This window comes from Anastrepha obliqua, chromosome 3 (genome assembly GCF_027943255.1).
Source record: "Anastrepha obliqua isolate idAnaObli1 chromosome 3, idAnaObli1_1.0, whole genome shotgun sequence".
NCBI classification, from domain to species: domain Eukaryota; kingdom Metazoa; phylum Arthropoda; class Insecta; order Diptera; family Tephritidae; genus Anastrepha; species Anastrepha obliqua.
Window position 1 is genome coordinate 126831301 of NC_072894.1, and position 108288 is coordinate 126939588.

General features: G+C 36.7%; 3 protein-coding genes and 1 non-coding gene across 9 annotated transcripts; all 4 read right to left on the reverse strand.

Moving 5' to 3' along the window:
• Nucleotides 1-3143: 3143 nt before the first annotated feature.
• On the reverse strand, nt 3144-4701 carry LOC129242210 (uncharacterized). Its single transcript, XM_054878764.1, has 4 exons — nt 4683-4701; nt 4048-4626; nt 3728-3982; nt 3144-3328 (listed from the first exon to the last, which is right to left on the reverse strand). The coding sequence occupies exons 1-4, from the start codon at nt 4699-4701 to the stop codon at nt 3144-3146; spliced, it is 1038 nt and encodes a 345-aa protein (XP_054734739.1).
• Nucleotides 4702-7512: 2811 nt separating this feature from the next.
• Nucleotides 7513-7585, reverse strand: Trnar-ucg (transfer RNA arginine (anticodon UCG)). Its single transcript has one exon. It is a non-coding gene; the product is annotated as a tRNA-Arg (tRNA).
• A 4554-nt stretch (nt 7586-12139) lies between these two features.
• On the reverse strand, nt 12140-29028 carry LOC129241310 (heat shock 70 kDa protein 4). Of its 5 annotated transcripts, none has more exons than XM_054877562.1 (8): nt 28908-29028; nt 28007-28272; nt 21956-22256; nt 21235-21888; nt 20597-21163; nt 15340-15435; nt 14330-14530; nt 12140-13184 (listed from the first exon to the last, which is right to left on the reverse strand). In XM_054877562.1, the coding sequence occupies exons 2-8, from the start codon at nt 28111-28113 to the stop codon at nt 12579-12581; spliced, it is 2532 nt and encodes an 843-aa protein (XP_054733537.1). In that variant the 5' UTR covers nt 28114-28272; nt 28908-29028; the 3' UTR covers nt 12140-12578. The 5 variants fall into 5 exon arrangements, with proteins under 5 accessions (XP_054733537.1, XP_054733540.1, XP_054733538.1 ...); XM_054877565.1 differs by lacking the exon at nt 28908-29028 and adding an exon at nt 28757-28778; XM_054877563.1 differs by lacking the exon at nt 28908-29028 and adding an exon at nt 28407-28514.
• An 18691-nt stretch (nt 29029-47719) lies between these two features.
• LOC129241313 (1-acylglycerol-3-phosphate O-acyltransferase Pnpla3) lies at nt 47720-103459 on the reverse strand. 2 transcript variants are annotated; one of them, XR_008582131.1, is made up of 9 exons: nt 102733-103459; nt 62508-63190; nt 62279-62445; nt 59537-59645; nt 59375-59463; nt 55793-55904; nt 55591-55735; nt 50215-50354; nt 48941-49055 (listed from the first exon to the last, which is right to left on the reverse strand). XR_008582131.1 is itself a non-coding variant. In XM_054877567.1 (8 exons), exons 1-8 carry the CDS (start codon nt 102887-102889, stop codon nt 48769-48771), a joined length of 1749 nt encoding a protein of 582 aa, XP_054733542.1. In that variant the 5' UTR covers nt 102890-103459; the 3' UTR covers nt 47720-48768. The 2 variants fall into 2 exon arrangements, 1 of the variants encoding a protein (XP_054733542.1); XM_054877567.1 differs by lacking the exon at nt 50215-50354 and having other exon boundaries at nt 47720-49055.
• Nucleotides 103460-108288: the final 4829 nt, after the last annotated feature.

The following is a 108288-nucleotide window of genomic DNA, read 5'->3' on the forward strand; positions in this document are numbered from 1 at the left end:
AGTGAATAATTTCTTACGAAATTTGAGAATTTAATGTGAAAATCGAATGAAATTATGTGTTCGTGGAAAAAACAATTTTTTTCGTTTTTTTTTTGAAAAATATAAATGGATAATGGTTAAAAAAGTCCAATGCTTAATAAAACATATAAATTGAAACGAAAAATTCATGGATGGTTAGGAAAAAAGACGATTGTTTATTCATATGCGTTGATTTGAAATTTAAAAACAATCTTCTTTTTTCCTGATTTTCAATTTATATTTTATATTTACTCAAAAACAAATAGAAAAACAAAAAATATTGTTTATGCCAAAGCGCTTGAATAAAGAATAAAGAAATAAATAATATGAAAACCATATATTTTCTGTTATAAACCATATCTATTCTATTTTAGTGTGCCCAGCGAAGGGGGCCGGGTTTGCTAGTGTATATATAAATTTAAAAAAATTACAATTTAATTAGAACAGGCTAGAAAAATGTCATGAAGAAAGAACTAAAACTCCGAGACTAAATAACAAAACAAATGCTAAATCAAGTTACGGAAATTGTACTATGGTCATACTGGTCACCAATTGTGCTAACATGACGTCAGTCATTGTCAAATTCGGTGAGAGCAAAGTAACGGTACCACGATAGGCGCCATCTCATTATTCTTTCCATCATGCCACTGTGCCATATCAGATTAGCTAGAGTATTGGTGTAAAAAATATTTAGAATGTCCTAGATTTCATAAGGTAAAGCAATAATTTGTATTATGAGAGCAATAATTTGTATTATTATTAAGTTATTTGCACTTTTTTAACTAAAACCATCGCTTCTTATTGAATTTGTAGAAACTTTAAAAACTATTTTATCTCCTTACATAGTTACCAGTACTTCGTAGCGGTAAACTTTTTAAATCTACGAAAGCAAGCAATAACAAAAACGAAACAAATGCTTCTCTCAGCTGTCAAGAAGTGCTTTTTACATATCTATCTATTTTTCGGCATCTAATGATTACACACTCGTTAGTCATAAACAATCATAGCGATCGTAAGAGTGATTTGTTAAAATGTGAAATCCAACGTAAATTTAAAGAACGTAAAAATGTCTAGAAACGGGACATCATTTGAGGTGATTTAATAAAGTAGGTCTGTTATAATTATACATTATTATAGGAAAAAGTGTGTAACAGTTATCAGAAATGTTTTATTTAACCTGGCAAACTATTTATAACATAATAAATCGTGCAAAAAATTAAAATAGGCTGGAGCCAAACTCTGCAAGTGGAAGAGCATGGACAATTTCTGACCACGCCGAATGCATTTTGTTGGGAAAAGTAGCCTCAAACCGCAGAAATCTTATTAGTGAGCTTAGAGGTGTGTGTGGAGTCGAATTTTCTCATGAAACAGTCTGGTAAGTTTTGCAAAAGCGCAATTATACTTCAGGAGTTGCTCGAAAGAAGCCTATGCTGTCTGCACAGCATATTGAAAAGCAGTTGTGTTTCATTAGAACTTACCTAGCTCAACCAAACAGCTACTGGGATTAAGTAATTTCTGCGATGAAACTAAAATCATGCTGTATTACAATGATGGGCCTAATAAATAGAGTGTGGAGGCAGCCATTAAAGCACTGGAAAAGCTTTATTCCAGCAAAGTTTAGCAAACTTTCAGTCAAGGTGTGGGGATGTACATCCAGCAAGGGAATGGGTGATTTGGGGTTTGTGGAACATAAGATGCATGCACGATAATATTTAAATATTCCGCAAAGCCATTTGGAAAATATTTTTTTGACAAATAGTGCAACAAAATTAGACTTTATTGTTACACACAAACCTCAGTTTAAATTTTACCAGGATAGGGCAGAATGTGGTTTTTTTTTAAATGCAGTAAAATATTGGAAACATCAGCCCAAAGCTCGGATATTAATCCAATGGAAAATTTTTGAGGATGTTTAAAGACAAAAGTTGCAAAAAATGAAATAAATAATTATAAAAAATAAAATAAATTTTGTATCAGATGATGATGATTTGACTTAATCTCGAGGAGTTGTCTTTGGCTTTTTGGTATTATCGAAAGATTACCTAATTGGTAACTCTTCAATGTTGAGGGCTGGGCTGCCCATGAACCTATTAAAATATTGTGCCTCGCTGAGGGAAAATACCCATCCCCTACCCCGTCTGTTTTAAAAAAAGGGGTATAAGGGGGGGTAGAGGGGGTATTCTACTTTCTAAAAGTGAAAACCTCACTTGTCGGCGGCTTGTAGTTTTTAAGTTATTTGATTTTAAAAATTGTAAAATTGACCAAGAATCCTCCTATTTTGGTTACTACACCCAGCCGAAGTGCTGCCAGGCATCGTATAGATAAACAATTTTAGAAGATAATAAATGAATAAAAATACAAAATTTTACAAATTATTTCTATATTATATACGTCTATTCATATATATATATATATATATATATATATAGATATATTTATGGATATATGTATATATTTATATACATATTATATATTATATATATTAATGCTTGATTTTCAGTAAAGTATGTTTGATTGTATGCATTTTAAATATATGTTATATATATATATATATATATATATATATAAGTATATATTTAAATTCAAATTTTCATTCCAAATTTCCGATTTTTAATTCCAAATTTTCACTATATTATAAATATATTAAATATCTATATATAAAAAAGAATAGTTAAAAAATTTTACAAAGAATAAATGAATAAAAAGATAGAATGTTATGGTTTGTAACTGTATTTGATGACATCAATCAGCTTTTCAAAGGGATCATAGCGATTTTTAATTATTGACTTGCGCCAAATATACTCTACAATGATGTCCGCGAAGTTGCTTGGATTGTTATAATTATCCTTTTGAAAGAACCGTTTTACCACCCTCCATTGAGATTCTATCCTCTGCGTATGTATACCATCGCTCGTCATATATATATATATATATATTTAAAAAAAAAGAAAAAAATAGCGCCGCATGCGAAAATTTGGAATAAAAAATCGCGCGATTTTTAATTCCAAATTTTCACTATATTATGAATATATTATATATATTCTTTTTTATATATTAAATATCTATATATAAAAAAGAATAGTTAAAAAATTTTAAAAAGAATAAATGAATAAAAAGACAGAATGTTATGGTTTGTAACTGTATTTGATGACATCAATCAGCTTTTCAAAGGGATCATAGCGATTTTTAATTATTGACTTGCGCCAAATATACTCTACAATGATATCCGCGAAGTTGCTTGGATTGTTATAATTATCCTTTTGAAAGAACCGTTTTACCACCCTCCATTGAGATTCTATCCTCTGCGTATGTATACCATCGCTCGTCATATATATATATATATTTAAAAAAAAAAGAAAAAAATAGCGGCGCAGGCGAAAATTTGGAATAAAAAATCGCGCGATTTTTAATTCCAAATTTTCACTATATTATGAATATATTATATATATTCTTTTTTATATATTAAATATCTATATATAAAAAAGAATAGTTAAAAAATTTTAAAAAGAATAAATGAATAAAAAGACAGAATGTTATGGTTTGTAACTGTATTTGATGACATCAATCAGCTTTTCAAAGGGATCATAGCGATTTTTAATTATTGACTTGCGCCAAAGATACTCTACAATGATGTCCGCGAAGTTGTTATAATTATCCTTTTGAAAGAACCGTTTTACCACCCTCCATTGAGATTCTATCCTCTGCGTATGTATACCATCGCTCGTCACAAACGGATTGTCCGGGTCGCTGTGGTTTACTTTTAGGTGCTCATACCCATGATCGCGAAGGCAGTCGTATGCTTTCCAGTAATCCGTGTGGATTGTTGTGCCTTCCGTCACAGGCTTTTTAATCAAAGGTATGAGCACCTCCGCCAAACGCACGTTGTCCGGACATACCTCCAGCCTTAAGACTTCGCTGCCGTTCTCTATCATACCGAGAACCCAATGGCCTTCCACTCTTCTCCCTAAATTAACAACAGAAATATTTTAATTAATAAAATGTTTTATATTGCAGGCATACTAAATTTACCTTTATTATATTTTCTTTTGCCGAATTTGCTCTCATCTATTTGCACGATTTTGCCCGGTCCTCCTATTTTTCCTTTGGACTCCTGCTTGTCAACCTGATATGTTACCACAGCCTCACGGCAATAACTGTACCAGTCAGTTATTGTTTCGTTAGACAAGCAGGAGCCCTCGACGAAATTTTCTTCTCTAGTCATGGCATTCGACCAGTGATGTGCATACCCATACATGATGTGAAAAATATGGGGGAGCGAAATCTTGGCCTTTTCAAACCAAGTCCCGCTCGCTCTAGACACCCCAGAATTAGCTCGGCATGACGATTTTCTGCACCGAAAAATGCCCAGTGAGCAGTTGCCCCTCATATGCAGTGACATCTGTGTCTTATGCTTTGTACATAATTTCGACCGCAGAATGAGGCCGTTATCCTCGGCAAATTGGACGCACTGCTCTGTTGTCCCCAATCTCCTTATCACTTTTGCAAAATTCCAGCGCTGCTTTATTTCAGCAGCAGTGAGAGCATTGCTTTTAGAAGTTGCTGGTTCTTGCAAAGTCCTTCCACTGCTTGTGGAAGGTATATTATCATCTAAAAAGTATATTAATATAATTCAATATATATATGTTTTATAAGAAATAAATTACCTGCTTCCATTTGACTCATTTTGTATTATTAAATATAATCTAAATCACTGAATCGAAAACTTTCAACGCGTTTTAAATGGCAACGGTAAATGGAAAACACGAAAATGCAAAACAAAATGAAAGTAAAAATTACCGTTTTTCGAAGATGCAGAGATGCATTCCCAGTAGGTACGATAGGAGAAATTCGAGTAGGATGGGAGAAATTTTAGTGTTTTTGTGTAAAACTCCTTTCTGCGTAGGCGGCCTTCGACGGCGCTTAAAAAAATAAATAAATAAAATAGGCGGATACTAGACCGTCTATGCTGTCCACAGTATTTTTGCGTAAAACTTTCTTGTGCGTAGCCATGCTTTTCAGTTATTGTAAATTTAGCTGGCATATTTGGAGTTAGCAACTTAAAAATGCAATATAAATTGTTAATTTGTGGTATAAATAAATAAAATGAGTTAAAAACGTGTGTGTATGTTAATATAGTTTCAATATTTATTAAAATAAATGTGATAAGTGCACTTATTCTATCAAAATTTGGTGAAGGTAAAAGACAAATTTTATCAACAAATAACTTAAAAACTATTATTAACTGAATAGTGTTGGTGCTAGTTTTAGCAAAATAAGCACGAAATGAACATCTCCTGTGAATTTCATTGGAAAATTCGTAATATTTCTCTCAAAACAAGTGAGGGGGTAGTGCATGGAGTCGGAGCCGTTAAGCAATTTGAAGAAAAAAGAGAAGTATTTTTGAATTTAAACTTCTTAGGAGTCGATGGACAAGCGAGAATAGAGAGTAAAATTTCAAGGCCATACAACGTTTTGGGCATTTTCGTTCTGCGAGAGAGAGATAACACTGCCTACTTTTTGGCGCTTGTTTGTTGGTGCAAACTTATAGGAAATATATATTTGGTGCTTACTTTTTGGCGTTATATTTCCTTGGTGCCTATGTTTGGGGCGTTTTTTGGTCCCAATTTTTTTTGGCGTTTTTTCCGTTTCCTGGCTAGTGCTTGTGCGTACTATAAAGTGCTATCCATTCCGGCGTCGAATTTATTGGCATTGCTTTGCGGTAATTTGTGCCATTGCTGCGGTCCTGGAATTGCTGCGTTTGTGCGGGTGATAAACGCTTGGGGTAGTGCGCGTTGTTGCCACGGTTTGTGTCCGGCGTTTACCTACACCGGTCGACCCTTCTCCGTTTCTTGTAAATTTTGTCTATTTGTATTCTCTGCAAATGTTGTGAATTTATTTAGATATATATTCTTTCTTCCTCTCTCTCTTCCTCTTTCTTTGTCTGCCTTGAAAGTTTCACTTCTGTTATGTGCATTACGCTACAGGCACCTTTTTTTATTATTACATAAAATGTATAGTCCATATGCATTATTTACAAATTAAATATATACATTGTATCCGCACAATTTCGTACGTATTACCCTACCTTTTACCTTTAAGGACATTCATTATATTTTTTTTAATTAGTTCAGTGTGAAATATTTGATTTGTTCAAATTAACATCAAATTAATTTCACTTTTTACTGAGGATTGGTATTCATCGTTTCGTAGAATTTTTCAAATTTACTCAATTTATAGAGATTTTTCAAAAGCGTTCGACAAGATTTCTCATAGGGCTTTAATTGCAAAATGTGTTTCTTTCAAGCCTGCTTGAGTAGTCAATTCGTATTTGCATAAGAGAAAGAAGAAGATTGCTACTCGTGTGGATGTTATTTACTCAAAATCATTTATTTCTAGTTCTGGAGTACCTCAAGACAACATCTTGAGACCTTTAATATTCATTTCACTTATTAATGACATTTCTTCTTGCTTTTCCACAGCTAAATTTTTCTGGATGCCGATGGTCTTAAAATCATCGATACTTCAATTAGAACTTTACAAGTTTTATAAAAAAATGATTAGGTACCGTCTGTCTTTTAATATCAAAAAGTGTCAGAAACTAACTTCTTCTTAGATATTGAAAACTGTAGTGATTTCTTAAATATGTCATAACGAACTCATGTCTTACTGAGGTTAAAGGTCAACAGAATTCCATTATATGTATTTCAGCTCTTGATTGTTGGAACAGCAAATCCAATTTTCGAAACAGCCTAATACCGGTAAGACAGCAGTCGCCACTAGTAGCTTTTAAAAGTAGTGACTAAAAGATACTATCGAGACTGCTGCTTAAATCTCTGTGTAAATATTTTTAACCCCAAATCTTTATGAAATAAACTAAGAAATTTATTTTAGTTAAAAAATATATGAAATCTGAAGAGTAAACTGGTAAACGTATGCAAAATTCTGGTCTTTGAAGTAGGAATGTTGCGAATGTGGAATTTTAGACATTCGCGGATGGCAAACCATTACAAAATCCAAATTAAATCAAAGTCGCCCGTACGAAATGAAAGATCCAGGTGTTATTTTTGGCGTTAAGTTATCATTCTCCAATCATATTGATTTCATTGTCTCTAAAGGATTCGCAATGATCGGTTTCATTAGAAAAAACACTAATAACTTCAAAGGAACTGTCACAGCAACGACAACATACAATTTCGCCCAAAAAGGTATACACATACATATGTATGTATATATATTATATTACAGTTCGCCCTTCTCTTAATCACTTACGAAAGTTATGACGAAAAGCAAAAGTGTCAAAATTTTAAATTTGTACTCGTTCGGCCGATTTCGCTCGCCCACGCTTATTGCAAACTCTCGCGTACCCAAGCGTGCATATACATGTACATACATTATCCTATTTTTTATTATTTTATTACATATTCATATCAGTTTAAAATTAAAATGTAATACCATATATTAATAAAACGTAATAAAAATATTTAAGTTGTATTTCGGCCGTGACAGGACTCGAACCTGCAATCTTCGGATCCGAAGTCCGACGCCTTATCCATTAGGCCACACGGTCATACAAATTTTAATACTCGTATTACTCACAACGTTACATTTCAACTTTAACTCAAACTTCTCTATTTCTCTTATTTCTTCTATGTATATTTTTTATTATATTATTGTTTAAAAAAATTTTAAGCTAGATGTATATTATACACAAAATTATGCACAATATTTAAATTAGATTTAGATAGTATAGCCAATATTCAGCAAAAAAGTAAATACACTCTGTGTCACTGCTGCCAGAGAACGTAAATTCACAGTATGACACAAAGTCAACAAAGTGATGACAGGGTGTACCTCAACAACGGCACAATCCATCAACATTTTTTTATGTGAATGGTTATTTAATTTATTCTACCTTAGACTTACGACCACTATTTAACATATGTAGGCGAATTATTGCTAAAAACTCAAACAATACAATAATAACCCCAAAATTTCTTCTTTTATTTTAATGTAAATATAAGCTGCAAAATTTTACCGATATACATAAATAACTACGTTTATTACGTAATAAATATTATTAGCCCTAAGAAACAAAAATAATAATCTTTTGAATTTCAAAATAGAGTGCAGTGACCTATTGAGTTTAATTAACCTTCAAACTAAGCGCCATGATTTAACGCAGGTTCATTTATTTGTAGATCAACGGCGTAGGGCTAACTGTGCCTTCAATGCACCAATGGATGCTCTCGAATCTTCAACAATTATCCTAATCCAGACTTTAGTAATTTTAAGCAATACATTAAAAAATAATAAATTCGTGGAAATTATACAATTAGCGCCAATGCGCAGTGAAAAAATCAAAGTCTTTTATAATATAATATACGATTATATGTTTCAACTAGCATATATGCATTTTGTAAAGGGAAGTGATAAAGTATTTATTGTTATTGTTCAGTATTCCACTTTAATAAAACCTAATCAAAATAGTTACATATATATGTACGTCTACAGTTGGCTTAATCAATTGGTTTGAAAACAAAGTGACGCATTTAAATTTTTTTTAAGACGCAAAAACAAAGAATTCGACCAGCCAAAATAAGACGATTAAGCTGCATAGATATGCAAATATCTACATCTGACTCCCTCGATAGAGTGTGAAGTGGCGGCATCCCTTGATCCGGAATATACCCAGTCATTCCGATACTTAGAACCGGCTGCCACGGGAAAAAGCCAATCGCGCTTCTTCATTGCAGGTAAATACGAAAGTTAATGACACACCAATACCGACCGTAAACAACCCCAAAATTTTAGATGTCACCGCCGTCAGTTTGCTCTCTTTCTCAGCGCATACAACCGCAATTGCTACTAATGTCCTTAAATTGCTAGCCGGCAACACCTGTGCTAGGGACCGGACGGTACTAAATTACGGTGCGCCTAGTGATTCGCAGTAGAAAAAAGTCTAAACCTGCCAAAATACTGTTATCAGGACAACTACAGTATACCTACCTCCTGGTGTGTCCCCTGCAACACCTTCACAACGAGGCTTCCATGATCCCAGTCAAAGAGCAAAGCAAAATGCTCAGCAAACTAGAGTGATACCCTGCAGATATTTTCAAGAGCTTGAGCCACCTCTCAGGAGAGTCAGGAGACATCACTTCGACTACATCGCCGAGATCAAAGACAAAACCCAAGGTAAAAGTCGATGACACACCAATCCCGACAGTAAATAATGCCAAAATTTTAGGTGTGACCTTTGACAGTTTGCTCTCCTTCTCTGCGCATACTACCGCTATTACCACTTAAGTCCAAAATCGCGACAAGGTCCTCAAATCGCTTGCCGGCAGCACTCGGGGCAAAGACAAAGAACTGTTGCTATTGGCATTTAAGGCAATAGGCCGGTTCTAAACTATGCTGCGCCTGTCTGGTCGCCTGGAACCAGTGACACGCAATGGATAAAGCTACAGGCATGCCAAAATACTGCCATTCGGACAGCGACCTGTTGCCTCCTGATGTCCCCCATTCAACAACTTCACAACGAGGCACAGATGCTCCCTTTAATGGAGCACAACAAACTGCTCAGCAAGCAATGCTGCTGCAAGTTTCACCCTTGCAGACACCTGCTTGACAGAAATCTAGTGGACCAGACAGTGTTTAGACAGTCATTAAATGGCATTCACCGGGAGACCGTTACCACCTTCTTAAGCTCCCGTCCACTGAATGCCGTAATCGGAGTCCAACCACCACCTATAGCAGATGAAGAGCTCCAGCTTCCCCGTGAGACACGCGTAACACTGGCACAATTACGTTCTGAATACTGTAGCAGGTAAAACTCAAACTTATCCAGAATTGACCCCGACACACTAAACATATGTCCGGCATGTGAAGGTACCCCGCACGACACTGACCACCTCTTCACATGCCCCCTCAAACCGACTCATCTAACCCCCCTCTCCCTCTGGACCCAACCTGTCGAAACAGCATGTTTCCTGGGCCTACCTCTAAATGAGCTAGACGAAGATGACCGGTGATATGCCTACACTGACAGGGCGACCTATGCTGTTAAAACAACAACAACACTAACCACCTTTTCACATGCCCTTTAAAACCTACTCACCTTACACCCCTCTCCTTCTGGACCCAACCCGTCGAAACAGCATGTTTCCTGGGCCTATCTTTAGATGAGCCAGACGAAGATGACCGGAGATACACCCTACACTGACGGGGCTTCTATTACTGTTAAAACAACAACAACAATAAAACACAATTGTAAGTACTGATCATGTCAGTTCGGACCAGAATAGAACCGAGTGAGTCTTTATATTGTTTATGAATGGCTGTAAACGTTTTTGCAAACACTGCTTCTTATAAATTTTCTGATTTATAATGTTTCGTTTCGCTTTTCATACCACAATGGCAGATTGCTTGTCAAACCGAAACCATTTTTAGGGCACTTGTCAATATTTTGAGCTTAAAGGCACCTGAGGCTCCTACTCTCAACGCTGCAGTATAAAACTCGGCTCCTGGATATATTTGAAGTCTGCTTAGACGCATGTTTTATCGTCCATAACCATATTTATGAATATCTTAGTTGTATAACTTTTGCGGACGTGTTTTATCACTCTTATTTTGTTTATCATTTCGATTGTATCCAACAATCTTACACGATCGTAAACGTCACTTTAGCATAGTCCTGGAGGTATCTTTTCGACATGAGGGCCTGTTCTGCAGAATCTCAAAATGAAAGGTCAGTTTTTTTCGAAATAATGGCACCATTCTTTGGCTTATGATTCCGACGCAAATCATTTTTTTCTTCCACTGTTAGGCCTTCGATTTACCGACAAGGTTTCATTAAACTTTTTTAACACATAAGTTGCCGTACTTTTCGGCCAATTTAAAGTTTTTGCTTTGGCATTATGCGACAAGTAACTATTTTCAAATTAATTCAAATTATCATTGTCAAATATTCCAAATGTTTACATACATAAGTATGATTTAATAAAAACTCCAAAATAGAAACATCAAAAGAAATATACTATATATTATATATCGAGAAAATGTCAACGCTTGGTTCCACAAAACAAAGCTTCAAAAAAGGGCGACAGTTATTAGGGTCCACGCAGTACATGAATCTAATTTTAGTAGCCCAAGCTCAACGTCTGTTAATGCTCCATGTCAAATTGAAGAAATGGCCAATCAAAATGGTTTATAGATCATAGAACATATTTTTTCTAAAACAAAACTAAAACGCAAGTTAATCCATATAATAGATAATTAGAGCGCTAAGTAGGTAAAATAATTTGTATCCAAGTAGAAGAATGTAACTTACAATTCACGCAAATTAAAACAATCATCCAATAAAAACAGTTAATTGTGTGTGTTGCTTATTTATTTTAGTTTATTAGATTAATGTTTATCCCTTTACAAATTCAATTTAGTCCAACTTTTAAAGTTTTCTATTATTTGAAAAAAAAAATGAGCTAAGTTCTAGAAATTAATACCGAAGTAATTAATTCAAATAACTTTAATTATTAAATGAATAGGCTATACAATGTGATAATACGTATGTATTTGGGCCACCACTTCATAATACCAAGCCATTCATTAGCCTAAAAATAAAGCATGGTAATAATAAAAGGCAATAATCAAAGTCATCGTATAGTAATGCATTGCATCCTCAACGGTCATCTAAATGGTAACTCTAATGAAATCAGAGGAAACAGATGGAATTAAGGTTTACTATAGAAAATATAAATTATTACATTCTAAAAATGCAGGTAAAAGCCAAATCCTTCTTACATACATACATATTTTTTTAGTGATAAATTTTAAATTATTTCAAAAGTTGTCAACTATGTATGTATGTAAATGGTTTTCTTCATTACTTACTGATCCACAATAAAACTACGAATACAAAATTTGCTCTTTCGAGCTGAGTGATAATATTTTAGCATATTGTACGCAAAAACAAAACCAACATAACTTCAGTTATAATGATGATGTTTAATTTTCAATAGAATTAGTAAAATTAGCATTACTACGTTATTTAAACACCCCTTTAGACAAAATAATAAATTAGAAAGCATTTTTGTGAACCAATGTTTAAAGATGTCATCGATTATAATCTGTTTGGTATTTTATCCTTTAGTGGATTGATTTATTTGCAAATATTTTTTTGTTGTTATTTTAGCATAGTTTGCATAGCAATTAGTAAAAATTAAAAATAATTAATTTCTTTTGTTATAAATATTGAAATAGTTTTCAATTGAATTTGCGTGTAAATAACAACAGAATCCGCATGGTGTTTTGTTGGTTATTTTATTTCCTGATTTACTTCAGAGATTATGTTGATTTCTTTCATCGCCCTCCGTTGCAGACAACTTCCCAATTCTTATTTTTCACTTCCACTTTGATCTCCATGTCCACCCAAACTCCCATAATCGTATGTGTGTGTATGTGTACGGAAAAACCCCCTTGTTGTTGTTTTGTTTTCCAATTTATGGGTCAGGCCGAACTTGCGTACGTCCTATAAACCCCCCACCATAGTAGCACATATTTTTTCTTTACTCTACGTCCATAGTAGCATCATCCATTGGATTATGTCCCGCTTTATCATTTTCTTTTTCAGCATTTTCACCGTTCTGCTCCCCCGAACCCGTCGAATTGGCATCTTTCGCAGGTGCTGGTTTCGAAGCTGGTTTTGGTTTTGGACGATTAATCACCGAATTAACGCAGGAATTCAAAGTCTGTACTTCATGGCGTATATCGGCTACTTTTACGGGGCTGTCATGCATTCGCGGTGTCTGTGTAAATTTGCCCATATGACTGTCGAGCCATTTCTGTGCTTTGTCGACTGCCTCAGAGATATTCAAGAATTCGGCCTCTGTTAGATGATCATACTTAGGGGCGCCTTTTTTAAATTCATTAATAGCACCACGTGCTACTTGAATGGTATGATTCAATTCGTCGAAAGCAGCTGGTGCATTTTCGTAATCGTTGGCGCGTTCTTTAATCGGATCAGTTTGGGTATGGAGTCCCTTCAATTTGTTAACATAAGTTTCGCGATCGCAATCTTCTCCTTCCTCGTACAACCAATTTTCGAGATCATTAAGTTGGGAGCATATTGCTTCACGATCTGCTTCCAAGACATAACGTTCAAGTGGACCACCCTGAAAAAAATTCCAATACAAAAATTACTTATTTACTTGATTTCTTTCAAATTTTTTAAATTATATGTGCAGGAATTGATATTAGAGTATCAGGTCAGTCCATAAGTTCGTGCGTATTTTACTCCTAATTTCACTTTTGAACGATTTTTGCATACAAAAAATTATTCGCGGAACATAACGGAACTATTTATATTTTCTTTGATATATTGTGCATTCAACAAGTGATTTTAATCGCGGATAGAAGCACGTGTTATTAAAAAATAAAATGGAATCTTCGAACGCGTATAAGAGGCATATTTTGTAATTTTTTTTATAAAAGTGGTAAAAATGCAACAACTGCTGCTGCATAAATAAACACTGTTCCTCTCCGTGAGTGTAGGGGCTGCGCAAAAGTGGTTTTCAAAATTCCGAAGTGGAGGATACCCCGCGCGCTAGTCTTTAACTCCGACGCCTTGCTTGAACTCGTGGAAGCTGAGCCAAATTTGACACTCGATATGATAGCTCAGAGGTTAAATTCATCGCATGGAACAGTTCACAGGCACCTTGTTCAGTTGGAAAAGGTTTCAAAGCTGGGAAAATGGGTTCCGCATAGACTTTCCGTCGCCAACCTTCAGCAGAGAGTGAATGTGTGTTCTCAGGTGCTGCAACGGCTTTAAAATAAAAGTTTTTCGAACCGTATCGTTACTGGTGATGAAAAATGGGTCCTTTACAATAATCCTGTTCGCAAACGCCGATGGTTAGATAAAGATGAAACACCAGAACCGACCCCTAGAAATGACCTTCACCTCAAGAAGACTCTCCTGCCTATTTGGTGGGATATGGCCGGTATTGTTTATTATGAACTTCTGGGCGATAACTGATGATTATTATTCCCATCAGTTATTAAACCTGATAACAAAAATCGACCGTCTTTAGTGAATATACGCAAAGTTTTGTTTCACCACGACAACGCAAGACCTCATACCGCAAGGCAAGCATATACCACCATATATGTATGGGAAATGTTTATACTGCTACAACAACAACAATATCGAAAGTAAACTACTTGATATTCATAAATTTTTTGTCGTGCTTAATATGATGAAAAGTGGTTTGAACCTAAAAGACCTAACTAGTCGATTTAGATACAGTCAATTTGTGCTTACCTGAAGCTTGTTACGCATATCGTACACGTATTCTTCGAGGGCATTTCTAGCGTCAACGCGTTGGGTCTCACGTGCATCGTTTGCAATCATTTTAGCCTCTTGTTGAACCAAGTTTTGCAAGTCAAGCGTTGAGAAACCATGAGTCTTCACTTCCATTGGAAGCTCAATTAATTTAGTGGCCTTCTTTTTCTTCTCAGTACCCTGCAAAAATCAAATTAATATATTTTATTTACTTTTACAGTATTTTAAATAAAGTCGCCCTCTATCAAGGCAATAATGTGCAGATGAAAGCAAAGGAAGGAAACAGCTCAAACAGCAACAGCCTATATAAACATCGTTATTTCCAAATGATTACGATTTTATGCAAAGTCATAAATAGAGCCCTGCAGCTACTTTGATTGAAGTATGTGTACTAGTAGTGTTATAAACTTATAGAAATTATTCCATGACATTCGTACAGACGAAATCATTTCACAAATGAGCTAACTGTTGCTAATACATAAATGTTTTGAAAATATAAAGAACAGAAATTTGTTCATATAAGTACAGAGAAGTATTTTATTTTATTTAAAATTAGAATTAACATTTATATATCTATGATAGTTTCTAAAAGAAAATTGTAAGCATTCTTTAAAGATTATTATTAATAAATATCGTACTACGTGGGTGCTTTGGTTGAAAATCATTGACTCCAAATTTAAATCTTAAAATCGTAAAGTCTTCATTCATTTTACTAAAAAATATTAATAACGTCAAATGTAAATTTAATAAAGGTGGAGCACACAGGGCGTAGGCATGGCTTGTGAGCGGTCTTCTTTCTCATTTTGACAAATGTACAAAAAATTCTTATTATTGTAATCATTGAATAAAACAATGAGGATTTTTCTGAATTTAGATACAATTTTAATTAAATCAATTCAATCAATAATATCTTATTTTTTTAGGAGACTCATGAGTTTTTATTTCCTTATTTCAGTATTTAATTTTTGTTATTACTAGAAAAAACGTACCGAACTAAACCAGCCCTTGACCCGCTGAGCCCACCCTTGTCCTCCAGGTGATGAGGCTGTTGATGTATTATTATCATCTTCATTATCATAACATGCCTACGCAATTATATAAAACAACATATGAGTCAATTGTAATACTGTTGTAATAACATTACCAACTCAATAGACTTTAGCATAATTATTTCGGGGACCAGACAAAAATTTCTTAAGCGTAAAGGAAGTTAATAGTAAGGAATATGAGAACAGTAATAGTATGAGTTTAGTCAGTAAGAAAAAGAGGCGTGTCAAGAAGACAGCTGCCACAGTTTTAAATACATATATGAAGATAAATGCATGATGGGGAAATGCATATGATCGAAACGCATATGTGCAGATATAATCAATACAAACATGCAAGCACTAATAGATATAAATGAACATTAAAAACCTGCAATAGTTTAATTATAAAGAATAGCTGGAAAACAAAAACGCATATGTGCAGATATAATCAATACAAACATGCAAGCACTAATAGATATAAATGAACATTAAAAACCTGCAATAGTTTAATTATAAAGAATAGCTGGAAAACAAAAGGGGGGAATACCAATTTTTGAATGGTTATGTAGTCTATCTACTTAAACAATCTTATACTTTGCATAAATTTATAAGTAGGCCCTATAAAACCAGATATGTTAGCTAGTCAAAGGTTAATTATACAAATGGCTCTTTCTTCGCGACCATATTTCAGAACAGAATAACGAAATATTTAATATATTGCCAAAAAATAATTATATTATATGAGCTAAATACATACATATATAACATATTAGGTGAGCAACTAAGTTCTTGCTGTTTGTCAGTAGATGCCGCCAGCAGTGTGTGCTAGTCGATTCTAACATAACCTAAACGTCATAAACCAAGCTTGGACATATGGTAAACAAACAGCTTCGATACATTAGTGATTTTGTTTTGGTATCATATACTGTTGGTTTTGTGAAAATGTCTGATTTTGTGCCGAATAATCGTCATTTGCGGGAAGTGTTGATTCTCCTCTTTCATTCGAAAAAAACGGCGGCTGAAGCGCATCGAGAGCTGCAAGAAGTTTATGGAGATACTGCTTTAAGTGAAACGACGTGCCGAGATTGGTTCCGTCGCTTCAAAGACGGTGATTTTAATGTTGACGACCGTCCGCGTGAAGGAAGGCCAAAAACCTTCGAACACGCTGAATTGGAGGCATTGCTCAATGAGGATCCGTGTCAAACGCAAGAAGAGCTTGCCCATCAATTTCCAAGCGGTTGCATGCTTTGGGAATGATTCCGAAACAGGGGGCTTGGGTTCCTTATGAGTTAAAACCAAGGGATGTTGAATGTCGTTTTTCGCCTGTGAACAACTGCTCCAGCGGCAAAAAAGGAAGGGGTTTCTTAATCGCATAGTGACGGGTGATGAAAAATGGATTCATTACAGCAATCCAAAGAAAAGAAAGTCATGGAGGCTGTCCGGTCATGCTTCCACGTCGTCGCCTCGGCCGAATATTCACGCTACGAAGGTTATGCTATGTATCATCACTGGGGATCGGTATCGACTTTAATTGATGCAATTAATTGAGCCGAGCACTGCGCGAGAAGCGGCCGTAATACGCGGAGAGGCATGAAAAAGTGATTGTACAGCATGACAACGCTCGACCTCACGTTGCCAAACCCGTTAAAACCTACCTGGAAACACTGAAATAGGAATTCCTACCCCACCCGCCATATTCTCCAGATATTGCGCACCAGCAGTTCCATTCATATGAAGACATCAAAAAATGGCTTGATTCGTGGATATCCTCAAAAGAGGAACAGTTTTACCGCGACGGTATACGAGATCTACCAGAAAGATGGGAAAAAGTAGTAGCCAGCTATGGGCAATACTTTCAAGAATTCATTTGTAACCATTCAGAATAAAATTGTATTTTCATAAAAAAAAAACAGCGTAAACTTAGTTGCGCACCTAATATATATATGGCATCACTATTAGATACAACTCAATTAAAGTATGTTAAAGAATGTATTATTTTTTTAAACTACAGCGAGTATTTAAGAAAGTTCATAAAATTTCCCTTTTTTCAAGCTAATTAATTAATAAATCGACAAATCTCTTATAAGAATTTATTTGACGAACTTTGCAAGGTACATCGTATATTGTCAGTAAGTCTATGCAGCAAGATTGCTCCCTGGAACCGAAGTCTATTTCAACTTCGGTTAGATGCAGTGAGTGGTACCATCTTAAGACCTTAAGGCTTTGTGGCAACATGCTACACTCGCCATCAGACGCCCTCAGCCTTTATACCTCCTTCTTCACGCAATGCGCCACTTTCTTCAAGGATCTCGATTTGGAGATTCGACTACTGGTAAATCAACATTACCGGACCAAATGAGTTGACCATCTGAAGACCTGTAACTTCACCTCTGATGTGAGTAAGCTCTGGTCCATCCTAAGGTCCCTGTATAATCCGATGAAGCACAATACGAAGACGAAACACAAAACAGTGGCAATCACATTCGTAGATTGTTTCGTGGAACCCGAAGCGATGCGCGAACCTCTTCAGCTGACAATTTATATTGCATTCATCGGTTGCGTTTGAGGTGACCATCAGTAAGGCAAAAGCTTCCAGAGCTATTGGTTCCGACGGTATCAACACTATTATTACCACAATAGTCGGTTCTACGTTACCGGAACGACCCCGACTTATCCATCTATGTGGAATGTTCATGCTGTTATAGGACTATGGTTAAGTTCGTGCGGTTTTTTTTCGAAATTTGAAACTTTATTGACGTAAAATGGTTACAAATTTAATATTCAAAGTATTGTCCATCGCTTGCTACTACTTTTTCCCATCTTTCTGGCAATTCACGGATTCCCTTTGTGAAAAATTCGGTCGGTTTTGCCGCAATCCACGAATCGATCCATTTTTTGACTTCATCGTAATTACGGAAGTGCTGGTCAGCCAGGCCATGTTGCATCGATCGGAAGAGATAGTAATCGGATGGCGCAAGGTCTGGACTATACGGCGGGTGGGGTAGGACATCCCATTTGAGCGTTTCTAAGTATGTTTTGACCACTTGTGCAACATGTGGCCGAGCATTGTCATGTTGCAAAATAACTTTGTCGTGTCTATCGGCGTATTGCGGCCGTTTTTCTCGCAGTGCTCGGCTCAAACGCATCAATTGTCGTCGGTAGACATCCCCCGTAATCGTTTCATTCGGTTTCAGTAGCTCATAATACACAACACCCAGCTGGTCCCACCAGATACACAGCATAACCTTCAGGCCATGAATATTCTGCGCCGACGTCGATGTTGAAGCATGGCCAGGGTATCCATACGTTGCCCGACGTTTTGGATTGTCGTAATGGACCCACTTTTCATCGCCAGTCACAATTCGATGCAAAAAACCCTTTCTTTTGTGCCGTTGAAGCAGTTGTTCGCATGCCATAAAACGGCGTTCAACGTCTCTTGGCTTCAATTCATACGGCACCCAATGGCCTACCTTTCGGATCATTCCCATGGCTTTTAAACGTTTGGAAATGGTTGATTGATCAACTCCCAAAGTTTTTGCAACCTCTTCTTGCGTATGAGCCGGATCTTGATCGAGCAATTCCTCCAATTCGGTATCCATGAACTTTGGCGGCGCACCCTCGCGTTCTTCGTCCTCCCAGCCAAAATCACCACTTTTAAAGCGTGCAAACCACTTCTGGCACGTTCGCTCAGCTAGAGCATGCTCACCATAAACTTCCACCAAGATACGATGACTTTCGGCTGCTTTTTTCTTCATATTAAAAAATTCCCCGCAAAAACACATTATTTGGCACGAAATTCGACATTTTCAAGTGTGGTAAAAATATTGTTGTTTACGCTTCAAATAAAAAACTTATACTGACGTTTGTGCCTTACGACAGTAGCTCTCCAATGAATGTTTGGAAATGTGGATCGATGGAATAATAATCAAGTTACGCCATCTGTTGTAAAACCGCAAGGAACTTATTCATAGTCCTATTACACTAACAACAGTATAAACATATTAGTATTAGAAAGCATGCGCCCAACGGCGATAGATACAGAATGATTTTTCTAACATAGTGGTTTTCCACTTAAATACAGGTTCTTTATTTTTGAGTTAATATTTTTTCCTTTTTTTTACAGATATTAACAGTGCAATCCGAGTCCATTTAAATCGGAAACTAGATTGCAACTAGTACTACTTGCGAACCACTTTGGTACTCAAACCGCATCAAAATCTGTCTCTAAAGCTAACAAAAATAAGTCCGTATGAACCGTCATAAAGTGACTTGTTTGAGTCGCGATGGAGTGACGATAGGGTTTTTCAAATTCAACAAATATAAGTTATTGTGAGTTTTAAATTTTAATAAAATTTTAATTAAAAAATTTGCGATGTTAAAAAAATAATGAGAAACAAAAATTGCCTGTCCGAAGAATCATACGTTGTGCCAATAAAACAATTGAATTTGGCGAATAAACACTAAATAGTTCCCAACTATCGAAAAATAGGTGCAGAAACTTGTGAAATGTACTTCCTGGTTATATGGAACAGAGAACAAATTCCACCAAGCAGTGGCCGTAATTGCTGTCCTATTTCATTGATTTACAAATTATGTTCACTCTTGACGGACGCACACTTTATCAATATTTGGAACAGTCCTCCAAGTGCACTTTTGCCATTCGAAAGAAAACTTGCAAAAACTATTTGCCGTTCAGTTTAAATATGCATTTGTTCATATCTAAGAACAATTTTGATACACCACTTGTAGAACTACTATTTTTTATTAGTTGAACAATCTTGAACTGACTATGAATCTGCCCATGTCGTCAGTCTTTTTTCTGCAATTTATTTCTCTTTTCTTATATCTAAACTTAATATGAATAAAATTTTTCACTTTGCCTCAGCAATAAAACTAAGTAAAGATGTGAAGGCATTATATAATAAAATATTTCCCTGTTGAACAATTCACTTTGAATATTAGAAGAAATTGTATATACAAATGTAGCTAAATAAATAAATAAATAAATAAACACTATTAAAGTATGCTTTTTAGAACGGGATCTTCTGCAAGCTTTGAAAAATAGATACATTGCGAAAAAAAACCCCGGAAAATGAGAAATATGTTTTAAATAATGAAAACTAATAAATTTACTTTACATAAGCGAACACAATGCAAAAGTGTAAAAACAAATTGGGTAAAAAGGGATGAAGTTTATAAAAGCAAAATATGGACCTACCTCTTGCTGTACATCCATCGGCTCACCGCTATTGCCAGCTTGCTGATGCTGTTGATCACCAGTATTAGCCTTTTCTTCACTACCGGGTGCAGCGCTTTGCTCGCCGGCATTGCTCGTGGTATTAGAGGCATCTTCTTCTTTCTTGTCAACAAGAGATGCACTAGAAATCAATACAATACCGTGGTGATTGATGCGAACTTTCACTTTAACTTCTTGATGTTCGCCGCGTTCATTTGGTTTAACATCATTTATAAACCATTTGCCTATAACTGGGTCCGGGAACGGTATCGGTTGTGCATATTGCACAGTCATTGCGAATGGTTCTTTTCGATTCAGAGTAAGCAAGCGGCTAAAGGGAGCAGAATGAAAAGCGGGGAATACTTCGATTTCACCGCCAGGTTGGCAACCCTCACCATCCCAACTCACTTTCACGGCATAATTTTGAATATCGGATACACCGAATTCACGTACGCGAACAGCTGGCGACATTATTGCACATTGCAGTGCTGCACCGCGCGAAACCGACTCATCCTGATTCAAAGTGGTACTAGCCGGCTTGCCAAAGACCTATTAATCAAAGCATATTCAAGCATTAAGTATTTTCTCAAAATTATTGTATTTTTTTTTAACTATTTTACCTGCTCAATTAGCTGTTTTATCGCCGGAATACGAGTAGAACCACCGACAACTTCCACGGAGTGTATATCATCCAACGATAATTTGGAATCTTGTAATAACTTAATAAATGTCACCTCTACGCGTTTAAATAGATGCGCACAGAGTTCCTCCATCTGAGTACGTTGCATTGATGAAGAAACATCAACATCATCCATAAAACATTCTATGTTGATGGGCAGCTTAGTACTGTTCGCTGACATTTGCTTTTTTAATTTCTCAATTTCAGTAAGCAAACGTAAATAAGCACGAGGGTTAGTCTTGGCATTCAGTTTATAACGGTCATTAAATTCTTTAGCGAAGTGATCCGCCAAAACACTATCAAAGTCGCGTCCACCAATCTGATCCCAAGCACTTGCAATCATCTTCAATTTACCTTTCGTAAAAGAGCATACACTAACTTGCAAACACGAATTTCCACAATCAACAAACACGACATTACGTGGTTTGCTATCGTCTGGCAAGTCTTGCTTATAAAAACCATATGATAGCGCAGTTGCTGTAGTTTCGTTCATGAGACGCAATACGTTCAGACCTGCAATTTGAGCAGCGTCCAATAATGCTTTGCGCTCTGAATTGGTGAAGTATGCTGGACAAGCGATTACACAATCATTAACCTAGAATTCATTTATAAAGACACTAGTTATTCATAATATTTTGGATTGCTAAGGAATTAGAGCAAACCTGTGCTTGCAAAGCAGTTGTCGACGTTTCCTTCAGTTTCGTGAAGAGCATTGCTGTCAGTTGTTCGGGAGAAAAGTACTGCTCCTGATCCAAATAGTTAACTTTATAGCCAATGCTGCCATCTGGTCGTTGATCAACTTTCGTTGGAATGCTGCTAAGTTCACGTTGCACGTGTGGATCGTTGAATTTACGTCCCAATAAACGCTTGAAACCACTCACTGTATTTTTCATATTAGTGACCTGTTGATTTTTGGCAGCTACGCCTATGATACGCTTCCTCCCATCAAAAGCCACAAAAGAACTAAAAAACAAAGTAATTTTAAGTAGCAGTTCAATCTTAAGATATGAAAGCAATCAACGCTTTAGCTCAATCTCATCGATTTAATAGATAAACTATCGTCCCTTTCTTGCCATATTAAATTCTCCTCGCCAATGTAGCCGTTGGTTTTATATAATAAATATCCATACATATAAATGGTGGACCCTCTAACGTTTGAAACCTGAGAAACCGATTGTTTTTAATGTGTCGATTAAAATACATTGGTATTAAAATAAAAAGTTAGGTTAACATCTGCCGATTACGAAATGGTCAGTTTACACTTGAGTAACGTGGGAAGATATTAAAATTTTACGCGCAAAAAAGTTATGTCCTAAATTCGGTAGAGAAGCTCCTTCCGACCAATTTGTGATTAGAATTCAGATTATTATTTGTGGAGTGCCACGAAAGATAAATGTTACGCATATCATTCTGCAACGATTGCTCCTCCCAAGAGGTAAATTGGTGCAGTGATCGATCAAATACAGCTTCATAATTTGGCTTTAGTTAGAGATTTCAGCGAAACCCTAGAATCTATGACACCAACTCGTTCTCTACTGTTCTTGTCAAATTTGTATGGTTATACGAATAAGGTCAAAAGCTAAAACAAAATGAATCATTGAATGCATTGCAATAAACGTTGCCTTAAACGTACCAAGTCATCTTGGCCATTGTATTCGTCAGTCAACTAGAAATATTTTTTATGTATGAAAGTCAGTTAAAGCATAAGCAAAAAGTTATGGATATTTGCGTGTATGTATAAGCGATACGTGTACGAATAACCGTATCTCACACCAAAAAGTGTGGAACACAACATAGCGCATATCAAACATATACATGTATTTCTTTTGGTCTACGACGGTCCGATCACTGAATCGACTTGGTTAAAAATATACCCTTGCTGGAGCCAATTTAACCGTTAATCGAGCTTTGTGTATAGAAATGATACCATTAGTTTTAATAAAAAAACATAACTTTAATTTAATATTTCAGAAAAATGCAACTTCTTCTAACATTACAATCCTAATTATTCTAAAGGGGTTTTCAATTGGCGCGGGTCTATTTTGGCGCCCTGTGGCAGCTATTTTGTTTTGGTGACATCTGTCAAATCTTTTGTTTATTATTCAGTTGTTTATGCCAAATCATCATGGCAAGTTACACGATTAAACAGCACGTTCAAATGATAAAACTTTATTATCAAAATGAGTTTTCATTAACGCAAACGTTGCGCGCATTGCGCCCATTTTTCGGTAGACGTGGTGGCCCTTCCAATTTCTTATGACCCATATTAAGCCATATGGACCTAGACGACATGTGGTTCCAGCAGGACGGCGCTACGTGCCACACAGTAAACGCCATGTTATTCCATTTCAACATCTACCCGCCCTTATTGAAAAACCCTATATTACAGTACTATAGATGGACAGTTACTAGCATTTCATAGTTGTGGGGCATTTCGCCAGTAAATTCTATTGAAGTCTAGAACTCTAGAGAACCTATGAACTCTAGAATGTATGCAGTATTTTTAAACCTCGATTTAGGACTAATAGATGTTTGTAACTTAAAAAAATTATGATTTAGTTTTTGAAATTCCGTTGGTGCAACAATGTTAAGCCTTGACGCCATTTGTTTTGTATACAGAGAGGAGCAAGTCGAGCGCGGAAACCAATGCGAAAGCTAATACGAATAGCTTTCATTCCATGGCTCATACGAATATCTCATTCCCATGGCAGCCGGTTCTACGTTACCGAAATGACTCGGGTTTTTCCCGACCAAGGGCTGCCGCCCCAGTAAACTAGCCCTGTCTAGTGTACCGTATCCCACACCCAATCTCTCGTCACAGAAGCAATCCCTTGCAGCACGTTTGCACCGAATACTTCTCTTCAGGGCTGGCGCACGGCTCCACCCGAACTCCACCTCGGTTAGGTGCAATAAGTGCAACAAGTGGTGCCATCTTAAGACCTGTTCAGGCCTTAAGACTCATAGGGAGTGGTCCACAAGATATGTGGTCACGTGTTGTTCCCGCCGTCAGGCGGCCCCTGCCTCAAACGGCGCTACCGTCCTCAGTGCCGGCACTTCAAATGGCCGCCACCAACAATACCTCAACGGTAAGGAGCTCTCAGGCGCAACACAACTCCCCCAATGACTCACAACCCTCATGCTCCTATCCCAGTGCGGGGACAAACCAGCAGCTCTTGATTCCCCGTACAGTCTGCTCCGTGTGTCAATTCTTGCAATTCTTGCAATGGCTGGTGCCACTTTCGGAGGTGCTCTGGCCTGCACACCACCCGTGAGTGGACACGTGACTTCGTTGCCCTCTGCTGCAGAGCTCTGCACCCGCAACCGCCCCCCGTGGCGCGGCCACCAACCATCATCAGGCCGCCATCACGCGTCCCCTACCCGCCGAGTTCCTACGACCTTACCAAGAAGCTTCAGGCTTCTTCAATTCAACTGCAACGGACTCACGAGCAAGGTCGACGAGATAGTTGAGTTCATGAGCCGACACAGTATCACAATAGCTGAAGTCCAGGAAACCAAGCTGCACGCTGGGTCCTCTCTGATCACCAGGGATGGCTATAACGTGCACAGACACGATCGCGAGCGAGACAATGGTGGTGGCCTAACGTTTATAGTCCATCACACAGTGTAGTATAGTCTCATTGATGGAGGCATCGACCGCAGGGGCAGCACCTTAGAGTGTCAAGGGATAGCTGTCCGGTCAGGCAATTCCGAGCTCGAAATATATAATGTTTACATACCCCCTGTCACCTGCTGCCCGGCAGGATATCACCCTGATATAGGTGCCCTCATCAGAGGTGAAAACCGATTGTTTGTAGGTGACTTCAATGCGCATCACGATATTTGGCATTCAAGCCTGCCAAAAGAACGTAGGGGACAGCAATTGGCAGAGCAAAACCGAGAGTCCCGCGTAACCTTGGTACAATTACGTTCTGGATATTGTAGCAGGTTTAACTCCTACTTATCCAGAATCGACCCCGACATACTAAACATATGTCCAGCATGTGAAGGCACCCTGCTCGACACTAACCACCTTTTCACATGCCCCATTAAATCCACTCATCTAACACCCCTCTCCCTCTGGACCCATCCCGTCGAAACAGCTAGTTTCCTGGGCCTACCGTTAGATGAGCGAGACGAAGACGAACTGTGATTACGCTACACTGGCAGAGCAAAGGTACTGCTACAACAACAACAACAACGACGTATAGGAATATTAGTACAAAAACCAATAAGAATCTAATATAAATACCAATACGACAAAGATTGCTGGCGCACACGAAAATGTGTATTAGTTTATAGTTTGCTACAAACAATTTGGCGTCATGTCATTCCGGACATACCATTAAACATGAAAATCTCCTATATTGGAGAAATTGTAAAAATTATAACATATTTCAAATCGAAGCCGTAAGCACACTTACACCACTATTCAAGTAGCAATAAGTTATCAAATATGGTATTAGGATGCACGATTAATTGAATCGTTGCTGCTAGGTTGCGATGTGATTTGACTGGGTCTAAATGTCAATTTATGCCGACAATCGAGCGACCTCTAGTCAACCATTTTTACAAAAAGCTCTAGTTTGATCAGAGATTCACTTTCGCAGCTCAGCTCATGCAGGTAATTTAAAAGTCATTGACAACGTAACTTAAGAACCATGCGTTGGCAACCATATATGTCTTCACGGTACCTTTTGCACTTGATGATGCGTTCGTTTATCTATTTCTCTTGAAGAGCTGGCAATGATTTTTTGCGTTATATAGGAGCATTGATATTTTTGTAAGAAATATACTTAAGAACGATTCGTCCAAAATCTGTGAATTGTTTCCTGTTTTATATTGCAACTGGTGAATAAGTAAAAAAATAAAAAATTTGGAGTATTCCTGCAACGCTTTACTTTAGTTAACACGATTCAATAATATCGAAAGGAAAAAATTGCACTCTAGATCTAGAAAACGTTACCAGGAGAAATCAAGTGCGAAATACTACTAGCCAGATTGATGGGATGATCATTATATTGTCATCCCAGGGAGAGTGCTGCTAACATCCAGCGATAAATTAGTGTTCACCTGAAAAAGCTCATAACGATTGGCGAAAACATGGCTTCACGGCCATTGTTAGCAACATCGCAAAGACAACGCCGATTTCAGTTTGAGTTTATGTTGTTGTTTTAACAGTTTGAGTTTATAATAATATACGGTTAAGGGAAATTAATTCAATTTCGTTTGCATTGCTTTTCATCTAATATAAAAAATTCATTTAACGCCCCTAGTTTATAAACACTTATAGCATACTATGTTAACAGATACATACATATGTACAAATTTATATTTAATGCGTAATCCATATGCATAGGTATACGAGCAGGGAAGTAGAGAGCATATCCGGGCCCCGGGGGAAAATTGCGAATGCGGGCCCTTTCCAATTATGTCTAATTCATATAAATACGTATAATCTCGAGTCCGGGCCCCTCTGAGAACTCCGGGCCCGGGGTAAAAAGTCCCCGATTCCCCCCCTTCACATCGGGCCTGTATACGAGGTATGCTTAAGTATTTATTTCGTAAAAACACTCGGAGGTTTGCCGTTGCCTGCCGAGGGGCGACCGCTATTAGAAAAAATTGTTCTCATCATTTTGCTGTTACATGGAATGATAGAACATATACAACCACAAATTATATATTAAATATAATGAAAAATACCGATTTAGTTCCCTTTTTTATAACAAAATTTTTGTACAACTATTTTGACGAACTTGTATATTCAAACAAACAAAAAACAATTGACCAACGCCCGCCAACCCCTTGTTTGTAAAGGGTAGAAAATGCCACACATTCGCCTGGTTCCAGTACAAATGTCTGAAGAAAAAAGGCGATACCCTGTGAATGCACTGAGAAAAGAAAACGAAAATTTTATAGCAGAGGCAATAGGCCAAATAATGTCTGGCCGCACTAACTTTTCTCCACATTACAAAATTTTAACATCAAATTAATTAAAAACTAAACGGAGAGTGCGTTTTTCAATTTTAGGATGGAGATAAACTCCTCTACCTCTCCTTAACATCCTCCTTTTTTCAGAGCGTGCGGCATTATAATAACTATTCCCCCCTTTCAACCGACGACCAAAAAACAGGTTACCTTTGGTCGAACCTCAAGTATCATAATGCGGCCCTTTTGCGTAAAGTGGATTGCTGTAACGGAACAAGATATTTGGCGTAAGACGCCACCGCTGTGTTGTATTATAAGTTTATATAATAACGTTATTAACTTATGAAGAACTTTATAAAGTAAAAATAAATATTCGGCATCAATCCCCGACACGCACATTCGACCGTCGACATTGAAAACGCTATGAAATAACGGTGGTAAACTTCTGAGTGCGTTTTTACTTCTTTATAATAAGAATCTTCTTCAAAATTATCGTTTCTTGATTATGTGCATGTGTATAAAATATATTTAAATATACATTCATAGTAAAAACGATTACTACGAAATAATCACATATATCGAAGTTTTTATAGATGTAACATTTGGGATATTTGCACACGACCATTAATTCGTTCTTATATTCTACGCTATTCGCAAAGACAAAAAAACAGCGATAAGAAAACCAACCTAACCTCAAATTGAATCAATGGCAATGGCAACATGCACTATTTTTTCCCTCGATAATAACTATGACAAATTTTAAAAAAAGTTAATGAAGTAATACTTACGGTGTTGCACGCAAACTATAGTCATTTGCGAGCGTTTCAATACCACCGGCCTTGGCGGCAGCAACGTAGCAAGACTCATTACCAAAATCAATTCCAATCACAGACATTTTTCCAGTGCCTTAATTTTCACAAATGCCGCAGTTAAATACTTGTTAGTGACTTCTATTCTAGCGTCAGTACCGACGATCAGAGTTTCAACCGCTGTTCCAGGTTTTCTTAAAGATTACTGCTAGTAGTTTTCCTTTCCGCAAAATGAGTCACAAATACTACAATTTTTTGACAATAAAAAAAACAAATTTCAACACTAGGAAATTTTTGTTGAATTTTTTTACGTTTTCAACATAAATCAAATGTCAGTAGTCATCCAGGAAAATTAGGAAAAGTGATTGAAAATATTTACGATTTTATTTCTTTCCAGAAGTTTCAAGTCAACTTTTGACAAACCTATTTATCATCTACCACCACGCGATTCAATTCACACTAACTAAAATCTCGCCCCAAACCGAACATGTGGATAGAAAAATGTGAAGCTTGCGCCGGACCGATATTCTTCCCCACTCCCCAAATCATTTCTTACCATATGAGACAACTCAAGCCAACTAATAAAAAAGTATTAAATTTTATTTTGCAATCACTTTTCTGAAATTTTCCTAAATGTTTTTCTATAAACACATTTCACACTGCGATAAACAATTAATTTTCACAGTTTCTTTAATTAAAAATATATAGAAACAAGTTGTATTATTTTACTAGTTTCTTCAACCATGTAATTGGTATGTATCTTCTTTTCACATTTGCTTATTTTAACTTTATATTCTCCAGCTGGCAATTTTTTTTACATTTTCACAATTCTTCCAGCCTAACTAATTTGCCGATGTTCTAATATCGTTATTTGAAATACCTTTTTCATAAAAAAGATTTTCACTTCTTAAAAGTGGATGTGATCAATCGCAAAAAATAAATCTACCCAATTATTTCTTCTCTTTAGCGTGTTTTCTTGAGTACTAAATATTACTTTTCACCTTTCATTTATATTGCTGAATGATTGTGGAAATTTCCCATAGGACATTTTTGTTCTAGAAAGATATAGAAGCACTGCAGATGGAGCTAAGTCAGGGTTGTATTTAAATCGTTATACACCATGGTTAATAACATACAGCGGCTGGGTTGAGTATATTACGGTAACACAATGATAGATTTACAAGGTTTGGCCAATAAATATAATGAAAAACAAAATTTTAATGGGAACTTCGGCTACCATGTCACTGGAGATTCGCAGCCGAATCCTGCACGATCATTTCACATGTATTCACACACTCGTCCAAACAGTCGTTGTTCAAATAACTAAGCAATCTTTGTGATGACTTTGTTGATTTCTTTTTCGTGTAGCTAACACGAACTTATTGCCAGTTGAATTCTTCACAATCATTTCATATGTATTCACACGCTCGTCCAATTAGTTGTAACATCCTCTGTTACGTCAGCCCATCAGTTGATTCTGTCAAATTCGCTGAGAGCCGAAGCCCGTTTCTTTTATTTTATCTTACTTGATTTTAGCCTTACCTAAATATTCAATTTTGTTTTCAAACCGTCGCTATTTTAACGTGTTCTTAGATCTCTCATACCTCATATACAGTATCATTAATGTATAGTTAAATTAATTTTTGAACTTGTATTGTAACAAAGCACATATAAAGAAAGTAGTTGCAGGTATCAGACAGTTTCGACATCAATTGGTTCGTGGGTGGTGAATCTCCGCCGGGAGTCTACTTTAATGGACTTCAAAAAGTTATGGTGAATTTAAAGAATGATAGAATACACGAATTCGAAAGGAAGGGGAATTACTTGTCTGTGAAGAAGAAGCAGAGAACGTTAATGTATAGAGAAGTGTCACGAGCTACGAATAGTGTGAATTGTCAAAAATGAGGTGAAACTGCGAAGAGTTTTTCACCTCGCTCAACTCGACAGCGAGGAACTTCTTAACAGAGCTAATTACAGTGAATTATGTACAAGTACATTAGCTCTGCTCAGTTTTGGGTTTCTGTATGAAATCAAATTGACGAATGCCGACGGCATTTTGCAAGGGATTTACTTGTGTATTTCTATGTTCCCTTAGGTTAGGTTAGGTTGGGCTTGGCAGCCGCATCGTTCATAGATGCCGCTTAGACTGAGCTACATTTCCCTCTCCATATTGAACCATCCTGAGCGTTTGACAAAACGTAAAAGGTCGTAGATACCTCAAGTGTATAGATTATCTATATTCATTAAGAAGTAGGATTTTAAAAATCGGTTCCTGCTTGTGGCTAGCGCTGGGCATGTGCAAAAAAGGTGTTGAATTGTTTCCACCTCCTCCTCATTTCTGCAGCTACGACAGAAATCATGCGTGTAAGCGCCTAATCTCCTTGCATGATTTCCTATGAGACAATGTCCTGTGAGGGCCCCTACTAAGGTCCTGATTTGAAGTCTACTCAGTTTTATAATACTCTTGGACAGACGTAAGTTTAGCCTTGGCCATGTTTGCCTAGCAATTTCACAGGTGTTAGCTCTAATCCATCTTTGATTTGCAGAACTGATTAGAGCGTCCTTAATGAGAACCTTACAAGTTGCGAGAGGTATCTCCATAAAATTACTTATGTCTGGGATACAGGTACCTTCTCTTGTAAGTTGGTCTGCCCTACAGTTCCTTGGTATACATCTGTGGCCTGGAGCCCAGCATAAGATTATACGATATTGTTTGGCCATCTCATTTAGAGATTGGCGACAACGTAAGACACTCCTTGATGTTGTTGGGAATGCATCCAGAGCTCGTAGGGCAGCTTGGCTGTCCGATAGAATGCAGATATCCGTTGATGATATTCTGTTATCTTTAACCATTTTAAGGCTTCATGAATAGCGTTTATTTCCGATTGAAAAACACTACAGTGATTCAGTAGTTCAAAGGATTCACTAATAGAAAGCTCTTCGCAAAATAAACCTGATCCTACACCGGTGTCCATTTTAGATCCGTCCGTGTAGATCTTAACGGGTGTGTTGGGTGTTGAGTCTTCTTCAAGCCATTCCAGTCTAGAAGGGATTTTCATTAGGAAATTCCTTTCGAAGCAAAGAATGGGGGAGTGATAATCACAGTCAATGGGTATATCCATGTAGGAGTCTAAGATGGTTGAATGTCCATGTGTGACAGTCCTCCATTGTGAGCTCGCTTTGAGCCTTAAAGCGGAGCAGGCCGCTGAGTAGATGTAGCATGATGTTCCAAGCCATGGATGGCGTGGTTTTCATGACGCCACATATTGCTAATTCCGCTAATCTCTGCACCTTGTTCAATAAATTAGAATAGGTTTTTTTCTGCATAGCACACCACCAGACAACATTTCCATATAGAAGAATGGGTCTGACGACAGCAGGGTAAAGCCAATAAGCAACCTTAGGTTTGTTTCCCCAGGTCTTACCTAAAGCTCTCTTACAGGCATAAAAAGCTAGGTTCGCTTTCCTAACTCTTTCTAAGATGTTTGACTTCCAAGTCAGTTTCCCATCTATGTTTAGTCCCAAGTACTTGGTTTCTTCCGAGATCACAAGAGCTTCCCCTTTGAGCGTAATTGGACTTAGCTGAGGTATTCTGTGCTTCCTCGTGAACAATATGAGTTGGGTTTTGTCTGGGTTGACTCCTAGACCATACTTTTCTGCCCACCTAAAAAGTATATCTAGAGCATTTTGTATTACGTCTCTTAATGTAGATACAATTTTACCAGAGACAGCAATAATAACATCATCGGCGTAAGCTATCACGTTACAGCCCACCGATTCCAGTATTCTTCTTCTTCTTAATTGGCGCTATAGCCGCTTACGCGATTTTGGCCGAGTTTAACAAAACACGCCAGTAGCGCTTCCGTACTCACCTTTGGGATCGTCCAGCTTTGTGACATTCCAAGACGATGTGGGAAGCTCCGGGTTACATGCCCGAAGCATTTCAAGGGTCCTCTGAGGGAAACTGCTCCTTACTTGGTTTTGTATGTTCTCTGCCGGAACTACCCAGATTTATATTCGCCCAAAGACTGTTACTTCAGCAGCAGTACTCAAAAATGTTGCAATACTTTACATTATTTTCAAATATAATCCGTAAAATAAATTTCTACAAGAACAGCATCATAAGTCTTCACGAAAATATCCCTCCGGATTTGATATTTTTTATACAAATTATTTATTTCTAATAAGAAAGGTTTGAAATATGTACACGTGTATAAATAGTAACGCCAAATCTTCGACAGTACGGAAAGGAGTTACTTGTATGCCGCGATGTCTGAATTTGGTATCCCCGCAAAACTAATACGGCTTTGCAAGATGACGTTGCTCAACAGCAGCAGCGCCGTCACAATTGGGAAGAACCTCTCCGAACCGTTTGATACCCAACGAGGTTTCAAACAGGGTGACTCGCTGACGTGTGACTTCTTTAACCTGATGTTGGAGAGCATCGTACGAGCCGCAGAACTTAATCGCTCAGGCACAATTTTTTATAAGAGCATACAATTGTTGGCGTATGCCGATACCATTAACATCATCGGCCTTAACAACCGCGCTGTTTATTTATTTATTTATTTAAGAGTCAAAACGAAGTACCTCCTGTCATCAAACAAACAGTCAGTGTACTCCCGTATCGGCACCCACGTCACTGTAGACAGTTATTGTATAATTTCGAGGTAGTAAAAGACTTCGTGTATATAGGAACCAGCATTAATACCGATAACAATGTCAGCCTTGAAATCCAACGTAGAATCTCTCTTGCAAACAAGTGCTACTTTGGACTAAGTAGGCTACTGACAAGTAAAGTCCTCTCTCGACGAACAAAACTAACACTCTACAAGACTCTCATCATGCCCGTCCTAACGTATGGCGCAGAAACTTGGACGATGACAACATCCGATGAAGCGACGCTGTGTTTGAGAGAAAGATTCTGCACAAGATTTTTGGACCTTTGCACGTTGGCAACGGCGAATATCGCAGGCGATGGAACGATGAGCTGTATGAGCTTTACGACAGCATAGACATAGCGCAGCGAATAAAGATCCAGCGGCTACGCTGGCTAGGTCATGTTGTCCGAATGGATACAAACGCTCCGGCTCTGAAAGTATTCGATGCGGTACCAGCTGGTGGTAGCAGAGGAAGAGGAAGCCCTCCTCTGCGTTGGAAAGATCAGGTGGAGAAGGACTTCGCTTCACTTGCTGTGTTCAATTGGCGCCGGTTAGCACGAGAAAGAAACGACTGGCGCGCTTTTTTTAAACTCGGCCAAAATCGCGTAAGCGCTTATCGCGCCAATTAAGAAGAAGAAGAAGATTCTGTTAACAGACAGGATAGATTCCAGGGAAACATCGAGTAGCCTTACCTGTCGTTAAAATATTGTGTCGCAATTACCAATTAATCCAACGAAGAATCTCTCTTGCCAACAATTCCTACTTTGGACTAAGTACTCAATTGAGTATTTAAGTCCTCTCTCGACGAACCAAACTAACACTCTACAAGGCTCTCATTATGCCCGTCCTAACGTATGGCGATCAAAGAGATGTGCGGTAGTCGTAAAGAGTAATGGGTTTAGTACAGAATATTAGACAATTAATTTATTTGATACTACGAACGTTAAATTATTATACGACCATTAAAAGTTTGGATACTACGAATATTTTTATACTCACTAGAGGCGTCGATCCCGATGAAAGATCAAAATTAAGAAAACGTTGTTTTTTCTAATAGCGGTCGCCCCTCGGAAAATTCAGCCTGCACAACGAAACATCCGGTAACGGACTGAGGCTGATCGACTTCGCCGGGGCCCGAAACATGGTAGTCTGCAGCACCAGATTCCAGCATAAGAAGATTCACCAAGCCACCTGGCTGTCTCCTGATCGAAAAACACGAAACCAGATCGATCATGTTGTGATAGATGGAAGACACGCTTCTAGTGTATTAGATGTACGTACGATCCGAGGACCCAACATTGACTCGGATCACTACCTTGTTGCAGCCAAACTGCGCACACGCCTCTGTGCAGCAAAAAACGTGCATCTACCTACGCAAAGAATGTTCGACATCGAAAAGCTGCAATCACAACAGACAGCCAGAAGATTCGCCACTCGACTCTCACTCCTGCTCTCAGAGAGTACTGCCCAACAAACCGGCATGCGCGAACAATGAAGCAACATTTCTCGTTCTCTACGTACCGCCGCCGAAGAAGAAATCGGATACCGGCGAGCCCGAAAAAAAGTTGGTGCGACGAGGAATGTCATGCTGCCGCAGAAAGAAAGGATGCCGCCTACAGAGCCACGCTGTGATCGGGCGCAACGCGAGCCATGTGGGATCGTTACACAGAGCTAAGAAAGGAAGAGAGACGTATTATCCGACAGAAGAAACGAGAGGCCGAAAAACGCTTCCTAAAAGGTCTGATTTTTACGAGAGGGACGACTGTCCGAACTTTCTGACGTTGAATGTCCGCAATGCGGAGTATTTAGTATATATGTATGAATAGGATGTTTAACCTGTTACGAGTTTCATGAAGACAGCTGAAGATCTGCGCTTGAATTGGTTGGTGGTTGAACTCCGATGACGGCATTCTGGGTGGGAGACCATGCAGCTGGTAAGGACTCCCGATGAATACCGTTTATAGCCTGTCCAAATACGCCACGTAAGGGGGCTTGGTTTTTGCAAGACGACCATAGGTAGGTAGGTAGGTTCAAATGGATGCGCAAAGAATGGGCCCACTTGAAGGAAGAAATCAAATTCATCATTTGTGATACCATTGCTAAATGGATTACGAACGGTGATTGAGTTATGGTTGTGTTAACCGCTTTATGGTGCTAATGATTGCGGCATGTGCAGCGGCAATTTTGCCCGTATTCTACTTACAACATTGCGTTAAGCGCTAGAGTAGGAGTAGTTCGAAACGCCCACTGATTCCTATGAGTGCAGACCTTTGAACTCTCCAGCTTCTTCACCGATGTTATCTTGTCTAGGGAGGTCCACCAGACAATGACTCCATACAACAAAACTGGCGCTATAATGGTATTATAGGCTAGGTGATGTAGGTAATCTAGCCCATCTTTTGCCAATAGTGCCCTCGCATCCGTATACGGGGATTGATACCTTCCTCATCCTCTCCTCAATGTTGGGCTTCAAGGATTAGACCTAGGTATTTTTCTTGTCAGAAAGCACTAACGGAGCGCCCCTAATTGTGGTGAGTTGAGCTCTGGGTATTTTATATTTCCTCGTGAATAGGGCGAGGCATCTTGAGAGGATTCTCCGATAGGCCGCAACATGCTGTCGCAGATATCTCTGCATCAAATCGCACGGGGTACCTACAAACTTTCCTTTAACAAACAGTGCAACGTCATCCACGTAAAGAATTACCCTGCAGATACCTCTCACTAGCACCTCCAGCATGTCATTGACAAAGCACAACCCACCCACAAAAATGGTGAGAGAATACCGCCTTTGCGGAATGCCCAACGCACCTGCCGGCGGAGCAGCAGCATTCTGTTAATCAATCTGATAAGGTCGGCTCCACTCTCCTATTTACCCCTAAACTTAGTGCTTGCCTCCGGAGAGACGTTATTAAAAGCCCTTTCAATGTCGAGCAAGGCGCCCACTGGAAACTCTTTCTGATATAGAGACTCCTCAGTATCTTTAACAATTGTATGCAGGGCAGATTCAATCAATCTGCCTTTATAAAAAGCACAATGGCTACGCGACAAACGCCCCTGAGGAATTTCGTTTCTTATGTGCAGGTCAATCAGTCTCTCAACAGTTTTCAGTAAGAAAGATGAAAGGTGGATTGGTCTGCAATCCTTAGGACACACATGTAAGCGTCTGCCTGTCTTGGGTATGAAGAAAACCCTCACGACCTTCCACGATTTTGGTATATAGCCCCTGGATATGCAGCTTGCATAGATGGGTCCCAACCAACGGCATGATACCTCCAAAGATTTGTGCAGTTTGGCGGGTGCGGCATCGGGACCAGGGGACTTGAAGTGCCTGACGGAGCCAATGGGCCAAGCTAGGCGGAACTTATCCAGCAAACAGCCACGGTTGCGAACATATATTGGTGTGCTTTCTAGGTTGGTGATACTATTGGCATCGTCGAAAAATGAGCGTCGATAATTAACTTAGTGATTTCCCGCCGCTCATCGCCCCCAAGTACCCCAAGGGTGCTTCTAAAACTCGTCTAAATCTCGAAGACTTATGGCAGCCCTCCTTACATTCACAGAAGCTTCTCCAAGAGTCGCTCTTATCCTTCTTAAGTTCGGACATATAGATTCCTAGCCCTACCTTGTACAGTTCCCATCGTGAGGGAGACTTAATTATTTTATCCATATTCAATAGGCGTCGGCACGAAGCTCTAAGCTCAGATAGCTCCTTTGTCCAACAAAGTGGTTTTTCCTTCCAAAGTAGTGTTCTAAATGGCCAAGAGCTTTAACACTACTTCATCGCAGCATGTTTGCTCCAAATACTTCTCTTCAGGGCTGGTATCGAACCCAACCCTGGACCAGAAAAATTCTACTGCTGGACTCCACAAGATTCTTTCCAAGTAAATATTCAGTGCGGTCCGATCATCAATAACCAAACGATTCATCTTGGTCAGATAAGCGCACTAATCTCAATGTGATATCCAGCCAGGCAGCAGATCACAGGGGGACTATAACTATTGAATACTTCGAGCTCGGCATCGTCTGACCGTACAACTTTTACTTGACAATGTGACTTGCTGTCCTGCGGTCGATGTCTGTATCGATAAAATGATTTCGCTCAGTATACGAGACTATAAACGCTAAGGATTGAGGTGCACAAAGAGAGGAGTAATGTTGCTCGGGTAAACTCCGAGGAGCCGCAGAGGTGCTCCGTTGGTGGCACCAACGCATTACGCGAAGTAGAGTCTGTGGACCATCCCTATTTTTCTCTTAAGACTTGATTAGGTCTTAAGATGCCACCACCTATCGTTCCCACGACAGTCGGTTTTACGTGACCGGAACGACCTGGATTTATATCCGGCCAAGGATTGTCACTTCAGCAGCATTCCACATACATATATGGATGGGGAATGATTATGCTGCTACAACAACAACATGCCACCACCTATTGCACTACTAACCTCTGAGCTAGACTAGTTACTGGGGCGGCAGTCCTTGATTGGTAAAAACCTGAGTCACTGCGGTACGTAAAGCTAAGCTGCCATGGTAATGACTGTTAGTTGTTAGTCCGCCCATTTTACACATGGATGAATAGTATGTATCATAGATGTAACTTTTTATTGCATGGTGATCTTGTGACATATAAATGATTTTTTTAACTATTTAATATTAACAACTCGCGTGTCTAACAAAAAGGTACATACCAATTAATACACGGGAAATAGGTTACTTAATCTCTCCCCCATTTCTTAAAGTTAATTAGGAAAGTTAATAAGAACCTATTGAAGGTTAAAAAATATAATACAACTTTCCACACAAATTATAATTTTGGTTCTTAAACGTTCCTCTTCATAATCTCATTGCTTTTAGCGGCGAAACACAAAACCTTTGCCGGCTCCATAATGCGTTGAAGTGGGGCCAAATGTTAAGCTTTTATTTTGCCCAAAACAAATGGAGCTGCAGACAAAAAGAATAAAAAAAATATATTCATATCAATTAATAGAATTTATTTACTAACCAAATCGGATAGCAGCACACATTACTGCAAAGAAAGCCATATTGTTTCTAACATCCGCTTGGACGCGTTTCTTTTCCTCAGCTGGATCGATTTGTGGAGGCATACGAAACATATTGCTCTGCTATTTTGAAAATTGCTTTTGGTAAATTTTTAATAAACGATACTCTTGTGTAAGAAGTCACAGAATTTCACGTGTTTATTCTACAAAAATTTCAACATGATTAGGTATGTCATTTATTAACCAATTTCAAAACATCTGTTATCGGACGAATTAACAATCAATTTAAGAGGTATCGATGTTAATCTTACACCCTGTCTCGACATGCGGACGCTGATCGCATGAAATCAACCTACACGATGGATATTGTTCATCACAGCCCCTGCAGGACTATTGCAATGAACTATCACTTAGGCGTCAGTTATATTTTCATTTAAAAGAAATCTTTGTAGTGACACATTATAAAATCGAAAAAGATATTTAAAAAGTAAGTGATTCTTCTATTTGCATTAGCCTGTTTAACATTTTTAATTTGAATTGTTCCACATGCCTTGAAGTGGACAGTTCGCATATGATGACGAATGAAAAAAGGTAATTTTTTGAGCATGTTCTCCGCGATAAAGAAAACAAAGTTAGAAACACCAACCATTTTGATTATCAGATACGTGATCTTTAAAATATCTACAAAACTCTTGCATTTTAAGAAATATAAGTATTGAAAAACTTTTTTCCTGGTTAGATTGGCTCTTGTTGCGATAATTGTCAGTGAAAAATAGTTGGGTCATAATCAAAATTAAGGACAATTAAAAGTATTCTTACGAAATTTTTTACGATAAAACTCAAATAAATTTCTTACAATAACTGTCTGAGTTATATATATATATATATAGGGTTATTCAATAGGTGCGCTTCAACTTTTTTCCGATAGGGAGGGCGAACGACGGGATATTTTTTTTTTATTTTTGCTTGTCATTTGTAAACTTCATTAGTATACATTTCATCATGGAACGCTACACACTTGAGCAACGATTGCAAATCGTGCAAATTTTTTATGAAAATAATCGTTCTGTTGCTGCTACTTTAAGAGCATTACGGTCATTTTACGGTCCATTTAACAAGCCGTCCCGTTTTGGGGTTATGTGAAGTCATTGGCCTACAGTCGATTGTCAAGCCGGCGACGATTTGTGAGCTCAGAGCCAATATTGAACGCGAAATTGCTGGAATTTCGGCCGATTTATGCAAAATTGGATTTATCGAAAATTGGGTTCAACGATTGGACTTCGTAAAACGTGCACGCGGTGGTCATGCAAACGAAATCGAATTTCATACTTAAATGTATATGTTCAAACTCGATAATAAAAAAAAATTAGTTAAAAAAGTCAAACCGTTTGTGTTTTATTCAAAAGTTCAAAAGTTGAAGCGCTCTTACTGAAAAACCCTATATATATATATATATATGTATATATATTTTCAACATGTGATCGAACTCAGAGAGTTATTGTAAAGCTAAATACACACCAGGCAACCGTTGCAGCAACTCGGCCATGTTGAAGCAACCGTTGCCTCGTGTGTAGCTGTGTTGCCAAATGATTTTCGTGTTGCTGCAACCGTTGCCTGAAATATCAAATAAATTTGATTTTTGTGGTAGGTTGCTGCAACCGTTGCCTCGTATGTATCATTGTTTACTGCTTTTACTCGTTCAGTTCGTTGAACACAAGCAAAGAAGAAAGTTCGTGCGGAGTAAAATAAAGTGAAAAAGGAAAAAATGGCAATTGAAAATAATGAAAATTATGTTAATTTTATTAACGAATATAAAAATTTGAGAGAGCTGTGGTATATAAGTAGTGAAAAATATAAAAATAAAAATTTTAGAAAAAAAGCATACGAACAATTAAAAAATGAATACAATAAAATCGATAAAAATTTCAATCCGCAAAAGCGTTTCCTGTTGCAAGATACCGCAAAGTTATTGCCAGTCTAATTTCTGCTGATATTGCCTCTCTCATTATAGTATCTTGTTTCGTTATTTTGGCCTTTACGAAGCCCAACAATTTTCTAAACAGGACTTCGTCCATCTTCATGTAATTTTTATAGTCCGCTGGCCCATTTTCCTTCAGTTCTTTCAGCAGCCTCTCGTTCGAAAATTCGATTTTTTTAAAAGCCAATTTTTGGACCAGATTTTTTTTCTCTTCTTTTGTTGCATCTCTTCTTCCTCATTTTCGTACAAAAGTTCGTCAATTATAATAAGAGAAGTAATTTTACGTAATTCGTCGATCATTTAAAAAATTTAATTTTACGTATCTTCCGCTTGTACCTTTCCTGCACCACAGTTATACACAATACTGAGATTGAAGCAACGGTCGCAACGTGTTTCTTAAACAAAGGCAACACGTTGCTGCAACCGTTGCTTCAACTATTGCCTGGTGTGTATTTAGCTTAAGAGATTTATTTGAATTTTATCGTAAAAAATTTCGTAACAATACTTTTAATTGTCCTTAATTTTGATTATGACCCAACTATTTTTCACTGACAATTATCGCATATATATATATATATATATATATGTATTTATATAAAATTGGCGCATTTTGGGTGTTTGGCCGGCCGAGCTCCTCCTCCTATTTGTGGTGTGCGTCTTGATGTTGTTCCACAAATGGAGAGACCTACAGTTTCAAGCCGACTCCGAACGACAGATATTTTTATGAGAAGCTTTTTCATGGCAGAAATACACTCGGAGGTTTGCCATTGCCTGCCGAGGGGCGACCGCTATTAGAAAAATGTTTTTCTTAATTTTGGTGTTTCACCGAGATTCGAACCTACTGTGAATTCCTCTCTGTGAATTCCGAATGGTAATCACCACCAACCCATTCGGCTGCGGCGGCCGCCCAACACATGTTGAATAAAGCACAAAAATTAATGGCAACACACTTTAATTTATTTCTAACACTTTACTTCTAAATGTACACCTTCACCTTCAGACTGAATCACTCTACTACTTTTCGTTTACTCGCTCACAAGTTTAATTTCTAACTGAGACCCTCACCTGTTGTCTTTTGACTTTTCCCTGTCCAGTTTTGCATTGCTGTATACCCCACACCATTCAATCTTTGAATCACCTTGTATGGACCTTCTCAGGACGCTTGCAGTTTTGTAGATATTCCTTTCTTTCTTTGCGGATTTTCAAGAAGTACCAAACTACCTTCGCTGAATCCTTCGGAGTTCATAGCACAGCCAAATTTGAACTTCATCTTGTTACTCATTGACTGGGTATGCAGCCTCACATGATGGTGTAATTTATCCATTTCATCCTGCAGTGTTTCCCAATGACTATTTTCGTCCATTGTATGACCGGCAACTCTTCCAAATGCTAAACCATTCGGAAGCCTAAAATTGCCGCCAAAGATGGTTCTTTCAGGCCAACCCACGTTGTATTTTTGGAATCATCCACAACTTCTATCCATTGGATGAGTGGATACCCAAATATTAAAGCTTTAGTAATAAAATATTGTGTGTAGCCGTTACAAATTCTTTAGAGAAATCGGTGTAAATAGTATCCGCCTGAGATGCAGTTTTCGAAGTACAGTAAGCACGAATAATAAGAGCGAATAATTGCATTCCTCAGGAAAGACAAAAAATAAAACCCATCAGAGCCACTTTTAAGTGATGACCAATGTCACTAACATCACCTCGAAGTCTATAGACTGTGGTACGGAAGCAAAAAATGGCATATCAAAGTTTACAGAATCAGTAATGAAGTTGGAGTTAAAATAATCCGCAAAAAGATTTACTTGGTCTGGTATGGTTGAAAAGGTGCTCAAACTTTGCAAAACGAGAGATATAGCTGTTATACAAAAATTTATTAAGTTCATTAAACTCATTCCACAACTTGAGTTTGTAGGGCTTCGAAGGCTGAAGTCTCTTGGATCCGCTCTGGATGCTTTCCAAAGACTTTTATCTTACAGGACGATTCCTTCGGCGGCGAAGAACGAAGAGGATGAGAAATGTGTTTTTCGTCACTTTTCTTACTTTGTGCTGGTCGTTCGTGACGAGAACTTTTTTGGTCCGCTATAGGGAGGCCCTTTCATCAGGCACATTCCAAGAACGCGCTCAGCCTCTCCTTTTTCTTTTTGAATAGCGCATCGTTCCCGCTATGCTTTTGGGAACAACAGGTGGAGTTGGAACAGTGTGGCTTACCAACTTCAAGAAACAAAGCAGAATCGCAAGGACGGCTACGCGAGGCTACACTGACATCGTAGCCAATTATGTGTTCTAGGAATCATGGAAGCTGAGGAATCATCGACTTAAGTGGAAGAGCCTCCAGAACAATCACCAGGAGCAGACATGAATCCGATAATGGCTGAAATATCATAAATGTCGTCGAAAATATCATAGCAGTCGTAGCAAATATCGTCATAAATATCTTCGGAAATATCATCACAGATGTCACAAATGGTAGCGGAGTGTTCGTAGCAGATAAATGTACCATTTTTAACCTTTAAGCCCTAGTTTGAAACAACAGCAACAACAAATCACTGGAGTACTGTAGATAAAGTCGCAGCACTGATTGTTTCGCTTAAGTGTTCCGCCGTTGAATTACTGCAAGCAGTTCTAAAAGCCGATCGGTATAACTATCACACTCCTAGAGAGACGTTACGGCAGTGACCGCAGGCAATAAATATTCCACATGGAACTACGGAATCGCAGCCTGGGGCAAATGAAGCTTTGCAGGAATATACTACAGAGATCGAGCGGTTAGCGCATTTGGCGTATGCAAAGGAAGCTGCAGACTTCGTTGAAAAGATGAAGTGCCAGGTATATATAATAATTCGGACACGAGACGAGCAGCATACTCAACTTCGAAAACACGTTTACTCGGACAGTGTTTTTTACAATGACACAAATGTTGCGCGCGAATACAAATAAATCTGCCGAACATCAGAAAAGTATCATTTGAGCAATTAATTGAATGGATTCCCTTTAGTGGCATCTGAACAGAAACTATGTGGAAAAAATCCATGGTATTTTACTGGGAGAATATTAACCTCATAGATGTGTAGCTTACAGCAGCTCGACCGAGAACTTTATATATAGCGGGAAGAGTCCTTTTCCCAAGAAGTTTCGGTGAGCGATTTGAGAACGTTAATCCTTTTTTTTATTTTGGAGTATAATTATCTATCACTCTAACATGATTAGAAGGAAAGGCTTTTGAACGTGGCGCATAGAATCTCTGGGCAGTTTACGGAACGAATACTTGTTTCGAAGGTCCCCCGTTCAAATCGAGTCTTGTTTCTTTCTTCCAGGTTGTGAATAATGTGACTTGGAGGGGGGTTGACGTTGTGAGAATTGGTTTTGAAAGAATCGAACCCGAAGTAACTGTTAAGTACTATGTTGTTAGTCCTGGCTCTTTTGGAGATTTCCTTTTCGTCATTAGCCCATTGAAACTCCTTAGGGGCTGGACCGAGTTTTTAAAGGGTCTTATACACATATGTTGAAAATGGTGGGTGTATGCGTTGACAAGTTTGCTTTGCACTCTCTATGTGATCTACTTCAGTTTGAGCGACTTTCCTCTCAATTCGGCCAAAGTAAGAAATATCCATCGAACCGGAAAGTGGAGATCCACCATTTCCTGGTGCCAGGCAAAGATTACAAAGTGATATCCTAAATTAATGCGACGATTTGACAGTTTCCAGCACTTCAAAAGATTGATAACGCCTAGGATCTGATCGATAGTGCGACTAGAGGAGCCCGTCAGTAGAATCTTCGAACTCGGCGACTCGAATGGCGCGCATGTTTCGTCGGTTACGCTCGACTGCGAATTCTGGGGCCTCAACTGAGAATTAAGGTCGAGTTTCTGGAATTCAAACAAGCGGTAACAAGCGAATGGCTGCTGTGTTTATGGCCTCGCAGAAGATACGTTTCTTTTAAACTCCTCCCTTTACGTCTAGCATATGAGGGAAGAATATAAAGTTTTTTTCAGTGAACTTGGTTTTACTTTTACGAATCTAAAATATTCACGAGGGGATAAAGTCGTATAAGCACGTCATTCGAGAATAAGGAGACTACCACATCGTATAGCTAATGAGGTTTGTACTCCTCATAGATATTTCTGGTGTACTGTTGTTCCTTTCTCCTTCGATGCAGTTGGACATTCATATGCGAACATATAATATGTTGAGTACATCGGGGTAAGTTCTTGATGGATAGGAGCATATGATGCTATAATACCCAGACCGCAATTGTGGCAATGTAACATACGGGTATCACGAGGTGGCTGAAGTTCTTCGTTTAAGATAGGCGAGTTGTAAAGGTGGTGGTGATAGATTCTCGGTGGATGCCATTCAAGTTGTGTCTTTATTCCGGCGAGTCAGCGACTGATGATTTCTGACTTGCCTGATATATGGTTTCGTTTCCAGCAGGGAGCCGCTGTTGTGGTTTCTGCGGTAGCATCTTAGCAGAAACTACTTTCTGAGCATGGTGTTATGCTACTTAACAGGGAGCAGACACACCTCATAACGTAGGTGGTGTTCGGGAAAGATCAAAAGACATCTCGTGTAGTCTTGACGGATCTGCAGTTTCATCCACTACATTACGCAGATGAGCGTGACATCGTTTATCGCTGATTAAAAAAACAATTATAGCTACGTTCAGCCTCCTAGTTACACGGTTTTTGACTTTACCTGTCGAAGGATTTACATAGAATAAGCTGCAAACTAAAATAGCTCCCGCATCTCTTTGTGTCCATATGTTATTGGCCCCTTTTTTGTACTCACCGGGGTAGAAAAGTATCTTATGATTGAGCAGAGCTTACTCACACCATTTCATCCACTTACGCAAATCAAACAGTTGCCGAATTTCCAAACTGAGATCCTGTACATGAGTATCCACGGGACCGGCCTGGCGTAGTTAGATCACGTTCGTTTGCTAAAACAGCTCCTTACGGTGGGAAATTAGGGGATATTTCGGCCCAACCACTTTGCGGAAGTTAAACCAATTAGCATTGTCGAAGTTATTTTAATCACGATGATTCACGGAAACAAAGCCAACTTTTAAATCTAGATGCTACTTACGGGGTATAGTGTCCAAATAAAAAAGTGTGTTTTGGTAAGTATACAGAAATGGCCCCCAGTAATATCTACTAAAACAAACTGATAAGGTGAAAATATGTATTTAGCATATAAATATGTATTTATTTTCATCTAGGGAAGCATTGGAAATTGAAAATTTCGAAGTCGTTTTTTTCAACTTTTGATTTTTTGGATTATAAGATTTGCAGAAAATGAGCGATAGTTAAGTCTTGAATGCCAAAGACCGTGGTCGTATTACTGCCGGATAGTAATACTAGTTTGTGGGGGAAAAATCCATTATTTTTGCGTCAATTTTTTTCTGTTTTATGGCCGATATTTATCTCTGGGCGATTCTACGACTACTAACATGCCGGTCACTTTCGGTTATTTCTGTTATTTTATCGACATTACCGACATTTTCTTTAACATCAAAAATGCCCGAACGGAATAGACGAAACCAAAATTGCACGTAATTGGATGTTACAGTATCGGCACCATTCACAATTTCAGCGTTCTGGCTTGCATTTTCGCCTTTATCAAAGAAAAACTCTAAAATGTATCGAATTTTGTGTTTGTTGACTTCCATTGTTAACACCCTGTAACTCACAACTGAATGAAACAAACCAAAAACAGCACCTTGACAACGAGCACAAACTTGAAATTGTATGATCGATACTTTACGAGATATCGATCACTACAGCCATATACTGAGCAAATAACAGATTCAACACCCTGAAGTCCTCGAAGAGTTACTCGATATCGTAACAATATCCTCATCGCACTCTTCCTACATGCCGCTTACGTTATTGGGGTGGTCTGATATGTTGATATGACGATTCTCGGCGCGGCTTTTATACGCCAAGCTCATAAGGGGGTAGTATGGTTAATTCGGTGTAAAACAAGCATATTTTTCGAAATTTTTTTTGTCGACACAGTTGATTTATTCAAAATTTTAAAATTACTTCATTATAAAGTCATATTTAAAGAATATTGTGTGAAATTTTCATTGATTTTTATGAAGAAATGAGTTGGTGGCAGCGAATCTTCGCGGACGTCTCATAAAAAAGTTTTATTGCGGTGTCCCTCAGAACTTATTACTGGATCAACTAAAATCAAAAAACCAAATTGATTTCATCAGCTAATAAAGTTTCGCAGGTAACAACGTCGAATTTTTTTTTTTTTTTTTTTTTTAATTTTTTAAAGCGCTTTGAAGTCAAAACACCGATTTTTCATAAAAAAAACTTGAAAACTTTGTTGTTTTAAAATATGACAAAATTTAAAAAAAAAAACTCGACGTCATTACCTCGTGAATAAAGTAAAGAAACAAAAAAACCAGTAGATATGAATCTACAGTGGACACCGACCGTAAGAAAGGCAAGTGTGAGAAAAACGCGTCTAAAGATTTCGGCAGCGTGAAATCCGGTTGGAGAGGTAGATACTTAATCCTTTGTCAATTTTACTCCAATGCACTTCAAACTTTCACACAATAATCTTAAGATGTTATAGAATAATTAAAAAAAAAAAAAAAATACCAGTCTAACGGTTAGACGCGATAGAAGTGAAACCTTCCGTAAAACAAACTGAGAGAGAATGAGACGAAAACAGCATTAGGGGCGGGATAATTATAGGTTCATTATAATATTGATATAAAGTTCATATTTTATTTTCTTCATTTTATTATTATTCATCCTCAATGTTTTCAATTTCAACAAATGATACGAGTGGCTTATGATAGCTAAAATATGATACAAATGCTTTGGTTTCGATGTTGTCAACATATCTTTGAAATACCGCGTCAATTGTTGTTTTTGATCGTGTTGTCGATTCAGTGCGATTGTTACACATTTTTAAATTGAATGTTGTATTGAGAAAGTCAATTGAAGGAACCGCTGTGTCCAATGCAAAATTTACGTTGAAATCACCTCTTAAAATCATTGGAACTTTATCGTATCCGCGATACTTCTGGTGTATACTTTATTAAATTTTCGTGAATGAATTCCGTGATGCTATTTATTGATTTTGGTTCTCCGTCACCTTTGGAAAATGTGTAAACAGTAAGCAAACTTTATTCAAATATTTTCCCTCATTTTTGCATCAGTAAAATTAAACAAACGCCGTAGCCGAATGGGTTGGTGCGTGACTACTATTCAGAATTCACAGAGAGAACGTCAGTTCGAATCTCGGTGAAAACACCAAAATTAAGAAAAACATTTTTCTAATAGCGCTCACCCCTCAGCAGGCAATGGCAAAACACCGAGTGTATTTCTGCCATGAAAAAAAGCTCCTCATAAACATATCATAAAAAAAAAAAAATAACTGTATAAAAAAATTTTTTTTCTTGTGATTCGAACCAAGGATTTTGGATCGGAAGCTCACATTGCTAGTCGCTCGGCTACCGCGCCATGCTGTCGGCGCTGGCCTAAAAGTTATTTAGCTACGAAGCGTTATATTATATGTTGATATAAACGTAGCGACGAACTAAATAACTTTTAGGCCAGCGCCGACAGCATGGCGCGGTAGCCGAGCGTTATTTAGCTACGAAGCGTTATATTATATGTTGATATAAACGTAGCGACGAACTAAATAACTTTTAGGCCAGCGCCGACAGCATGGCGCGGTAGCCGAGCGGCTAGCAATGTGAGCTTCCGATCCAAAATCCTTGGTTCGAATCACAAGAAAAAATAAAAGTTATTTAGTTCGTCGCTACGTTTATATCAACATATAATATAACGCTTCGTAGCCAAGAGGGTCGCTATTTCCGTTTCAATTTTCTCAAATCACTCCCAACGATTCTAAAGAAGTTTTCACTTCAAAAAAAAAAAAAAAAAAAATGAAAAAAAAAATACCATACTACCCCCATAAGGTAGACTCGACCATCTTTAGATAGTCCTGATATTTCAAAAGTTATATAATCTCTTTAAAACGTTTCGTTAGTTTCATTTTTTTATTTATTAAATTGACTTTATTTTTGAATATACTTTGGTCTGATCAACAATATTTATGACCACAAATGACATACAAAAAAAATATTTCATTGATAATATCCGAAGGTATGCGAAGTGCTAATTATCATTATCATCAGTACTAAATTAGTACTACTAATTAACATCTAAGTATCTAAAATACCACTTTATTTCACTACAATATTACTATTACAAAGCCGGTTTATGATTTGTATGACATTTTTTCGATACATTCGAAAGCAACATTAATGTGTGAACAGTCTAGTTAAGTTGAGTTAATTTTATTTTTCGAATAACGTTTTGTTTCAAAATGGTGTCAACAAGTGAAATTTCCTACACACATTAATGAATGAAAGGTGTTGAATACGCACAACTAAATCGTCAGGTCCCTGTTGCTAAGCGATACTGGTAATGAAAAAATCATCTACAATGGTTAAACACTAGAGACCAAAGCAGTCAAATAACCGCCAATAAATTTTTGATAGAACATATTCAAAAGTCAACCATGTTCTTCAAATAGTGCTTTTCAATACTTAACTTTTGTTTTAACTGAATAATAAGTTCTTTCATTACCCTTGTATGCTATAATAATTTAATTGAATTAGGAATTAGACACAAATTATAATCACAACGAATAAATAAAATATTGGCCTTCCTAGGTAACTGAAAATTTCGGGCATCCTAGTGTCAATTTTCTTTTTTCAATTTAATATACGGACATGTTTAAAAGAAAAAGTATGCCGGAAAACAGGAAATCACCACCTGTTTGCATATACAATCACATATATGTAGTATAATACATACAGTTATCGAAGAGTATTAATATACATATGTATACTTTAATTCGTTACTGATAAATGTAATTTTCGTATCTCTTAGCAATAAAAATCTTACTTAATAAATTCTCAAATATGTCGAAAATGTGTAAATTAATGATTGATAAATGTATATAAAACTATAGGCAAGTATCGAAATATCTCAGTATATATACATAATATATATCAATATATTAGTTCATCTCTCGTCAGGGCAATCGCCAATCTATACGATACTAAATTAATTTTGATCGCATCGCTTAGATGTTAGGTTTGACGGCAGCTTAGTTAATGGAGGGTGTTTATGTGGAAAGAGGTTATTCCTTTGCTGTTGTGTGTTAAAATAATGATCCACTTCTGGATCGCTGAAAACTCCAGCTTCGATGTCTTCGCCAAAATCATCGCCCGCAATGTCCTCACATTTACCTTCAATCTGGTAAATAGTGTAAGTGGTATTTGTTGTTGTTTTTGGTGTTGCATTCCGTTCAAAAGGTAGTTGATTAGACGCATATTCATCAATATAAAAGGCTACGAAAATAAGTAAATACACATACAAATAAGTATCTTATTCATTTGAAACAAATTCAAAAAATGTTGTATTTGACAACGGATTGTTTTTAGTAAGACATGGAATGACAATGAAACAAACAAGTTTATGCAATACTACTACAAGTTCTACAAATCGAATCTACGTATGTATATGCTAAATACTCTACAGTGAAGGGGATTTTATTATGAGTGATCCATAATGTGTGCAAAATCGTACGGAAAGAAGGTGAAGAAGCAAAAGTTCGAATAAGACCGAACTTCTAATACCCAACGTCTATAGTTTAGTTTATCGGTTCAAAAACCAATAAATTCAATTTATGCAAACGTTACGCCGTGTGTATGCCGATATGTGGGGATCGACGTGTTCTGAGACAATTTAACCGGATTTAAATATTTCCAAGAGCCTCTGCAGGAATCGATTTTGGGTTTGATATCTACTTGAACTTGAATAGTGTTTTTTACAATCAAAAGCATAGCCAAAGGGAGAAATGCATTCATATAAGTCTCTCGGGCAGACATTTACGGAAGGTAAATTCCTTTATAATTATAGTCCTCCCATTTAAATTATACTTAAAAATATAACTCTTGGAGTAAGTGTTAAGCATTTCACAATAGATCAGCTCTGCTCGCAGTGCGTAATGGCCTTCTAAGTGTTAAGCAGTCATTCTCATAATTGTTTATCATTACCCGTTGAAGCGAGGAGCTTAGCGGTAATACATTACTGTATGGAACCATCCATTATTGTTTAACAAACATGGCATAGAACGATTCCATCACCTCTTTTAGTTATCAAAACGTTGGGTATAAAATTAATAAAAAAAGATAAAGGATTTGTAACCCACGAATACTAATTTTCTTCCTTAAGCCTTTCACGTATTTTTGAAAATGCGAGCTGCTTTTTCTCGCATTGTTTTGAAGGGCTAAAGGTCTGGCATTAGTATTCTGGGGCACAAAATTTCAAAATTAAATCATCAACATAACTAACATAAGCAACTACTAAAATAAAAAATACAAACATTACTTGTTATATAAACATATCTACAATACAAAGCAACTCAAAAGTTATAAAAAACAAACACTTCAGCTCTGGCCAAACAGTTCGCTTGGGCTGAATTTGTCATATGTGTGGCCAAATTACCTGTCCATCATGTAATGCCTAGACTTTAAATAAATTTTTGTTCTAAAAATTTTTCGCGTGTGTTTAGCCAATTGAAAATTCTTAGCAATAGTTTTAAAAAATATCTTCCCGTTTTTCAGGCTCGCTGGGTATAACTAGTACTGTAAAAGAAAAAATGCAATAATACAAAATACAGGAATTTGTGCGTAAACCAAAAGATCGTAATTTTTCATGGCAATGGTTTGAAAATTATGTAGTTTTAGATTAGTAAATTAATTTAAACGATTCTGAAGTTCCATAGAAAGAATTCCGGAGTTTGGGAGGATTAATATATTGTCTTAGGTATTAAAAACAAATGTATATTTTAATGTAAATTATGCAATATTCTAAGTTCAGGCGAAATGAAGCTGTATACTCAGCTTACGTTTCAGGAATACCAACTTCTTTAACTTTTCGTAATGTATTAGAGTTATTAATATTGGACGTGAAGGTATTTGCCGCCCTAATTCATTGACGTATAACAAGTTTTGAGATATACAAATATACCTACATTTGAACGCTCCAATTGCCATTATCCGAGATATCGTATATGCATACATACATATGCAATTGTATAGCACAAATTTTTCAAATTTGTACATTCGCTAGCGAAGTTTACTAAAATTTCATATTCTTCCTATATGTATTTTTGGTTGATCGATTCTGTATATTATATATTGTGCAACCCTACCATCACAGCAACGCCACCTAGGGCGTTAAGATAAAGATTTTGAGCCTAGTGGCTTCAAGGAGTTTAGAAAGAGTAAATACACATAGTAACAGTTGCAGTATGCAATTTACCATTTCATAAGCCTGTCGGGAGATGCAGCGATCTGCTCGGCAAATGAAATGATAAACAAAAGCGCTACTCCCTGCATACTTAGAGACGGGAAGGAAAAGAAAGAAAATTCATTTAAATGCCGGCAGTAGGCATTCAGTATCAAACAGTATATTACACCAAATTTTATAAAAGCCGTTATACTCGCAAGGTCCACCATTTGCGGCTGGTTAAACAACTTCCGCCTAAATTCATTTCCGCCAGCTTCAGTTTTTGCTTATCATTTCATTTGCCGTACAGAACGCTGCATCTCTCAAAGCGCTTATGGAATGGTACACTTAGAGTCTACACTGCGTGCATAAAACCACAGAAGGGCGAATTACAGCGAAAACGAATGGGACGTTTATTATGACAAACTAAAAAAATATAAGAAAGAAATAAGGAAAGCAAAAACGTCTTCATGGAGAACTTTTTGTGGGGATATCGGGACTACGATCGAGACATCTCGACTGAGGAAAATCCTAACCAAGTCTGCTCAACCCATAAGGTATCTTCAGAAGCCAGACTCCAGCTGGACAGAATCCGGCGAAGAATCATTAGACTTATTACTAAATACTAACTTCCCAGGTAATTCAGAGGAAGCGATAACCGCCAATATCCCAACTTCGGATGCGGTACTAGGTTCCGACATCCTCAACATTGTCACAGAAGCCAAGATAACTTGGGCTGTAGAAAACTTCAAACCATATAAAACACCGGGACCAGATGGAATAATCCCTGCGCAACAACAACAAACATTGGTAGCATTATGAAATGGCTGGTAACCATATTCAGAGCAACTTTCCGACTAAATTGCGTCCCCTAAGGTGGAGGGAAGTCAGGGTGGTTTTCATACCAAAGGCTGGTAGGAGCTCACCTACGAAACCTAAAGACTTCAGACCTATTAGCCTTTCCTCATTTCTATTAAAGACGTTAGAGCGATTAATAGACGTCTTTATAAGAGAAAACTTGACACCGTCGCTAGTCGCGAATTCACAACATGCATACTCTAAAAGTAGATCCACAAAGACAGCATTAAATTCACTAGTAGAAATCAATAGAGAATAAAGAGTATTCTCTGGTAGCCTTCCTAGACATAGAGGACGCTTTCAACAACATCCTACCGAAGGCCATAACAACCAGTTACTACTAGGCAGGTTCATAATTTCGATGTTGACCCGATACGCAGATCCGTCAAGAGGGGCACCCCTCAGGGCGGTGTACTTTCTCCTCTGGATTCTAGCAATCAATCAATTGTTGAAGAATCTAGAGGAAAGGAGGATACACGCAGTGGCCTACGCAGACGATGTTGCTATATGCAGATACCCTCTGCAACATAATGAAAAATGATTTGAACGATGTAAGTCGGTGGACTGCATCGAGTGGTCTTGGCATAAATCCCAACAAAACAGAACTAATCATTTTCACCAAAAAATACAGGATACCTGCTCTAAACCCTTACCCTTGAGGGAATCACACTGTCAATTAGAGAAGAGGCAAGCTACCTAGGACTAGTATTAGATAGGAAGCTCTCGTGGAAACATACGATTAATGCTAGAGTCAAAAAAACAGCCACAGCACTCTATACATGCAAAAGAATTGTGGGGACAAAATGGGGCCTAACCCCAAAAATAGTTCACTGGCTATATATAATACAACAGCGGTAAGGCATATCATGACATACGGTGTCTTAGTCTGGTGGCCAACATTCGCGAAAAGAACAACAATATCACTTCATAAGCGGGGCACTTAAGACTACGCCCACGGCAGCGATGAATCTCATGCTGCACCTATTACCGATTGAGGCCTACAGCAAACAGCTGGCGGCGAAATCGGCACTTAGATTAAGAGAATCTTCCAACTTAGCCCTCTAACAAAAGAGGTCACGCAAGAATACTAGACGAGTACCTCTTCCTACATCAAACGACAGATTTTTGTAGCTCAGTGGAGTTGCATTTAAACACATCCTTTACCACAGCTTTCCCAACGAGAGAAGATTGGGACAATGGGGTAATGGACAATAAAAGCAGAATCAGCATCTATACTGGTTCCCAGCTAAATGATGAAGTAGGCGGAGGCCTTCATTCTGAAGGAATTAATGTAAACATCTCATTTCGGTTACCGGATCACTGCAGCGTCTTTCAAGCTGAAATATTGGCTATCAGAGAATGCCTGCTAGCCCTAAACAAAGTGTCCTCACAACAAGACATATAAACATATATTCAAATAGTCAATCGGCCCTGAAAGCTTTAAAATCGGCTAATATTAACTCGGCAGGCAATGGCCAACCTCCGAGTGTATTTCTGCCATAAAAAAGCTCCTCATAAAAATATCTGCCGTTCGGAGTCGGCTTGAAACTGTAGGTCCCTCCATTTGTGGAACAACATCAAGACGCACGCCTCAAATAGGAGGAGGAGCTCGATCAAACACCAAATAAGGGTGTACGCGCCAATTATATACATAACGGGTGATCAATTAAGAGGAGTTTTTTTCATTTGCGTTTTTTTTACAGATCGCGCGCGAGTTGTGGCAAACTGTCATCGTGGATTTGTTGAACAGCGTTTGGCATTTCATCATGGAAAGACTCACACCGCAACAACGTCTACAAATTGTTCAACTGTATTATGAAAATCAGCGTTCTGTGACAAATGTTTTTCGTGCGCTTAGACCGCATTATGGTCAACATAATCGGCCTGCCTTAAACACTATTCGACATACCATCAACAAATTTGAATCCGAATATTCATTGGTGGATAATTCTCGACCGAATAGACCACGTCCAGCAAGAAGCATTGAGAATATAGCGGCAGTAGCAGAGAGTGTACGTGAAAACCGCGATGAATCGATTCGGCACCGTTTTCAGCAACTTGGACTGTCGTATGGAACAACTTGGTCAATTTTGCGGAAGGATCTTCATTTAAAAGCATACAAAATACAGCTCGTACAAGAACTAAAGCCAAATGACCTTCCTGCACGTCACCGTTTTGCTGATTGGGCTCTTGAAAAGATTGAAGAAGATCCGCTGTTTTCGAGCAAAATTTTGTTCAGCGATGAGGCGCATTTCTGGCTCAATGGTTACGTCAATAAGCAAAATTGCCGTATTTGGGATGAAGTGCAACCAGAACAGGTTCAAGAGCTACCTTTACACCCAGAGAAAACAACGGTCTGGTGTGGTTTATGGGCTGGTGGAATCATCGGTCCATATTTTTTCAAAAATAATGATGGCCGCAACGTAACTGTGAATGGTGCTCGCTACCGTACCATGATATCGGACTTTTTGCTACCTGAAATTGAATCTAATGATCTCTACGACATTTGGTTTCAACAAGATGGAGCCACTTGCCATACAGCTCGTGAAACAATGACTTTATTGAGAAGTCATTTCGGAGAGCAGCTGATTTCACGTTTAGGACCTGTGAGTTGGCCACCAAGATCTTGTGATATCACACCTTTGAACTTTTTTCTTTGGGGATTCGTGAAGTCCAAGGTCTATGCTGATAAACCAGCTACGATTGAAGCTCTGGAAGCCAACATTACGCGTGTTATTCACGACATACCAGTCGAAATGCTCGAACGAGTGATTGAAAATTGGACCTTCAGAATGGACCACCTTAAGCGTAGTTGCGGCCAACATTTGAATGAAGTCATATTCAAAAAGTAAATGTCAAAGAATGTCCTTTCAAATGATAAATAAAGGTTTTGAACATAATTTACATTTTTGTTTTTTTTTAACTATTGAAAAAAGCACCTCATGATTGATCACCCGTTATATATTAACTTGAAGACAGTAAAAGAATGTATCGACGTTTTGACAGAACTATCACAGTACTTTGTAATAAACCTGCTCTAGGTGCCGGGTCATAGAGACATAGAAGGCAACTGCAAAGCAGATGAGCTGGCGAGATTGGGTACCACATTACTGATCCAACCAGACAAAGCGAACATACCTATACCTTTAGCAACTTGCAAGATGCGTATAGATAAACACACTATCAGTGCTGCCAACAGGCTATGGTCTCAGTCCCTGACCTGTGCAACTAGTAGAATGACGTGGCCGGAATGGAACATGGGCCGCACAAACCGACTGTTGAAACTAAACAGGAAAAACATGCGAAATCTTCTCGGGGTCCTAACAGGGCAATGTCGGATTGGCAGGCATGCCAGTAGACTGGGAGCGCTCCATAACGACTATTGCAGAAGCTGTAACGACATTGAAGAAGTAGAGACTATAGAACACTTTCTATGCGGGTGCATGGCTCTGGATAGAAGAATAACAAGTCTTGTTAGATATATCAAAGGCACAGGTTGGTTCAATGAGAAAAATGTAGAGTGAGGAGAGGGGACAGCCCCGGTGGTATCACAACTGGTCTGCAGCCGGCCTAGGTGTGTCAAACGACAACCACTATACCTACCTACCTACCTAACCTATAGAAAAAACCATTTTTTTTTAGTTTTATCAAGGTGAACATAACACCCGTTAAATGCAATACTTCTTTCCTCATAAACTTCGGATAGGGGTCATGCTTCTTTGCTGAACTTACCAGATTCCACACCATTCCATTCACTAACAACATTATGGTGATGTTGATGGGGATTTGGATGATCTTCAACAATGCCTTCGTATAATTTCGGATCAGTTGCGAGTTTTTCATCACCGTCGACTTCAAATATTTCCGTAACTTTGACCTGGAGGTACATAATTTATTTTTAAAAGTTATATAATTTTTGTGTCAATAAACTTACCTTGTTCGTTAAATCGTCTGTGTAATAGTAAGCGTAGAGCGCATCATTGTGGGTGGTCACTTTAAGGACATGTTCATAGTTGTCTACGTCCCCTTCTATTGAAGGAGCTCCGCTGAAGAGAAACATTTAATATATCATTAGTTAATAGTAAGAAAACCCTTAAACACATGGATAAAAAATTCAACTTTCTGATAATTTACCAAAACGAACAAAGTATGAATGAAATCTCATTGCTTTTATCAGCTGAAAAGCAGTTGATTCTTTCATCATTTCAAAAAAACAAAAAACACAAACAAAAAGGAGTACATCTCATGTATAAACTGAGGTTTTGCATTCATCGTAAAATCTCCATAAACAACTCTTATTAATTTGTGGGTTTTACATACCCTATGATCAAAAAGTACCGGGATTGTTTACTTTAAACGAACCGCGCACGTGGGAACCGGTCCATATTTTTTCTTATGTTGCTAGGACTGTAAGACGACACACATCTGACACTTTTTAGCGCCATCGGATCATTTGAGAGATGATGTACGTCGCAAACGGCTGGAAATTTGGGCAAACAATTCTTGGATTTTGCATGATGATAACGCGCCATCGCACCGAGCCTAAATTGTGCTGGATTATTTGACCAGACACCAAATAAATACCATCGTGCAAGCATCTTATTCACCTGATGTGGCCCTGTGCGACTTCTTTTTGTTTCTCAAGTTGAAGTTACCAATTCGTGGAAGGAGATTTCCGTCGATAGAGAAGACCAAAGAGAATGCGACGAAGGAGCTGAAGGCCATCCCTTCGTCGGCCTACCGGGGACAGAATTAGGTTAAACGTTGGCACATGTGTGCTGCTTCAGACGGGTCATATTTTGAAGGAGATAAAATAAATTTGCCAGATAATTAACTCTGTTTTGTTTTATTTAAACATTCCTGGTACTTTCTGATCATAGGGTATGTACTTCAGGGGAATGAGTAAAACCAAAGCGGACCTGAGATCCAAAACTATAGCAATTTCAGGGAAATCTCAAACTAAAAGCTATGGAGGTTGTTCAGTTTTCAAGCCAATGAAATAAGAGACAATAGCAAGAAGGCGAACCCCAGTTCCAGAAAACGTAAGACCAGTGATAACGCCCAGCGATGAGCACAATTTTGCAACAAAGTATAAATTAAAAAAAACATGCTTCCGAATCTTCTGTTGGTTAGATTGGGGATTTCCCAGAAACTATGCATACTATATAACTAAATATATAAAAATTATTCTGGAGAAAATATTGCAACATTTTAATAAAAATCGAAACTTGTCTTAAAGCTTGCTTTGCGCTATTTCCCACAATTAAATAGTTGTAGTTCAAGTTCAAGTCCAGGGGAGAGCCCGGCATGGAATATTCATTCATATTCAAAAGAGAATAAGCCATATTGAATTAAAAATGCACAGGATTCTTCATCGTCAATATTAGAAAAGGTTAAACAAGGAATTCACTCATATTGAGAAATATCGTGTCGCTACTAATAGATATTGTAATACGAGGGGTGCCTTTTATATGTCGGGATTAGAGAACAAAAACAAATTTCGAAATTTAATTATCGAAAATCACTTTATTGTTTTTCAAAATATTCTCCATGAAGATCTATACACTTTTGCATGCGTTTGAACCAATTGTCAAAGCACTTTTGCCACTCTGAATGAGGTACCTCCAAAACATGCATTCTGAATGCCGCAACCTCTTCTTCAGGTGTCGAAAAACGTTGACCTCTCAGTTTGTTTTTTACGTACGGGAATAAAAAGAAGTCATTCGGTGCCAAGTCAGGACTATACGGCGGATGACCCATTAATTCGATGTTTTGGGTGCTCAAAAATGCAGTTGTTTGAGGCGATGTGTGAGAGCTCGCCTTGTCCTGGGGAAGAGTGATCCGTATTTGGCAATTGGTTTTCTTAATTTCTTGGAAGACAACTGGCAAACAAATGGTTCTGTACCACTCAGAATTTACTGTTCTGCGTTGTTCTAGTCGTACGGTTGCGACATGTCCAGTTTTTCCGAAAAAATAGGCGACCATTTGCTTGAAAGTGCTTCGTGCGCGAACAACTTTTGTTGTATTTGGCTCATCTTGAAACACCCATACAGTCGACTGCTTTTTACTTTCGGGCTCATACGCGTGAATCCATGATTCATCCCTGTCATGATGTCATAGACGTGTTTCGAAGCCCCGCGATCGTATTTTTTGAGCATTTCCTTCGACCAATCGACACGAGCCTTTTTTTTGAGCGATTGACAAACGCGAACAAATTTTTTTGACAGTCAAATGTTTATGCAATATTGAATGTATGCTGGTCCCACTAATGCCTAAGATTGTCTCAATCTCACGATAGGTCACATGACGATCTTGCAATATCAGTTCGCGCACAGCATCAATGGTTTTCGGAACAACAACTGATTTTGGACGACCTTCACGAAACTCGTCTTGGAGTGAACTACGACCACGATTGAATTCACCATATCATCGATAAACACTGGTCCTTGATGGAGCTTCATCGCCAAAAAATGAATTAAATTCGCCCACGCAATGTTGCTGAGTTAATCCACGTCGAAAGTTGTAAAAAATAATCGTACGAAAATGTTCACGATTTAATTCCATTTTTGGACCGAGATGAATCTTTTAATTTACTGTAAACAACACAAATAGGCTGGTATTTCAAAACGTTCTGAGGACGTAAAAGCCAAAAAATGTCGTACTTTGCGATACAGATGTCAGTTGCCAGATTGCAACACCAGGGTTGCCAAATCCCGAAATATAAAAGGCACCCTTCGTATATTATCAAGACTTCATTATTTTAATTTCATATGAAAATAAAATTTATTCTTTATGATATCCTGGTTTTTAAGCACTCTTTAACTCTCATAAACCTTTTTGTTTTTAATCTACCAACATAATATTCCATGCACTGGCACGGAACTCAGTCGGTCATGAACTCAGGGCAATAAGTGCAGATTTACTAAAATACACGCCGATTGACTCAGGCGCCCTAAATATAATGATCTAGCATAAAGCAAACATGCTTGGGACTTTTTAGTGTGAAAATAATGAACTGCAAGAAAATAAATGCAGTCCAGACCAGAAGAATCAATCAGGACCATTTCTCGCTGCAGAACTATTTCAGAACTAAAATATTAAGCATAATTTCCAAAAGAATGATTCAAAAACAGTGCAATTGACATTGAAGGGAGACATTTTAATAACAGCTTAAACGAGACACAATCGTGACATAGTAACAGTCGAAACACCGAACATGAGTGGTGATGAAAAGAAAATAATAAAACAAAATTAAAGCACGTGCTTCTAAACATAGGCTCAGTTTTGGAGGTACGTTCTATACACATATAGTTTATTTTGAGCTCCACAATATCAACGAAATCATCACCAGAGATCGCAATTCATAAAAATTTAACTATGCATGTTAACAACGTTTTCTATTGTACATATTACAAAACCGGTCAGGAATGGTAAAAACTTTCAAATTACTCGTTCTATACATTTTTAATCAAGGTTGAAACACTGAACATCTTCAATGATTGATTTAAAAACTTACCATTCATCCACTAATATCGACACTCTTGGGCCATAAAGACGCTTGGAATGCAGTAAACCAGTCGTATCGAAGTGGGGTGTTTCACAAATCTGTATTTAAACAAAAATGAGATTTGTATTCTAAAAGCTGCAATATTTGATTATATAGTATATATTAACTCACCGTTAATTTACTTAAAATGCGAGTGTGTATTGTGTTAGTTAACAGCCTTAAAATATTTTCTACCCTCACGCGAATGTGTCTGGCTATTACTGGTGTCACTTTTAAGATCCTAGGAAGTAAAACAAAATAGAGTGTGCAAAAATAGTGGAGCGGAAAATTAGTAAAAAGTGTAAATTTTGAATTTAACTTTTGTTAGTGTTTGCCTAATTCTTTCAGATGATAGTAATTGAACTGACATGAAAGAATCAATTAGGTCAATTGTGGAGTTTCCAAGCCAATTTGGTTAGCCAATGCGTTTTTATTTATAAGTTCATAAATAATTAATTTTTTTCAACGAAATGTGTAGAAAGGAAATATAGCATGTACATATATTCTTTATAATAAATAGGAGAAATGAAATTTTAAATATTGTGTGACAAAATGTAATCCAAAACTCCTCAATTTTTTTCCAAATTTTTTATTATGTTTTTCATACTTCGGAATGTTGTAATTTATGATTGCATATAAATAGTAGATGGAAATACTTGCTACAGTTTTACAATTTCTAGTGTAATTTTTACGTAATATTGCACAGCAATATAAGCAATTATTGCATAATTTAAGATAAATAATAAGACATTCTCGTTTTTCGTACAAAACCAAAATTTATAATTTAAATTCCAATTAACTATGTCATGGAATAAATCCACATTTCTAACTACATGAAAACGTATACATACATACATACTTATGTACATCAATATTTATTACTTTCAAATTATCCTAATATTTACTAAAATGGTTATATTTTCGTTAGGCGCTCGCAAATGTCTTCCCAAATGGCTTTGGAAGCTGCTTGACTGTTCTAGAATTAAACAGCAAAATATAAAATAAGCTTAATGCAAATAATATGGAATAAATTAAGTACATAAATGAAAAGTGGTTATTTTTGGTTTGTTTCAAGCACAGTATTCCTTTTATTCTATACACAGCTGCGAAAAAATGCTTTTCTTAAAATGTGTTTGCCCTAGGAAGGAGTGGATGAAAAGAGAGTTGATATAAAGGGTGTTTTTTTTTAGAGGTTAGGTTTTCAAGTTGGCACTACTTTTTTCGTAGATAGTCTTTTTGACAGCTGTCACTTGATTTATGCTCAGTTTGGTTTGCCATTTCATAATGAATAGACTTACACCTGAACAACGTTTGCAAATCGTGCAAATTTATTACGAAAATAATGGTTCGGTTCGCGCGGTTCGAAAATAATGGTTTTTGTTCAGCGATGAATCTCACTTTTGGTTGAATGGGTATGTCAATAAGCAAAATTGTCGCATTTGGAGTGAACATAATCCACAAGCCATTGCTGAGACGCCGTTACATCCTCAAAAAGTCACTGTTTGGTGTGCTCTATGGGCAGAGGGAATCATTGGTCCACATTTCTTTAAAAATGAAGCCGGCCATAATGTTACAGTCAATGTAGAGCGCTATAGAGCCATGATTTATGACTTTTTCGTGCCTGAATTGGACGATGTTGATGTGGACGCCCTTTGGTTCCAACAAGACGGCGCTACATCCCATACAGCCAACGCAACAATCGATTTATTGAAGGAAACTTCTGGTGAGCGCATTATCTCGCGCCGTGGACCTGTGGCGTGGCCTCCAAGATCGTGCGATATAACATCGCTGGACTATTTCTTGTGGGGCTATGTGAAGTCGCTTGTCTACGCAGATAAGCCCGAGACGATTGACGTCTTGGAAGAGAATATTCGGCGCGTTATTGCTGACATACGGCCCCAATTGCTGCAAAAAGTGGTTGAAAATTGGGCCTCTCGGCTGGAATTTATTCGAGCCAGCCGCGGCGGCCACTTGCCCGAAATCATTTTTAAAACATAATGGCAAACCCTTACCTTTATAATAAAGCTAAATTCTTGGCCATAACATTAAATTATATACGTTTTATTTCTTCTTGAAAACCTAACCTCTAAAAAAACACCCTTTATGAAATGGATTTTTTGTTTAGCATACTTGTGTTTCCATTGAGTCTGGAAGGTATTTATTTGGGCTTGAGTAGCTAGTTAAAGCTAGTAAAAATCACTCGAATGATGCCTGTTGCAAGGGCTATCAAAAGCAGCTCTCATACGAGGGAGGTTCAATAAGTACCCAAGTTACAAATTGCATGTGGTCCTAGACGGCGAAGTGTCCCCATAGACAGCATCTAACTTTGCTTTTATCTCCTCGCATTTTTTCCATCCAAAAACAAAAAGCGAATTACCAAACGATAAAGCTTTTTCCCATCTTAGCAAAAATCACGAAATACGTCTTACTCGAATAGCTGCCAAATCCAAACTAAACTATCAATCAGTCTGAAATTTGTTTTGCCCTCGTTTAATAGATGGCAGCACACGAAGCTAACACCAACTTTTCTCAGGAACGCCCTCTGTCATCAAACACGGGTACTTATTGAACGGCCCTCGTATGAGCCGCTTATTATTAAGCACATAACTTGTAAACATTCGTGGTCACCAAAATCCCGGAATTCAGGATATTATTGGTATATAATTCATCATAACATAAATACCTTACTGTAATGAGGAGAGGACTAAGATGTCTTGAGAGACACCGATCAACCAAATATTGAAAATGAATAGAAAAACGCTCGAATAGACTGTACTTATTCCAATTGATTTTTACGAAGTTGTTGTTTTTCGACCAAAAAAGTAACTTTTGTCTACTAAGAAAACAGAAATGCATAGGAGGAATGGAACTTACTTCGATAATGTGGCCATGAAGAAATCAATGGGTACTGTTGCTGGCAAGGACAGCAGTTTAATGCTACGTTGTTTAAATATCCAATTGGCCAAACCTTTATTAGCTTGTTCGATATAATCTTGAATGACATCCAATACAGTTTCTGGCATGTTCGAGCTTAAAGCGTCCTAAAATTATATTATATATTCACAATATTCAACCGTTTTCAAATATTTATCGATGTACTTACATGTCTATGCTTTTTGCATTCTCTACATTCAGGATCAAAGTCTTGAGGTTGTGCCACAGTCTCTGATACTACAAAAGTCGACTGAACAGCCACACAGCGGCGACAGTTTATTAAATTGTTCCGGTGGAGAAATTGCATTGCATCGTCGAATCCTTGTTGACAGAATTTCGAAAGAAATTCTGGACGTGGTGGAAACAGAATTCGAACAAAACGATTAACATTCTGTCGCGATATCTCAATGCTTGTATTGGCCCAATTCAAATGAAAAAGTTGGGAACTTTGATCACGTGGGCAAATATCACTTTCACCGCAGAAGGGGCTTACAGTAATTGTGTTCTCATCCAATATTGGCAAGTTGTTCGAAAACGCCCCATCCATATAGCGTACTCCACGAAACCGAGGTGGGAATATTCCTGAGAAGCCCGGAATGAAGCATGCACATAGCAACGCTTGCAAGAGTTCATCACGAGAATTGAATTCGGAGATAATCACATTTTTACCATCATGAACCCGAGTCAGTGAAATGTGCAAGCGTCCATTAACGCGTTTGTGTGCATCTTCTGGCAAATGCTTTTGTAAACCTTCATACAAGCAAGTCTGTATATTAAATGAGGGACTGAAAGGTCCAAGCGAATGACGTCGGGCTTCATTAACCACACGAAAGAAGTCAGATGTCATGCTACCTGCAATAAAACAGAAACAAAAAAAAAAACTTTTTGTTATAGTTAATTTACTTGGTTCGTAATGAGTTTAGGCTCATAAAACTGTAATTCGTACCGCGTTAAGTGGCATATGATTATGTGTTTATTACACATTTAACCTTTTCGGCTCTTAATATGAAAATTTCATTTTAAATCTGTACCTTCGTTCGGGACGAAAGGGTCAATTGTCGTAATGCTTCAAAAACTTTTAAATAAAATGCAATCGCAAATGATGTATTAATTTCTTAATTAAAGCAACTAATATAACCGGTATTAGAGCAGCACATATATGTACATATGCATGTATGCACACACACTGAAAAAAGTATTGGCACAGCGTAGATATGAAGGTATAATTTAGCATTATTATTTTAACAAATTTTATTTTTTATTTTTATTTAATAATAAATTCGATATTAATATATTTGTTTCTGAGAAAAAAATTCTTAATTATTTCCTTATATTTTGCGAAAAAAGTTTTCGGATGAACGGTGGATAGTGCAACAAATTAAGAAAAATCCAAATTTGAGCGCTCCTCAGCTCGCAACACAAGTCGCCCACCACCTTAATATTAACTGCAACCCCGAAAGTACATGTATAGTGTTGCGAAGGTATAATTATAATGGAAGAGTTGCACGAAAAAATCTTTTAATCAATGAGATTAACCGGCACAAGAGAATAATATTTGCAAAGCGCCACGGGGATAAGGATTTCGAGAGCTGGAAGCACGTTTTATTTGCATATGAAAGCAAGATTAACACATTTAGGTCATATGGACAATCATATGTTTGGAGAAGACCTAATGAAGAGTTGCTGGAAAAAAATATACGTCCGACAGGTAAACATGGGGGTGGATCGGTAATTGTATGGGGTTCCATGCCAAGAAGACTGAATGCTGTGCGAAAAAATAAAGGCTTGCCGACTAATCTATGTATATATTAAGGGAGGGGTCTAGGGTTTGACTTTCAAAAAATCGATTTTTTGGAAATAGCTTTTTCTTATATTATAGTAAATCATCTCAAAAATCTTGTCCCAAAATTTCAGCTCAATCGGAGCAAAACTTTTGGAGTTATAGACGTTTTTGTCCCCACTCGTTACGTTTTTCTCGAAACCACTTTTTCAAAGTCCGTGACTATTAGAACTTCAACAATATTTAACCGATCCTTTTCAAATTTGATATACAACTTCTATATATAAAATACCTCCCCCCCACTGAGAGATTTTTCACTTTTTTGTTTTACATTGAGGGCGGTTTCCACTTATACAGCGAAAAAATCAGTGAAAATCGTACTTTTTGCTTTAAAAACACGCTGGCAACGTAAAAATGAAAAAAAAAATCGGAGCCAGTGGAGGGGAGGTTTTGGTGATAATTTAACCAAATAATTCTGTTTTTTTTATTTCAGGTGATTCTACAACTAGATACGATAGTCACCGCAAATCACCTTTTGGAAAAGGCGTTTTCGGAAAAGTTACCTCACCGGCTTATTTCCCGATATTTTCTTACAAAAATTTAGTACAATATTGTTGAAATGATGCTTTATAATGTACAAAAAGTTTAAATACATTTTCACTATTCATATCTCTAAAGCAAAGTCTCAAAAATTCATTAAAAAAATGTTCAAACCCTAGACCCCTCCCTTAATACGGAGAGCAAAATTTTGTCGTACCTGTTTTTAGTATTTATAGTCAGAGAAAAAAGTTGAAACATATACCAATGGATAGCATATGTGGAGACGGTTTGCACAATGTATTAAAATATGTACATAAGTGAATAGGTGGAGGTAATATTAATCACACTATTTTACCTGTATTATGATATATCATGATATAATATGTATCATGATATAAAAGTTGATGAAACAACTGGAAACTTATATATTGTGAATCTATATTACTATAAATTTGATTCAGAAATTATGATGGTCATGGATTTATTAATAATTGTTTTTTTTATGGTTTTTCAAAAACAATAAACTTTTTTCCGTAATACATGAAATTAAATGTTTCCAATTCATAAATAAAAAAAAATTATGATATTTGAAATACACAAATATACATAGGATCGCTTAACACAGGTAAAAGGGGATATTTTTCACATTTAATTTTACTACATCTATTCACATATGTATATCATGTAAAAAGTTTCAACATAAGTTATATTTATATATGTTTCAACTTTTTTTTATGACTACAAATACTAAAAAAAGGTATGACTAAATTTTGCTCTTCGTATTTATATAACGTCGATCCTAGTATTAATTATATTGCTTTTTCTTAAACATTATTTGCCTAACTATACTTTATATACATAAATGTCCGAGTTCTTTTTTGTCATGTACATATTTTGTTAAGTTTTTATGTTTGTATTTTCTATGTACGAATGAGTTGAAGTTTGTTTATGTTTTTTATAGTTTTGAAAAGTACGCTTGAAGAACGAAAATAAATGTGACACATAAACGCATTAGATTTGCATTTTAATATATAATTTTTTTATTTAAAATCATATAACTTGGGTGTCCGAGTTCTTTATTGGCCACTGTATGTAGCTCTCAAAACACCAAAGTGGCATTTCTTTGCATGCGATAAACCTAATGTCATTGGCTCTGCGATTTATCGCATGAGGTCTGCGAAGAGCGGTCTCCATCTGCGTTACATTCTATGACATGATTTGCATGCGATCAGCGTCCGCATGCTGAGACAGGGGTACACCAACCCCTTCATTTTCAAATGTGGTTACAGAAAGCAGTAGTTTGCCACGCGCAACTAACAGTCGTTCATAACTGATAAGAACACAAAATGCACATTGCTCTTGCGAAAAAAAATCATGTATGTAAACAAATATTGACGCAAATCGGCATTAATACTACGATTGGCGATTATACGTACATACAAACATACATATGTATGTCGATAACGGTGTTGATTTTTTTTTTAATATGATTGAGCTGAACTTGAACCAAACATACATATGTAGATATAAGAACATTTGTATGTATAATAGATGTATCTATATGTACGTATGTATGTATACAGTGACGGACATAAGTGTAGGCACAATAACGTCAATGGAATAAAAATCAAGTTTTTCAAATCAACAATAACAAAAACTGTTTATTCCACATAAGTTACGCATACTCATACATTTTAGTTAAAAAATTAAGTTTTAATTTTTGAAAATTCACAGTGCTTAAACCATAAATTAACGGAAAAGTAAAAGTTCTTTTATATGTTTAAAATTTAAAGAAGGCCTTGGAGACGTTGGAAGACCTTTTTGTTTTAGTACGGCTTTCATCAAGCTATTCGGCATTGAGTGCACTAATTTTTTCGTAAATTCTTCGCCAATATTAAACCATTCTTCTTTTCATGCTGGTTTCAATTCAGGCTTCGTGGAAATCACACATTTTCTGACTCGTTGTTCCAATTCCTTCCACAAGCACTCAATAGGATTGAGGTTTGGAGACTGTGGGGGATGCGGCAGAACACGTGCCGTGTGATAAGCAAGCCACATCTTTACATCATGCGCCGTGTGCCTAAGGTCATTGTCATGCTGAAATGTGAAGGAGCTTGGTAGATTCAACTGATCTGCACTGTTTTTGAGATTTTCTTTCAATATGTTTAAATAAACTGATTTGTTCATTAGACTTTCAATAAATACAAGCTCCCCCACACCTGCTGCAGACATGCAACCCCAAACCATTAATCCTCCACCACCGTACTTCACACTTGGTGCTAGATTTTTTGCAGCGTAAGCTACAAAATTAATTAATAATAATTAAATTAAAAAATATTAAATCTGAAAAACAATACATTATCCCTCCCAGTAGCTAAGAAACTGGTTTCTAGCCACCAGAAAATCGCAAGTGTAAGAGGAGATATGTAAAGGGTTGTTAAGTTTCAAGGACCGGTGTTGATTTTGAATAAAATCCAATTTTTTAAGAAATTATGGTCATTTCTCTTTATTATGATAATATTGGTATGGCTGAATTAAGTATGGAGCAAAATATCGGCCAAATGGCCGCCGCGGCTTCGGCGGCACACCTCCATCCGATGATCCAAATTTTCGATGACGCTGAGGCATAGTTGAGGTTCTATGCCGTTAATTTGCCGAATTATCTCATCCTTTAGCTCTTGAATTGTTGCTGGCTTATCGACCTACACCTTTTCTTTCAAATAACCCCAAAGAAAGAAGTCCAACGGTGTCAAATCACATGATCTTGGTGGCCAATTGACATCGCCGCGACGTGAGATTATTCGGCCATCAAATTTTTCGCGCAAAAAAGCCATTGTTTTGTTAGCTGTGTGACAAGTGGCACCGTCCTGTTGACACCACATATCGTCCACACCCATATCTTCCCATTCGGGCCATAAAAAGTTCGTTATCATCTCACGATATCGAATACTATTCACATAACTGCCTGGCCGGCCTTATTTTGGAAAAAATACGGCCCAATGATGCCGCCGGCCCATAAACCGCACCAAACAGTAACTTTTTGTGCGTGCATTGGTTTTTCGGCAATCTCTCTTGGATTATCATTCGCCCAAATGCGGCAATTCTGCTTATTGACGAATCCACTGAGGTGAAAATGTGCCTCATCACTGAAGATGATTTTCTTCGAAAATTGGTCATTCACTGTTGCCATTTCCTGCCACCATTCTGACCATTGACGACGCTTGAAATGGTCAAGAGGCTTTAGTTCTTGAGTCAATTGCACCTTGTAAGCTTTATATGCATAATGTTCATCAACGACGAGCGTGAGAGGTGCAATTGTTGGGCACGCCGACGAGTTGAGGTGGACGGCTCTTCAACCACACTATCGCGAACAGCAGCAAAATTTTCTGCAGTACGAGCTGTACGAGCATGCACTAGTGTTTTCACATCTCCTACAGATCCGGTTTGCTCAAACTTTTGTACAATTTTTTCGATTGTACGCATATTTGGACGATTAAATTGATCGAAAAAATCACGAAGTGCGCGATATGCATTATGATTTGAACGCCCGTTTTCATAATAAGCCAGAATAACTTTAACGCGTTGATCGATTGTGTATCTTTCCATGGTTCAAATTGAGTTAGTCTGAAATTGAAAAATGTCAAATAAAATGCAGAAAAAACTTGACGTTTAGGTGTGGTTCAGATTCAATATGGGCCTTTGAAATTTAACCACCCTTTATATTAAAAAGGTTAAACCCACTCGACACGTGCATTCAATTAAATATGTGCAATCAACATTATAGACTTCACATTTGTATAGCTCGCAAAGAAAATTTAAACGAATTAAAGCATACTTAGCATTCTAGACGTTTAGGCTTTCAGCGGTTCTTATAGCGCGCATGAATTACGCTCGTTTTATTTCTAAAATAGGCGAAATGTAACGACTCAATTTAAGAATACAAAATTGCAACATTGGCAGAAGCAAAGCAAATTAAAACTAAAGTAATTTCGATTGTCTACCAAATAATTTCCACAAAAATCAAATGACCATTTCAGTCAATGGAATGTTCACGAAAACTTTGACCTGCCACTATTCACGATTAATATTCGAAATCTGTTGCTACTGCTATTTGAGTGAAAAAGGTGCATATGCATATACCTACATATGTATGTATGTATGAGCATACATCTATATGAATAGAAACGTAAAAGAAAGAACCCTTGGCTAATTTTAAATTCAGACACCAGTTGCGCAAAATAAGCCGAAAGAAAACAGTATGCACATATAATATGTATATGCATATTACATACATACATACTTATATCGGGTGTTCTTTTAAGAGATTGAGAACTTAAGATGAAATTTAAAAAAATAAATATTGTTGGAATGGAATTTTTTATTATACTCTGGTAGATAATTTCACGGCATTTATTTTTTAGTATATGTCTGCCACGGCTACGAGTTACATGGTCCATTCGATCAGTCCAATTTTTGACTACTTTCTCAAATAAATTTGCCGTAGGGTGTCAATAGGGGCTTTAACATTCCAATAAATTGATTGTTAAGCGCGCTCTATGGCAAGTTACGCCGTTTTTTGGGGGAAAAAAAAACAAAAAATTCAGTCAGCATGGCTCGATAGCTTTCGTCATTCACCATAAGGCACCTCTTCCTCATTTAAAAAGAAATACAGACCGATGATACCGCCAGCGCTCCTTGAACTTCGCGAACAGATTTATTTATTTTATTTACAGTCTGTGTCAGAACAAAATAACCGGTTTTTTTCTTGTAACTTCAAGATATATGTCGTTCTGCTTTTTGCTGCATAATAGTCCCACTCAAGGGCTACGACACCAGTGCTAACTCTGGTTAGTGTCGTTCGAAACTTTCCCGTAAACGCAACCAAACAAAAATGAGTGAGAAGTACGCGAAGAGTTTTGAGGCGGTATTTTTATGCACGCATTCGAAAGGGCCGAAATTATCTTACGCCGCGGCTGCAAAAGTGATTAAAAAATCAAAAAAGTTTGTTGTGATGTGGAATCAGCAGTATAAGGTCTACAAAAATGTTGATGACTTTTCCGAGTGTGTCTTGAAGCGAGTGACGACAAAAATGCAGGATAAAGTGATTGTCCAACCTTTTAAGCGGGACCCTTCTTTGTGACTACGCCAAGCACGATCAGTTCTTGCTAAAAAGGGAATAGATGTGAGTATCGACACCATTGAACGTAGACTGAAGGAGCCCAACATATCATACCGTCCCACATCATCAAAACCACTGCTATCAGAAAAACACATTGAGAAACAACAAAACAAAAAAATGGTCTGGCCTTCCAAGTCCCCAGACGCCAACCCCATTGAAAATGTGTGGGGAATTATGAAAACGCATCTTACCGGAAGGTCAGTCCATGATTTAAAGCAACTTGTGCGTCAATGAGCTTATTGAGTAATTGCGCCTCGTAGTTTTGTACATACTTTCATATAAAAAAAAAAATTAAATATATATGTTTTATACTTCATGAACAATCGCGGTTCCTTTTTTCGGGCACAGACTGTATTCTTTTTTTTTCAAAGTAAATCTCCACAATTTGGAAGCGTTGTTCTGGCGTTAAACGATTCGCGATGACTTTCCCAATCTTACTGTACAGAAATGTCGACAGAGTTTGCCATTCTTAGCTGTCAAACCATAGTTCTCAATATCGATAGTTCTCATGCATTTAAAAAAAATCACCAGATACATGCACAAAAATATAAATAAATGCCAGTGCTAACTAAGTATGTCACAATTATCTATTATTAACTAAAACTCAGTCCATTGATCATGGTTGATTGTTAAAAAAAATGATTTTCGAAGTTGACTGGAAAGAATTTCCGAAATTTTCTGGTAGAGTCTACGTACATACATAAAATACAGTTCAGTGAATAATTATAAAAAGCCAGGGTATTTCTGAATAATTTTCGGCTTATAAATTAGTAGGCCAACAAAATTTTTCGGATTAAATATCAACGAAAACAAAACGAAGCATCTTGCATGACTTAACACGTTGAGAAAAGCGACAGATCTTTGAATTGGCGATCATGAATTTGAAAGCGTGGATAAAATTAAATGCATACCTCGAAAGCACCGTAGGCCTAAGTAACTAGTGTGCTCTATCAATTAGTGTCATATTTCATATTGCTCTAATAAATAATAATAATAATAATAAATACCTCGGACAATAGAACAGATGACACAACGATTGCTATTAGAAGACCGTGTATAGGCTGCAAACAAAACATATTTTGCCAACGTTAAACTGTTATAAAGCAAGCATCTGAGTAGAAAAACGAAAATCAAAATATAAAAAACACTGATTCGACCAGTATGGATGCGAAGCGTAGACATTGAAAGCGGATCCAATTAAACAATTAAGCATATTGGAAAGAAGAATATTGAGGAGAATACTGGGTCTAGTACAAGAAGAACAGGGGCTCTATCGAATCTGATATAACAGCGAGCTAGATGAATTCATACGAGAGGAAAACGTTGTGCGATTTGCCAGCGCATCCAATGGCTAGGACACGTTTGCAGAATGCTAGATGAAAGAATGCCTCGCAAAGTGTTAGATGCGCGCTTGTTTGGTGAAAAGCGAAGAGGGCGACCGCGGAAAAGATGGTTGGACAACGTTGAGGACGATCTAAGAAGCGTAGGAGTGACCAACTATCGCAGTCTGGCTATGGACCGAGATGTATATAAAGCGTTTTTCAGTAAGAGCGCTTCAACTTTTGAACTTTTTTGAATAAAACACAAACGGTTTGACTTTTTTAACTAATTTTTTTTCTTATTATCGAGTTTGAACATATACATTTAAGTATAAAATTCGATTTCTTTTGCATGACTACCGCGTGCACGTTTTACGAAGTCCAATTTTCGACCACTCTTTTGCATAAATCGGCCGAAATTCCAGCAATTTCGCGTTCAATATTGGATCTGAGCTCACAAATCGTCGCCGGCTTGTTACTGTAGACCAATGACTTCACATAACCCCAAGGAAAATAGTCTAGAGGCGTCAAATCACACGAGCGCGGCGGCCATTCGACCGGTCCATTTCTGGAAATAATGCGCTCATCGAACTTACTCTTCAACAAATCAATTGTAGTGTGTGCTGTGTGGCTTGTGGCCCCGTCCTGTTGAAACCACATGTCGTCTAAGTCCATACCATTCAATTGCGGCCAAAAATAATCGTTTATCATGTCGCGGTATCGATTTCCATTCACAGTAACGTGGCGATCGTTCTCGTCAACGAAAAAATATGGGCCAATTACGCCGCCGGCATGTAAACCGCACCAAACAGTGATTTTTTCGGGATGCAACGGTGCCTCATGAATCACGTGTGGATTGCTTTCTGCCCAGTAACGCATATTTTGCTTGTTGACAAAGCCATTGAGCCAAAAGTGAGCTTCATCACGGAAGATGATTTTTTTGAAAAACAGCAACAGCAACAGAACGATTATTTTCATAAAAAATTTGCACGATTTGCAATCGTTGCTCAAGTGTGTAGCGTTCCATGATGAAATGTAGACTAATGAAGTTTACAAATGACAAGCGAAAAATAAAAAATATTGCGTCGTTCGCCCTCCCTATCGGAAAAAAGTTGAAGCGCACCTATTGAAAAACGCTTTAGAAGAATTATGGACGAAGCTAAGGCTCACAACGAGCTGTAGAGTTATGAATGATGATGCAGACTATTTGAAATTCTTCGCAAAGATACGGGTTTGTTATAAAAACACCGCTAGGGCTTCAGAAAGTGTGGGAAAAACAAAAGTATACATATACTTAATTGCTGCAAAGGTCTAAAAAGCACAAGCTCTTCTTTTATATATTCTACGGAACACTTTTCAATATTTGCACTTTGTCCATCGCAGATGATGGAAATAAGCTTTATTACGGTATAGATATAGTGCTACGAGATCCATCTACTACGCTGCTTAAGTCATGTCGTCAGAACGGATAATACTTGACGAGAGATATACCTCCTTTGATTCGGAAAGATTAGGTGAAAAGGAGTTGGCACCCTTTGTTAAACTAGGTCAAAATCGGTAGCTCTCAGTACCTTGCTTTAGATTTTGTTTTAAAATATCCAAATAAGCAAATTTATCCATTGTTGAATCAATAAACTCTATATTTCCCACGCCACCAGCTGCCATACACGCCACACTATCATCCACCACTACCATGTTTCACTGCAGGCAATACATTTGCACTGTACCATAGTCCCTCGACACAATTTTTCTTCCTTTATTATCAAAAATGCAAAACTTGTTTTCATCCAAAAAAATAACCTTTTTCCAAAATTCTGGAGGCTTGTGTAAGCCACCTTAATGAAAAAGTTTCCGGTATATGTATATTCAGAAAACTCAAAATACAAGTTTATCCCCTCAAAAGAGATATTAACGTCTTTAAAGTACTCCCTATCAACTGCAACGCACTTATGCCAGCTCTTGATTCAGCTCTCGCAACATTTCTGGAACTCTATTTTCGGTAGATCTGCCTCAAATTTCCATTAGTTCCTTTGAAAATCTAAAGCAAGTTCCCCAAAGTGGTTTTTTGACTCGATCAGACAAAAAAAATCGCAGGGATCCATACATACACACACATATGTTCATTTCCGGCTTCTTCCTGGCAAGTCTTCCATGATAGCCGACTTTTCTTAAGATCCTTCCAGCAGATCAAGAACTAATATACATAGGTACATATATCAGCTCCAAAAACTAACGACAAACTAAAGACAATACTTTACACCCACCCAAGTATTCGATGAGACAGGGTAGAGACAAAGTGAAAAAGCGCGAATAGCACAGAAAAAGGCGGTATTATAAAAGTAAATGAAGAAAAGCGACTCTAGTTTTAGAGATTTACTTCGCCTCCACATGCAAAATACTTACATACATATGTAAGCCGCTCTATGTACATACTTATCATGATGGAAGAAATAATAAGATGGCGCCTATCGAGGTATCGTTACTTTGCTCTAAGCGAATTTGGCAATGAGTGACGTCATATTAGAACAATTGGCGACCATATTACCATTTTCATAACTCGATTTAGCACTTCTTTGTTATTTAGTCTCGGAGTTTTAGTTCATTCTTCATGACATTTTTTTAACTGGTTCTATTATTATTATTATTATTATTATTATTTATTACAATAATATAAAATATTACACTAACTTAAAAACAAAAAAAAAAAGAGCACACTAGCTGCTTGGGCCTTCGGTGCTTAACCGGTTCTAAATAAAATCTAATGTTTATAATTTTGTAAAATATACATTTTTTAAAAATTAGTTCAATAATTCACTCAGTTTTATTTAGCTTTACTTTTTTTAACATATGGTCACATTGCGATTGCGGTTATTGTTGTTATTTTTCTCCCTCCAACAGTCAAATCTCTCTCTCACTACTGCACTGTTGCCTACCTTTGGTTATAAAAACGCAATAAAATGCCCATTTAAAGAAAATAAAATTCGAAATTCTTATTGAATTACTTAAAGAACTTTGTATTTATGACAAATTTTTAAATTAAAAAAAAAAAAAAACCAAACTTGAGAATTTCCCCATTTTGAGTATAAAAACACTAAATTTTTTGCGAAGAGCAAATGGTTGGCAACACTGCACAACTCAGCTAATGTGACGTCACGCACTCTCTGATGGGCGCAATCTTGTTTCTATCATTCTTGCATACATATAATGTACCATTCACATACATATGTACTTAAAAGCGCGAACGGAAATCTTATCAAGAGATTTTGTAAAAACCCCAAAAAAAATTTACAACAAGGCGTTCGAGTATACTCGTACGTAAGTAAATATATTATTGCGAGTAATAAATATTATGATAAGATTTTTGCTTTGCTTCCGTAAAATAAATAACAAAATATTTATTTGTTTTGTGGACAATTCTTATTTACAACTATTTAAAATCCATAATAAAATATGTCGCACATAAAAATAGTTCACGTAAATGCAATTGACCGCAGTAAATAAAATATTCAAACGTCATTCAAAACCACAATTACCAAATAAAACGTATTATGGAATATGTATGTATACTAAGTGCATACATAAAACTTAGCACAATACGATCGTGGCGGGGTTGACGACTATGGATCTGACGCAGTAGATTGCTGTCTCCAGTTGGACTGAAAAAATTGTGGTTTTTGGAATTCAATAAATATACATATCTATGCAAAATACAAAAAAAAAAAAAAACAATACAAAAATTGTAAAATGTGAATTAAATTCATATTTTGTAGACAAGCCCTTTTCTTTGCTTTTCTATAGCACGCTTCTTAACGCAACTATTTAGCTCTTTCCATACAAGCATTATTGGGGTTCAGGTGATCGAGGCGGATGTTTAATGTGGTGCGCTCGCAAATGCACTGTTAAGAACGGCGGGGGTCCTGCCATGGTTTGGGCTTGTAGGACAACTCAAGGAGTTGGTACAGTGCAGAAAAAATAGGTATGTCAAGAATCGAGTTTTATTTTTCAACCCGGTAATGATCCCAAACATACAGCTTATAGTGTTGAAATGTGAGTATTTTCAACACAAAAAAAAACAAACACATACATACATAGAATTTACGAATCAGTTTAAATGATGCAGTTAAAAAAGAGAAATTATTTATTTCTAATTTTGGCATGGAGCAATTTGTAATTTTCTGGCGCTTTAAACCAAATTTTCTTTCAAAAGTTTTAAATAAACATTGTTGTTCTGTTTTTTTCATTTTCGCAAAATAATTATTATAAAAAAATCTTATCTGTATCAAATAAGGTGTGTGTGAGTATGTATGTATGTATGTGAGCCACTGTATAAATATGCTTTAGTGCCAAATGCCGAATAGATTTGTCCAGCCAAACCAAAATACTTTCAACTTTTGAGTTATTTTAAATTTAAATTTTATTCGAAAAAAAAAACTGTGAATTTGATCCTTGACACATTTGTATGTATGTAACGGGTGATCAATTAAGAGGAGTTTTTTTCATTTGCGTTTTTTTTACAGATCGCGCGCGAGTTGTGGCAAACTGTCATCGTGGATTTGTTGAACAGCGTTTGGCATTTCATCATGGAAAGACTCACACCGCAACAACGTCTACAAATTGTTCAACTGTATTAAAATCAGCGTTCTGTGACAAATGTTTTTCGTGCGCTTAGACCGCATTATGGTCAACATAATCGGCCTGCCTTAAACACTATTCGACATACCATCAACAAATTTGAATCCGAATATTCATTGGTGGATAATTCTCGACCGAATAGACCACGTCCAGCAAGAAGCATTGAGAATATAGCGGCAGTAGCAGAGAGTGTACGTGAAAACCGCGATGAATCGATTCGGCACCGCTCTCAGCAACTTGGACTGTCGTATGGAACAACTTGGTCAATTTTACGGAAGGATCTTCATTTAAAAGCATACAAAATACAGCTCGTACAAGAACTAAAGCCAAATGTCCTTCCTGCACGTCACCGTTTTGCTGATTGGGCTCTTGAAAAGATTGAAGAAGATCCGCTGTTTTCGAGCAAAATTTTGTTCAGCGATGAGGCGCATTTCTGGCTCAATGGTTACGTCAATAAGCAAAATTGCCGTATTTGGGATGAAGAGCAACCAGAACAGGTTCAAGAGCTACCTTTACACCCAGAGAAAACAACGGTCTGGTGTGGTTTATGGGCTGGTGGAATCATCGGTCCATATTTTTTCAAAAATGATGATGGCCGCAACGTAACTGTGAATGGTGCTCGCTACCGTACCATGATATCGGACTTTTTGCTACCTGAAATTGAATCTAATGATCTCTACGACATTTGGTTTCAACAAGACGGAGCCACTTGCCATACAGCTCGTGAAACAATGACTTTATTGAGAAGTCATTTCGGAGAGCAGCTGATTTCACGTTTAGGACCTGTGAGTTGGCCACCAAGATCTTGTGATATCACACCTTTGAACTTTTTTCTTTGGGGATTCGTGAAGTCCAAGGTCTATGCTGATAAACCAGCTACGATTGAAGCTCTGGAAGCCAACATTACGCGTGTTATTCACGACATACCAGTCGAAATGCTCGAACGAGTGATTGAAAATTGGACCTTCAGAATGGACCACCTTAAGCGTAGTTGCGGCCAACATTTGAATGAAGTCATATTCAAAAAGTAAATGTCAAAGAATGTCCTTTCAAATGATAAATAAAGGTTTTGAACATAATTTACATTTTTGTTTTTTTTAACTATTGAAAAAAGCACCTCATGATTGATCACCCGTTATATGATCTCTAATTCCATTTTATAAAAATTAATATTTATTGAGGCCGGACACTTTTTTCCATCACTGTATTCCAGAAATGTTAATTTGAAGTTGTATGTATGTATGTATGCATGTAAATAGCTGTACTTTCAAGAATGATGTGAGTACACGTGAGGGGAAAAAATCGTATGTGAGTATGTTTGTAGTTATTTCTACGGCTACCATGAATAGCAACAATTTTTTACTTATTATTCAGGAATTGAGTTTCATACATACATATATGGTGTGTGGATGTGGAACGTACCATTCAAAGCCAGATATTATTTACATCAAGGAAATTATTTTGTTTACAATACTATAAAAGCAAACAATAAAAACAGCTGGCGTAGTAACTCACACTCGACAGAAACTTTATCTCTTATTTTTATATAAATATGTATGTATGTGCGTACGCCGTACGTAACCAAATACTAACTTAGGAATTCCATAAATCCAATCAGAATATAATAATACGTTCACATATAAGTAGATGATCTGCTTTTTCGCGCTTCACTCAAAATCCGTAATTAACAAGCGCGATTTCACATACAAAATTTCTCCCCCAAAATCTGAGATTATAAAATAATCCTAGATAATAACGATACCCTTTGACATACAACCTTGTGTTTTCTGTGTTATCGATAATTATTATTACAAATGTAAGGAGAAACATCAAAATAAAAACTAAATGAAATAGATGCCGGCAAAGAAAACAGTGAACGTCGAATACGGATTTCCTCCAACTGTTTATTATTAGCAGCCAATTGCGCAATTAAATTAGCTATTCCTTCTCCTTGTATTTTCTTCATATCGTTAATAATATTTAAAGAAACCAAAAACACCGAAATATTCCACCAAAATAATTTCTATGGAGAAAAACCTCTTAAAGCAGTAAAGCAGCTGATTGTCAATTTTGCAGGTAATCTGCCATATGTGAACGGGTAGATTAATTTGGTGGATTTATAAGTGATTAATGCATATGGCGGCCGCCGTAGCCGAATGGGTTGGTGCGTGATTACCATTCGGAATTCATAGAGTGAACGTTGGTTCGAATCTCGGTGATACACCAAAATTAAGAAAAACATATTTCTAATAGCGGTCGCCCCTCGGCAGGCAATTGCAAACCTCCGAGTGTATTTCTGCCATTAAAAAGCTCCTCATAAAAATATCTGCCGTTCGCAGTCGGCTAGAAACTGTAGGTCCGTCCCTCCATTTGTGGAACAACATCAACACGCACACCACAAATAGGAGGAGGAGCTCGGCCAAACACCCAAAAAGGGTGTACGCGCCAATTATGTATATTATACGTATAAAAATATGCATACATATGTATGTGAACGTATTATAAGGCAATTATAAAATAAAATGCTACAGTTACTCCAAGTATGCTCAAATGAACTCTGGCTGTTTCGCTAAGAATACAACAACAATGGTTGGGAAAAAATACTAAGGCTTTGAAAATTGATGTAAGAGTAACTCGAATAAAACAAGAAAACTATTTTTCATGGCATTTGATGCGCAATTTTTACAAATGATAAGAGTATGTTGTTGTGAGTAAACCCCTTGACTATTGCTATATTTTCTTCTTCTAAAATTTAGCAATTACGAACCTTTACAACAATATATCGTTTGTAGAAATCGGGCATCAAATGCTAACGTTATGATATACATACCAAGATATAGGCATATTCGACCTCTTCTTTTCGCCAAGCGTTAGCAGGTGGCGAATAGATGAAGCAATTGGTACAAATGAACATATTTTGGCAGTGCTGGAAAGTGGTGAATAGAATAGGCCTATTATTAGAACCTATGTATGTACATATGCACGTACCATCTAAGATGTAGAAAATACAAAGGTGGCGCCATCCGCAAACACCTGCTTTGCTCTTGGCGAAATTGACATTTTAGTGATGCCAGCACAGAAAATATTCAAACCTTTGTGCGCAAAATCACTTGTTTGTGAGTCAATCAGTGAATATTATGATTTTTAAAGAAACAAAATAATGAAAATTAAGTGCCGCGTGATAAATTATGAAAGTGCGAATGATAATAAAACCTCCAAATGCAGTTTTTTCTTCTTTACCACCACGATAAACTATAGGGTTTTTCAGTAAGAGCGCTTCAACTTTTGAACTTTTTTGAATAAAACACAAACGGTTTGACTTTTTGACGTGATAACGTCTTATAATTCGATTTAACAGGCTGCACACACGAAAAAATGTGTCGTTACCTTGCTCATTAGTGTTACCTTGCTCATTGCCGTTACCTTGCTCATGTGTCGTTACCTTGCTCATTGCCGTTACCTTGAATGAACTGCAAGCGAAAGCGCGGAACGAACGACAAAGCAAACAAAACAAACGAACGGCAACGTTCGACATCTTGCTCTCTCCTACTTAGGTGAGCGTATACGTGTATGTATATGCGCATATGTACATATATAATATAAATTCACGTATTTGTATTTGCATATGCCTTGTTATTGATTATTATTAATTTGATTTACTTGAAGAATTTAAAATAAATCCAAGTTTGTTAATAATACCTGTTGTTTTAATGTTATTATTATTTTTTGACGTGATAACGTCTTATAATTCTATTTAGCCGGCTGCACGCACCAAAAAATGCGTCGTTATCTTGCTCATGCGTCGTTACCTTGCGTGAACAGCATGTTATGTTATGTTATGATATGTTATGTTATGTTATGTTTGTTATGTTATGTTATGTTAAGTTATGTTATGTTATGGTATGCTATGTTATGTTATGTTATGTTATGTTATGTTATGTTATGTTATGTTATGTTAAAGTATATTATGTTATGTTAATGTTAACTCATTCTCTATATCCATACAAAATATCTATCAAACAAATAAAATTAAAATTTTCTTTTGAAAAATGCAACCATTCAATCAGTATTTTCTTATGACGTTATCACGTTAAACTATCGTCAGTAAACCGACTTTACAGACAACCTCTTTTCTTTAACTAATTTTTTTTTTTATTATCGAGTTTGAACATATACATTTAAGTATGAAATTCGATTTCTTTTGCATGACCACCGCGTGCACGTTTTACGAAGTCCAATCGTTGAACCCAATTTTCGACCACTCTTTTGCATAAATCGGCCGAAATTCCAGCAATTTCGCGTTCAATATTGGATCTGAGCTCACAAATCGTCGCCGGCTTGTTACTGTAGACCAATGACTTCACATAACCCCAAAACGGGACGGCTTGTTAAATGGACCGTAAAATGGCCGTAATGCTCTTAAAGTAGCAGCAACAGAACGATTATTTTCATAAAAAATTTGCACGATTTGCAATCGTTGCTCAAGTGTGTAGCGTTCCATGATGAAATGTATACTAATGAAGTTTACAAATGACAAACGAGAAATGAAAAATATTGCGTCGTTCGCCCTCCCTATCGGGAACAAAGTTGAAGCGCACCTATTGAATAACCCTATATCATACATACACATATATATGTACATATCATTCTTGGCTTTCCACTTACTTTCGCTTATTCTTCCGCTCTTTTTCGTTTTGTGTATTTTGCTTGCAAACGTCGCGGGCCCCAGACGGCGCAATCATGTATAATATCATTATTGGGTTCCATATACTCTAAAAATCTTTCATTAACTAGAAAGATCAACAGTTATGCTCATACGCTAATTAAATCTTACCTACTGAGTGGGAAATATTTTTTACTGTTAAATACAAAAAAAAATCCTTTAGTAAGCTGCTATTTAACTGTATTCTATGTGATAAATCCACTAATGTATTAAGATAGAATATTTCTATGTACAGGCATACATTTATATGTACATACATACATACATATGTAGTACTTATACATATTTATAACTGAAAGTTGAAGCTTTGAAAAAACGCCTTTCCACATAACAAAAATTGTATATATTTACATACATACATATTGTCCACACATAAAAAAGCACAATGAAATGCGGTTTAAGTCGTTATTGAAGATATTTGTTGCTAAATAAAATAAATCAATGAAATCGTATAATACTAAATGTCTTACACAAATTTAACACTCTATGCCAAGACAATATTCTCTCTATAGTTTTTGGGAAGTATAGTAGAGGGAAGAATATATCAGACATCGATTTTAGCCGGACATAGTCCCACTTTCCAAGAAAAATATTACAGGGTCCGGCACTCGAAGTGTAATCAACTTGAGACCACTCGCGCAGCTGTTGGACGGGCATCACATGTCTGTTAGTTGGCGAAATGACAGTGCAGAGTATTGTTTACAAGCGCGCTGAAGCATTTTGCCGGGAATAAGCGCGAAAAAAAAAATCACTAATGGATTTCAAACGTAATAGTGTGATTGCATTATATTTGGCTGGAAAATCACAAACAGAGATTGTTCGTGCGCTTTGGTTTATCGCACCATTACTATGTAGTTTCAATGATACTGGTAGCATCGCGAAATGTCATGGAGGTGATCATAAAGTCATAAATTTAAAAAAGTGAAGAAGCGACTTCAGCGATATTGCCGACGAAGTGCCAATCAAATGGCGAAAGAACTGAAAATATCTGACCGTAGAATCCGCCATGTACTGAGAAATGATGTCAAAGCAATTCGTAAACTTCCAAACCGATAGGGTTTATTGGGATTGGCCACCAGGAGGCATCACCCACCACAGGTAATGATTTGGATTGCTGTAAACGTAGATGGGTGCTCTCTAATCATTTTCATCGAGCCTGGCGTCAAGGTTAATACGAAATATTAATATATCAGGAAAGTATTCTGGAGGTTGCTTTGAAGCCGTAGGCAGACAAACATTTCGGTGGCAGACCCTGGACGTTTCAACAGGACTCGGCATCGTCTCATAAAGCTCGAGTGAATCAAGAATGGCTAGAAAACAACGTTCCGAACTTCATAACGTCCACACAATTAACGTTTTCTCACATAAATTTTTTTCTTTCAATTGAATAAAATTAACTTTCCAAACCAAATTTATGACCTTTTTAATTGGTTACACTTCGAGTGCCGGGCCCTGAGCAATCATTAAGTTTGCTACGGAAGAAAACTGTAGTTAGAATGTTGTTTTGGTACAGAATTCTAAATTCGTGACCACTACTGTACGTACGAGGTGTGTAAAAAACATAAGGTGAATTTTCAAATTTCGCGGGCTACGTACATTGGACTTTCGATTATTATTTTTTTTATGTTGGTACACTCGTCTCGAAGATATGTTCACAGTTTTAGCAATATGTCATAGAATGTTTAGTTTGTTTGTGAGAAGCAGAAATAAGACAAGTGTTTTGCGAGTTCGGCGCTTTTCTGCTATCGAAAAAAAATGGATCAAGAAGTTGCAAGTTGTATAAAAAATTAAATTAAATGCTCAAAAATACTTGAAATGTTGACAGTGGCATACTGTGAGAGTACTCCGAGTCAAAAAAATGTTTGCAAGTAATACAAGCTTTCGCAGAAGGTCGATAAAATGTAAATGACGTTGCTCGCTCTGGACCCCCAGCACATCAACAACCGATGAAAATGTTGAGAAAGTTAAGAGAATTAGAGAAGTTGTTGAGGATGTCGGCATATCGGTTGACTTTTGGACATGAAGCGTGTGGCAGTGAAATTCGTTCCAAAAATTTTGAGTTTTGAACCAAAACAACGTTGAATGAGCTCAGGAATTGTTGAATGGCGTCAACGATGATCCAGATTTGCTTAAAAGGGTCACAACTGGTGAAAAATTATGGCTTTCCTGTTCCCAACACTGAAGAGACTCATTAAAGGACGGGATTTTGCGACAATTGAGGAGATAAAAGCCGATTCGCTGAGAGAGCTCAAGGACGCACCAAAAAGTGCATATCAGAACTACTTCGAGGATTGGAAGAAACGCTGGCACAAGTGTATTATATCTGAGGAGGACTACTTTAAAGTAGATAAAATAGAAATTTATGAATAAATAAATATTTTTGGAGAAAAATGAAAGTTCACCTAATTTTTTTAACACACCTAGTACATAAGCATATTAATATGTGGATTTCAGGTAAAAAAAAAAATTTTATAGATAAACTATTCAACATTTTTATGTTGCTACTTACATACATACATATGTAGCTCGTAAAGCTGAATTTGAACACCCTCTTTTGAACTCATGAACTCAGCAATCATTGCCTAGATCATTTCCATGGAAACACAAGAACAAAATGTGTGCATTTCCCATCAAATTTTGCAAATGCACCGAAATGTGATTATGTACCGGATCGCAACTACCCTTATACATTTCAACACTCGATAGAATCATTGAATAAAACTTACATATTGTAAATGTACTTATACATTCAAAGATACATACCATATATAATATGTACAGTATGCAAAGTTCGTATTAGTACATCCTCTTACAAATAAAAATACCACGTATATTTTCAAATTTACTTTAAAGCAATTGATTTCAATCGTAGTGCGGTATTGTATAATTCATAATAAAATAGAATAATAACAAAAACTCCGAAACATTTGCATAGAATTGAAAAAAATAGCTTTAGTAGCAGTGTAGCTATTTCTACTGCAGGCAAAATTCGTATTAGTACACTTAGTATGCGTTGAATTTGTAAACAATTTGTTGGTATTTACCGTTATTTTCGAAACGATTGTGTTAAATATTCAATGTTTAACATTGGTCAGTTGCGTTTTAGTAGCCATTTGTTGAAGTTCGCGGAGTTAGTTTGCAATGTCGCCTAAACTAAGTGAATTATCAAACGAAACTAGGAGATTAATAATAAATATGAACAAAAACGGAAAGTCTTTACGCGAAATTGCGAGAACATTGCAGAAAAGTGTGTCTACAATACAAAACGTAGTCAAAATTTATAGAGACAGTGGAAGGATTGACAAAAAGCTTCGAAATGTGAACAGGGCAAAGCTTGGACTGAGGCACAAGACTTATTTGAAACGCCTTATCAGGAAAGATCCCATCGTCAGTGGAGTTTCCCTAGCTGCAGAACTAGAAAAATACTTTTCTATCAAAGTTACACCTCAAACAGTGCGCAATTATGTAAAAAATTGGGATTTAGAAGCAAAACTGCGGTTAGAAAACCGTATGTAAGCTCAGTCAATAGAAAAAAGCGTGTTATATTCGCCAGGCAATATTTAAACAAAAATATGCGGTTTTGGAAAAGGGTAATTTTTTCAGACGAGTGTAAATTTAATATAAAAATGTCCGATGGATGCATAAAAATTTGGAGAAAGTGTAATACTAGCCTTCAAAAACGAAATCTGCAGCCTTCTTTCAAGCACGGTGATGTTTCTCTGATGGTATGGGGATGTTTCGGGGCAAACGGAGTAGGAAAGTTGAATTTTATTGATGGAATTATGACTGCGAGGCAATATATTGATATTTTAAAAAAGAATCTACTCAAAAGTGCCAAAAAATTGGGTTGCAAAAAAAATTTATATCCCAACAAGATAACGACCCTAAGCACACGGCGTTGGATACAAGGTTATTGATCCTTTATAACTGTCCAAATTATCTCAAAACACCACCACAAAGCCCGGATATTAATCCCATAGAAAATTTATGGTCGATTTTCAAAAAGCAACTGAAACATCATCAAATAAGGAACCGAGAACATTTAAAAAAAGTCCTCAAATCAGAGTGGAAGAAGATTTCTCCAAATCTCACAAAAAAATTGGTGGAATCTATGCCGAAGAGATTGTCTGCTGTTTTAAGGCAATGAGGGTATCCTACAAAATATTAATTGTCTGAACTATCTTTTATTTACTCTTTAAATCATTAAAAATACATGTGTACTAATACGAATTTTGCTTCTGTGAAAAGTGTTAATTTTTTTCTTTCTTATTTTTTTTTTTTGCAATTCAATACACTTTGTGAGCGGTTTTGTTATTTGGCCTTATTTTAGTTAATTATCTATAAAATAAAACGGTTTCAAGCATTTGTTTTAAAATTAATTTGAAAATATACGTGGTTTTTTTATTTATAAGGGGGTATTTGCATACTGTACATATTTGAATTATGAAAACCAAAGTAACTTTAACAACTTAAATAAAAAATATCACACATCTTGTCCATTGTATGTATGTACTAACGTGTAAGAATGTGTACATACATATATACTTACATACATATGTATGTGTTATTGTAGCAAGCAAAAAACAAATGACCTATCATAAAAACAATAATAACAATTCCAAAACTACGCAGCGTTTTGTTTATATTTTATATGTATGAATTTATATCTATGTACATATACACAATTTTACGCAGTAAATTAATAGTGATAGAGGGCTAACCATTGCGTACATAGAGATATTCAGCTGCATTTATAAAAGTTACAATATGTTATAGATATTGACGTGTATGAAGTCACCCCACACACATATATGTACATATATATGTGCGTAAACATGTGCCCAGCTTTTTTTTCGTTTTATAATATAAGTGCATATATACGTACACCCATATGTATAACATAGAAACCACTTATTTCGTATCGTTTGAGAAAATCGACCTATATTCTAATAATATAATATTTTATCGAAAATATTGTGGTTCTGCTTTTTTTAAGAACGCAACTGTCGATATATGCGTAAACAATAGGCAGCTCCGTTCAGGGAGCGTACAGCTGCACACACCCGCCTATCAACGGAAGCGACCATGAAGGGCACGAAGGCAACGAGGCTTTTGTTTACGATATCACCGCAAACTTGAAAAAGAGGTGTGTCATTTCCAACTGTATGCTTTGCACACGTACATACAAATAGTGGTTTTTATTTTTTATAGAGGTATTGTTTTGTTTTTTTACTTCTGCCTCTAAGTTACAAACATACCTACATATGTATGTACATACATACATATGTCTAGTTTCCTACATTATTTACGTGATATTCTTTCGGTTATATTGCATTAGTTTATTTTTAAATTTGGTTTTCTTATCGAGATACATATTTGTGCTGAGCTGCGTAGATTTCATTCGCCGATACACTCAAGTCGAGCCCCTTTTCGTTTTCAAGCTGAACAGGTTTTGAACGCAAGGAGACGACGACTCATTATATACACATACACACATGCATACATATACTGCCACACTAAAGATTATATAAGTGCACTCAGACGGCATACGTCAATGAAACAACAACTCGGATCACTTCAGCAGCATTTTCCAAAATTGATGGGGAATTTTGTATGCTGCTACAACAATATTTTTTTATACAATACTAAAACTCGAACTCTCGTGAACTCAAAAAATGATGGCGTGTAAGTAAAAACCATTGAGTAGGCAAGCAATCAATCAGGTAGAGTCACTATCACTCAAACGGGCATATTGATGCGGTCGGTCCGGTGAAAAGAAGAAGGGTAAACCATCGCGACGAGCTGTAGAAGCGAGTAACTATGTATTTCTTTGCGAGGTCTTTGATCGTATACACAAAAACAATTCGACACAAAGCACAGTGCGGCCGATTCCCGAAAAGCTGGCCAAAACTCAAAAAATTAAGTAATTGATTCAAAATTTCTTACTCGGGCGTTGTCGGGGTCGCTGATTACGAATTTGATCTTAAAATTTTGAAAATCCACCCCCTTCCACCCCTATTGGCCACCCCCTCACGTGAAATAGCGTATATTCTAGAACATAATCAAGGTGCATGTTAATTTATATGTTTTCGGGGTCGCTGATTACGAATTTGATCTTAAAATTTTGAAAATACTTACTTTACTCCATTACAAAATCTTTCAAATGTGTACAACTTTCACTATTCGTCGACAGTAATACGATGCTCAAACGAAAGCTACGTTGCGACTGGAAATACAGAGGATACTTAGGGAACAGGACGTTGCTATGAACGGTTTTCACTACTGTAGCCAACCCAAAGACAAAAAAACTCTATCTAGAAACTTTTTTTTTCGACTTTTGGCCAGCTTTTTGGGAATCGGCCGCACTGTGCGAAGATACGTGTACAATTCGAATTCTCTGATAGCTCCTCCGTTAAGCTCATGAATAGTTACCTTGCGGTAAGAACTCAAAAGATGACGTGCAAAGCTGCCTAATCCAAATCTTTTATTATTGAATCCGGTGTGCGGAAAGGTTCCGTGCTTGGTCCCATTTTGTTTAAACTTTTTGTAAGTGATGTATTTTCTGTGTCAATGCTAACGGCATTCAATTGTATTTGCCTGGCCATTTGGTCTTGTTGAGGACTTGTGTTATCAGATAAATAGTGGCTTGTCTGCAATGGGCCCGTAATAACTAAATTTGTTTAAATGCTGAAGAGGCATATGTGTAGGGTTAGTAAGAGTGTTTTAAATTTTTAAAGATATTCCCAAACTGTTTATTGGTGGTAGTGTCCTTAAGTTAACTGACACAGTTAGAAAATTATGTTTCGTTGTGTCAGTAAAGTTTTAAGTAATGTTTATACTGTTTTAGGTAGATTGAGAATGCCAGCGTCGTTTACGCCTCTAAAGACAAGAATAAATCTAGCTAATGGTACCTCATGGAGTCAGGTTGACGTTATGTTTGTGGTCTCAAAAAATATGGCCACATTTCTATCTTTCTGGGAAAAGCTTGAATGCAGCATTTTTGAATATCAGGCAGACATTATACTACTTGTTGAGTCTAATTAAGTATTCGATTAAAATAAGACCATCGTTCTCCCACATACATGCATAAAACTTATCGCTTTTGTGAGATATATTTTTATTATAAACACTTCAAGTTTTTCCAACTCTTGTTATTTGTTATAATTTTCTGTGAAAATAAGTAGGCTTTGATTGAAAAGAAATATGTATATAAAGGGAACATTTTTAAAAATATAGAGAGAAAAATTGTAATTTTGAAGCAATGAGTTTCATTAGTAGACAAGGATTCTCCCCGCAACAGTTTTATAGCCGCAACATTAAGGATACAGGACTCTCCCTGCAACAGATTTGTAGCCGCATACAGGATTCTTCCCGCAACATTACTAGATATACCTACATACATGTAAAAACTCATAGAATTTAAAGCGCCTAAATATTTTTATGATAAATTTAAATGAAATAAGTATTGTAGGCAATTAGTAAAAAAATAATCAAGGTAAAATCAATATCTAAAATCTTTGAAATACTATTAAGCTCCCTAAGAGGTGTAACGATTTTAGCAAGGAAAAAGTACTTCGGTTTTGCCACATTAAAATGAAACAGAGAATGGAAACGCAAAGTTCTGTAAGAATCATATAAACCTATCTGTTCGAGAAGGTCAGCGCAATCAATGTCACCAAAGATTAAATCAAACACAAACATTAAATACTGATCGGTGCTTCTATTTTCCAGATCAAGGAAAAGATCAGAAAAAAATCCACAAGATGGAAGGGGTTCAGAAAAATTAAGAGTTTGAAGAGCAAACCCCATGAACTTTCTTAGTACTTTTTCGAGTCTATTATCCTGAATGAAATCTATAAAATGGGTTCCAAATAATCGTGGCATATTCTAGTTTCGAGCGAACTAATGAATTAGAAAACAACTTTCCTAGTACAAGCCAAGTTACCATACGACTTATAAAAATAAAGCGATTATCAAGACAACCCCTAAGTCCATATAGTTTTAAACTATGCCAAGCTGATTATTTAGATACTGTATAAAGAAGGCATAATATTTGAAGACTTAGATATATTCTAATGGAATAGCAACTTTTGGCAGGAGTTGCGGGTGACATTGTTGGTGGGTTTTTATACTGGAACCAAAGTAGACAAAGTCTGGCATAATTTCGTAGTTATATCTGCCACAGTGGCGTGTGTTCCACTATGGAAGGACTCCCCGCGTGTTGTCCTAAAGTATCTTGTATTTTCATCGTTCGCTATGTTAGAGTCGCGCGTATGGTTCTAGTTAACAATGTTAATATCGTCTGTGTTACACCAGCAGCATTGTGACGCTTTCTAACACCAGATTCTAAAGATCTAAAACTAGATCTAATCTAGTATATAACAGCACTTTCCAATTCTGGCAGAGATAATTATCGTGATCAACGTCGATCTACATAGCCGTATGAGTTTCGCGGGACACGAAATTACCAATACTACGAATATACATACATATGTATGTACATATATTAGACCATGTAAGCGAAACTGACTTTAACGGTAGGATAACCCTTCTTTGGATTGGGCAGAATATACTTAAATTCCAATCCTAATAGACGCTTACGATCGGACTTTTTCTCATAAGTAGCTAGGTAGGTAAGTGAAATGGTTGAAGTGCCAGTCTGGCACTCCTCAAGTAGCACTAAAGCGCCGTTTTGATACCATTATGAGACCTCCAACAGGCAGATTTTTACAACCAGCCAGATCAGTTGATATAATGGAGAAGATTGATCTCATCACATATGTACGGGGAGAACGATATGAAGTGTTACCAACTTCACACTGCTTATATCTGTAAAACAACTCCTGACATCACCGTCAAAATTGTTCTAATGACAGTTCAATATATTGTTTATAAGCCATCAAAAGCATTTCCGTCTCAGTTTTCTTGAATTTTTTTTCTGTGATGGAATTCAAACGTAATACAGTCCAATCGTGATAGTCCGACACATACGGGACCGACTCGTTGTCGGATTATCAAATATTCCGGTTCCATTTAATGACACGAAAAGACAGAAAAAAATCACATCAACACCGTCAGAAATCGCGAGAGAACTGGCGTCGTTCAAATTCAATGACAAATACGTTGTGACCGGGAAACAAAACACAATCCCCTCTGCTGCTCTGCTACAACTGATCAAAATAAAATAATGCCAATTGCATCCATAGACGTTATGAGGTTGTCGGATTACCGAACGTGTCGGATTAAGAAATGTCGGACTATCACGATTGTACTGTAGTGTGATTGCGTTATATTTGGCTGGAAAATCACAACCAGCCATTGTTCGTGAGCTCAGTCACCTCAAAGTGAATAAAATGTTTGTGTATCGCACTATAAAACGTTACAATGATACTGGTAGCATTGCAAAACGCTATGGAGGTGGACCAAAAAAACCGCAACAACGCCAGAAATGGTTCGGAAAGTGAAGGCTCGACTTGAACGAAATCCACGTCGAAGTGGAAGAAAAATGGCCAAAGAACTGAAAATATCGCAAGAGAGCATTCGACGCATATTGAAAAATGAGATCAAGGTTCCAAAAAGCACACGATCTTTCACCCCAGCAAAAAAACGTTCGGTGCGAAAGAGCAAAGGAGTTGTTGCGCTTGCACGAACGTGGCGAATTTCCTAACATTGTGTTTTCTGATGAAAAAAATTTACCGATTGAGCATTTCATAAACACTGAAAACGATCGTGTTTACTTGACCGAACACTCATACGAGAATTTGAGCCTACGTATGGCCACTCGAAGCAATTTAACATCGCAAGTAATGTGACCGCTGATGGATGCTCTCCAATCGTTTTTATCGAGCCTGGTGTCAAAGTGAATGCGACTTATTATCGGGAAAATGTTTTAGGAGCTGCTTTAGAGCCGTGGAAACGCAAACATTTCGGTCGTAGACCATGGACGTTCCAACAGGGATCGGCACCGTCTCATAAAGCTCGTGTGAACCAAGAATGGTTAAAAAATCATGTTCCACACTTCATTTCATCCACACAATGGCTCTCGAATTCGCCAGACGCAAATCCGATGGACTATTCCATCTGGTCCATTTTGGAGAGTAAGGTGAGAACTAAAAAATATGTCAGTATGGATGCGTTGAAAAAAGCGATTATACGAGAATGGGCCAAAATACCTCAAGATCGCATTCGTGCAACATGCAACTCATGTTTTGACCGTTTGAAGGCTATAGTCAAGGCAAAAGGTGGTCATATCGAGCTAGAGTGAATATCTGTTAAAATTGTAATCATTTTTGAACAATTTTGTCTTTGAAACCAATAAAAACTAATTTCACACAAAAAAGTTATGGTGTTTGAATAGGTAACACTTCATATCGTTCACCCTGTAGTTATACATATGTATGTACATATGTATGATTTTAAAACGACTCTAGAAGTTTCGTAGCAGAGAGCGAACGTCTATACATGGCTGCATATACATATATGTACATATCTACATACATATGTACAATGTTTTTATACGAATATATGTATATACATACATACATACTTGTATCCTAATTAATAATAATATAGACATATATGTATGTATGTATCAATATTTGTACAATTACTTCTATACAAGTAATTGCTGAGGCCCGCGACCATTCACATTTCTCACATTCGTGCATACATACATATGGATGTTAACGTAACTATATGTCCACATGTAGATACATATACATATGCATATGTATTCGCAAAATTACATGCGAAGGTGTTTATATGTTTTTATATAAATCTGTATGCGATAACGCATAAACTCGCGTAGCTTTATACATATGTATGTATGTATGTATATAAATGTATGTACGAGTCGTAAACAATCCACAATTTACGCTCCACATAATGCTTCAATTATAATTTAATTAGAATTAAACTGATAAGCGAAGAATCTCATTGCTGGAGCCAATGAATTTTTATTAGTTTTTGCCCCCAAGCAACTTTGTAGGCTTTAAGAGAAGCAGAAGCAAACGTTTGGCAGGGACTTATTATCGCAGAAGGAAATTAAATGTAGGCACATGAGTTTACTTACATACATACATACACATGTTTATGTCCGTATGCATATGTATGTAAGAAAAAGTTTCATTGAGTATAATGTGTGTGTTTTTTTATAAACAAAAAATAACTTTAAAGCCGTTTTTTACTGACGTCAATTCAAACCTTTCGAATTATGTATATTTGATGTTTTTTCACTAGCTCACGTATTGTACTTCTACATACTATGTATATACATATTGTAGTAAGGCAATTCAGATTATCAAACAGAAATAGAACAGAATTTTGGGAATGATAAAATGCTCGCTGTTAATCGAATAATATAAAAGTACATAATATATCCATAGGCATATTTATTAACAAGTGTATACGTGTGTATGTACATACACATTTTCCGCAATTATAATAGGTGTACGTACACACCTATGCACTTTTTCAGCAAATTCAACTTGAAAGATTGCATTAAATGTGCTTGACATCAATACCGTTTACGTCTAATAGAGTGAGAATTATGTCGGATGCGTCCTGAGCATATGTATGTGCATACATATGTATGTGTATGTGAATGTATGTACATAGATATATGCATTAGAATGTAAGTTATGTATATTTCCATTATTCTTTTTTTCCCCAAAATTTTTTGCTTTTGTCTCTAACATACCCATTTATTTTTTAATCATATTCACTACTAATAATGGTCTACACCAAAAATATGAAAAGTAGACAGCCGGCTTGAGGGTGGCTCTTTAGATTTTTAACCAGTTAATTGTGTTTGACGAGTATACTATACACAGTTATCTGGTTAAAGACGTTCCTCAAAACAAAAAGATGAACATGAAAGATGAAATGTGCAGAAAAATGTACGTAAATTGTTACTATAACACATACAGCCATGGACATATAAACACTCCACTGGGTATTTGTATACGAAAAGTTAATTTATTTCTTAAAACAAACACTAGCAACTTAAAAAAGGAACAGTAAAACAATGTAAATTCCACTTCATTTTTCTTTTAATTAGGGAAACTTTGATAAAATAATCTAAAAATAGTTTAAATGAATCGAAACGATTATTCAAAGAACTGTAACGCTATTAAATGTTTTACCATGCTAGTATTTTGTGCTTTATCCACCGTTTTTATCTCTTTGCTTTGGGATAGCGTACCATGTTTTCCGAATTCCGGCCCAGAAATCATCAAATTATTTTTCTTTGTTACTTGCGATGTTTACTTTGACAAAATTCTACAAGTTTTCTATGGGTTTAAGGTCGGGCCTCATTATTCTATTCCAGCACCATAATTTTTTCTCTTTGAAACCTTGCCTTGGACACATGCCCAATTTAATGGCATATACAAAGGGAGTATATCCAAATACTGAAATCCGTTCATTTTACCACTTACGCGTACAATCTGTCCTACGCTGTTCACTGTGTTTGTGTAAACCTTCGGTAAAGCGATAATACGAGCAAAGGGGCTCAGATTCGTCGAGTTGTGTTCCTAAAACCTTCCTGGAAACATCCAGATCAAAATCTTATTTCGGGCGTTATTTGCCTTGATCTTGCGCACTATAACCTAGTCAACACTAGTATGTAGTTTAGATAAATTGCGTAAATAAATACTAATTATCATTATATGTACATACGTAAATACGTTTAGGGTGAACGGAAAATTTTCACTTATTGCCATATTACTCATTGCTGTGGTAATCTTTCATATGCATGTGTATGATTGCCTGAATATGGATTTATGACTGCAGCTGTTGATGTCATGCATTTGGCATTAGGGTAGCTAAACCGATATAGAAAGAAAATGCACTAAAAATATATTGCCAAATAACTGTTTTCGCATTTTTATCCAGGAAAGTTTTACTAACAATTTATAATACTACAGTTTTCCTTTTAAAAATATGTAATGAAACATAAAAAAGAGTAACACACAGCGTCAATAAACAAGACTTCGGATCATGTTGGTCTCTAGGTATAAGATTTTACAAGACTGACGTACATAAATTAAATCGGTTGTAAATTAATTACAACTTATTGAAAAAATACGTACATATGTATGTAAAAGTACTAAATAAAAAATGTAAAAGACAATCCATATGTAACACATTTCATACCGCTATCGATAAAAACAAAAATAAAATGTTAAATATGTAACGGGCAAACAACATATGATGGCACTTCTACATGAGACATATGTATGTATATGTATATGTACGCAGCAAACACATTCTCAAATTGTTTAATGTTAAAATATTCAGTCTCTAGACGCACACCACAAATCTTTAATTATTTTTAATCTATAAGCCTTTATCATTTCAGCAGGTGGCAGGCAGTCTTATGCCTATTAGTAGCTTTCATTCATTCATTTTAAAGTGAATTAAACAACCCTAATACATATGCACATACATACTTACATATGTATGCACGTACTATGGGGAATTCTAAATTGAACTTTACACCAATGCCTACTAATCATTATCGTGTCGTTTTGCAAACACATATCGACACATTGGCAGCAATAAAGTAATAAAAGCACAAAGAAATTGAAGTGACTATTAGAACTTACTTGAACAAAGAACGGCAATGAAACATCTGATTTATTATAAGATTTATTGTTGTACATACAAACGCAATATTAATATTTTCATCAGGGATATTGTGTAAATGTGCATACATATTCCATTAAATGAATGCGTAGAATTATCGATATTTCAGAAATAAAAATTTGGGGCAAATATTTTATATTAATATATAGTTTGGGGAAAAAGAAATACATTATTTTCTCGGTAGATGGTTGTATGTGGTGATCGATATCTCGTAAACTATCATTTCATACTAAAAGAAATATTTTGCTGTATTTGGTTTGTGCCATTCAGTTGTGAGTTACAGGGCGTTAACAATAGAAGACAACAAAGAGAAAATTCGGTTTTACAGTTTTTTGTTTAAAGCGAAAATGCAAGCCAGGCCGCCGTTGAAATTGTGAATTGTGTTTATGATGCCGATATTCTAACAGCTAAATACGTGCAATTTTGGTTTCGTCGATTCCGTTAAGGCATTTTTGATGTTGACGATAATTTTGAGTGTCGATAAAATCACAGGAATAATCGCAAAAATAATGGATATCTTTTGCCCCAAACTAATATAACCAATTTTCTGCAAATAGATGCAAAAAACTAAGAAACATTTGTTAATTTGTAAGCAAAGTTCATTCATCAGTGCGATTTGCTCGATAGAGAAAATGAATATAAAATATATGGATGACTTACGTCTCATATACTCGTACATAGGAATACATATGTACATTAGTGCTCACATAGATGAATTGTGGTGTGGGAGTTGGCTTCCACTCGGAGCCACTCAGCCTATCTCAGTCAATTCGTCTTCCTGACTATGCCAGCGTGTTCCAGGCAGAACTTTTAGCGATCAGAGAAACATGCAAATCCCTAAACCTCTACAAGGAAGTTGATGCAAGAGTAGCTATCTTCTCAGACAGTCAAGTAGCTATAAAGGCATTAGACTCCAACTCCATTTCATCCAAACTAGTCTCACAGTGTATAGAGGAGCTTGAACTGCTTAGTCATTGGCTTGAAATTACTCTGATATGGGTTTCCGGTCATAGGAACATACGGGGTAATGAGATAGCGGATGAGCTAACAAGATAAGGTTCGACACTAGACTTAGCAGAGGCGGTGGCAGTATTCACCTCACTGATCACAATAAAAGCATCCATTGCTTGACACTACCATGCTTTAGCCGAAAGAAGATGGAAGCAACTAAATACATGTATTACAACAAAAAACACATGGCCGTCATACAAAATCCAAAGGACGAATCACCTGTTATGATGTTCTCGACCAAACATCTCACGCATCACTGCAACCCTTACGGGTCAATGGAAAGTAGGGGAGCATGCGGCCAGACTCAACCTCCCCTTCAATCCCATCTGCAAGAGCTGTCAAGCGGAAGGGGTGAAGGAAAGTCTTTTCCACTACTTATGTGAATGTCCAGGGCTACCTAGGGCACGACTCCGTTCCTTCGGTAAGCCATTCTTACAGCACATTAAGAAAATCTCGGACATAGAGATAAAGGATTTGCTGTTATACTTGGACCTCACGAAATGGATCTGAAACACAAACAAAAAAAAAAACAAAAAACCTTCATCACACGAGACAGTGGTGGTAAAACGGTGCTCACATAATTAAGTCACTTTATCTTTTCGTAATAAATAAATTTTCCTAAGTTTTATTTCGTCAACTTAAAAAAAAACATTGTTCATGGCATAACAAAAACCAACAAATCAAAGCTCCAAACTTTGTACAAAATTTAAAAAAACTTAGCAAATTTCAAAAAAAAATTTCATCAAAATTTTCGACTTTATGATCACAATCGTTAGTTCTGGATATGTAGTCCTTCCATATATAGCCCATCTAATTCTATTAAGTGTAAGTTTGCAGTCGGTCAAATGATATTGAGAATTTTTTTCCCATATAACGCACATGTTCGGAAGTCTTTGGACATTTATGGCTAAAAAATGCGGCGAACCTACAAACGAAATTTTCAGGAACAATAATTCTATGATATTCTGAAGTAATCTGGCCATTGGACAAATCGAGAGCACAAAGTGACTTCCCATTTTGTGAGGGATTTGCCAGTAACAAAAACAATTGTTTACAAGCTTTTATGTGTTTACACAATAAATCAATTAAATTGAAATGAATTTTGGAAGATCTTTCTGTGGAAAAGTTTAAATAAAAACAAGTTAGCATTAACATAAGAAAAGTTTGCAGCTAACGTAGGTTAATGTGTAATTAAAAAATTTATATTTTTTTCTTCTTCGCGCAATTACATCGTGAATATTATTCTCTTTTAAGCGCATGCTGCCAAATTCTCATAATTATAGTTAACTATATCAATTTAAATACAAAATTTTAAATTTCTCAACACGACATTAATGCCAATTTAGAGATTTCTGAATTCTTTAAAAAATATTTTCTTGGTGATGGTAAATGCGCATGCATAGCCTGGTGTGACGCAATACGCAGTAAAAGTCTAACAGAAGGGTGAGATCATCTCCATTTATTAGTTTTCCGCTCAATATGTATAGTTAAGGACTCGGGCTGTGTACTAAAATGATTGTTAAATTGCAAATTAAATAAAAATTAGTTCTAAAATTGCCTTTCTTGATTAACCACATGCGAAAAACAAAATGTATGCACACACCGAATTATTAGTATATTATACATATAAATTACGTCCACGATGGTAATCAGTATCGCTCCTATATAGTATAAATGTAATCAAGGAAAGAGTTTCGAAATGGCTATTTATTTTCTTTACTTCACGGACAGTTTCATATCGGTCACAATTCTCTTTCGGGTCTTTATTGCACCGATAAGGGACCAGTACATTTATGTATACCTCTATCGACCTTTGAATAATGGCTGTCTAAACTACTCAAATAATTATATCCAGTTTATAGTGATCAAAAGCTTGGTTAACCGAACAATTGATTACTCAGCTCTTTGCATAAGCTCACAACTCTGCTCTACATCTCATAGCCTTTATGTTCATATCGTTACTGGAATGTAAAAAGCTCAACCAAACACTTTTTCTTGTGCATATGTATAGTGAGTCAAACAAATTTTGGCACAGTGAGTTATTCTCTAATATTTGCAACGTTCTTCGTGCAATTTTTTTCGTTTCATTTTTTTTTAATATAGTTTATACTACAGGCTGGGCCAAATAAGACCTACTAATGTTAAACACAAATAACTTTTGCAATAATCATTTATTTTGGTTAATTGTTTTTATACATTGAATATATTTTATGGAAATTATGTATAAAATATTACATCAGACAAATGTCCACCATTTTTCTCGATACAAAAAGATTGTCTCTTTTTAGCGCGTTTTCCACTACACCACATAATGTTTCTGTTTGAAGGCTCAGTATTTCGTCTCGAATATTTTGCTTCAGCAGTCTAATAGTCTCTGGTTTATTGATACACTTTGTCTTTTTTAAATATCCCCATAAAAAGAAGTCGGGCGCAGTCAAATCTGGCGAGCGAGGTGGCCAAGCGAAATCTGAATTTTTGGAAATCAGACGTTCACCAAAAATTTCACGCAGGAGGTCCATAGTTTGCCTAGCAGTATGCGCAGTTGCTCCATCTTGTTGAAACCACAAATTAGGATACTGGTCCGCCATTGGCCGCAAAAAGTTTTCAATCAATGTTCTGGAAGAAGCTCCAGAAATCGATTCCGGCGTTTCATCCTCATTTTCGAAGAATTATGAGCCGATAACTCTAGTGGCCATAACACCGCACCAAACAGTACACTTAGATGGGTGCAACTGATGTTGGTGTGTTGCCCTTGTATTCTTAGAACCCCACAATCTGCAGTTTTGTTTGTTGACATAACCATTTAAATGGAAATGCGCTTCATCCGACATCAAAACATTATTTACGATATTTACGTTGCATTAAAACAATTGATCGTTGACAAGAATAGAAAAACTCAATAATTTTAACGAGTTGTGTTGTACTGTAGGGTTCCATAATAAATTTCCAACAATTCAATTATGACCTACAAAAAGAGAAAAATAAATATGTCAAAAAATAAAAAAGTTATTTGTGCTTAACATTAGTAGGTCTTATTTGGCCCACCCTGTACAACAAATCAACATATTTTAAAGTTTAATGCTTTATACAACATTAAAAAAGAAATTCACTCGCCCTTCGCACTTTTTGTTCAAAATTTTTAATAGGTTATTTAATTTAAGTGTAACAAAGCGCAAGAAGTTTGAAGTTACGTGCTATCAAATTGCATACCAGGAAAAACGTTCAAATTTAAACATCTGTATAAGAATTCGAAATTCCTAAATTTTGAAAAAAGTTTTAATTCGATTTATACGGCTTTTATTACACTACAAATAATGTTTTCATATCGAATTAATGAAATTTTTCATGAAAAACATCACTGAGCCAAGACTTTTTCGACCGACTGTACGTGGTGAATCATTGTTTGTAACTTTAGAGAAGTCTATTCCAATAAGAGACTCTGAAAATATGTCAAGAACTGCGCACTATTATATGTACGTATGTATATGCACATGTTTGTAGTTGCCATTTTTTTCTGTATATGCATATGCATGTACATATATCAAAAGTTCTCACAAGACTTAGCATACTTACATACATCTGTGTACATACGCTTTAAGAACATTCATTTGCCTATACGTTATGATTGTACATAAAATGTGTAATACCAAGTTATACATATTATTTACATCAATGTGTTTAAATTCTTTTTGAAAGAACATTCCCCACATCTACACCTTCTACTATGGTAAATGCCTTAATAAACTTTAAAATTACTGTTGTGACTTTCTCGGATTTTCTTATGTGGGCACCTTGATGTCTTAACATTTCATTTTCAACATCGCATAAATCGAATCTCTCTGTATTCACGCATGGAAATGGAAAAAAAAACGCAAAAAAAAAATACTAAATGACAGCTACTGGCTAGAAATTCAGCATGACTATGATGTGGGGAATTGGTCTCCACAGTGAAATTGGCGGTCTCCACCTCACATTTCTATCTTGTCAGAGCTTTTTTAGCATAATCTATAGAAAGTATGAATGTGGGGTTAATAATCGTATCAAGATACATATTTAAAACTTTATTAGAAAAAGATCAATCCAATTTCCTTTGGTTAAAAATTCGGATATCTTTATTTTGAATTCACTTCTTTGCTCGCTAAAAGACCTTATTAAAACTTGCCTATAAGAAGCATATTATTTTCAGTGTAACACCACATGAATCCTCCTAAACATTGCTATAAACGAATCTTTCTATTAAGTTGTCAAAAGAGTCGTCACTCCATGCCATTTAACGAATCTCCACGAATTATAATATATTCTCTGACAGCCTATTATGCGTAACGAAAACGACCCGGATCTATATCCGTCCAAAAATGTTGGTGGATGTCTTATGATATTACAATACAAAAACAAAAATCTTTGAGAGACTACCAAGAAACAGGCTCAGGTGAAGTCGATTAGCATTAGCCCTTTAGCTGGGATTCCGTCGATCAATGTTAATTTTCCGATTGTGGGACAAAATATCACATTTTCCAAACCTGGCTTTGAAAGCATTAAGGGGGTAGTATGGTTAATTCGGTGTAAAACAAGCATATTTTTCGAAATTTTTTTTGTCGACACAGTTGATTTATTCAAAATTTTAAAATTACTTCATTATAAAGTCATATTTAAAGAATATTGTGTGAAATTTTCATTGATTTTTATGAAGAAATGAGTTGGTGGCAGCGAATCTTCGCGGACGTCTCATAAAAAAGTTTTATTGCGGTGTCCCTCAGAACTCATTACTGGATCAACTAAAATCAAAAAACCAAATTGATTTCATCAGCTAATAAAGTTTCGCAGGTAACAACGTCGAATTTTTTTTTTTTTTTTTTTTTTTTTTTTTTAATTTTTTAAAGCGCTTTGAAGTCAAAACACCGATTTTTCATAAAAAAAACTTGAAAACTTTGTTGTTTTAAAATATGACAAAATTAAAAAAAAAAAAAAACTCGACGTCATTACCTCGTGAATAAAGTAAAGAAACAAAAAAACCAAATTTGAAAAGAATCGGTGCAGTAGATATGAATCTACAGTGGACACCGACCGTAAAAAAGGCAAGTGTGAGAAAAACGCGTTTAAAGATTTCGGCAGCGTGAAATCCTGTTGGAGAGGTAGATACTTAATCCTTTGTGTCTTTGTCAATTTTACTCCAATGTACTTCAAACTTTCACACAATAATCTTAAGATGTTATAGAATAATTAAAAAAAAATACCATACTACCCCCTTAAGCACGATATTTTAAAAAGTCTCTATGGCAAGGAGTGAACAGAAGTATGATACTTGCTGGCGGTGTCTCTATTCCACTATAAACACGCTATCGTAGACGCAGCAAGGACATATGGTATTCTTATTCTCTCAAACAGGGCTATCAAGTGTTTGTTAAAGTCGCTACATCCAAAGGTTTGTGGTTTTTTTTTTCATAAAGATCACAACGCGGAGTTTTATTTAAATGCACGTTCAACAAAAAGTGATTGATCCATAAGAAATAATACTATAATGTCAAATTAAAAAAAAAATGTTCACCTATTTGAAGATATTTTATTTTTGCTTGTATTACAAAAGAGACGCGCTGAGCTGTCTATCACACCTTATTTAATACAACATAGGCTCGCTTATATGGCCATCAGCCACTCATGCAGATGAACCAATAAATGGCATTGATCATGTTTCAATGGTTTTATATTGACGATTACTTGATTTATTTGAACTATTTTCAAATCGAACATGGAAAGAGCTGTGAAATCGATTATTTTCCCGCTTACCTCTATTTCCATGTCTACAAATATACCTGTGTATAGCGCCTTAAATTGCTATTTCTAATTGTGAAAGTCAAATATCAAATCTGCATATATGTACATACATGCATGTATGTGTATATGTTTGTATGCGTGTGTTAGTTGTTGATATGATATAAGCTTAGACTTATTTTTGCCTTCAAATGTCAATGACTCTGTTTCAAATATTTATTCAAGGTCAAATATGGTTTCGCAAAATAATATTGTTAAAGAGACGTACGCACATACGAATGTCCAAAAATCGTAATTCATCAAATATTGCTTATATTTATATCAATATTTCAAATGCAATAAAATGAACCATCTTTTATAAATAACATTAGGTCGGATCATTTTTTCAGAAATATGTCAGCCGATAAAACGAAAAGTCCTACAATCTAAGATATAATATTATATCTGTATGCTTTAACATCTTTCAAACCATTTTATAAAAACTGACTACACAGTTTTATAAAAATATAGTTTGCACTACAACAACAAACCATGTAACGCAAAGTTTCAACTTTGTTCAAAATTTCATCAAAACTTTAAACTTTTTAGCCAGAAGTTTTAGAATTGAGTATGCATTATTTTAAACAGTGTTAGTTAAATTTTTCCACCATTTTTATACAAACTTATACATACTATATACATCTATATATATAAAAAGAAGTTACATTTCCTTGGTAATCTTATAACTCAAGAACCGCCGAACCGATTGCCACAAAAATTTTAGAGTTCTTTTCTCTCTTTGAGGAGGTGGTTTGTGTGAAGTTTGAATGAAATCGGTGCAGCCGTTCCTGAGTTATGACATTTTATGTGAGTAATGGTTTCCTCTCATACGAAATGCCTGTATGGGAAAAACAACAACAAATACACAGCCGCTTATGAGCGTTTCTGTTGTACTGTTGTGGTTGTAAGTGTTGTGTGTTGTATTATGTTAATATTAATTTTGGACGAAAATATAATAAAAACTGGAGCATTCAAGGAACTGGAAAAACATTTTTAACTTTATTTATTTTAGCATAATTTATTTAGCGTAAAAAATTGAAATGGAAATTAAAGAATCAAAGTTTAATTACAAGTTTTTATCGGCTCTTTCACCTTACCTGTATATAGGTGACCACCACAATCAAATTTTAAAAAAGTACAGAAAAGGCTATTGTGACATTTTTAGAAAGTATGTTGAATGAAAAAAATCAACTAATTAACTGTTTAAACATTTTACGAGTTCTATAAAGAAAACTTAATATGAAAAATTTCTTGCGATATAAAGAAAACATTTTATGTATGGTGGTGCGAATCCCACTGGGAAATGCTAGTATTATATATATACACAAAACTGCAAAGAACTGAAATCTGTTAAATTTTGTATAAAGGTTCGAACTTTGATCTTACGGTTTTTGGAATGCAGTGACCTGTATTTCTATAAAAAATTAGCTTATTTTGAAAAACATATTGAATTACTGCCAAAAAAACAAGACACTGAGTGCTTTTTTCTCGAAGCATGATTTTCGTATTAGATTAATGTGGCTTACGGCGGATGAATACATACATACATATGCAAATGCATACATACCTATGCAAATACATACAGATGCGTGCATGCATTTACCTGTAGAGGCACATTTGGTATACTAAATAGCATTGAAAACATAACAGATATACAGAGTATAAAACCCTAAAGAAAATTCAGAAATATATAATAGTAATACGAGTAATAATTTCATAATTTATTGAATGTGCCATAACAACAGCAGCACTTACCTAACGGCAAATCGCAAAGTAAACAGCAAGCAGAAAGTGCACCAGCAGACGCGCCTCCTATTTTCTCCAACAGATGTGGTGCATATTTTTTGAAGCATACTGCCACCCCCACATGATAAATTCCCAAGAATCCGCATCCAGCAAATGATAGATTCATTCTGTGTTTTAGATTTTAAGTGCCAATTACGTGTTTCGATTTGACAATAATTTTAACCCTTTTTTCAACTGTTGGTACTTAACACCAAAAAACCTGGATGGGTACTGCACCGGCAGTTTCTAGGGTTTTTTTTTTATTTTTTATTTTTTGTACCGACTATCTTTGCCTTGCAAGTTACCTTTTTTTAAAACAGTGACTTATTTCCTCGTTGAATATTACAATTATACACTTTTTACTTTTTTTACTTTACCACAGCAGTTGTTTAACTTGTGTGTGAATATATTCGATTTTAACTAATTTACTCAACGTTGACCATGTCACTCACTCCGATCTCTCGTTTTTGTTTTTCTCTTAAGTTCTCGCACTTTTCACAGCAGCGTAGGAATTATGTAGTTACTTGTTCAATATATAGGGTTGAATATCACTTGTGTATTTTAATAGTTGAATAAAATTCACAGGAAGTGACTAAAATAGTTCGCTTTTCACGTCCCAACACCAAACTACTATATTTAAATAAACGATTTGCTTTCTCCACTGCAAATGCTCGAATGCTCTTGTAATTCACGCATGTAATATTTATATCATTTGCTTTCGCTTTAATTTCACATTCGCTTGCCTTCGTGCCATGCTGTCGCGTTCTTTTATATACGGTTCGATTCAAAATTGTAGATAATAGAGGTATTCACGCCGAACTTGTTGCCTCGTTGATTGGTAATTATACGTAAATTTTGATTCTGCAAATTCAGTGAAAGCGTTAAGCGAAGAAGCGGCAAGGTGGCAAGCTTGGCAAATTCGGAATATCAATCAGCTGTTTTACAGTCGAGGGAAATTTGCGATACATTTCACTTTAAGCTTAAAATACCAAAAATCGAAACAAAGAAAACTAAGTACATATTAATTTATATGGTGGGGAATTCGATATTTCAAATATATTTTTGATATAAGTAAAAAATACGCTAATATTTTAGCGAAATAAAAATCCCAAAAGTTAAGTTCGATACATACAACGGGAATTATGCAATATATCCACACGATCGCATATATCCCAGTTCCCGTATTAAACTTAAGAAAGAGCTGGGTTGGACTGAGCCTATGTACCATTCTTCTAACTGCAATTAACCGAGATGTCTTAAAGGGTTACATACAGAAAAAAACGAAGTTGCCAGACATTTTTCTGTATTTTAAGAATTAGTATTAGTAAAAATATTTATTTGGAAAGGAGCTACAGCTGATCTCCGGGAGCTCCTCTCAAAAAAGACGTTTTGCGGTGACCACTTTATCTCTGGATTGGATCCTCTGAAATTACAAAACCAAACAGATTTCGTTAAAGTAATGTTAAGTCTAGTATATAATCGAAGGAATAAGTAAAAGACATTTTTTTGATAAAATGGCGGTTTCTCAAAAAGAAAAATCGAGTTTTGACCAAAATTTCGGGCTTAAATTGTTTATAAAAAAGATATTTATCGGTGGTGAGAAAAGATCTGCGATTAATTACTAAAAAATATATTTAAGAGGCTCGTGTTCAAATTTGAGTCTAATCGGTTTAGCCGCTTTCACGTATTTTGTCACCGACTTGGAAAACACCATTTTGAGAAAAATGCGTCTGGAACGCTTTTCAAATTTGTATGGAACTTCGAAAATATTCACCGGAACGATATTAAATTTTCTGTGTGTATTCTTAAATATATGTACATTCACAAAAAAAATCGATTTTTTGAAAATTCTAACTGTATATAACCCCTTAACCTTCTCCACCCTATAGCGCCGCATTCAACGGGGTGTCGCAGAAACGACAAGAGGCAGTAGATCATATCCCAATCCTTTATAATTAACACACCGCCTTCCTGTAGTACTACCAGGCGTATTCCATCAGTCCCCGGGGTCTTGTATGGATTAAAGGTCTTTCTTATGGATTACTCGGTAAACAATTGCCTAGCCAGTTCCTAGTCCGATTGGATCCACCTTGAAAACACCGCACAGAACTCCGGTATCTGAGCTACGACTCCCGGAAAATGTGCAGCCAGTAAGACGCATGCCTTATATACCTCATTGCACGTATATGTCTCACCTGTCTTCCTGACGCTTAACTTAATATCAACTCTCACCTTAGCCATAGCTTTGTGGAGCCTAGCCGCAACTGGTGTTGATCCATCCAGCAGCTCTGTTTGGACCGCAACCAGATTCCGATTTAAAACTCTGTAATGCAAAAATATTTAATTTTGCTATTAAGCACTGCACATGTTCTAGGTCTCTATTGTTAGTCCAGTAATTTGCCTGGATATTGCAGAACCAGTGACTTGCCTGAGTTCCCCCTCAGGGGAGACTACCAGCATGGGGGTTATGGTTGACCTTGGGACTATTTAGCCTAATGGAGCATTGCCCTCATCCGAAACCATGGATTCCGAACGGGCTGTTTTGTCCCCGGCATCTTTCTGCCTCTTATGGTGACAAAACTGAACCGTTTATTCAGCCGGAACCCTATTCTTCTCATGATTTTGTACGAGCCTATACCCATATTAAGCCTGAGTCCCGTATCAGAATGCGCCACGCTTCCGTCTGTAGGCCGTCATTCTGGAACTTGAGCAGCCCGATCGCAAAGTCTGGAGACTTGTCTGCACTCCTCGGCAAGTACACCGTCACATTGTGTGTAGGGGATATATCGTCCCCCCTTTTGGTGTCAAGCTGCGGCGCTCGATGCCTGCGGGCTAATCTATTCGCTTTTCCGCTTTACAGCAGGTGCGGGAACAGATGTTGATTTCCCGCTTTTCTATTCTGTTGCGAGTGCGGGTGCAGTACATTTCCTGTCTTCCATGTACCAGTACATTTCCTGTCTTCCCCTTAGCCGCCAATGGTGCACAGGGCAGATCAGGTAGATTCTTGGGCCGTTGATCCACAAGCTGGCGAGCTTCCTCTGGGGTTTTGCCCATTTCCAGGTACCGCAGGTACCCCCTCCTTCTGGGGTCATTCAACGCGCCGGGTTGTCGGTTACTAGCCCGACCAGTATCCGATCTTGTGCTTGGCAGCAACGGCAACTGTGTGCGCTGGTAAAAAGTGCTCGGTCGGTAACCAACCCGTCCTCTAGCAGCGGTTGTTGCTCCTCGCGGATCTCCTCGCTTTTCTGTTTTTGATACAGAATCTGTGGTGACTAATCCACTCGGTCCCACGCATCTAGGGCTGATTCGTTGTAGGTAAGTGGATCATGCCCAATTCCGCCTTTGAGAGTCCCGCAAAGTGGTTTTAGCTTAGCTTTTTCCCTCTGCCCTTTTTATTATTATTATAATTGTTGTTGTTGGGTTTAATTTGTTTATTTATGTTCATCTTATTCATACGATTGCTTGCTTGACGAGGCAAGCTCAGCAGCCTTTAAATTTTTTGGGGGATTTTATAGGTCCGCCGCGCCAGCGCCCCTTGTCGCGGTAAGCCCACTGTTAATCCGCAATCCGGTCCGGTGTTGAGGAGGCACCGTTGTAATACAGCCGAATAAACCTTCTGGCTGCAAATCATCCAATAACACCCTGGATTAGGAGGTGGCAGCTCTTGGTCATCGTTCTCAAGCCATCGTGAGCCGTCGCCTAAACGACAATTGCTCCCGGTGCCTGAATTCGCTTTGAGATTCGATTAAGCCCCTGCACCTCGTCAAGGTGCCTGCCGTAGCAGGAGTTTCACATTATTAATATAGCTAATTTATTTAATTTTTTTTATCATTTAATTTTCTTATTAATTACACTTATATAATATAACACAATTAATAACACTTATATAATATAACACAATTGAAATGAGAGGTATGGTAATTGGATATGCTTTTTAATAAAATTTGAATTATACTAGTCGGGCAAATTTTAGAAAAATATCGTTATACGATTACATACATATTTTTATTCCTTCAATACGTTCAATACGTTCCAAAAGCAAAAAAACAATATCGAGATTCTTCACTTCATTCTTTAAATAACGGTGAATATAGCTACCAAAAAGTCTGCGTTCAATTATGGAAATGGCTTTATAAATAATATACATAAAATGGAAAATTAATATTTTGTTGGATAGCCACAATATTTCAGGATTTCACTCGTCTATTTAACATTGAGTTAAATAATTTCTCTGCTTCCTCAGTTGTAATATTTGGCCATTCTTCCCGCATAACACTTCGTAAAGTCAACAGGATTGAGATCCGTCTACTGTAGGATGTTTTGAGTTGCTTCGAAGCGTTGTACCAAATCCAAAACTATACGATCTCGGCTGTGTTTTGGGTTATTGGGTTGGAACCAAAACGTTCTTCGACCCTCTGCTTCAAATCTCCTTTTAAAACGATCAAATACACATATTTATTCATGGTCGATTCAATAAAATCGAATTGATCCACAATATTTGCCGCTATGTAGTTTGTGTTTGACTGTACCAACAAAATTCTATTTCTCAAGAGCAATTCCTGAATTCAAATAATTTGACGACCTCTTCCAAGTCTTTGGAAGCTTATTGAAGTGAAAACTTCTTTAGAATCGTTGGGAGTGATTTGAGAAAAAGTGAAACGAAAAAGCGACACCAAAAAGGAGAAGAAAAAAGATATACGTATATATATGTATGTATAGAAAATGCTTCATTACCAGGCACACAGAAGGATGGCATAAGCAAATTTAAATTTGTGAATTTATATATGTATGTATGTATATTATATATGCGGATATATGTATATATGTTGTGTGTATGTACATATGTGCCTCGCCACAGCAAAACATACGGTAAAATTTCTCAAGAAATCCAGCGCGCATTCATAGGCACAGCGCACATTCATAGGCACAGCATTGCATGTACAGTAGGGCGGGTCGATTTAAAAATCGCTCATTGCTCTATGAAAATCGTATTCTAGGGATCAAAATAAGAAACTTTGCCGAAGGAACCATACCTCTAAAACGAATTCTGATGTCCCCCAATTTCAAAATATCACTATTTTTGGCCTTTACATGAAAAAATCAGCTAAATGGCTATGTTTTTTCTTTATTTTTATTTATTTATAATATTATCTATTTTTTCTCTTAAGAAATTTATTTAGTCAGAACATATCTAAATGAATGAATGTGAGTTATAGAAAAGAAACTAAAAAGTTCGACCCATATTGGGGGACATCAGAAATCGTTTTAGAGGTATGGTTCCTTCGGCAAAATTTCTTATTCTGATCCCTAGAATATGATTTTCACAGAGCAATGGGCGATTTTTTTGCCTTCCCACAAATCGACCCGGCCTAATGTACAGTAACCTTGAACAGGCAGCTGCGGTTGTCGAGCATTTAGAAACATATATTTACATACATATATGGGTGCAAACATATTTACGGAGCCGCGGGCACTCGACTTGACAAAAATTGAATATTGGCAAATAATTCTACGCGAAATATTCCA

What these genes read in the sequence shown, in the direction of transcription:
- LOC129241310 (XM_054877562.1), bottom strand. Translation starts at nt 28,113, where the DNA reads ATGTCTGTGATTGGAATTGATTTTGGTAATGAGTCTTGCTACGTTGCT. An exon ending in CGATGGATGTACAGCAAGAG is followed by an intron (nt 15,436 to 20,596) that starts GTAGGTCCATAT and finishes ATAATTGCGTAG; the next exon opens with GCATGTTATGATAATGAAGA. An exon ending in TCAAGGGCTGGTTTAGTTCG is followed by an intron (nt 14,531 to 15,339) that starts GTACGTTTTTTC and finishes TGATTTTTGCAG; the next exon opens with GGTACTGAGAAGAAAAAGAA.
- LOC129241313 (XM_054877567.1), bottom strand. Translation starts at nt 102,889, where the DNA reads ATGAATCTATCATTTGCTGGATGCGGATTCTTGGGAATTTATCATGTG. An exon ending in GCATTTTAAGTAAATTAACG is followed by an intron (nt 59,464 to 59,536) that starts GTGAGTTAATAT and finishes GTTTAAATACAG; the next exon opens with ATTTGTGAAACACCCCACTT. An exon ending in ATGGAATGGTGTGGAATCTG is followed by an intron (nt 49,056 to 55,590) that starts GTAAGTTCAGCA and finishes TTATTTTCGTAG; the next exon opens with CCTTTTATATTGATGAATAT.
- LOC129242210 (XM_054878764.1), bottom strand. An exon ending in CAAAAGAAAATATAATAAAG is followed by an intron (nt 3,983 to 4,047) that starts GTAAATTTAGTA and finishes TTGTTAATTTAG; the next exon opens with GGAGAAGAGTGGAAGGCCAT. An exon ending in TGTGACGAGCGATGGTATAC is followed by an intron (nt 3,329 to 3,727) that starts ATACGCAGAGGA and finishes GCGATGGTATAC; the next exon opens with ATACGCAGAGGATAGAATCT.